This window comes from Pan troglodytes, chromosome 23, assembly GCF_028858775.2.
Source record: "Pan troglodytes isolate AG18354 chromosome 23, NHGRI_mPanTro3-v2.0_pri, whole genome shotgun sequence".
NCBI lineage: Eukaryota > Metazoa > Chordata > Mammalia > Primates > Hominidae > Pan > Pan troglodytes.
In genome coordinates this window covers 19185796-19329974 of record NC_086016.1, presented here as the reverse complement: position 1 = coordinate 19329974, position 144179 = coordinate 19185796, and the positions used below count along the sequence as shown (strand labels likewise).

The following is a 144179-nucleotide window of genomic DNA, read 5'->3' as shown; positions in this document are numbered from 1 at the left end:
TACTTATTTTTATTTATATTTTTACTTATTTATTTATAGACAAGGTCCTGTTCTGTGGCCTAGGCTGGAATGCAGTGGTGCATTCACAGTTCACTGCAGCCTCGAGCAAACCTCCCACCTTAGCCTCCCAGGTAGCTGGGACCCCAGGTGCGCACCACCACACCTGGTTAATATTTTATTATTTGTAGAGATGGAGTCTTGCTATGCTTCCCAGGCTGGTCTCAAACTCCTGGGCTCAAGCAATCCTCCTGCCTTGGCAACCCAAAATGCTGGGATTACAGATATGAGCCACAGTGCCCATCCTATTTATTTATTTAATAAAGAAAAGGTCTCACTATGTTGCCCAGGCTGGTCAACTCCTGGACTCAAATGAGTCTCCAAACTTGGCCTCTCAAAATGTTGGGATTACAGGTATGAGCCACCATGCCTGGCCTAAAAATAGTATTATATTTTTGCATTATATAATTTTCAATTAAGTAATATGAATATTCTGTACAGGAAATATGCCCTTAATTACATAGGAATAAACATTTGTTACACTGAGAAAAATCTAATAGAGCTAAAAATAAAAATTAACTCAGAGAGGTCATTAGATACTCATACATTCTTACGTTTATACATTCTTTCATATATTCATATATTCTTTTAACTGTATCAATGGTTTGGAGTTATGTGTACAAAACCATGACCTATATGTAATACAACTAATAACAAGCACTTACAATTCAAGGCATATTATATACAAAGCTTTAACTTCTCATCATCAGATTTTGTTTTTTTCTTTCTGTTTTGGCAGATACTATGAACACAACATTCAACTCACAGACACTATGGAGCCCTTACTAAGCATAAAGTACTGTGAAAGGCCAGGGCTAGGACAGAACTGAGACAGGGCCAGGGATAGGACAGAACCGGGGCAGGGTCATGGCCAGAGAAAAACCAGGGGCAGGGTCACAGCCAGGGACATGAGAGGACCAAGGCCAGGGCCAGAAGTAGGGCAGAACCAGGGCCAGGACAGGGCCATGGCAGGGCCAGGGCCATGGCAGGATCAGGGCCAGCAGAAGGCCAGGGCAGGGCTAGGGTAGCACAGGGCCAAGGCAGGGCAGGGTCAGTGTAGAGCAAGGAACTGGCCAGGGTATGGCAGGGCAGGGACAGGGAGGTCCAGGGCCAGAGTCAGGTCCAGGACATGGACAGGGCAGGGCCAGAAATATGGCAGGACCAGAAAGGGGACAGGGCAAGGGCAAGGCCAGAGAAGGACCACAGTAAAAACATGGCCAGGGAGGGTCCAGGGCAAGGGCAAGGCCAGGGCAGAACCAGAGCCAGGGCAGGCCAAAGGCAGGGCCAGGGCAGGGCAAGGCCAGGGTAGGGCAGGGCCAGTGTAGGGTGAGGGTAGGGCCAGGGCGAGTTCAGGGCCAGGGCAGGACTAAGATAGCACAGGGCCAAGGCCAAGGCCCTGTACTAAGATAGCACAGGGCCAGGGCAGGGCCAAAGGAGGGGCCAGGGCCAAGCATGGCCAGTGTGGGGCCTGGGGATTGTCAGGGCCAGGGCCAGGGTCAAGGCTGAGCCAGGGACAGGGCCAGAGCAAGGGTAGGGCCAGAGAGAAGGCAGAACCAGAGAGGATCCAGAGAAAGGGCAGGGCCAGGGCAGAACCAGGACCAGGATAAGGCAAAGCCAAGGCCAGGGCAGGGCAAGGCCAGGGCAGGGCAAGACCAGGGAAGGGCAAGGCCAGGGTAGGAAAAGGCCACGGTAGGGCCAAGGCCAAGGCGGGGCAGGGCTACGGTAGCACAGGGCATGGCCAAAAACAGGGCAGGGCCATAGCAGTGGCAGGACTAGCAACAGGGCCAGGGTAAGCGCTGGACCAGAGCATGGTGGGGACAATACAGAGCCAGGACAGATGACGGCAAGGCAGGTCCAGGGTTGTTTCATGGACTCGGTAGGCCTGGGGTCAGGCCAGGGCAGGGAAAGGGCAAGGCCAGGGAGAAGGCAGGGCTGGAGCCAAGGCACTGCCAGGGCAGGGCAGGACCAGTGCAGGGTGAAGGAAAGGCCAGGGCATGGAAGGGCAGGGCAGGACCAAGGAAGGGCCAGGAGAGTGCCACGGCAGGGTCAAGGCCAGAACAAGGGTACGGCTGGGGTCAGGAATATGGTAGGGAAAGGGCTGGGCCCAGGCTGGGACATGCAGGGCAGAGCATGGCCTGTGCAAGGCAGGGCCAGAGCCAGGCCATAGAGATGGGAGGGCAACACCACGGCAGAGTCAGAGTAGATCCAGGGCTGAGCAGAGTCAGGGCGGGTCCAGAGTCGAGGCAGAGCTAGGGCCCAAGCAGGGCCATGGCAGCACCAGGGCAGAGGAGGGCAGGGCAATGCAGGACTGGGCCATGGCAGTGCCTGGTCAACTCCAGGGCAGGGCCAGAAGCAGGACAGGGCCAGGGCCAATGCTCAGGCCAGGGACAGGGCATGACAGGAAGTGCCAGAGCAGGGCTGGGCCAACATTGAGGCAGGGCAAATCAGACCAGGACACCTCCAAGTCCAGCTCTGGCCCTGCCTTGGCCCTGGCCCCTTCCTGACCTGACCTTGTCCCTGGCCCTGCCCTATCCATGCCCTGTGTGTTTGACCAGTGTTTTATAACCAGGATCCTACAAGAAACTTAAATCAGCTCTTTTTGTGCATTTTTAGTAGAGATGGGGTTTCACAATGTTGACCAGGCTGGTTCCAAACTCCTGAGCTCAAGCCATCTGCCTGCCTTGGCCTCCCAAAATGCTGGGATTACAGGAGTAATCTGGCCAAGTATTTAACTTCTTTATGCCTGTTTCCTACATTCTGAAAATGGGGATGCTTTAAGTACCTAGCACATAGAATTATTGTGAGAATCAATGCCTCACATATTTACATATTGATAAAATTATACTCATAGAACACTACTGGAAGCAAAGATAGTATTAGTTAAAATTTAGTGATTATTTACTGCAAATATTATTACTATTACAAACAACATAGTATAGACATTATTACCACTACTATAGTTATCTTAAAAATCTAAAATAAAAATTTTACATAATAGCCTAATATAATCTCTCCTGCTCTGCCCTGGCTCAGCCCTAGTGCCGGCTCTGCCCCTAGTCCTACCACAACCCTGGCCCTGACCCTTCCCTGGTTCTGCCGCTGCCCTGGCCCTTCCCATCTTCAGGCCTTACCATGGCCCTACCCTGGTCCTGACCCTGGCCCTACCCCAGAGAAGGGGTATGGCAGAGCCAGGGAAGGGCCAGGGCAAATAAGGGACAGGACACATCCAAATCCAGGAAAGGGCCAGGGCCATGACAGAGCCAGGGCGACTCCTTGGCAGGGCCAGGTTCCAGGCCAGGGCCAGGAAAGGGTCATGGCAGGGTCACTGTATGGCCAAAGTCCAGGCCAAAGCCAAGGCAGGGGCAGGGTCAGGCCTGCATAAGGGCAGGACCAGAACCAGTGATATGGCAGGGCCAGGGCCAGGGCCAGGGCTATGCCAGGACAGAACAAGAGCAGAGCAGGGCAGGACCAGAGCCAGGCCATAGAGAGAGTAGGGAAAATGCCAAGGCAAGGCCAGGGTAGTGCCAGGGCTGAGGCAAGGTCAGGGAAGGTCCAGAGCTGAGTCAAGGCTGGATCCAAGACAGGGGCAAAGGCCAGGGCAGATCTAGGGCACAAGCAGGGCAGGCTAGGGCAGGGCAATGGCAAGACCAGGCCATGGCAGGGCCAGCCCAGGATAGAACAGGGCACAGGCAGGGCAGGGCCAGGGCCACAGCTGGGGCAGGATAAGGACCAGGACTGGGGTCCAGGCCAGGGCAAGGGTATGGCCATGGCAGAGGTAGGGCCAGAACCAGGGTCTGGGCAGGACCAAGGAGGGTCCATTGCAGGGCCAGGGTTCAGACCAGGGCCAGAGCAGGGCTGGGACAGGGCCAGGGCCAGGACCAGGAAAGGGCAATGTCAGGATAAGAGCCATGGCAGGACCAGCAATGGGGCTAGGGCCAGGACAGGGACAGGGACAGGGACAGGGTCAGGGCTAGGGCCAGAATAGCATGCCAGGGTAGAGCCAGGCCAAATTAGGGCCAGGACAGGGTCAGGACCAGGGCTTGGCCAGGGTATGGCCTTAAGTAGTGAAGGGCCAGGACCAGGGTCCATGCCAGTGCCAGCGCCGGTCCAGGGCAGAGGCAGGGCCATGACCAGGTCAACGACAAGGCTGGGGCAGGGCCGAGGTCTGGGTCAGGGTCAGCACAAGACCAGGACAGAGCCAGGAGAGGGACAGGGCCATGGTAGGGCCAGGTTAAATCAGGGACAAGACACCTGCAAATCCACTTCAGGGCCAGGGTCAGGGCAGGGTCAGTTCAGGGCCAGGGCCAAGACAGGGCCAGGGCCAGGGCTGTCAGGGTCATTGGCAGGGCCAGGGCCATGGCAGGACCAGGGTCAGGAGCAGGGGTCAATGCCAGGCCAACGCCACAGATAGGACCAGGTCTGTGCTAGGGCCAGTGTGAGGGCCAAGGAGGGGTCAGGGCAGGGCCAAAGGGAGGGCAGGGACAGGGCAGGGTGGAGCAGGCCCAGGGTAGCACAGGGTTAAGGTAGGGCACGACCAACCAGGGCAGGTCTATGGCTGGGGCCGGGGCAGGGCCAGGGCCGGGGCAGGGCCAGGGCCAGGGCAGGGCCAGAGCCAGGGCAGGGCGAAGACAGTGGCAGCTCCAGGGCAGGGCCAGGGTTAGGACCACGGACATGTCCAAGGCCAGTGCCAGGGCAAGGACAAGGGCAGGGGCAGGGCCAGGGTCATCTAAGAACCAGGGACAAAGCCAGGCCCTGAGCAGGGCCAGGACAGGTACCTGGCAGGGCTAGGGTCTGGGACAGGGCCATGGCAGGGCCAGGGCCACAACCAGGTCTGTGCTATGGCCAGGTCCAACACAGTGCCCAGGTAAGGCTAGGGTGAAGGCCAAGGTAGGGCCAGGGCAGGGTCAAAGCCAGGCTAGGGCCAAGGCAGGACCAGGGCTGGCAAGGCAGGGACAGGAAAGCATAGGGCCAAGGCAGGACCAGGGCCAGCAAGGCAGGGCCAGGAAAGCATAGGGCCAAGGCAGGACAGGGCCAGGCCAGTGCCAAGACCTGGGCAGGGCCAGGGAACAGCCAGGGCAGGACCAGGGCCAGGGCCAGGGCAGGACCAGGTTTGGGGCAGGAGCAAAACAAGGGCAAGGACAGTGCAGGATCTTGGCACAGCCAGGGTCCAGGACAGTGTCAGGGCAAGGCCAAGGCAGGGTCTGGGCCATGGTAAGACCAGCAACAGGGCTGGGGCTAGGCCAGTGACAGGACCAGAGTCAGGGCAAGGGCCAGAGCAGTGCAAGGCCAGGGTAGGGCCAGGCATTTCAGGGTCAGGGCCAGGGGAGAACCAGGGCAAGGTCTCAAGCAGGGAAGGGCCAGGGCCAGGACAGGTCCAGGGCAGGGCCATGACAGGGCCAGGGGCTGCGTAAGGGCAAGGGCAGGGCCAGAGCAAGGTAAGGGTCAGGGCCAAGGCCAGGGTAGGGACAGGGCAAGAAATATGGCAGGATCAGGGGCAATGCCAAGGCCAAGGCTGGGCCAGGGCTGAGCCAGGGCTGAGTCAGGGCAGGGCAGGGCAGGGCATGGTATGGCCAGTGCAGGACAGGACAAGAGCCGGTCCACAGAGAGAGCAAGGCTGATGCCAAGAAAGAGCCAGGCTAGTGCCAAGGCTGAGGCAGTGTCAGAGCATGTCCAGGGCAGGGCCGGGGCCAGGGCCAGAACTGAGCCAGGGCACAGCCAAGGCAGGGTAGGGCAGGGAAATAGCATGGCCGGGTCAGTACTGGGACAGGGCAGAGCAGGGCAAGGCGATGGTAGGGGCAGGGCAGGGACAGGCCAATGCAGAGCCATGTTACGCCAGGGCCAGGACACCTCCAAGTCCACTTCAGGGCCAGGGCTATGGCAGGACAAAGACCAGGGCCAGGGTCAGGGCCAGGTCTGTGCTAGGGCCAGCTCCAGAGCAGGGCCTAGCAAAGACTAGGGTGAGGGCCAAGGTAAGGCCAGGGCAGGGTCAAAGGCAGAGTAGGGCCAGAGCAGGGTGATGACATCCAGAGCACAGCAGGGCAGAGTGATGGCAAGACCAGGGGCAGACCACTGCCAGCTCAGGGCCAGGGAAAGGCCCATGCAGAGCCAGGAAAGGGTCAGGGCCAGGAACAAGGCAGAGCAGGGCCAGGGCCATGGCAGAGTCAGGGCAGGTCCTTGACAGGGCCAGGTTCCAGGCCAGGGCAGCAGTAGGGGCAGGGCCTGGATAAGGGCAGGGCCAGGGATATGGCAGGACCAGGGCTAGGGCCAGGGCCAGGCCATAGTGAGGGCAGGGTAAAAGTCAAGGCAGGGTCTGGGCAGGTCCAGGGAGTGGCCAGCACCAAGCGGGGCCAAGGCACAATCAGTGCAGGGTAAGGCAGGGCAATGGCAACACTGGGCCATGACAAGGCAAGGTCAGTGCCAGGAGAGGGCAGAACAGGCAGGCCCATGGTGGGGCCAGGGCAGGGATGGGCCAAAGCAGGACCAGGACATGTCCAAGGCCAGGTCAGGGCCAGAACAGGAGTAGGACCATGACCACTGGCAGGGCCAGTGCCATGACATGACCAGGGTCAGGACAAGGGGCAGGGCCAGAGCCAGGGCCAGAGCCAAGGTCAGGCCAGTGCAGGTTCAGGGCAGGGCCAGTGCCAGGGCAAGACCAGGGCAGGGACAGGGTAGCACAGGGCCAAGACAGGGTCAGGATGGGACCAGAGCAGGACAGGGCCGAGACAGTCCAGGTAACAGTAGGGCAGGTACAGGGCAAGGCAGGGCAAAGCCAGGCCCATTGCCAATGCACCAGCCCTCCCTACAAGGCTCCTACCACCTGGCCACTGCTGCAGCCCGTCCATCGCTGTAAGCCTGACCCCCAACCCTGGCTGCAGCCGCCTGCCCTCCTAGCACGGCCGCTCTCCTACTGCTCTGGTGCACTGCAGTCTCCGTCGCTGCCACCCACCCGCAGTGAGGCAAGTCGTGGTCTCGCAGGCTCGAGGTATCTCTTCCTCCTCCTGGCACGGAGCAGCTGGGCGGGCAAAGCCAGAAAAGCCTAGAGGAAGATGTGAGGGGTGGAAGGGTTAGAGCCTCAACTTGTCATGCTGGCCACTGGGTGGCAGGGGCCAGTTTCAGCAAAGGCACTCACACCCACCCTCCAAAGTCCAGCCTCTCCTTTTGGCCCAAGCTGGCCGGGAACTGGGGTCTGGGGTGGGTGCTGGAGACATCAGAGCACCCAGCTCCCCACTCCACAGGAACCACTGGGCCCACTGGGGCTGCACTCCTCGGGGAGCAGGAGAAGCAGAAAAATTCAGACCCAGCCAGCCCTCCACACCCAGGTGCCAATTCCTGTTCCGGATGCCTCCACACAGGGCCCTGTCCCCCGTGGTGTCCCCAGGGGTGCTTGGCAGCCTCTGAGTTACAGATCCAGAGTGCACAGGCCCAGGAACCATGGTGGGTGTGGGGGCTCTGCCGTGCTCAGGATTCCCACGCAAACACTGCATGCCTGCCGCATTCCAGTATGACCAAGAGTGGGTCGCCCTCTGGAGTGTGGAGTCAGGGAGAGGTGAACCACTCCTTCCTTGGATGCCAACTCTGCTGACCGCTGCCAGCAGTGCAGCCCCTGATAGCACCAAACTCGCCCGCCCTCCATGGCTAGTCCTGCCCTCAATAGCGCCCCCCACCTCCATCCCCCAATGCCGCCGTAGCGTATACCCGATAGTGTCCTAACCTGTCCTCCTCCATGGGCATTGCAGCCCCAGAAAGTGCCCATAACTCACCCTCCCTGCCGTGGGCAGTGCAGCCCTGTACAGTGCTACCAACCAGTACCCCTAATGCAGGCAATGACACCCTGGATAGTGCCCCCAACCCACCCCACACTGCGAAAGGTGCAGCCCTGGATAGCCCCTGTCCTACCACTCTGTTCGTGCTGCAGTCTCTGTCACCACCACCACCAACCACAGTGAGGCAAGCCAGTGGGCCACAGGCTCTAGCACCCAGCAGCCAGGCATGGAGCAGCTCTCGCCGATGGCCAGCTCCTACCACTCTGACCACGCTGCTGTCTCCGTGGCCATCTTCTTTGACTACAAAGGAATAAAACTAGATATCAATAAGAAGAGTAATTTTGGAAACAATACAATCACATGGAAGTTAAACACTACCCTCCTGAATAAATGACTAGCGGGTCAGTGAAGATACTAAGACAGAAATTCAAAAATTTCATGAAACAAATGGCAATGAAAACACAGTATCCCAAAACTTGTTATGCAGAAAGCAGTACAAAGGCAGAGATTTACAGCTATAAGTGCCTACCATCCAAACAAAAGAAAAACTTCAAATAAACAATACATCTTAAAGAACTAGTAAAGAACAAACTAAACCGAAAATAAGAAAATAAATAAGATCGTAGCAGAAATAAAATTGAAAGAAAAAACAAGATTAAATGAAAAGTTGGTTTTCTGGAAAGCTAAACAAAATTGACAAACTTTTAACCAGGATAACTAAGAAAAAAGAGACAAGATTCAAATAAATAAAATCAACAGATAAAAAAAGGAGACATTACAACTAATACTTCAGAAATTCAAAGGATCATAACTGGCTATTATATGCCAATAAATTGGAAAGCCTAGTAGAAATTGGCAAATTCCTAGATGCATACAACCTACTTAGGTTGAACAATGAAAACATCCAAGACCAGAACAGATTGGTAACAAGTAATGAGATTGAAGCCATCAGAAAAAGTCTCCCAGTAAAGAAAAGCCCAGGAACCGATGGCTTCACACCAAACAATTTAACGACCTAGTACGAATCCTACTCAAACTATTTTGAAAAACAGGAGGGAATACTTCCAAACTTATTCTATGAGACCATTATTACTGTGATACCAAAATCAGACAAAGGCATCAAAGAAGGAAACTACAGGCCAGTATCTCTAATACTGATGCAAAAATCCTCAACAAAATACCAGTGAATCAAATTCAGTAATACCTTAAAAAGATAATTCATCATGATCAAGTGGGATGTATCCCTGGGATGCAAGGGTCACTCAACATACAATGTGATACATCATATCAACCAAATAAACGACAAAAACAGTATGATCATGTCAACTGAAACTGAAAAAGCATTTGATGAAATTCAACATCCCTTCATGCTATTAATCCTCAAAGAAACGGGTACAGAAGAAACATACCACAACATAATAAAAACTACAGGAAAGACACCCACAGCTAGAATCATATGGAAAGAGGTCCAGGCTGCAGTGAGCTGTGATCCCACCACTGCACTCCAGCCTGGGCAACAGAGTGAAACCCTGTCTCAAAAAAAAGAAAATACGTAAAAAGAGGTATGAGCCTCTTTTATAGGTGCAGTGACTCACATCTGTAATCCCAACACTTTCTGGGAGGCTGAGGTGAAAGGATCTCTTGAGGCCAGGAGTTCAAGATCAGCCTGGGCAACATAGCGAGACCCTTTATCTACAAAAATTTTTTAAATATTTGCCAGGTGTGGTGGCACGTGCCTGTAGTCTTAAACAATTATCATATGACCCAGATAGTGTATTCCTTAGGGATATACCCAAGGGAAATGAAAATATACATCCACACTAAGATTTGTACACAAATGTTCACAGCAGCATTGTGCATAATAGCCAAAAATTGGGAAAAAAACTCAAGTGCCTATCAACAGAGGAACTGATAAAATATGGTATATCCATTCAAAAGATTACTCAGCATTAAAAAAGAATGAAGTGCTGATATACGCTACAGCATGGATAAACCTTGAAAACACTGTGCCAAGTGAAATAAGTCAATCACAAAAGACCATATGTAGTAAGATTTCATTCTGTGAAACCTCCAGAAGAGCTAAACTCAGAGACAGAAAGTAGGCTAGTTATTGCCAGGGACTAGGGGAAAAGGGAATAAGGATGACTGCTAATGGGTATGGGATTTCTTGTGGACTGATGAAAATGGTCTGAAAATATCTAGATACCTGTCTTGTTTGTGCGATTCTGTGAACATATTATAAACCACAAAATTCTGCACTTGAGGGGTTGATTTCATGGTAGGTGAATTTATCTCATTTATCTTTATCTCAATAAAGCTTTTTAAAGACACTTTAAAAAGACATATCTGTATAAGCTACAAAAATAACACACTGAGAGACTAAAATGCTTAATTTTTCCATTTTTCTTCTTCAGCGCAATCTCAAGTCCAAAAGTCTTTCCTTCCTATATGTGCATATTTTGTCCAGTGAAACAAGAAACTCTATTAACTTTTTTATTAGAAATAAAAAAAAAGCCAGGTGTGCTGGCTCACAGCTGTGCTTCCAGCTACTCAGAAGGCTGAGACAGAAGGATCACTTGAGGCCAAGACTGAGAGTTCAAGACCAGCTGAGGCAACATAGCTAGATCCTGTCTTTAAAAATATTTTTTAGGCCAGGCACGGTGGCTCATGCCTGTAATCCCAGCACTTTGGGAGGCCAAGGAGGGCAGATCATTTGAGATCAGGAGTTCAAAACCAGCCTGGACAACATGGTGAAACCCCATCTCTACTAAAAATATAAAAATTAGCCAGGTGTGGTGGTGGGCACCTGTAGTCCCAGCTACTTGGGAGGCTAAGGCAGGAGAATTGCTTAAGCCAGGAGGGTGGAGGCTGCAGTGAGGCCAAGATCATGCCATTGCACTCCAGCCTGGGTGACAGAGCAAGACTCCGTCTCAGGAAAAAAAAAAAAAAAAAAATATATATATATATATATGTATATATATATTTTTAAGTTAAAACCCTACTGAAATGAAACTAATAAAATAAAATTCAACTTAATTAAAAAATAGTTCCTGAAATATTAATTTTCAAACAATTCTATTTTAGCTTTGACTCTGAACAAAATATAAACCTCAATTTCAAAATATCACAAAGATTGGCTGGGGGCAGTGGCTCATGCCTGTAATTCCAGCACTTTGGGAGGACAAGGCAGTGGATCACTAGAGGTCAGGAGTTCCAGAGCAGCCTGGCCAACATAGGGAAACCCAGTCTCTACTAAAAGAATACAACAAAAATTAGCCGGGTCTCGTAACCCCAGCTACTCCGGAGGCTGAGGCATTAGAATTGCTGGAATATGGGAGGTGGAGGTTGCAGTGAGTGGGGATCATGCCACAGCACTCCAACCTGGGCGACAGACTGAGACTCTGTCTCAAAAAAATAAAAATAAGGCCAGGTGCCGTGGCTCACGCCTGTAATCCCAGCACTTTGGGAGGCCAAGGTGGGCAGATCACTTGAGGTCAAGGAGTTTGGGACCAGCCTGGGCAACACAGTGAAACCTCCTCTCTACTAAAAATACATAAATTAGCTGGGTGTGGTGGCACACACTTGTAATGCCAGCTACACCAGAGGCTGAGGCAGGGGAATCACTTGAATTCGGGAGGCGGAAGTTGTAGTGACCTGAGATTGTGCTACTGCACTCCAGCCTGGACGACAGAGTGAGACTCCGTCTCAAAAAAAAAGAAAAAAAAAAGAAAACTTATATTTAAAGTTTAAAAAAATCACAAAGACTACAAATACTCAGGTTTAAGCAAATTCTCACCTTTATTGAATTAACAGTGATTCATATTTGCTTTGTCAAAAATGTAGATATTTACCTGCCCCAACGGAATGAAATCCTAAAAGCCTAGTGTTCTCAAATGATGAAGAGAAAGAAACATGCATATTTTAATTTAGAATTTTTGATTCAGAATTAATTTTAACCTAGCTGGAGTACACATAATCATTTACGTATTTATTTAATTATTTAAGAGACTGGGTTTCTCTGTGTTATCCAGGCTGGAATGCAGTGGCACAAACTTGGCTCACTGCAACTTGTACTTCCTGAGCTCAAGTGATCCTCCCACCTCAGCCTCCAGAGTAGCTGGGACTGCAAATGCACGCTACCACACCCAGCTAATTTTTGCGGAGACGAGCCTCGCTATGTTTCCCACACTGGCCTCTAACTCCTTGGCTCACTACAGCCTCAAGCCCCTGGGCTCAAGCAATCTGCCTCCCAAAGTGCTGAGATTACAGGAGTGAGCCACCGCAACCGGCCTAGTGGATAGTGTATACTAAGCACCATATACCCTGCTTTTGCCTAGAACATACTGAAAACATGGCATTAAAAACAATCACAAAAGTTGGGAGCTGAGAAAAATCATATACTGTAAAACAAATCTGACAGATATTAATCTCAAGAAGCTCCTGAAAATGTCTCAAGAACTCCTATGCTGCACTATCCCTAATAATTTAGACTTTCTACAGATATTTTCTGATCATCTACGGTGTGCCAGGCACCATGCCAGGTACCAAGATGCCATGGTGAGGTATACACAAAACCGGCTCCTGCTTGCAGGAAGCCTACTCTCTAAAACAGTGCTTGCCAAGCTCGACTGATCACAACTTGGGAGCTTAAGTTCCAAATCGGCTTCCCTGCTTTGGTGAGCCACAATCCGTGGCATTTTTATCAGGTGCTCCCAATGATTCCCACGCTCTAACGGGTTTGGGAGGCAAGGGTGGGGGTAAGCTGGAGAGCCCAGAGCCATCCCGTCCAGCGGGAGCCCCACCTCTAAAGTCCATGTCGCTCAGCATCCTTCCCCCTGACTAGTGGCCCAAACACAGCAGGAAGCTGAGGTGGGTGGAACGCTTTCCAAAACAGCGCTCTGTGATGAGCCACCGACAGATTTGCTCACCTCCGGGGATGAAGAGCTCACTCCTCACAAACCCCATCCGGCAAAGGTAGCACCTGAGCCTCCCAGGCTGCGCCGACACCTGTCTCCCCGCGGGTGCCGCCTACTGCTCCGGTGGACTCCAGTCCCCAGGTTCCGCCCCACGGGGACTGGGGGGAGGGGGGAGGCGCCGCACGCATTAGGCGCCGACTGTATACCGACCCCCCCCTCCGGTGTGCGCAGGCCAACACCCATACACACCCTCACACACCCACACACACTCCCGTGGAAACTGAGGCAGGCAGGCGGCGGACCAGGTCCCGCCGCCTGACGGCTGGCGGCTGGGATCGAACCCGGACTGCGAGACGCCTTACCCCTCACAGGCGCTCCTCAGCCGCTGAGGCCTGGCCCGGCTCCCACCGCCGGAGTTTCACAAAGAAAGTCTCCCGGCCCGAGCCCCTCACGCACTCACCTGCTCCGACGCTGGCGGCGACTCGGGCTCCCGCCGCCTTCGGCTCCTTGCGGGGGTCGGCCCTTGGGTCGGCTCGGGCGCTGGGGGCGGCGACTGCTCCATATCCACGGGGTCCGGGCCGCGTCCGCCTGGAGCTAAGGGTCCCGCCAGCTAGGTGCGCGCGCGCCAGTTTCGCGCGCCATGTTCCCGCCGTGCTGCGCGCCGCCGCGGCGACCCTCACTGCCCCCCAACCGCGCGCGCCCCCCCTCCCCGCGCGCCCCGCCTCGCGCCCTCTGGAGCTGGCCGCTGATCCCAGTGTCTCGCCCACCCGCGCCGGCCCGTCCGACTTGGCGGGTGAGCGCGTGGTTCCCGGCTCTGCACCGCCGCCTGCCTCTCTGCAGACCACCCCGGACCCGACCCCTCGGCCACTTCCCCACACTGCCCCTTTCGCTTCCCCCACGACGCGGGGCCTAGGACGAGGGTCTGGGCCAAGAGGAACTTCCCCGCAAGAAGTGCCGAGCTAAGGACGCTACTAAGGGGGCGGGATCGCCACCATGGAGGTGTGCAAGCAGGTGCCTGGGTCCCGGAGACAGCCAGACTCAACGGAGAAGCTGAGTTCAAGCCCCACATCTCCACTAACCCTTGCGTGTTAGGGTCAGGGCTTCGGGACTTGTTTCTCCTAAATCTTTTTTTTTTTTTTGAGACAGTCTCGCTCTGTCACCCAGGCTGGAGTGCTGTGGCGCGATCTTGGCTCACTGCAAGCTCCACCTCCCCGATTCATGCCATTCTCCTGCCTCAGCCTCCCGAGCAGCTGAGACTACAGGCGCCCGCCACCGCCTGCTAATTTTTGTATTTTTAGTAGAGGTGGGGTTTCACCGTGTTAGCCAGGATGGTCTCCATCTCCTAACCTCGTGATCCTCCTACCTCGGCCTCCCAAAGTGCTGAGATTACAGGCGTGAGCCAGCGCGCTCGGCCTGTTTCTCCTAAATCTAAAGACTCAATATGATAATCAAGAGAACACCTCAGCACCGCGCCTAGCACTTAGTAGGTAGTGATCAAGAGAGAAGACCTCTTAAGTGGTTTTAATGGTTAAGGACCACAGGTTCTCAAGAAAGGCAAATCTCAATTCAAGTCCTGCCTCCATCTCTTGGAAACTGAGAAACCTTGAACAAGTCACTCAGAGGAGCCAAAGATCCTTGATTTCTACATGTGCAAAAGGGGAGTGTGGCAGTAGCACTGCACAGGGTTGACTGAGCTTTCAGGGAGATGAGGACTGTACGATCATGCCTCTCTTAATCAAGGGATGGTTCTGAGAAATGCCTCCTTAGGTGATTGCAGCATTGTGCAAACAGCAAAGTGCATTTACACAAACCTTGTATAGCCTTGTATAGCCTACTAAACACCTAGGCTGTATGGTGTAGCCTATTGCTCCTAGGCTACACACCTGTACAGCCTGATACTTTACTGAATATACCATAAGCAGTTGTAACACAATGTAAGTACTTGTGTACCTGAACATAGAGAAGGTACAGTAAGAATGGAGTATAAGAGATTTTAAAATGGTACTCCTGTATAGGGCACTTACCATGAAAGGAGCTTGCAGGACTGGAAGATGCTGTGGTGAGTCAGTGAGTGTGAAGGCATAGGACCTTACTGTACACTACTGTAGACTTTATAAACACCATATGCTTAGGCTACACCAAAATTTTTTAAAGCTTTTCTTCAATAAATTAACCTTAGCTTACTGAAATGTATCTTAAAAAATATTGCCAGTCGTGGTGTCTCACACCTGTAATCCCAGCACTTTGGGAGGCCGAGGCAGGCAGATCATTTGAGGTCAGGAGTTCGAGACCATCCTGGCCAACGTGGTGAAACCCTCATCTCTACTAAAAATACAAAATTTAGCCAGGCATGGTGGTGTGCACCTGTAATCCCAGCTACTCAGGAGCCTGACAGAGGAGAATTGCTTGAACCCAGGAGGCGGAGGTTGCAGTGAGCCGAGATCATGCCACTGCACTCCAGCCTGGGCAGTTACACGCATGGAGCTGTCATCTCCTGTGATAACAATGCCTTCTTCTTCCAGAATACTTCCTGAAGGACCTGCCTGAGGCTGTTTTACAGTTAACTACTTTTTAATGTAAGTAGAAGACATACATTCTAAAATTATGAAAAACACTAAATACACCAGGGCTGGGCACAGTGTCTCATGTGGGTAATCCCAGCACTTCGGGAGGCTGAGGAGGGCAGATCATTTGAGGTCAGGAGTTTGAGACCAGCCTGGGCAGTGTGGTGAAACCCCATCTCTGCTAAAAATACAGATTAGCTGGCCGTGGTGGTGAGTGCCTGTATTCCCTGCTACTCAGGAGGCTGAGGCAGAAGAATCGCTTCAACCTGTGAGGCAGAAGTTGCAGTGAGCCAAGATCGCGCCACTGCACTCCAGCCTGTGCGACAGAGCAAGACTCTGTCTTAAAAAAATAAATCAGTAACATTGTTGTTCATTATCAAGTATTATATATTGTATGTAATTGTACATGCTATGCTTTTATAGAACTGGCAGCACAGATTTGTTTACACCAGCATCACCAGAAACACAGAAATGCATTACCCTAACATTACAATGGCTATGTCACTAAGCAATAGGAATTTTTCAGCTCCATAATTGTCTTATGGTACCACTGACTTACATGTGGTTTGTCATTGACTAAAATGTCATTATACAACACATGACTGCATATCCCAGGGCCCAATGCCTGGCACACACAAAGCTGAGTTTCACTGGTGTAATTCCCACCCTATCCATCCAAGACTCCTAAAAGTTTAATGAAAGGGGCTCTGCTCCCAAAACCCTGTGGTATAAGTAGCTGGGAGGAGTTCGCCCAACTTGGGGCTGCAAGTACTCTTTCTTCCCACATCTTTGCTTTCCTTTCTCTCCCCCAAACTTCTCTGAAAACCCTAAAGTTGGCAGAAAAATGGAGAATGTTTTCCCTACTAACAAAAAGAATCTTCAAGAGTCTCTTGCAATTTGTAAATGGTTGCATTTACTAGCCTGTTTTTTTTATGGTTAATTTAATTTAATTTAATTTTTTAATTATTATTATACTTTAAGTTTTAGGGTACATGTGCACATTGTGCAGGTTAGTTACATATGTATACATGTGCCATGCTGGTGCGCTGCACCCACTAACTCGTCATCTAGCATTAGGTATATCTCCCAATGCTATCCCTCCCCCCTCCCCCCACCTCACAACAGTCCACAGAGTGTGATGTTCCCCTTCCTGTGTCCATGTGATCTCATTGTTCAATTCCCACCTATGAGTGAGAATATGCAGTGTTTGGTTTTTTGTTCTTGTGATAGTTTACTGAGAATGATGATTTCCAATTTCATCCATGTCCCTACAAAGGACGTGAACTCATCATTTTTTATGGATGCATAGTATTCCATGGTGTATATGTGCCACATTTTCTTAATCCAGTCTACCATTGTTGGACATTTGGGTTGGTTCCAAGTCTTTGCTATTGTGAATAATGCCACAATAAACATACGTGTGCATGTGTCTTTATAGCAGCATGATTTATAGTCCTTTGGGTATATACCCAGTAATGGGATGGCTGGGTCAAATGGTATTTCCAGTTCTAGATCCCTGAGGAATGGCCACACTGACTTCCACAATGGTTGAACTAGTTTACAGTCCCACCAACAGTGTAAAAGTGTTCCTATTTCTCCACATCCTCTCCAGCACCTGTTTTTTCCTGACTTTTTAATGATTGCCATTCTAACTGGTGTGAGATGATATCTCATAGTGGTTTTGATTTGCATTTCTCTGATGGCCAGTGATGATGAGCATTTTTTCATGTGTTTTTTGGCTGCATAAATGTCTTCTTTTGAGAAGTGTCTGTTCATGTCCTTTGCCCACTTTTTGATGGGGTTGTTTGTTTTTTTCTTGTAAATTTGTTTGAGTTCATTGTAGATTCTGGATATTAGCCCTTTGTCAGATGAGTAGGTTGCAAAAATTTTCTCCCATTTTGTAGGTTGCCTGTTCACTCTGATGGTAGTTTCTTTTGCTGTGCAGAAGCTCTTTAGTTTAATTAGATCCCATTTGTCAATTTTGGCTTTTGTTGCCATTGCTTTTGGTGTTTTAGACATGAAGTCCTTGCCCATGCCTATGTCCTGAATGGTAATGCTTAGGTTTTCTTCTAGGGTTTTTATGGTTTTAGGTCTAACGTTTAAGTCTTTAATCCATCTTGAATTGATTTTTGTATAAGGTGTAAGGAAGGGATCCAGTTTCAGCTTTCTACACATGGCTAGCCAGTTTTCCCAGCACCATTTATTAAATAGGGAATCCTTTCCCCATTGCTTGTTTTTGTCAGGTTTGTCAAAGATCAGATGGTTGTAGATATGCAGCATTATTTCTGAGGGCTCTGTTCTATTCCATTGATCTATATCTCTGTTTTGGTACCAGTACCATGCTGTTTTGGTTACTGTAGCCTTGTAGTATAGTTTGAAGTCAGGTAGTGTGATACCTCCAGCTTTGTTCTTTTGGCTTAGGATTGACTTGGCGATGCGGGCTCTTTTTTGGTTCCATATGAACTTTAAAGTAGTTTTTTCCAATTCTGTGAAGAAAGTCATTGGTAGCTTGATGGGGCTGGCATTGAATCTATAAATTACCTTGGGCAGTATGGCCATTTTCACGATATTGATTCTTCCTACCCATGAGCATGGAATGTTCTTCCATTTGTTTGTATCCTCTTTTATTTCCTTGAGCAGTGGATTGTAGTTGTCCTTGAAGAGGTCCTTCACATCCCTTGTAAGTTGGATTCCTAGGTATTGTATTCTCTTTGAAGCAATTGTGAATGGGAGTTCACTCATGATTTGGCTCTCTGTCTGTTGTTGGTGTATAAGAATGCCTGTGATTTTTGCACATTGATTTTGTATCCTGAGACTTTGCTGAAGTTGCTTATCAGCTTAAGGAGATTTTGGGCTGAGATGATGGGGTTTTCTAGATATACAATCATGTCACCTGCAAACAGGGACAATTTGACTTCCTCTTTTCCTAATTGAATACCCTTTATTTCCTTCTCCTGCCTAATTGCCCTGGCCAGAACTTTCAACACTATGTTGAATAGGAGTGGTGAGAGAGGGCATTATTATTTTGAAATATGTCCCATCAATACCTAATTTATTGAGAGTTTTTAGCATGAAGGGTTGTTGAATTTTGTCAAAGGCCTTTTCTGCATCTATTGAGATAATCATGTGGTTTTTGTCTTTGGTTCTGTTTATATGCTGGATTACATTTATTGATTTGCGTATATTGAACCAGCCTTGCATCCCAGGGATGAAGCCCACTTGATCATGGTGGATCAGCTTTTTGATGTGCTGCTGGATTCGTTTTGCCAGTATTTTATTGAGGATTTTTGCATCAATGTTCATCAAGGATATTGGTCTAAAATTCTCTTTCTTGGTTGTGTCTCTGCCTGGCTTTGGTATCAGAATGATGCTGGCCTCATAAAATGAGTTAGGGAGGATTCCCTCTTTTTCTATTGATTGGAATAGTTTCAGAAGGAATGGTACCAGTTCCTCCTTGTACCTCTGGTAGAATTCGGCTGTGAATCCATCTGGTCCTGGACTGTTTTTGGTTGGTAAGCTATTGATTATTGCCACAATTTCAGCTCCTGTTATTGGTCTATTCAGAGATTCAACTTCTTCCTGGTTTAGTTTTGGGAGGGTGTATGTGTCGGGGAATTTATCCATTTCTTCTAGATTTTCTAGTTTATTTGCATAGAGGTGTTTGTAGTATTCTCTGATGGTAGTTTGTATTTCTGTGGGATCGGTGGTGATATCCCCTTTATCATTTTTTATTGCATCTATTTGATTCTTCTCTCTTTTTTTCTTTATTAGTCTTGCTAGCGGTCTATCAATTTTGTTGATCCTTTCAAAAAACCAGCTCCTGGATTCATTAATTTTTTGAAGGGTTTTTTGTGTCTCTATTTCCTTCAGTTCTGCTCTGATTTTAGTTATTTCTTGCCTTCTGCTAGCTTTTGAACGTGTTTGCTCTTGCTTTTCTAGTTCTTTTAATCGTGATGTTAGGGTGTCAGTTTTGGATTTTTTTTTTTTTTTTTGAGATGGAGTCTTGCTCTGTCACCTAGGCTGGAGTGCAGTGGCACGATCTCAGCTCACTGCAACCTCTGCCTCCCAGGTGCAAGCAATTCTCCTGTCTCAGCCTCCTGAGTAGCTGGGATTAAAGGCATGCACCACCACGCCCGTCTAATTTTTTTGTATTTTTAGTACAGATGGGATTTCACCATGTTGGTCAGGCTGATCTCAAACTCCTGACCTTGTGATCCACCCGCCTTGGCCTCCCAAAGTGCTGGGATTACAGGCGTGAACCACCACACCCAGCCTTCTGGTTTGGTATTTTTCTTATTCAAGTAACAAGGAAAAAAAATAACTCGACCAAGAGTAAAACAGAAAAAAGGAACAAAACTGATAGCATGACTGAAAAGGCCTGGGGTGGTACCTCACTTCCGGCATAGCTGGATACAGGCACTTATACAAGATAAGTCTCTCTAATCTCTCAGTGCTTGCTTCCCTTTGATTACTTCATTCTCACACGGTTCTTTCCACATGGTGGCCTGAGCAGCTCCTAACTCACATCTGTGCAAGAAAGCAGAGGCTGTTCCCCATTAGTTCCAGCCAAAGTCCCAGGACTGACTTTCACTGGACCCGTTTGTGCCACATGCCCCTGCCTGAGCCAATCACCACATCCAGCCTGGCCAGACCTGGCTTTCATGAAGCCCCTTCAGGAAGCGGTTGGGGTCATCCCCTCCAGAAGGACATGGGGAAAACCAGAAAGTGGGAGGAGGGATGCTTCCTTCTGAAAAATAGGGATGCAATTACCACAAGAGGTATCAGGTACAGGGCTGGCACAAACAAGAGCTATCCACAGCACCATCATGTAGGCATGCAGCTGGTCCACCATGAAGCAACCTGGCTGCTCCGCAAAATGGAGTCACAGTTAGTTCAGTCAATGAGAAATATCCCTCTACTTGGGTTCCCACCATTCACCCCAGGCCTGGCACATCCCAAATTTGCTTGGTCAAAGGCAAGCAAATTACCCACCTTTTATGCTTCACAAAAAGCTGAAGAGATTATCTTACTTCTCTGGCTCAAGAACTTTCTATGACTCACTCTGGCTACTTATGTGGCTCCCCCACCCTTAATGATAGAAGCCAACATTCATGAATCCCTTACCACATGCCAGGTACCTTATGGACCTTCCTCCTCCAAACAGCATAAAAGAGGTTGGTACTCTTATCACACCCATTTTATAAATATGGAAACAAAGGCTCAGCAATTTGAGGTAATTTACCCAGAGCCAAAGTTAGGAAGTGCAGAGTTCAGATTAGCACAATATTGTTCCCGCCATTGCCATCCCAGCTCCATTTGTTCATGTTTCAAAGTCTTACACTCACCTCTAGCTAAGGGCCAGTGGGAACAGCTCCATGGCAGAAGATGCCTCTAGGAACCCCTTCAGCTTCTGCAGTGGTGGGGCTGGGGAGTAGGTACAGAAGATAGTTAGCTTTACCATCCTCTCCCATAACTTTTTTTTTTTTTTGAGATGGATTCTCACTCTGTCACCCAAGCTGGAGTGCAGTGGTGCGATCTCAGCTCACTGCAACCTCTGCCTCCTGGGTTCAAGCAATTCTCATGCCACAGCCTCTGGAGTAGCTGGGATTACAGGTGCCCACCACCACACCTGGCTAATTTTTGTATTTTTAGTAAAGATGGGGTTTCACTATGTTTGCCAGGCTAGTCTCAAACTCCAGACCTCAAGTGATCCACCCACCTCAGCCTCCCAAAGTGCTGGGATTGCTAAGCCACCATGCCTGGCCCCATCTCCCATAACTTAATGGGATAGGGAAAAGAATTCCTCTAAGATAAAATTAAAGTGATGTTAGGAAAGGAAGTAGGTGTTTGGTAGCCCTCAATGAGCAGCTGATTTCTCCCATTGGTGAGTCGATTAGTTTTCTATGGCTGCTGTAACAAATTACCACGAACTGATTGGCTTACAACAACACAGACTTAATATCTTATTGTTCTATAGGTCAGAAGCCTCAAATCAGTTTCACTTGGCTAAAGTCAAGTTGTAAAGGACTGATTCCTTCAGGAGGTTCTGAAGGGAAAACCCGTTTTCTTGCCTTTTTCTGCTTTTAGTGGTTACCTATATACCCTGGATTGTGGCCCTTTCCTCCATTTTTAAAGCACACCACTTCAATCTCTGCACAGTGCTATGGTTTGAATGTGTCCCCCAAAGTTCATGTGTTGGAAATTTAATCTCCAATGCAACAGTGTTGAGAGGTGGGACCTTTAAGAGGAGATTAGGTCATGAAAGATCTGCCCTCATTAATAGAGTAATGATGTTATCTCAGCAGAGGGTTAATTATCATGGGGATGGGTTCCTAATAAAAGGATTGAGTTCAGCCCCCTTTCTCTCTTGATGTGATACCTTCCATCATGGGATGACACAGCAAGAGACCCTCACCAGAAGCAGACCCCTTGATCTTGACATTCCCAGCCTCCAGAACTGTAAGAAATAAACCTGTTCTTTATAAATTACCCAGCCTCAGATATTGCATAGCAATACAGAAAAGACTAAGACACTCAGTCATCATCGCATTGCCATCTCCCCTGACTGCTGAGTCCCTCTTAAAAGAGCACTGTAGGCTGGATGTGGTGGCTCACGCCTGTAATCCCAGCACTTTGGGAGGCCAAGGTGGGCAGATCACGAGGTCAGGAGTTCGAGACTAGCCTGGCCAACATGGTGAAACCCCATCTCTACTGGAAAAACAAAAATTAGCTGGGCATGTTGGCGAGCACCTGTAATCCAGCTACTCGGAAGGCTGAGGCAAGAGAATCGTTTGAACCTTGGGAGATGGAGTTGCAGCGAGCTGAGATTGCGTCATTGCACTCCAGCCTGGGCACCAAGGGCAAAAAACTCCGTCTCAAAAAAAAAAAAAAAAAAAAAAAAAAGCACTGTGATGGGACACTGGGCCCACAGGCAACATAGGATAAGTTCCCATCTCAAGATGCTTAATCACATCTGCAAAGTCCCTTTTGTCATGGAAAGGAACATAGTCACAGATTCCGGGGATTAAGTTGAGGACACTTTGGAGGGGCCATTATTCAGCCTGCCATGGAAGATATCATGAGAGGGAGTTAATACAAAATGCTCTGGAAACAGAGAAGGGTGGCCAGGCATGGTAGCTCATGCCTCTAATCCCAGTACTTTGGGAGGGAGGCGGATGGATTGCCTGAGGTCAGGGGTTCAAGACCAGCCTGACCAACATGGTGAAACCCCATCTCTACTAAAAATACAAAAATTAGCTGGGCATGATGGCAGGTGCCTGTAATCCCAGCTACTCAGGAGGCTGAGTCAGGAGAATCGCTTGAACCCAGGAGGTGGAGGTTGCAGTGAGCTGAGATCACACCATTGCACTCCAGCCTGGGCAACAAGCGTGAGACTTCATCTCGATTAAAAAAAAAAAAAAGAAACAGAGAAAAGCTGGCTAACTCTCCACAGTGGGAAAAATGTCCCAGGAAACCACAGCCTCCACATTAAATATTCAAATGAGCTAAAACCCATCTAACTGGCAATCTCAGTCTTATTCCTTTAAACATGCAAACCACCTAAGTTCCCAACAAACCCCCTAAACCAGGCTAGCCAAGTCTCAGAATGCTTATATACCCTTTAATAGAAATTTCCAACCACCATCCCCATTTCCTAAGGAAATGGCTGTGTGACCTTGAGCCTGCCTTGAGTGAATCGCCAGTGGCCTTTGAACCACGGCACTCAATTCATGGCATGGCCAGTGAGCTACAAAGTGTCCTAGCATCAACCAAGCAAAGTTATAAAAGCAGATTCAGTGGACAATAAGGAACATCAGTTTTAGAGTCAAAAAGACCTGGGTTGGGTCCCAGCTCTGCCATTTACCAGCTGTGCGACATCAGAAAAGTTACCTTTGTCCTCCAACTTTGGTTTCCTCACCTGTGACATGACAGTGGCTAGAGGACCTCATTCATAGAATCACTGTGAGGACAAGAGCAGCCAAGGGTAAGTCTTTGCACAGGGCCTCCCCGGTCATTACTGGGTCAACAAGACATAACCATGCCTTATCTCCACTTCCAAAACCCAAACAGCTCTCAAAAATGAGTCACTGTAGCTCATTTGGAAGAAAAGACTGATATGAATCAATATGCAACTACCTATAATCTTTCTCTATCCCTCTTACTGTGAATATTTGCTGTGGAAATATTAACATGTTTGATCTCCACTGGGGTAGGACTCCACGTGTGTAGGACTCCACTGGGGTGCTACACATACACATAGTAGATATGCCTTACCACCTTCCTAAAATTGGGTAATTAAATTTCACAACTTATCTAGCCCAAAGGTTTCAGAGACTGTAGACCTGTATCTTTATGAGGGCAAGGATGAGAATATAACCTGGCCTGTTATTATGCACCAAGGTACCTGCTGTTCTCATGAAGATGTCAGCAGCCAGCCAGCCAGTCTCTACAAACTCCACCCCCAACCTCGCTATGCTCCTTTCCCTGGAACTTTCCAAGGGGCCCTTAGAATTTGTATTCAGCTCTCACAGGCTGAGACCAGGGTGACATCCTGGGAAACCTGCCTAGTGATAGCCAAGGTGTAGCTCCAGATGAAAGGCACACAACTTTAAATATAAAAAAGCCATTCAGGCTAGGCACAGTGGCTCACGTGTGTAATCCCAGCACTTTAAGAGACCGAGGCAGGCGGATCACCTGAGGTCAGAAGTTCAAGACCAGGCTGGCCAACATGGCAAAACCCTGTCTCTACAAAAAAATATAAAAATTAGCTTGGCATGGTGGTGCATACCTGTAATCCCAGCTACTCGGGAGGCTGAGGCACGAGAATCGCTTGAACCTGGGAAGCAGAGGTTGCAGTGAGCCAAGCTTGCACCACTACACTTCAGGCTGGGCAACAGAGTGAGACTCCGTCTCAAATAAATAAATAATAAAGCCATTCAACTAAAGAACCGATTATCAAGCAGAAGCACAAAGCCCAGGTTCCATCAGGTTTTTAATTGTACATCAGTGACTGTGAAAAAGCAATTATTCCCATAATTAAAATACAAACTATAAAAAACAGACTCAAAGAAAAGAAAGATGACAGAGTGAAAGAAGGTACATTTCTTCCATGTTCAAACCACGGAGTTCACAACACAGCAGCACACACAGCCGGGCGCTTTGTGGTCTCGGCACCCTTGGCTTCCCCTTCATGAGGCCGCTTTCGACTAGTAGAAGGCTGAAAATAAAGGAAAATGGAGAAATGTTCAAAAGAAAATCACTGGCTTCTTTAAGATTATCAAAGTTCCTCAATGTACTTCCAGTAAAGTGGGGGCATTTGATGTGAAATTCTAGTACCAAAAATTACTGGTTGTCATAATTGACAACTGAGTCCTCACCACAGCCCGCAACTCAGACATGCTTATCTAATAGATATTTCTCTCCCTATGGCTTCTGACCCCTGAATGATGTATAGTGAAAGCAAGTAGCATAACCAACTTCCTCTTGATCGTCCTCTTCTAAATATCAGTTTAAAAGGACTACAATACCTCTCAGTTGAAGCCCCAAGTCTTGGTCTTTTGTGGGAAGACAACCTTTGTGCCTTAGTTGTTTTCCCATATACAAAATTGGGAGGAAGGCTGGGTGTGGTGACTCACAGCTGTAATCCCAGCACTTTGGGAAGCCGAGGTGGGCAGGTCGCTTCAGGTCAAAAGTTCGAGACAAGACTGACCAACATGGCAAAACCCCATCTCACCTAAAAATACAAAAAATTAACTGGGCACAGTGGTGGACACCTGTAGTCCCAGATACTTGGGAGACTGAGGCAGGAGAATTGCTTGAACCCAGGAGGCAGAGGTTGCAGTGAGCTGAGATTGCACCACTGCACTCTGGCCTGAGTGACAGACTAAGACTCTGTCTCAAGAAAAAAAAAATCGGGGGGGAGGAAACAGTGGGAAAAAGGACAGTTACCATTCAACAACAACAACAACAAAAAAGCAGGACTGGAATTAACTTATACTCACAAAGAACTTTAAAGAATAAAATTGTAATCAAGGAATCAACTACTGACCCAAATTTTTAATTTTTCCAACAAATTTATATTTGAGCCTCTAATAGAGTCTTTCGAAATTGCCTTGCAGGTGACCTTTTGGATGACAATCCCTAGCTGTGCTTATCTGTCTATTATGTGTTAGATATTAAACATATCCTGCATTTTTAAATCTAAGGGTCCTGGAGTGAATCAAGTTCAAACAGAGTTTCTACTACATTATAATTGAAACAATGTTAAGCAATTGCTACTCAGGAAAATCTTGAATTTCATCATCTTTTCTTATCAGCTCCTTAAGCCCAGACTACATTTAGTGATCATCAGGAATACGAATACCTGGGCTAGAACCTGAGATAGAGCTGTGGATTCATTTTCCTCAGACAGAAGATCTTGAAACTTTCTCTTCATGTCTTCATCCTGTGAGGGAATTAAAAACATAAGTAGCTGTGTCTGAAGGATAATAAACTCCTAGAATGACAGGGCTAGCATGCCCCTGTGGAAAGAGGGAGGAAAAGATGTCCGTCCAAGAATCATCCCCTTGATGAAGCTCCCACAGTGAAGGCATTATGTGTTGCCCCCCTCTACCTTCCCAGAGGAGTCCAATTAGCAGTCAATGCTCCATCAATCCTGGCTGACTCACATCCACATGCCTAAAAGCTCTCAGTGGGTCAATCACAGCCTCCAGCAGTCAAGAGTTTCTGAATTAGCATCCCAGATCCTGAGAAAGGTGACAATCAGGGGGCCAGGGGCTTGGTCTGACTCCGTGCAGATCCTCAAATCCTTCCGGGACCACTCTCCACCTGCTGCCCCTGCCATGAATGAGGCCAGTCACCCAGGCTGTCCTAACAACCAGCCCAGCACCCTAGGAAATTTCACCCAGCAGATGCCATACAAATTTTCAGAAGTACTTAAGCCCACAATATCCCAGAGCTCAGGTCTAATGAGAAAGGGAGACAATAAACAGAACAAAGCATTACAGGTGTTTCATGCTGCAGGAGCGGGAGATGAGGAGGGCACAGACAGTGTGTATACAGGTAGCTCCCACCTCTCTGGATGCTCACTTCTGCAGGGTTCAAGGATTTGCATTAGGAAACCCTGAGAGGTGGTCTGGTGCAGCTCTCCCCATCTTCAGCAAGGTGAAAGGAACATCTATAACTAGGAATGTGGCCTTTGCGTGTTGGGCAGAAGCCCAGCTCAGCCACTCACAGGTGGCATGTGCAGAATACAGACCGAGAGTTATCTGATTCCAATGCCTCATGTAATTTCCCACCCAACTCCAGCCCCTCCTCCCACTGAGCCAAGCATACCACAGTGGGGAAAGGGAGAGGATACAGCAAAGTCCTCCACCATTTGGCAATTTGATGGATATGGAAATTTTACAACACTAGGTTGGGCATGGTGGCTCATGCCTATAATCCCAGCACTTTGGGAGACCAAAGTGGGAGAATTGCTTGAGGCCAGGAATTTGAGACCAGCCTGGGCAATATAGTGGGACTTTGTCACTACAAAAAGAAATTAAAAATTAGGCCAGGCACGGAGGCTCATGCCTGTAATCCCAGCACTTTGGGAGGCCAAGGTGGGCAAATCACCTGAGGTCAGAAGTTTGAGATCAGCCTGGCTAACATGGTGAAACCCCGTCTCTACTAAAAATACAAAATTAGCCAGGCGTGGTAGTGCATGCCTGTAATCCCAGATACTCAGGAGGCTGAGGCAGGAGAATCACTTGAACTCAAGAGTTTGCAGTAAGCCAGGATCACACCACTGCTCTCCAGCCTGGGCAAAAGAGTACGACTCTGTCTCCAAAAAAAAAAAAAAAAAAAAAAAAAAAAAAAAAAAAATTAAATTAGCCAGACATGGTGGCATGCACCTGTAGTCTCAGCTACTTGGGAGGCTGGGGCAGGAGGATCACTTGAGCCTGAAAGTCATGGTGCAGTCACCATGCCACTGCACTCCAGCCTAGGTGAGAGAGCAAGACCCTGAGGAAAAAAAGGAAGGAAAGAAGCAAGGAAGGAAAAAGGGAGGGGGGATGAAGGAGGGGAGGGGAGAGGAATGGAGGAGAGGGGAGGGGGAAGGAAGGAGGAAGAAAGAAAGAAGGAAAGGAAGACCAGGCATAGTGGTTCACGCCTGTAATCCCAGCACTTTGGGAGGCCAAGGCAGGGCAGATCACTTGAGGTCACTCTGTTTTGAGTTTCTCAGCGTAGCTCCCCATTGCCATTTGACAGCAGCAAGCTCATCTGGATTCCTCTCCGCACCCTCTCACCGCCTTACTTAGGATCTCAATTATCTTGCAGTGTCACTCTCAAAAGTCCATCTCTTGGCAGCTCTTCAGTGAAGCCAAACAGAGTGGTCACAAGCCTAATCAGGCCTATATTTAATACAAGTAATCAGGTCCGGTGCAGTGGCTCATGCCTGGAATCCCAGCACTTTGGGAGGCCAAGGTGGGCGGATCACCTGAGGTCAGGAGTTTGAGACTAGTCTGACCAACACAGTGAAACCCCATCTCTACTAAAAATACAAAAATGAGCTGGGCATGGTGGCAGGCACCTGTAATCCCAGCCACTTGGGAGGCTGATGAAGGAGAATCACTTGAACCCAGAGGTGGAGGTTGCAGTGAGTTGAGATCACACCATTGCCCTCCAGCCTGGTAGACAAAAGCGAGACTCCATCTCAAAAAAGGAAATAAATAAATAAACATTGATTTTCTTCATGATGTCTACAATTATTCCAAAATATTAAATTAGCCAGGAACAGTGGCTCGTGCCTATTATCCAAGCACTTTGTGAGGCTGAGGTGGGAGGATCCCTTAAGGCCAGGAGGTCGAGGCTGCAGTGAGCTATAATTGCACCAGTGCACTCCAGTTTAGGCAACAGAAGAAGACCTTGTCTCCAACAATAAATAAAATAAAAATTAAATTATAATATCCCTTGAAAGCAAACAGAAGAAATCCTCTATTTCAGGCAGTAAATATGAGGCAGACAGTAGATGTAAGGGATGCTCCCAAAACTGGGCACTCTGTTAATGACAAAACAGAGACCAGAATCCACATTCCCAACACTCAGTCCAGTGCCAGACCCACAAAACCATTTGGTTTTTGCAAAAACACTGAATTTTCCCAAAATAAAACCCAAATTATCACTAACAGATGTTTTAGATGGTCAGTCTTCATCCTTGTCTTCATTCAATGCTCATTCCTCCTTTTACTGCAAAAACAAAAGGTGGCTAAAAGAGTATTCCAGGGAGATCCTGCAACAGAGTTGAACTTCACCTTCTCCTTGGTTGTTAATAAGTTTTCTTTGAGACGAAGAAGTACAAGAAAAATGGGCTACACTTGCTCATAAATTTCAGGCAGATGCAAACCCTGTTCCCGGGCTTAACAGGCCAGCTCTGTTTTTTTGCTAGAGATGAACACAGCTCCTGTACCTCTACATTTAGACCCAAGAGTTTCCCTATTAGGACACATGAAAAGAGCCAAAATACATGTTTCTCTTTTTTGTCAAAATTAAAATCCCCACATGCAAAGGCACCCTTTGTTTCCAAAGCCCTTTCCTCCAGGGTCCCGCTGTTTCAAATCTGTGTGGTCTATTAAATGCTAAATCATCTGACAGATTTCTTCTGGGGAGACCGTAGTTTCTAGGGCAACATCCAAAACACATATATCTGTCTTTTTTTTTTTTAAGTTTTTGTTGTTCTCAACCTGAGCTGGCCTGAGCAAAACTGTTAGGTGTAGAGTATTAGAACAGAGAATGGGGACAGTCTTCCTAGAGTCCCAGAAGTACGGGGCTGAGGCTGGATTGCCCAAGGAGTTCCTGGACCAGTAATCCCCAGAGAAACAGCATTTAGCTCAAGTGACAGCCTCTAGCTCAAGCTACCAGTTCTGTCCCCCATCTCCACAGAAAACGGATTGATACAGTTTGGCTTTATGCCCCTACCCAAATCTCATCTCAAATTGTAATCCCCAGGTGTTGAGAAAGGGACCTGTTGAGAGGTGATTGGCTCATGGGGGCAGTTTCCCCCAGGCTATTCTCGTGATAGTGAGTTCTCACGAGATCTGACAGTTTCATGAAAGGCTCTTCGCCCTTCACTTCCTTCACAAGCTCTCTCACCTGCTGCCATTAAGACATGCCTTCTTCACCTTCCACCATGATTGTAAGTTTCCTGAGGCCTCCCCAGCCATGTGGAGCTGTGAGTCAATTAAACCTCCTTTCTTTATAAATTATCCAGTCTTGAGCAGTTCTTTATAGCAGTATGAGAACAGACTAATACACAGAACAAAAGAAAATTAATAGAAAGGGGCGTGGCTGTGTTGAATGGAACTGCTCGTTACAGAAGACCAGACATCTATCAGAAAACCTGCCCAATGCCATAGCTAATTCCAAAACTAAAGATTAATCCAGCAAAGCCAAAACATACTTCCAACTCTTGGCAGTTCCAAATGAGGTCAGCATTTAATAATGGCAGCCCCAACCCCGAGCAGGAGCACAGCAGTAACACAGATGAAAGGTGCAGGTGACGGCCTTCACTAATGACACATTTACTCACCTGAATGAACAAGCAGTGGGACCCTTTATATCCAGTCACTTGGGCTTGAGAAATAGCTGGATTCTCCCCAGGGAGGCTGTCCTCCTCCCCCTCCCCCGCTTCCCTGATTTAAGGTTGAAGATGGCTGGAATGCACCCCACCTATGAAGAGCAGTGGACATGGCTGGGGGTAGAGCCAGAACAAGCCCTCAAAAGAACACAGGCCAGACTGGAGACTTGGGGCAGCCAAGTGGAACGAGAACAGGACATAAAGTGAGCTTGTACATCCAACAGCCATGAGTAACATCAAAAAGGTTGTAGCCTGGCCAACACGGCGAAACCCCATCTCTACAAAAAATACAAAAAGTAGTTGGGCTTGGTAGCATGCACCTTTAATCCCAGCTACTTGGGAGGCTGAGGCAGGAGAATCACTTGAACCCGGGAGGCAGAGGTTGCAGTGAGCTGAGATCGTGCCACTGCACTCCAGCCAGGGTGACAGAATGAGAACCTGTCTCAAAAAAGAAAAAAAAAAGACAGGTTGTAACCCATCCTCCAAGATACCCCCCATACATCTAAAACAATTAGATTAAACAGACTAAACATGTTTCTGTCCTCTGTCTCATGTCTCTCAGGCAGCAGGGCTTCCCATGTATTTTATGCTAGCAGGCACTGTCCCACACCCACCTGAAGCCACGGTGTCTTAAGGCTTCTTCTGTCATAAAACGTGCCTTTGGATCCACTACCAACAACTTCTTGACAAGGTCCAGTGCTAAAGCAACAATTGGGCAAATCACAGTGAAAAGGATAAATATATTATCAGTAATAGTATGCCAGAATTAACAGGTCACCATCCAGAAAGAGCAGAGAGGGTCTGAGATCATCAGGGAGTCAGCAGACAGGGCCCGCTAATTTTCCTCACTCTCTGTATTCAGAGTACTGTGAGAAGACCAGGAATGATAATGACACTCCCTGTCTCCTGCTGCTGGGACATCATTCACGACCTCTTCGCTGCCTGTTCCCTCTCCTGTTGCTAGACTCAAGGTCAAACTAATTAAAGCTAAACTTTTACCCAATTCTAAGATACTTGGGATGCACAGCAAACTCTCCCTGACAGATGGATGGGTGAGAGTTACTCAGCCAGGGAGAGGCTCCCTGGAACTGCAGACTTGTCAGAAATAAAACTTGACTACTCCAGCAAGCAACAAATGCACGCTGGCCTGTATATTACAACATAATTATTCCTTAAATATTCTGACATTTAACACAATCACCTATGTTATGTTATTTGACATTCAAGACCTAGAATATTATATAGGCTAGTGAATATTATCCATCTCTGGAGTATGAAAAGGAGCGTAACTGGTGAAATTGCTGTTTTTTTGTTATCTGACTAAGTGTATTAACCAAATCCAGTGAACGTTTCTGTCTGCATCGTATTCAAGATCTTTGCAGCTTTTGATGCCAATGATCACTCTCTTATTGAAACACTTGTCTTTTTTTTCTAATTCGGAGGCACCACTTACTGGTTTTCTTCTTCCCTCGCTGCTTCTTCCTTTCTTGTCTTCCATATTCCATTCTTCTTTTCCTAACTTCTAAATATGAAATATCACTCAGGACTTAGACCTGGGCCTTTTCCTCTTTTCCTTTTATATAGTTTGTCTATGTGGTCTCATCAACGTCCAAGATATCATATTTATGCATGCAGCCTTCTAATTTAAACATTATCTGGCCAGGCACGGTAGTTCACACGTGTAATCCCAGCACTTTGGGGGCTGAGGCAGGCAGATCACCTGAGGTTGGGTGTTCAAACCAGCCTGGCCAACATGGTGAAACCCCATCTCTACTAAAAAATACAAAATTAACCAGACATCATGGCATGCACCTGTAGTCCCAGCTACTCAAGAGGCTGAGGCAGGAGAATCGCTTGAACCCAGGAGGCAGAGGTCGCAGTGAGCCAAGATTGCGCCACTGCACTCCAGCCTCAAAAAAAAAAAAAATATATATATATATATATATATAAAATCATTATAGATATAGTTGAAGCTTCCTGTGTACTATTTTCCAACCTCATTTCTCTCCTTTTCCTGGAGGTACCAGCTATGCAGATAAAAGCAGAAATTAGTGTCAGTAGCAGTGTGTTCATCATGTGTCTATGCCTTCATGACAAAGGAAGTTTAAAAACTTGTGTTCCTGGCTTCTGCATTGGGAAAGTAATATTAATAATGTTAGAAATTCTCCAAACATGGGGTGACTTATTAAAACCTGCTCAGGCCAGGTGCCATGACTGATGCCTGTAATCCCAACACTTCGTGGCACCAAGGTGGAAGAATCATTTGAAGCCAAGAGTTTGAGGCTAGCTTGGGCAACACAGTGAGACTTCATCTCTACAAAATAAAAACTTTAAAAAAATTAGCTAGGCATTGTGGTGTGTGCCTGTAGTCCCAGCTACTCAGGAGGCTAAGGCAGAGGGTCCCTAGAACCCAGGAGTTCTAGGATGCTGTGAGATATATGATCGTGCCACTATTCCAACCCAGGCAACAGGGCAAGACCCTGTCTTTTTAAAAATAATAAAATAAAATAAAAGTTGCTTGGGCAAACTGTTAAACGTTTGCTTCTATTCCTGAGATACCCAACTGGTCCAGAATTTTTTTTAGAATACATTACTAGATTTACTATTATTTTATTTTAGATGTTTGTATCTAAGCTTAGTTTGGCCTCCAATTTTCACGGATTATAATGATCTTAAATATTTATATTGCATTTATGTTAGCCTCACAAAATGAATTGAAGGTGTTCCCTCTTTTTCCATTCTCTGAAATTATTTTGATATGATAGTGCTTATTTATATGTTCTTTGAATGTTCGGTAGAACTTTCATATTAAAGTATCTCATACTAGTGGGTGTTTTCTATGAGAAAGTATTTACTGATTGAATTTTTAAAAATAGATACATGAATATTCAGGTGTCCCATTTCTTGTTGACTAAGTGTTTATAAGTTACAGTAGCCAACGAAGTTGTTCATTTCACTTATGTTTTTAGACTGTTGTCATATAGTCATTTATAGTATTCACTTTATTATTTTTTCACTCATATTTTATGTTACACTTCATTTTTATTCCTAATATTGCTTATTTATACCTTCTCTTTTTAATTAATCAATGTTACCAGAAGAGTGCCTATTTTATTATTCTTTTCAAAGAATCAGCATTTGGTTTTGTGAATCTTGCCTATTGTTTCCTTGTTTTATAGTTTATTAATGTCTATTTCTACTTTTAGCCTTATTTCCTTTAATTTATTTTATTTAGGTTTACTGCAATTTTTTTTTTTTTTTTTTTTTTTTTTTTTTTTTTTTTTTTTTTTTTTTTTTTTTTTTTAGAGTCTTGCTCTGTTGCTCAGGCTGCAATGCAGTGGCCCAATCTCGGCTCACTGCAACTTCTGCCTCCCTGGCTCAAGCATTTCTTCTGCCTCAGCCTCCCGAGTAGCTGGGGAGCTACACCCAGCTAATTTTTGTATTTTCAGTAGAGACAGGGGTTACACCATGTTGGCCAAGCTGGTCTTGAACTCCTGACCTCAGGTAATCTGCCCTCCTTGACCTCCCAAAGTGCTGGGATTACAGGCCTGAGCCACCATGCCCAATCTCTTTTTCTCTTTCTAAACTTCCTAAGGTGGACATTTAACTAATTTTCAGCCTATTTTTCAATATAAACATTTAAAGATATAAATTACCCTTTCAGTACTGCCTCAGCTCTATCTCACAAGTTTTGTTATGTAGTATTTCACTTCCAAATATCTTCTGATTTTTGTTTTCATGTCTTCTTTGACTTAAAAATTATTTAAGGTATGCCTTTAGTTTGAAGATGAAAGAAATTTACATTTTTTTCTCTTATAAATTGCATTTTGGTTACAGAGTATAAGCCGCATGTTATAATGTTTGTTTATTTGCTGTGATATGATTCATAGGCTAGCATAGGTTCAGTTCTCCTAAGACTTTATCAGGCTTCAAAGTATATATATTCTCTAATTTGAGCATACAGAAGTCTATATATTTCCTTTAAATTAAGCTTTTTTAATACAGCGGTTAAAATCTGAGATAATCTTACTACATTTTGATTATCATTGACTCAGAGGTTTAAGTTTCTTCAAGGTTGAGGATTTAGCCATTTTTCTTTGTAATTCTGCCAATTTGTGCTTCATATATTTTACGGTTGAATTGTGACATGCATACATGTCTTTACATAATGACTTATTCCTCGGAATGTTTTTTGTCTTAAATTATAGTTTTTGATATGAAAATAGCTATATCAGCCATATATTGGTTAATATTTGTTTTATTTATCATTTACTCATCTCATACCTTCAGAATTTTGTGTCTTCATGTTTTTAACTATTACAGGTTATACCTGGATTTTCACATTTTTATCCAGTCTTCAAGTGTCTGTCTTTAACTAATTTAGACCATTTAAGTTTATTGTGGTTATGGATAAATCTATATTTACTTCTGTCATCATATTTTGTGCTTTCTGTTAACCATATTATTTCTCCAATTCTTTTCCCCAATGCATTCTATTAGATTGATTAAGGTTTTTCCCCTCTATTTGTTTAAAAGTTGTATGTTCTAGTTCTATTCTATTCATGATTACCCTTGAAATGTAATATGTGTACTTGAATTAACAAGTAATTTAAAAAACTAATTGTAAAATTAAAATCACTAATTTCATCTTGAAGGATGCATTAATTTTGATCACCCTCATTCATCCCCAACTTACTGTTTTCCAGTACTTTTGTTCCAATTTATATTTTATCAGCTTTTTTGAGGTATAATATACAGAGCACAAAATTTATTTATTTTAAATGCACATTTCGATGAGTTTTGGCCAATTTATAGAGTTGTACAACAATTACAAAAATTCAGTTTTTGAATACTTACATAATCTCAAAAAGTTTCCTCATGCTTATTCGAATTACATCCTCACTCCCACCTACCCAAGTCCCAAGTAACAAATGATCTGCTTTCTTTATAGATTTGCCTTCCATGAAAAGTTACATAGATTGGCTGGGCACAGTGGCTCACATCTGTAATCCTAGCATTTTGGGAGGCCAAGGCGAGCAGATCACCTGAGCCCAGGAGTTCAAGACTAACCTAGGCAACATGGTGAAACCCCATCTCTACTAAAAACACAAAAATTAGCTGGGCATGGTGGTGCACCTGATAGCTACTCGAAGGCTGAAATGTGATGGATTATGTTTATTGATTTGCATATATTGAACCAGGCTTGCATCCCAGGGATGAAGCTGACTTGATAGTGGTTGATAAGCTTTTTGATGTGCTGCTGGATTCGGTTTGCCAGTATTTTATTGAGGATTTTTGCATTGATATTGATATTGGTCATCAGGGATATTGGTCTAAAATTCTCTTTTTTTGTTGTGTCTCTGCCAGGCTTTGGTATCAGGATGATGCTGGCCTCATAAAATGTGTTAGGGAGGATTCCCTCTTTTTCTATTCATTGGAATAGTTTCAGAAGGAATGGTACCAGCTCCTCTTTGTACCTCTGGTAGAAATCGGCTGTGAATCCATCTGGTCCTGGACTTTTTTTGGTTGGTAGGCTAATTAATTGTTGCCTCAATTTCAGAGCCTGTTATTGGTCTATTCAGGGATTCAACTTCTTCCTGGTTTAGTCTTGGGATGGTGTATTTGTCCAGGAATTTATCCATTTCTTCTAGATTTTCTAGTTTATTTGTGTAGAGGGGTTTGTAGTATTCTCTGATGGTAGTTTGTATTTCCATGGGATCAGTGGTGAAATCCCCTTTATCATTTTTTATTGCATCTATTTGATTCTTCTCTCTTTTCTTCTTTATTAGTCTTGTTAGTGGTCTATCAATTTTGTTGATCTTATCAAAAAACCAGCTCCTGGGTTCATTGATTTTTTGAAGGGTTTTTTGTGTCTCTATCTCATTCAGCTCTGCTCTGATTTTAGTTATTTCTTGCCTTCTGCTAGATTTTGAATTTGTGTGCTCTTGCTTCTCTAGTTCTTTTAATTGTGATGTTAGGGTGTCGATTTTAGATCTTTCCTGTTTTCTCTTGTGGTTATTTAGTGCTATAAATTTCCCTCTACACACTGCTTTAAATGTGTCCCAGAGACTCTGATATGTTGTGTCTTTGTTCTCACTGGTTTCAAAGAACATCTTTATTTCTGCCTTCATTTCGTTATGTACCCAGTAGTCATTCAGGAGCAGGTTGTTCAGTTTCCATGTATTTGTGTGGTTTTGAGTGAGTTTCTTAATCCTAAGTTCTAATTTGATGGCACTGAGGTCTGGGAGACAGTTTGTTGTGATTTCTGTTCTTTTACATTTGCTGAGGAGTGCTTTACTTCTAACTATGTGGTCAATTTTGGAATAAGTGAGTTGTGGCACTGAGAAGAATGTACATCCTGTTGATTTGGGGTGGAGCGTTCTGTGGATGTCTATTAGGTCTGCTTGTTGCAGAGCTGAGTTCAAGTCCTGGAAATCCTTGTTAACCTTCTGTCTCATTGATCTGTCTAATATTGACAGTGGGGTGTTAAAGTCTCTCATTATTACTGTGTGGATGTCTAAGTCTCTTTGTAGGTCTCTAAGGACTTGCTTTAAGAATCTGGGTGCTCCTGTATTGGGTGCATGTATAGTTAGGATAGTTAGATCTTCTTGTTGCATTGATCCCTTTACCATTATATAAAGGCATTCTTTGTCTCTTTGATCTTTGTTGATTTAAAGTCTGTTTTATCAGAGATTAGGATTGCAACCCCTGCTATTTTTTGCTTTCCATTTGCTTGGTAGATCTTCTTCCATCCCTTTATTTTGAGCCTATGTGTGTCTCTGCATGTTAGATGGGTCTCCTGAATACAGCACACTGATGGGTCTTGACTCTTTATCCAGTTTGCCAGTCTGTGTCTTTTAATTGGGACATTTAGCTCATTTACATTTAAGGTTAATATTGTTATGTGTGAATTTGATCCTGTCATTATGATGTTAACTGGTTATTTTGCTCATTAGTTGATGCAGTTTCTTCCTAGGATCTTTACAATTTGGCATGTTTTTGTGTGGCTGGTACTGGTTATTCCTTTCCATGTTTAGTGCTTCCTTCAGGAGCTCTTGTAAGGCAGGCCTGGTGGTGACAAAATCTCTCAGCATTTGCTTGTCTATAAAGGAGTTTATTTCTCCTTCACTTATGAAGCTTAGTTTGGCTGGATATGAAATTCTGAGTTGAAAATTCTTTTATTTAAGAATGTTGAATATTGGCCCCCACTGTCTTCTGGTTTGTAGGGTTTCCTCCAAGAGATCTGCTATTAGTCTGATGTGCTTCTCTTTGTGGCTAACCCGACCTTTCTCTCTGGCTGCCCTTAACATTTTTCCTTTCATTTCAACCTTGGTGAGTCTGACAATTATGTGTCTTGGTGTTGCTCTTCTCGAGGAGTATCTTTGTAGTGTTTTCTGACCCTAACATCACAATTAAAAGAACTAGAAAACCAAGAGCAAACACATTCAAAAGCTAGCAGAAGGCAAGAAATAACTAAGATCAGAGCAGAACTGAAGGAAATAGAGACACAAAAAACCCTTCAAAAAATTTATAAATCCAGGAGCTGGTTTTTTGAAAAGATCAACAAAATTGATAAACTGCTAGCAAGACTAATAAAGAAGAAAAGAGAGAAGAATCAAATAGACACAATAAAAAATGATAAAGGGGATACCACCACTGATGTCACAGAAATACAATCTACCATCGGAGAATACTACAAACACCTCCATGCAAATAAACTAGAAAATCTAGAAGAAATGGATACATTCCTCGACACATGAACCCTCCCAAGACTAAACCAGGAAGGAGTTGAATCTCTGAATAGACAAATATCAGGCTCTGAAATTGTGGCAATAATCAATAGCTTATCAACCTAAAACAGTCCAGGACCAGATGGAGTCACAGCCGAATTCTACCAGAGGTACAAGGAGGAGCTGGTACCATTCCTTCTGAAACTATTCCAATCAATAGAAAAAGAGGGAATCCTCCCTAACTCATCTTATGAGGCCAGCATCATCCTGATACCAAAGCCTGGCAGAGACACAACCAAAAAAGAGAATTTTAGATCAATATCCTTGATGAACATTGATGCAAAAATCCTCAATTAAATGCTGGCAAACTGAATCTAGCAGCACATCAAAAAGCTTATCCACCATGATCAAGTAGGCTTCATCCCTAGGATGCAAGGCTTGTTCAACATATGCAAATCAATAAATGTAATCTAGCATATAAACAGAACAAAAGACAAAACCACATGATTATCTCAATAGATGCAGAAAAGGCCTTTGACAAAATTCAGCAACCTTCATGCTAAAAACTCTCAATAAATTAGGTATTGATGGGACATATCTCAAAATAATAAGAACTATCTATGACAAACCCACAGCCAATATCATACTGAATGGGCAAAAAACTGGAAGAATTCCCTTTGAAAACTGGCACAAGACAGGGATGCCCTCTCTCACCACTCCTATACAACATAGTGTTGGAAGTTCTGGCCAGGGCAATTAGGCAGGAGAAGGAAATAAAAGGTATTCGATTAGGAAAAGAGGAAGTCAAATTGTCCCTGTTTGCAGATGACATGACTGTATATCTAGAAAACCCCATTGTCTCAGCCCAAAATCTCCTTAAGCTGATAAGCAACTTCAGCAAAGTCTCAGGATACAAAATCAATGTACAAAAATCACAAGCATTCTTGTACACCAATAACAGACCAACAGAGAGGCAAATCATGGGTGAACCCCCATTCACAATTGCTTCAAAGAGAATACAATACCTAGGAATCCAACTTACAAGGGACGTGAAGGACCTCTTCAAGGAGAACTACAAACCACTGCTCAATGAAATAAAAGAGGATACAAACAAATGGAAGAACATTCCATGCTCATGGGTTGGAAGAATCAATATTGGGAAAAAACTACTTTAAAGTTCATATGGAACCAAAAAAGAGCCCACATCGCCAAGTCAATCCTAAGCCAAAAGAACAAAGCTGGAGGCATCACGCTACCTGACTTCAAACTATACTACAAGGCTACAGTAACCAAAACAGCATGGTACTGGTACCAAAACAGAGATATAGATCAATGGAACAGAACAGAGCCCTCAGAAATAATGCCACATATTTACAACTATCTGATCTTTGACAAACCTGACAAAAACAAGCAATGGGGAAAGGATTCCCTATTTAATAAATGGTGCAGGGAAAACTGGCTAGCCATATGTAGAAAGCTGAAACTGGATCCCTTCCTTACACCTTATACAAAAATTAATTCAAGATCGATCAAAGACTTACGTGTTAGACCTAAAATCATAAAAACCCTAGAAGAAAACCTAGGCAATACCATTCAGGACATAGGCATGGGCAAGGATTTCATGTCTAAAACATTCTCCCCATCACTTTCAAGTACACCAATCAAACTTAGATTTGGTCTTTTCACATAGTCCCATATTTCTTGGAGGCTTTGTTCATTTCTTTTTACTCTTTTTCTCTAAACTTCGCTTCTCACTTCATTTCATTCATTTGATCTTCCATCACTGATACCCTTTCTTCCACTTGATTGAATCGGCTACGGAAGCTTGTGCATGCATCATGTAGTTCTCGTGCCATGGTTTTCAGCTCCGTCAGGTCATTTAAGGTCTTCTCTATGCTGTTTATTCTAGTTAGCCATTCATCTAATCTTTGTTCAAGGTTTTTAGCTTCCTTGTAATGGGTTCGAACATCCTCCTTTAGCTCAGAGAAGTTTGTTATTACTGATCTTCTAAAGCCTACTTCTGTCAACTCATCAAAGTCATTCTCTATCCAGCTTTGTTCCTTTGCTGGCAAGGAGCTGCAATCCTTTGGAAGAGAAGCGGCACTCTGGTTTTTTGAATTTTCAGCTTGTCTGCTCTGGTTTCCCCCCATCTTTGTGGTTTTATCTACCTTTGGTCTTTAATGATGATGACCTACAGATGTGGTTTTGGTGTGGATGTCCTTTTTGTTGATGCTGTTCCTTTCTGTTTGCTAGTTTTCCTTCTAACAATCAGGACCCTCAGCTGCAGGTCTGTTGGAGTTTGCTGGAGGTCCACTCCAGACCCTGTTTGCCTGAGTGTCACCAGTGGAGGCTGCAGAACAGCAAATATTGCTCCCTGATCCTTCTTCTGGAAGCTTCATCTCAGAGGGACACCTGGCTGTATGAGGTGTCAGTAAGTCCCTACTGGCAGCTCTGTCCATTCTCAGAGTTCAAACTCCATGCTGGAGAACCACTGCTGTCTTCAGAGCTGTCAGACAGGGATGTTTAAATCTGCAGAAGTTTCTGCTGCTTTTATTCAGCTATACCCTGCCCTCAGAGGTGGAGTCTACAGAGGCTGCCAGGCCTCATTGAGCTGCAGTGAGCTCCACCCAGTTCAGGCTTCCCAGCTGCTTTGTTTACCTACTCAAGCCTCAGCAATGGTGGACGCCCCTCCCCCAGCCCAGGCTGCCACCTTGCAGTTCGATCTCGGACGGCTGCACTAGCAGTAAGCAAGGCTGTGTGGGCATGGGACCCGCTGAGCCAGGCATGGGATATAATCTCCTGGTGTGCCATTTGCTAAGACCATTGGAAAAGCACAGTATTAGGGTGGGAGTGTCCGGATTTTCCAGGTACCATCTGTCACAGCTTCCCTTGGCTAGGAAAGGGAAATCCCCCCACCACTTGTGCTGCTTCCTAGATGAGGCGACGCCCTGCCCTGCTTCAGCTCACCCTCTGTGGGCTGCACCCACTGTCTGACCCATCTCAGTGAGATGAACCAGGTACCTCAGTTGGAAATACAGAAATCACCTGTCTTCTACGTCAATTATGCTGAGAGCTGCAGACAGGAGCTGTTCCTATTCGGCCATCTTGGAATGATCCTCTCTTTTCATTTATTTAAGAAATATTTGAAAAGCAAAGATTTCATCATTTTGGTGAAGTCCAATTTATCTGTTTTTCTTTTATGGAACATGTTTTTGATATTATATCTAAGAAACCTTTTCTTAGTCCAAGGTCATAAATATTTTCTCCTATTTTTTTTTCCTAGAAGTTTTACAGTTTTAGCTCATACAATTAGGTCTATGATCCATTTTAGGTAATTTTCATATATGACCTAAGGATCTAGGTTTAGTTTTTGTAAATGAATAACCAGTTCTTATAGAATCATTTGTTGAAAGAACATCTTTTTCCTATAGAATTGTCTTAGCATCTTTGATGAAAATTAATTGACTATTTATGTGGGTTGGATTCTGAACTCCACTTAGTTCCATTGATCTATCTATCTCTCTTAATGTGGATTCTACACTGTCTTGACTACTGTTGCTTTACACTGAATTTTAAAATAAGGCAGTATTAAGTACTCTAACTTCATTCTTACTTAGCAAGATTGTTTTGGCTATTCTAGGTATTTTTGTATTTCTATATAATTTTAGAATCAGCTTGTCAATTTTTCCAATAATCTTTCTAGACTTTTGGCAGGAATTGCAGTTAATTTGTAGATCAATTGACATCTAACAATATTGAGTCATCTAATCCATTAACATGATATATCTCTCCATTTATTTAGGCACTTATCTGAGTGATGTTTTTTAGTTTTCAATGCAAAGGTTTCACACTTATTTTGTTAAATTTATTCCTAATTATTATTGCTATAGTTTGAGTGTCTCTACCAAAACTCATGTTGGAACACTTAAGAGGTGGGGCCTAATGGGAAGTGTTTGGGTCTTGGGAGCTCTTCCTTTGTGGGCAGCTTGGTACTATTCTTACACTGGTGAGTGAGTTCTCACTCTTGTGAGATTAGTTCTCTCAGGAATGGATTAGTTACCATGAGAATGAGTTGCCATACGGTGAGGTCAGGCTTCATGCTTGGCCTCCTGGTACATGCCTACTCCCCTTTGACCTTCTTCTACCATGTTGTGACACAACACTAAAGCTTTCACCAGAACCCAAGCAGATGCCAGTGTCATTCTTTCCAGCCTGCAGAACTGCACGCCAAATATACCTCTTTATAAATTACTCAGTCTCCAGTATTCTGTTATAGCAACACAAAACGGACTAAGACAGAAAATTGGTACTGAGAGTGGGATGTTGCTATTTAGATTCTCAAAAATGCAGAAGCATCATTGGAACTGGGTAATGGGCAGAAGTTGGAAAAGTTTGAAGGAGCAGACTAGAAAAAGACTGTATTGCCATAAACAGAGCATTAAGGATAATTTCAGTGAGGGGTTAAAAGACAACAAAAAGATGAGAGAAAGTTTAGAATTTCTTAGAGATTGGTTAAGTAGTCATTACCACAATGCTGATAAAATATGGACAGCAAAGGCATTCTAATGAGATCTCAGATAGAAATGAGGAACAAGGTATTAGGAACTGGAGACCAAGTCATCCTTGTTAGACCATAGCAAAAATTTGGCTGTGTTGTTTCTAAGGCTTTTTGCCCTAAGGTTTTGTGGAAGGCCAAACTTAAGGGTGATGAACTAGGGTACCTGGCAGAAGAAATTTCTAAGCAAAATATAGAGCAGCTATGTAGTTACTCCTTACTACATTCAGTGAAATGCAAAATGACAAGGGAAGCAAACACAAAAATTTGAAAATTAATAGCCTGGCCATGTGGAAGAGAATGAAAGAGCATTTTCAGGCGAGGAATCCAAGGGTGCAGCAGAACAACCAATACTAAAGAGATTAGCACTGAGAGAAGAAAGCCAGTTGACAATTATTGAGGCAATTTTTTAAAGGCCCTGAAGACACTTCAGAAATTTTTGAGGTTGCCTCTCCAGAGGTCTAGGAGGACAGAATGGTTTTAAGAGACAGAACCCATGCATCACTGCCCTGTGCTGTTTTGAGATCCTGCTCCCCAAATTCTGGCACAGCCCTCAGCAGCCACCCCAGCCATGGCACAATCATACTCAGGTGTGGCTCAGGCTGCCATTCCACAAGATACAAACCATAAACCTTGGTGGCACGCAGTCATGGATCAAGCAGCATCAGATACAGCTCATGACAGCACTCTGGAGGGTGCAAGCAGTAAGCCTTGATGGCTTTTACAACCATGTGGTACTAGTTTTGCAGATGTGCAGAGTACAAGAGAAGTGGAGGCATGGTGGCTGCCACCTAGATTTTAAGGAATGTACTGAAAAGACTGGGAGCTCAGGTGGAGACTTGTTGCAGGGCCAGAGCCACTGCAGTGTACCTCCCCCAGGGCAATGCTGAGCAGAAATGTAGGGTTGGAGCTGCCACAAAGAGTGTGTACCAGGGCAATGCCTAGTGAATCCATGAAGTGGACCACCACTGGGACTCCAGAACTATAGAGCCATTGCCACCATGCAACCTCAGCCTGGAAAGGCCACAGGTATCCAACTCCAACCAGTGAGAGTAGCCATGTGGCTATGCCCAACAAAGCAATGGAGGTGGGGCTGCCCAAGGCTTTAGGGATAAAAACTCCCCACTGTGCCCAGGAGGTAGCACATGGAGTGGAGAATTATTCTGGAGCTTTAAGATTTAGTGTCTGCCCTGCTGAGTTTTGAACTTGCTCGAGGCCCGTCACCTCTTTCTTCTTTTGGCCTATTTCTCCCTTTTGGAATCGGACTGTCTGCCATATGACTATTCCACCATTGTATCTTGGAAGTAAATAACTTGTTTTTTTTATTTTTTTTATTTTATTTTACAGGCTCATAGCTAGAAGGAACTTGCCTTGAGTCTTATATGAGACTTTGGACTTTGACCTTTGAATTGTTACTGGAATACATTAAGACTTTGGGGACCATTGAGATTGAATAATTACATTTTGTAGTGTAAGAGGGACATGAGTTTGGGGTTCCAAGTGTGGAATGCCATGGTTTCCGTGTTTCTGTCAAAAATCATGTTGGAACCTTTAAGAGGTAGAGCTTAATGGGAGATGCTTGGGTCATGGGGGCTCTGCCATTTTGAGCAGCTTGGTGCAGTCCTCATATAGTGAGTGAGTTCTTGCTCTCATGAAACTGGATTGGTTCTTGTGGGAATAGATTAGTTGCCCTGAGAATGGACTGTTATAAAGCAACCCATTGTACAAGGTTGTACCTTGTGTTTGGCCTCTTGGCACATTCCCACTTCCTCTTTGGTCTTCTGCCATGTTGTGATGCACTGCTAAAGCCCTCACCAGAAGCTAAGCAGATACTGGTGCCATGCTTCTTGAACTTCCCAGTCTGGAGAAACATGAGCTAAATAAACCTCTTTATACAGTCTCAGGTATTCTATTATAACAACATAAAACAAACTAAGACATTTATTTTTGATGCTATTGTGATTGGAATTGTTTTCTTTATTTCATGTTTGTATTGTTTGTTGCTACTATATATATAACCGATTTTTGTATATTGATCATATACTCTACAAACTTACTAAGCCCCCCTCTTAGTTCTAGTAAGTCTGGGAGGGGGTGTGGTATGTGGGTGTGTGTGTGGGTGTGTTCCTTAGGATTTGCTGCATACAAGGCTAACAATAAAAAGAGTTGTCTTTTTTCCATACCTTTTTTCCTTGACTATTGCACAAACTAAGACCTGTGGTGCATTGTTAAATAGAAGTGCTAAACACAGATATCTTTGCATGTTTCCTAATCTAGAGGGAAGCACATTCTTACCATTAAGTATGTTGGCTATAAGCTTATGATAGATGCCTTGATCATTTGAAGAAATTCCCTTCTATTCATAAGTTGATGAGTTTTTTTAAATATATGAGTGTTGAATTCTGTCAAATGCTTTTCTGCATCTATTGAGGTGATCATATGGTTTTGTCCTTTATTCTGTTAATATAGTTTATTACATTGATTTTTGGATGTTAAGTCAACCTCACATTCCTGAGATAAACTTCATTTGATTATGGTATAAAATCCTTTTCATATGTTGCTCAATTACATTTGCTAATATTTGGTTAAGAATTTTTATGTCTAGGTTCACAAGGGATATTGGTATATAGCTGTGTTTTCTTGTAATGTCTTTGTCTTGTTTTGATATCAAGGTAATATTGATATCAAATGAAATAAAGTTAGTTGGGAAGTTTCCTTCATCCTCTATTTGCTGAATAAAGTTTTTGTAACATTGGTATTATTTCCTCAATAGTTTGATAGAATTCACCAGTGAAGTATATTTTTTCTCTATAGGAAGATTTGAAATTACTGATGCAATTTCTTTACTTGATATTGGTATTTGTTTTTTTTCTTTTTCCTTGAGTCAGTTTTGGTAATTTGTGTCTTTCTAGGAATTGCTCTATTTTATCTAAGTTGTCAAATTTTTTGCCTTAAAGTTATTATGCTATTTTCTTAACATCCTTTTAAGGGTAGGGTCTGTGGTGATATTTCTCTTTGATTCTTGATTTTGGGAATTAGTGTCTTCTTTCTTTTTTCTTGGTCAACTTAACTAAATATTATTTATCTTCTTGACTTTCTGAAGTAAGCAATTTTGGGTTTCTTTGGTTGTTTTTAATGTTATCCTGTTCTGTATTTATCGTTTTCCACTGTGACATTTTTATTTCATACATCCTACTTACTTTCAGCTTGGTTTACTCATCTTCTAGAGTCTTAAGATGGAAGTTTTAATTATCAATTTTAGATTATTTTTTCTTTCTGTTTTTAAAGCTATACATTTTCCCCTATACACTGCTTTAATTGCATCCTGTAAATATTGCTATGTTATTTTTTTTTGTATTTTAAGTTTATAACATTTTATTTATAAAAATAGGCTGGGGGAAAAGGATTTATACCACTGCATTCTTTCCTGGGGGAGAACTATTTTGGGCCATTTTTGAAATTTTTTTTCCTTTTAACAATTTTCAGAGTCACATTTGAATTCCTTCAGAATGGTATTTGTCAACAAAAAAGTTCAAGTGAAAAGGAGGAGGGAAACTGGGGAAGCATGAAGAAAGGGAGTGAGAGAAGGAGGAGTGGGCATACAACAGTCAACACATAAAGAAATGGCTTTTACTGAAATGACTCTGCCCTGTGCCTCATGCACTAGGTGGTGCAAGCATGCTGCTCAGACATCAACACCAAATGTCATTTAGAAATGGTAGTCTTCTCTGGGTTCTGAAGGACACTTGTTCCCCAACATGACACTATTAAATGATGCTTTTAAGGCAGACACTAAGACATTATTCCAAAGAGAAGGCTCTGGTGGCAGATGCTGGGGCCATATTCTTTATAATCCTTCTTGGTGTGACAGACCTGAAATAACTCCAGAGTTGAGGCTAGCATTAAGCTTCCAAACCATAAGGCATAGTGCTGCATGTGATTGATTACCACCCGAACCTCTGTAAGCTTAGGTTTGATTCTCCTGCCACTGAGCTCCTTACTGAGTTTTAATCTGGCATGTACCACTCTTCAAATCTCTCTGTAGTTGAGATTCAAATCCCTGAATATGGTCAAACCCCTTGAAAGAACAACATTCTTATACAGTGGACAATGCGCATCAATGGGACAGTTTTGTATTCATCAACAACATTCAAGATGGATTCCATAAAGTCTGGGTTGGCAAACTCTGGGTAAAAAAATATTTCAGGTTGCAGGAAACTTTTGTAACCAACGTCTATTATGAACTTCTCCTGGTTGATCACATTGATACCTGTGTACTGTTTGATCCACTTCCAGGGATCCACATCATACTTAGCAAATTCCTTGACTATATCAGGGCAAATGTAACAGTATTTCTCCTTAATGGCTTTTGTGGTCTCCAGTGACTGCTCAAGAGGGATTCCTACCTCCCTCTCCCTTAGCAGCTGTTGAATGAAATACACAGTATCACCTACAATCAGGATGTGATTGATGCAGCTCCCAATTACATAACCTTCTACAACTGGGAGAACAAGGGTGACTCCATCTCCTTTGTCAATGACTATACTCATTAACATATATTCACCCACTTGTTGAGATGTCCAAGATACTTCCAAGGCTAGTACCTCCTGAACTGCAATGTAGAATCCTGGTACATTAAATAATTCAAACATAATTTCTGCAAAAATGCTCTGTATTTTCTAGTGTATTCAGTGGAAGTTCTGTCATTAAAAAATAATGGCCCTCAGATTCTGCTCAAAGATATTTAAAAACCACTTGCTCCATGAACCTTTCCATAATATCCCAGTCTTCAGTGATTCCATGTCATATTGGCCACTTTGTAGCATACATAGATTTATCAATGGCTTCATCCTGTATGAAAAAGTCAAGGTCATCAACTCCCCTCAACATTCTCCCTTGGGCTTTGTCAACTACCTTTGCTGACTCTCTGATAGAAATGCAAGAAAGAATAGTAAACTATGGCTCAGTGTTGCCTGTATAGCCAAGCTCGGAATATCTACTGAAGTGATCACAGGGCTGAGACCCAGAGCAGTGGGTGCAGCTCAATCTCCAGGTGTGGGCTGGATGTCAGGGGCTGAGAGCAAGGCAATGGAGGAGCCAGGGTGGGCACTGAGTGGCTCTTACCTGATGCCACAGTCTGCCACGCAGGAAGGCAGGAACCCCACCATGCTTGGAATACACAACACTTAGCCCCACTGGCCACCCTGGAGCACCCTGCCACCATCCATTTGGCAACCCACTCACCCCATACACCCTGTCTCCTGTGTGTTTCCACTTTTATTCATTTTAAGATATATTGTAGATGGGTGCAGCAAACCACATGGCACGTGTATACCTATGAAACAAACCTGCACGTTCTGCACATGTATCCCAGAACTTAAAGTACAATAAATTTAAAAAAAGGAATATTTTAAAGGATCAACCTACTATTTGACAGTCATGGAAATAGTGAATGGGAATTAAAGGGAAAAAAATAAGTAAGCAAAGGAAGGGAGGAGGAAAGGGGAAAAGAAAGGAAAGAAAAGGAAAAGGGAAATACAAGAAAAGGACACAAATAAATAAATAAATAAACAAATAAGTGACTGAAAGTCTGAGAGTTGGCAAATACTATTCAGACAGCACTGACAAAATAGGCCTCTTGCTAAAAATAGCAGAATGCACAAAGTACAGGAGCAGCCTGTCTGTCCTGAGAGGCTGGGGAGGTTTAGGAAAAGAAGCTGGGGAGATTTGAGACAGGTCTGAAGTATGTAGTCAGTTTTTGCTTGGTGGAAAAAGTAATCATGGGTGATTCAGAAAAAGGAAGATACTTACATAATAATTGTTTTGTACCTCTTTTAGTCTTCTATTACTTTCATAAAATTATCTTTGCATCAAAAGTTATTAACACTTTCAGGACTCCTGGTATGCAAAATTCTTTGAATTGCATTTCTTAATTTGTGATCGCACTGGTAATTTATCTAGCACAATGAACTGAATGTGTGTCTTTATGTTTAAAGGGAAAAATAAAATTCAAAACAGCATATTTGATATAATTTATGATTAGATAATAGAGAAATATCAATTTTAATATAATTTTTAGAAAGTAAAGCTTAGGTCAGTCACGATGGCTCATGCCTGTAATCCCAGCACTTTGGGAGGCTGAGGTGGGTGGATCACCTGAGGTCAGGGGTTCAAGACCAGCCTGACCAACATGGAGAAACTCTGTCTCTACTAAAAATACCAAATTAGCCGGTGCTAATGATTCATGAGAAATCTGCCCCTATGATCCATTCACCTCCCAGCAGGACCTATCTCCAACTTTGGGGATTACAATTCAACATGAGATTTGGGTAGGGACACATATCCAAACTATATCAACAGAGTTTCACTGTGTTGCTCGGGCTAGTCTCAAACTCCTAGCCTCAAGCAATACTTCTATCTCAGCCTCCCAAGTACCTTTGGGGATTATAATAATCAATCATCTTCACTTTTTACAATCTACTTTGGTTTAATAATTTTTACTTAATTCCAGTGCTATATAGCAACTTTGATCCAATGTATCTCTTATATGCTATGAACTCAGCAGTATTGTTATAGTTATTGCCTATAATAATCAGATGCTTTTTTAAAAAAAGAGATGAAATCAGAATACACACACACACACATACACACATACAATCTTTTATACTTACAAATTTATTTACCATTTCCCGTGCCGTTTAATCCTTATAGGTTCAAGTTGCCATCTGGTGTCATATTCTTTTATCTTAAAAGCATTTTCTTTAGTGTTTCTTTAGCAAGGATAAGTTCTTTTTATTTTTATTTATCTGGAAATGTCTTTATTTCAGCTCCATTTTTGAAGGATCATTTAACTGGATACAGAATTCTTAATTGACAGTTATTTTTCCCTCCACTTTTGAAATGTCACTTCATAAGGCCTTCATTTTTTCAGATAAAAATGCCAGTATTGATAATATTATTGTTCCCCTGTATGTGATAAGTCATCTCTTGCTACTTTCATGATTTTCTTATTATCCTTGGTTTTCAACAATTTGACAAGGATGGCTCTAGGTGTGAATCTCTTTGTGTTTATCCTACTTGAGATTTGTTGGCCTTCTTATATCTGAAGATTAATGTTTTTCATAGCATTTTTGAAGTTTTCAGACGTTATGTTTTCAAATATTTTTCTGCCCTCTTATCTCTCTCTTCTCCTGGAATTCCCATTATGCATATGTTAGTGCTCAGGTATCCCATAAGTTTCTGAGGATCTGTTTATTATCCTTCATTCTTTTTTCTTTTTGTTCTTCAGATTGATTAACCTCTATTGGTCTATCTTCAAGGTCACTGATACTTTCTTTCACAAGGTCAAATATGCTATTGAACCTCGCTAGTGATTTTTTCACTTTAACTGTTGTACTTTTTAATTCTAGATTCTATTTTTAAACGTATTCTGTCTCCTTATTCATATTCTCTATTAGACAGCACATTATCATATTTTTAATTTGAACATATTTATAATATATACTTTGAAAACTTTCTAAATCCAATATCTGAATTGAGACAGTTTCTATTCACTGCTTTTTTTCCAGAGTATGAGCCATATTTTCCTGTTTCCTTACATGTCTGATAATTTTTAATTGAAAACTAAACACTTTAATTACACATTATAGCAAATCTGGATTTGGTTTTTATTTGTTATTGTCTTTGTTGTTGTTCTGTTTTGGTAATTGGCCTATACTTGTGCTGTGTAATCCTTCTGCCCAGTGGTTTTCAGCATTGATGTCTTTTATATTGTGTTGTTGTTGTTATTGTTGTTTTAGCCTGTCTTTCTAGGTATTTCCTTTGTGTCTGTTGCATAGCTTGATTTTGGAGAGACATTATATTAAAGCTAGTAAGGCTTCCACTCTCTGCCAAATAATCTGTGGGTGGGTGGGTGAATGTATTCAAAGTTGCAATTAATACTCAAGTCTTACTTCATTTTTACTTTTTGTCATACTCTCTTGAGTCTTTCCTGCACTTCCATACTTTTCCAATTGGCCATATGTGTGGAGAACTTTTCTCAAACTTTCTATGATTCTCTCCTTTCCAGGATTTCTCTCTCTCTCTTTTTTTTTTTTAGTAATACTCAGGTTTTTAATTTATTATAGTGAATGGATACAAAGCAAAATTAGCAAAGGGAAAAAGTTGTATGTGGTAAAGTCTGGAGGATACCAGGCACAAGCTTCCTGGAATCATCTCCTGTGGAGTTACAAGGATGTGTTTCTCTTTCCCAGCATGAAATTTTGACAGCACATGTGCGATGTCATCTACCAGGACCAGAGTCTCATTAGAGACTCAGTACTCAGGATTTTATGGAGGTTACTCTCCTTCACATGTACCAGAATTCCAGACTCCCAGAGGAAAAGCAGCTGTTCAGAGTAAACCACATTGTTTGTATAAACAGTTTAGGCACAGTGAGTCACTCTTCTCGTGAGAGAATTGGAACTTGGAACTGGAAAACTCTAGCCTTGCATGTGGGTCTTTCTTTTCTTTTCTTTCTCTTTCTTTCTTTCTTTCTTTCTTTTTCTTTCTTTTTCTTTCTTCTTTCTTTCTTTCTCTCTTTCTCTCTCTCTTTCTTTCTTTCTTCCTCTTTCTTTCTTTCTTTGTTTCTTTCTCTCTTTCTTTCTTTCTTTCTTTCTTTTTAAATTTTACTTTGAGTTCCAGGATACATGTGCAGAACATTCAGGTTTGTTACACAGGTATACATGTGCCATGGTGGTTTGCTGCACCTATTGACCCTCAGGATCTCTCATTTAAATTTTTGTCTTGTCTTCCACTTCCCCAATTGAAACTGCAACCTCAGACTAGCAAATCTGCAATTCTCTCTGTTCATTCCCAAACCACTCTGCTATATTTAACTGGCAAAACCATTGATTTCTTCCCTCTACTCCATACCAAAGCCACCCGTGCCCCCAGCCCTAACAGGAAAGCTGCTGGGTTTTACATCCAGCTTCAAACTTGTAAAACTACAGTTTTTCCCAACTGAGCTTGGGGGTGAGAAGAGAGATGGGAGTGTATTAGTCTGTTTTCATTCTGCTGATAAAGACATACCCAAGACTGGGAAGAAAAAGAGGTTTAATTGGACTTATAGTTCCAGGTGGCTGAGGAGACCTCAGAATCATGGTGGGAGGTGAAAGGCACTTCTTACATGGTGGCTGCAAGAGAAAATGAGGAAGATGCAAAAGCGGAAACCCCTGATAAAGCCACCAGATCTTGTGAGACTTATCCACTACCACGAGAACAGTATGGGGGGAGCCACCCCCATAATTCAATTATCTCCCACCAGGTCCCTCCCACAACACATAGGAATTATGGGAGTACAATTCAAGATGAGATTTGCATGGGGACACAAAGCCAGACCATATCAGGGAGCAACCCCAGTCAGGAAGGGCTCAGACTTTTACCAATTCTACCCAAAACCCTAACACTTTTTTGAAGAATAAATGCTTCTTAAATTTGATAACTGCCTTTGATGAGTTTTCAGGGTCCTGAAATGATTGTTTTTGGTATTTCTGCAATTTCTGGGGGGAGTTTTGGTGTGGAAATAAATTGCCAACCTTTTCATGTCACCTTCCAACCTTATCTTTATATCCTCTGATTAACAATTTTCATTAGTAATGTGTTACACAACAAATACTTGTTTAGACTAACCTACATTTTACCAATTTCTTTGCACATTGTTCCGTCTTTTTCAGTTCTATGTCATATTTCTAAAGCATATCTTTCAGTAGATTTTTACCTGGTAAAAAATGGCATATGTTCTTAAATGTGTTTGTTTGACAATATCTTTCATTTGTCTTTTGTTCGAGTGACAGTTAACTGGCTACAGAATTCAACATTGAATGTTTTATTTATCTCTGTACTTTGAAGACTTTATTTAATTATCCTCCGTCTTCTATTGTTGCTGATAAGAATTGAGAATCGGCTCTATTTTTTATTCAATTATGATTAATCTCTCTTTCTCTGTCTAGATTATTTAAGATTTTATTTTTGCCTTTGGTAGTCTATAGTTTCTCAACATTTTATCTAAGTATCTATTTTTACTTAATCCTGATTAGAACTCATTTGACTTCCTGTGTCCAAATCAATAAAAACCCTAATCAATTCTGTAAAATTTGAAGCCAGTTTTCTTCTCAAATATTATATCTTCTTCATTCTTTCAGTTATATTTCTGAAACTGCCATTAGTTGTGTTTTAGATCTTTTCCATAATCCAAATCTCTCATTTTCCACCTCGTTTTTTTGTGTGTGTGCTATGCTCTTAAATAATTTCCTCATATCTACTACTTTGCTGTGTTCTCTCTTCAGCTTTGTCTAGATTGCTATTTGGGTACTTAGTGGGTTTTTTTTCAGTTGAGTAAATTTTAAAGTTTTTTCTAGGTGTTCTATTTAATTATTTTACAATACTTTCAAGTAATTTCTTCTTCTCATGTCTCCAATTTTTAAAAATTTTCTCTAGTCCCTTTGAAAATACATATTTTATAGTGTCTATCTAGTGGTTCTATTAGCTGAGGTTTTTAGACATCTAATCCCATTCTGTGTTGTATCTGTTAACTTTTGCTCATGGAATATTTCTTCTTATTTTAAGTTCAGATTCACTTGGCTTTACCTTTGAGACTTTATGCAGTCTGGGATCAGGAGTGTCTATTAGAGATTTTTTGAATTAGCATCTACTAAGTGTTCTAGGGATACTTCTATGCAGGGATACTTTTATGGTAGGTTTGGAACTTTGGGATCCCTAACCTGTGCACGTAATGTAATTTGAGCCCTACGCATAAGTTGGATGAGGCCAGTTTTACATATGAATTCTGAAAAAAGACTTTGCCGCACAGAGACCAGCTAAGACAAACTGCCTTGTCTTCTCAATTTGTCAGTAGGATGACATTTTCTGGTCCGTGTTTTTTATTTTATTTTTTTGTTTTTTGTTTTGTTTTGTTTTGTTTTCTTGAGATGGAGTTTTGCTCTTGTTACCCAGGGTGGAGGGAAGTGGCGCCATCTCAGCTCACTGCAATGTCCGCCTCCTGGGTTCAAGCAATTCTCCTACCTCAGCCTCTCAAGTAGCTGGGATTACAGGCATGCACCACCAGGCCAGGCTAATTGTCTGTATTTTTAATAGAGACGGCGTTTCACCATGTTGGTCTGGCTCATCTTGAACTCCTGACCTCGGGCGATCCACCCGTCTCGGCCTCCCAAAGTGCTGGGATTACAGGCGTGAGCCACCATGCCCAGCCTGGTCCATTATTTTAGTAAGAGTTTAGCCCTCTAAGGCTTCCAGTTTTGCAGGATGACAATAATCAGACTGGAGGAGGAAAGAAACTTTGTTCTAACTTTCTGCCTGGAGTGAGTCAAAATCCTCCTCTTCTACCCTGGCAAATTCTATACATCCAGAAAGGGATCATAGCTAAAAAATTCATGTAAGCTGTTTTAAGAATATTAAAAGCATTAGCAATTATGATTCATGGCAAATAAAGGTAGCCATTTAATTAGCAAATGGAAATTTACCATGTTATTGTCTGTCCTTTACAGAAACCTGTGGATTCCTCAGTGAGTAGCACCTAGTTGCCAGAAACAAGATGTCTAGTAACTTATACCTACTCATCTTAATCTACCTCTACCTCCTACACATAATCTAAGATACTTTATATTTATTCCCACAAAATCTATGTTCATTTCTTCCAGCCATTACCTCCTGTAATACATTTATGCCAAATATCAGTTGAATTATCCTTTCAATAAAAAGATTTAGCAGGTTCCTGTTAAAAGATTTGGCACCTTGACACTGTGATCTTCAATAAGGTTGTGAATTCTTATCACAGCCAATCATCCTCTTATTTTCCATCCTGATGAAAAAGCTATTTTAAAATATAAAATGAAGTAAATCTCATCATATTGCCATGATGTTTTTAACTATCATATATTATAAGTTAGCATTTTCAAGAGTTCACATATAGGTTTTTTAAAATTTTTTTAAATTTTTTTATTGAGACTGAGTCTCACTCTGTCACCCAGGCTGGAGTGCAGTGGCACAATCTTGGCTCACTGCAACCTCCACCTCCTGGGTTCAAGCAATTCTCCTGACTCAGCCTCCCATGTAGCTGGGATTACAGGCATGCACCACCACGCCTGGCTAATTTTTGCGTTTTTAGTAGAGACGGGATTTCACTGTGTTGGCCAGGCTGGTCTCAAACTCCTGGCCTCATGTGATCCAGCCTGCCTCAGCCCCCCAAAGTGCTGGGATTAAGGCGTGAGCCACTGCACCTGGCCCACATATAGTTTTTAAATATTTTTAAGGTGAAAACACTTTGTTTAAAACCTACTTCATAAATTGACAGGTTATTTGGAATATATGTTAAGCAGATATCTCTTTCACCAAACTAGTAAGCAATGTTGATCTATACCATGTATCATTTTATAGAACTGGCTGTTAGTATATATGATAAAAGAGAATTGATCCTTTGTATACATCTATGTGTATGTAGATATATAGCTGTACACTTCTTTGTATTTCAGGAGTTACACTGTTTGTGATATGGTGTATGACCTGGTCAATCTTAGGCTCTGAAGCTCTCCCTGGTGAAAATTTATTTGGATTGTTAATTATTTTTTATAGTGTCATTAGTGGGGGAAAAATTTACAACTCATTAGAATACCTTTGGTGCCTCCACTTCCACCTCTTCTTAGTAAGTATATAATTAGCTCTCTTTTCTTTATTATTGACTATATGCAAATTTTGAACATTTTCTTGTTGAATTAGTTATAATTCAGAAATATTTCAATGTAGTATGTTTTATATAGTTTCTTCGTGTGTGTGTGTGTGTGTACAGCTCCTTTATAGGGGCATTTATTTCTCTCTCTGTCTACATATATACACACACAAGTTTTATCCAAAATTTATTTTTGAAGTAAATTTAATATCCTTAGTACATTATTCCTGTTGCTTTATTGTTTAATAGAATCTTTAAAAATTTTAGATTCATGGAGTACATGTGCAGGCTTGGTACATGGATATATTGCATAATGGTGAGATTTGGGCTCTAGTGAACCCATCAGCAAACAGTGAATACTATACCCAATAGGTAATTTTTCAACCTTAACCCTCCAACCCTCTCTCCTTTTGGACTCCCCAGTGTCTATTATTTCCATCTTTATGTCCATATGTACCCATTGTTTAGCTCCCACATATGAGTGAGAACATGTGGTATTTGATTTTTCTGTTTCTGAGTTATTTCACTTAGGATAATGGTGTTCAGCTCTATCCATGTTGCTGCAAAGGACATGATGCCATTCTTTTTTATGACTGCATAGTATTCCATGGTGTATATGTACCACATTTTCTTTATTTAGTCATTTCAGTTGATTCCATGTCTTTTTATTGTGAATAGTGCCACAATGAACATATGTGTGTATATGTCTTTATGGAAGAATGATTCACATGTTGAACCATCCTGGTATTTCTGGAGTAAAACCCACTTAACTATATTATCTTTTTGATGTACTATTGAATTCATTTTGCTAGTTGAGAATTTTTGCATCTATGTTCATCAGGGATATTGACCAGTTGTGTGTGTGTGTATGGCTTTGCCTGATTTGGGTATAATTGTGATAGTAGATTCATAGAATGTGTTAGGGAGGGAGTCCCTCCTTGATTTTTTTGGATTAAGTTTCAGTCACCTTTGACCCTGAACTAGTATTCTAGTGGATTGTACAATGACCCTGAACTAGTGGATTGTACAATGAATGAATGAATATAAATTATTGTAAAATAAAATTTTGTTAAGTATATGATAACCATACAAATGCAAGACAATAAACAATGTGATATGAAAAGTCTCAGCCAGCCTACCATATTTGTGTTTGTTTTTGAACTGCATAGTGGGAGGAGGTGCTCCTTACAATTTTCACTTTGTAAACATTTATTCTTTGATTTTAACCATCACTGCTATAACCACCATCACTCGTGGATTCACCAAAAATTAAGTAAAGAATTATCTTATTTGTTTTTATAAAACTTTGTAAAATGTATGTAGAGCTCACATTTATTTCATTGTTTAATACTAGAAGTGTTTTGCATCTTTATTTAGATGTTTGGTGATGTTTTGTGACCAGAAATATGCTGTAGGAAATGGACTCTTGTTTATATCATTTAGCCTATGCTAAAATTGGTTTTGTTATATACCATCTTACTCAAAGTTGCCATTTCCCATCACCTATTGATGATGTTAAGTGAGAACTTACTGTATTCAAATATATCTAAATATTCAGTACAGTGGGCCAGGCATGGTGGCTCATGCCCATAATCCCAGCACTTTGGGAGGCCAAGGCAGGAGGATCACCTGAGCCCAGGAGTTCAAAACCAGCCTGGGCAACATAGCAGACCTTGTCTTTACAAAATATTAAAAATTTTTCTGGGTCTCAGCTACTCAGGAGGCTAAGGCAAGAGGACCACTTGAGCTCAGGAGTTTAAGCCTACAGTGAGCCATGTTTGCATCACTGCACTCACCTTGGGCAACAGAATGAGACCCTGTCCCCAAAAATAAATATATATTCAGTACACTGTCAGTAGAGATAATCTCTACATCTTATCTCTGCTGTCCCTTCTGTATCCACAGTTTTCTTGCAGCACCTTCTAAGTATTTATTGAACATTTTCCTCCTCCCCAAACTTTCTCTTTTGCTCTAGTTTAGGCTGTTTCCAACTTTTGCGTGGACTGTGGCAGAGCCTTCAATTTGGTCTCTGTCTCCAGTTTTATCCCTAACCAATTCACCAAGACCCTCATATAAAAATCGCAAGACTCATTACGTTACTTCCTGCCTAAAACCTTCCCATGGTGCCTTACTTTGCCAAAGTGGGGGGAGACCTTTCTATGATATGGCCCACCAAGCTCATTCTCCTCCCTCCTTTCCTTGCCCTGTATGTTCCAGCAACGCTAAATTACTTGTTGAACCCCATTTAGGTGTATTGTTTCTTATCGCCATTCCTTTATTCATGCTGCCTTCTCTACTTGCTTGTAACCTGCACTTTACCAAAATAATGAGAGACATAGTGCATTAGAAAATGTAAACATTTCTGTTTTCTTTCTCAGAAAAATGAACTGTCATGTATGTTTATTTTCTTTCTTTTAAGGGATGTTACTGGCTGGTTTTACAATTAGGAATGTTCCATTCATCAATGAACATGTCCATGTTCCTAACGCATGGTCTTCAATTTTAAGAAGCATTGCCCTTAACATTATTCTAATACGAGCTGGGCTTGGGCTCGATCCACAGGTAGATTTTACAATTACAAATCGAGTAAGGTTATTTCAAATATTAGAGGATGGTGAGAAAGAAAAAGAAGCATATATTTTATTTACCTGTTCCAAGTGGAGTCTGTAAACAAACCTAAGATAAAGAAAAAAAGGCCGGGCATGATGGCTCATGCCTGTAATCTACAAAAATTAGCCGGGCATGGTGGCATTTACCTGGTAATCCCAGCTACTCGGGAGGCTGAGGCAAGAGAATCGCTTGAACCTGAGTGACAGAGGTTGCAGTGAGCTGAGATAGTGCCACTGCAATCCAGCCTGGGGGACAGAGTGAGACTCCGTCTCAAAAAACAAAACAAAACAAAGGTTTTATGAGAAAAACCTTATACAATTCTTTTTCTTTTCTTAGGTAGATTAAGGATTTCAGTAATTTTTTATGACGTTTTCTCTACGGGATTATGTTCCTGATTATCTTTGCATTATTGTAAAATCTAATCTTTTAAAGCATTTCTTAAAATATTACATTCTAGGGATCATAAATCCCATCTATAAGAAGATGACTATTCATGAATATGACAGCCACTCAAATAAATGTGGCAAATGTGGTTTAATAGAAATAGCTCAAGAGCATAAATAATTATAGCCAATGAGATTATATTCTCCAGTAGAAAGTATGAACCAAGGAGAAAATTAAAAAGTTCTCCCTTTTAAAATGAATTATGCAGTTTTTAAGTTATTTTCTTTGGCATGTTAGTATTGTATTTATACTTATTAAGTTAATCAAACAGTTCATATCAAAAAGTTAATGGGAAAACACTAATAGGACACTATTATTATACTACATATTAGGAAAGTTCAGGAAGGTAGCATTAGCTATTTAATCACAGTAAAATTGATCTTTTAATAATTAAAATACAATAATATTTTATAAAAGATGAAATTATTTATAATCCAACCTATGATGACATATAAAATATAATAGAGTTCAAAGTCCAGTGGGACAATCTGTTGAAATGAGATTTTGTTTAGTGAAAGCTTCTTATGAAAAAAGACTTTACAGTCCAACATTTGTTAAAACAATTTTCTTGTTGGCCATTGTAAATGTATCAAGTGTGACTGTTTTGTGTTTCAGGCTTTGAGGCATTTGAAGGTGGTTTGTTTCAGATTGGCTGTAGGTCCATGCCTTATGGAGGCAAGTGCAGCTGCTGTTTTTTCCCAATTCATTATGAAATTTCCCTGGCAATGGGCAATTCTATTAGGGTAATTTCTTTCTCATTTTTTCTTATGAAAATATTCAATTAAGGATGCTTGGTTAAAACTGTTAAAATATTCAGAATATTGTATAGAAAAGCTCTATTAAAATTCATTTCACAGTGTTAAAATCCTTGGAAAGCAGTTGATTAAAAGCAGAGCATGTCCCAAATTGCACGAAATTTTTTTAGCAAACATTCATAGCCCCTAAATGTTTATCATCAAGAAAATTCACATGATCAATTTATTCCTTTTCGTCTGTATTATAACATATCTGTATGTTTTAATCTATCTAATGGCCTCTTCCTCATAGCTATATGTAAATACAGTTGCACATTTCGTATATATGTATGTGTGTGTATATATATATATTTGAGAAACATTTTATATAGACATAGGTGTATAAATATAAACTCTCCCATTTTAAAGAAAGCAAACAAAAACTCTTGCCGTATACCCAATGCCCCATCCATCTTTATCTACCATCCATTTGTCTCATGTTTGAATTCCTCAAAATAAGTCTATAACTACTGTCTCTAGATCTTAACTCCTTTTCATTTCTTAATTCATCAACTTTTGTCTCTGCTTATCCATTCCAATGACACTCATATCAAAGTTCATCCATTACATAGTTACTACAAAATCCAGTGAATTTTTAAATTAATGTTTACGATAAAATACTCAAATGCACTTTTATTTTAAAAATTAGAACTTTATAAATAAAGGAGGAATGACCTTAAACTATGCCTTCAAATCATAATGCCCATAACTCTACCCAAAGTGACAACTCTTAGGAGTGTTTTACTTCTCCAATTTTTATTTTGGCTCAAGGGGTACATGAGCAGGCTTGTTATATGGATAAATTGCATGTCACAGGGGTTTGGTATGCAGATTATTTTGTCACCCAGGTTGTAAGTATAATACCCAATAGGTAGTTTTTCTATTCTCCCCCTCCTTCCAGCCTCCACCCTCAAATTCACCTAGTGACGATTGTTCCCTTCTTTCTGTCCATGTGTACTCAGTGTTTAGCTCCCACTTATAAGTGAGAATATGGGATATTTGGTTTCCTGTTCCTGTGTTAATTCACTTTGCATAATGGCCTCAACTCCATCCACGTTGCTCCAAAGGACATGATCTCATTCTTTCTTATGGCTGTGTATTATTCTATGGTGTATATGTGCCATATTTTCTTTAACCAGTTCACCATTGATGGGCATTTATGTTGATCTCATGTCTTTTTTATTTTTTTCATTAGTTTTTAAGGAACAGGTGGTGTTTGTTTACATGGAAAATATTTTTAGTGGTAATTTCTGAGATTTTGGTGCACCCATCAACAGAGCAGTGTACACTGCACCCAAGATGTAGTCTTTTATCCCTCACCCTCCTCCTACTCTTCCCTCTAAGTCCCCAAAGACCATTGTATCATTCTTATGCTTTTGCATCCTCATAGCATAACTCCCACTTATAATTCAGAACATACGATGTTTGGTTTTTTCATTCCTGAATTACTTCACTTTGAATAATGGTGTCTGACTCCTTCCAGGCTGCTGTGAATGCCATTATTTCATTCCTTTTTATAGCTGAGTAGTATTCCGTCCCTGGTCTGTGTGTGTATATATATACACACATACACATGTGTGTATATATACACACACATACACATATGTGTGTGTATATACACACATACACATATGTATGTGTATATACACACACATACACATATGTGTATATATACACACACATACACATATGTGTATATATACACACATACACATATGTGTATATATACACACACATATACACATATGTGTATGTGTGTATATATACACACATACACATATGTGTCTGTATATATACACATACACATATGTGTGTGTATATATACACACATACACATACGTGTGTGTATATATACACATACACATACGTGTGTGTATATATACACATACACATATGTGTGTGTATATATACACACACATATGTGTGTGTATATATACACACATACACATATGTGTGTGTATATATACACACACATATGTGTGTGTATATATACACACATACACATATGTGTGTGTATATACACACATACACATATGTGTGTGTATATACACACATACACATATGTGTGTGTATATACACATATATATATACACCACATTTTCTCTATGCATTCATTGATTGGTGGGCATTTGAGCTAGTTCCATATCTTTCACAATTGCAAATTGTGCTGCAATAAACATGTGTGCAAGTGTTTTTTTCATATAATGACTCCTTTTCCTCTGGGTAGCTACCCAGTAGTGGGATTGCTAGATCAAATGGTAGATCTACTTTGAATTCTTTAAGAAATCTTCATGCTCTTTTCCATAGTGGTTGTATTAGTTTACATTCCCCCCAGCAGTGTAAAAGCGTTCCCTTTTTACCACACCCATGGCAACATGTATTTGTTTTAATTTTTTGATTATGGCTATTCTTGGAGGAGTGAGATGGTATCACATTGTGGTTTTGTTTGCATTTCCCTGATAATTAGTGATATTGAGGATTTTTTCATGTTTCTTGGCCATTTATATCTTCTTTTGGGAAGTGTCTATTCATGTCCTTAGCACACTTTTTGATAGGATAATTTGGTTTTTTCTTGCTGATTTGTTTGAGTTCCTTATAGATTCTGGATATTAGTACTTTGTTGGATGCATAGTTTGTAAAGATTTTCTCCCACTCTATAGGCTGTCTTTTTACTTTGCTGATTATTTCTTTTGCTGTGTAGAAGCTTCTTAGTTTAATTAAGTCCCATCTATTTATCTTTGTTTTTGTTGCCTTTGCTTTTGGGTTCTTGTTCATGAAGTCTTTGCCTAAGCAAATGTCTAGAAAGGTATTTCCAATGTTACCTTCTAGAATTTTTATAGTTTTAGGTGTTAGATTTAAGTCTTTGATCCATCTTGAGTTGATTTTTGTATAAGGTGAGAGATGAGGATGCAGTTTCATTCTTCTACATATGGCTTGCCAGTTATCCCAGCACCATTTGTTGAATATGGTGTCCTTTCCCAACTTTATGTTTTTGTTTCCTTTGTTAAAGATCAGTTGGCTTAAGTATTTGGCTTTATTTCTCGGTTCTCTATTCGGTTCCATTAGTCTATGTGCCTATTTTTATACCAGTATTATGCTGCTTTGGTGACTATAGACTTACTTATAGCATAGCTTGAAGTCAAGCAATGTGATGCATCCACATTTGTTCTTTTTGCTTAGTCTTGCTTTCGTTATGCGTGCTATTTTTGGGCTCCACATGAATTTTAGGATTGCTTTTTCTAGTTCGGGGAAGAATGATGATGTAGATTGCTTTTGGCATTATGGTCATTTTCACAATATTGATTCTACCTATCCATGAGCATGTGATGTGTTTCTATTTGTTTGTGTCATCTATGATTTCTTTCTGCAGTGTTTTGTAGTTTTCACTGTAGAGGTCTTTCACCTCCTTGGTTAGGTATATTTCTAAGTTGGTTTGCTTGGGGTTTTTTCTTTGGTTTTGTTTGTTTGTTTGTTTTGGTTTTTTTGTAGCTGTTGTAAAAGGGGTTGAGATCTTGATTTAATTCTCAGCTCAGTCACTGTCGGTGTATACCAGTGCTACTGATTTGTGTACATTGATGTTATATCCTGAAACGTTACTGAATTCATTTATCAGATCTAGGAGCTTTTTGGATGAGTCTTTAGGGTTTTCTCATTATATGATCATATCATTAGGAACAGCAACAGTTTGACTTCCTCTTTACTGATTTAGATGCCCTTTATTTCTTTCTCTTGTCTGATTGCTCTGGCTAGGACTTCAAGTACTATGTTGAATAGAAGGGGTGAAAGTGGGCATCCTTGTCTTGTTCCAGTTCTCAGGGGAATGCTTTCAACTTTTCCCCATTCAGTATAATGTTGGCTGTGGGTTTTTCTTTCTTTCTCTTTCTGTATTTTTTTTTTTTTTGAGATGGAGTCTTACTCTGTTGCCCAAGCTAGAGTGCAATGGCCCAATCTCAGCTCACTGCAACCTCTGCCTCCCAGGTTCAAGCAATTCTCATGTCTCAGCCTTCCAAAAACCTGGGAGTAGCTCCCCAAGCTCGCCAGCATCTATTACTTTTTGACGTTTTAATAATAGCCATTCTGCCTCCTGTGAGGTTGTATCTCATTGCACTTTTGTTTTGCATTTCTCTAATGGTTAGTGACGTTGAATATTTTTCCGTATACTTGTTGACTATGTGTTTGTCTTCTTTTGAGAAGTGTCTTGTGCTGTCCTTTGCCCATTTAATGGGGTTGTTAGATTTTTGCTTGTTGATTTTTCTAAGTTCTTTTTGGATTCTGGATATTAGACTTTTGTCAAATGCATGGTTTGCAAATATTTTCTCCCATTCCATAGGTTGTTTGTTAATGATTTCTTTTGCTGTGCAGAAGCCCTTTAGTTTAATTAGGTCTCATTTGTGAATTTTTGTTTTTGTTGCAATTGCTTTTGGCATCTTTGTCATAAAGTGTTTTCCAGAATTGAAATTTCCTAGGATATGTCCAGAATGGCCTGTATCCAGAATGGTATTTCTTAGGCTATCTTCCAGGGTTTTTATAGTTTTGGGTTTTACATTTAAGTCTTTAATCTACCTTGAGTTGATTTTTGTAAACGGTGAAACGTATGGCGTCCAGTTTCAATTTTCTGCATACGGCTAGCCAGTTATCCCAGCACAATTTCCAAGTAGGGATTCCCTTCCCCATTGCTTGTTTTTGTCAAGTTTGTTGAAGAGTAGATGGCTATAGGTGTGCAGCTTTATTTCTGCGTTCTGTAACCTGTTCCACTGGTCTATGTCTGTTTTTGAGTTCCTTATAGATTCTGGATATTAGTACTTTGCTGGATGAATAGTTTGTAAAGATTTTCTCCCACTCTATAGGTTGTCTTTTTACTCTGCTGATTATTTCTTTCGCTGAGCATAACCATGCTGTTTTGCTTACTGTAGCATTGTAGTACAGTTTGAAGTCAGGTAGTGTGACACTTTCGACTTTGTTCTTTTTGCTTAGGATTGCTTTGGCTATTTTTTTTTGGGCTTTTTTTTTTTTTTTGCTCCAAATGAATTTTAGAATGCTTTTTTTTAATCCTGTGAAAAATGTCATTGGTGGTATGATAGGAATAGCATTGACTATGTAAATAGCCTTAGACAGTATAGCCATTTTAACAATATTGTTTCTTCCTATCTGTGATCATGGAATGTTTTCCTTTTGTTTCTGTTGTCTCTGATTCTTTGAGCACTCGTTTGTAATTTTCATTTTAGAGATTTTTCACCTCCCTGCTTAGCTGTATTCCAAGGTATCTTGTAGTTTTTTTTGTGGCTACTGTGAATGGGATTGCATTCCTGATTTGGCTGTCAGCTTGGATGTTGTTGGTGTATAGAAATGCTACAGATTTTTGTTCATTGATTTTTGTATCCTGAAACTTTGCTGAAGTCATTTGTCAGATCTGGGAGCTCTCGAGAGGCTACTATGGGGTTTTCTTGGTATAAAAGTGTTTCACCTATGAAGAGGCATAGTTTGACTTCCATTCTTCCTATTTAGATGTCTGTGTTTCTTTCTCTTGCCTAATTGCACTGGCTAGGACATCCAGCACTATGTTGAATAGGAGTAGTGAGAGTGGGCATCCTTGTCTTGTTCCAGTTCTCAAAGGGAATATTCCAGCTTTTTCCCATTCAGTATGAAGTTGGCTGTGGGTTTGTCATAAATGGCTCCAATTATTTTGAGGTATGCTCCTTCAGGAACTCATTTGTTGAGGGTTTATATCATGAAGCGATGTTTTTATTTTTAGTTCTATTTTATGATGAATCACATTTATTGGTTTGTATATCTTGAACCAAACTTGCATCCCAGGGATAAAGCTTACTTGATCATAGTGGACTAGCTTTTTGATATGCTGCTGGATTCAGTTGGCTTGTATTTTGTTGAGGATTTTTGCATCTATGATCATCAGTGATAGCTGTCCTGAAGTTTTCTTTTTCGTTGTGTCTCTGCCAGGTTTTCATATCTGAATGATGCTGACCTCATAAAATGAGTTAGGGAGGGATCCTTCCTCCTCATTTTTTCAGAATAATTTCAGTAGCATTGGTACCAGCTCTTCTTTACACTTCTGGTAGAATTTGTCTGTGAATCTGTTGGGTCCTGGGCTTGCTTTTTTTTTTTTTTGGCTCAGAGAATTTTTATTACTCATTCAGTTTCAAAACTCATTTTCGGTTGGTTCAGGATTTCAATTTCTTCCTAGTTCAATCTTGGGAGGTTGTATGTTTCCAGAAATTTACCCATTTCTTGTAGGTGTTCTACTTTGTTTGCATAAACATGTTCATCATAGTCTCTGAGAGTTTTTTGTATTTCTGTGTGGTTGGCGGTAATGTCCACTTTACCATTTCTGATTGTGTTTTTTGTATCTTCTCTTTTTTTTTTTCCTTATTGGTCTAGCTAGTGACCTATCAAATTTATTTATTCCTTCAAAAACCAGATTTTAGTTTCATTTATCTTTTGTATGGCTTTTCATGACTCAATTTCATTCCATTCTGCTCTGATTTTGGTTATTTATTTTCTTCTGCTAGCTTTGGGTTGCTTTCCTCTTGTTTTTCTATTTCCTTTAGGTATGATATTAGGTTGTTAATTTAAGATCGTTCTAACTTTTCAATATGGGCATTTAGCATGATAAACTTTTCCCTTAACACTGCTTTGCCTGTGTCTTAGAGAGCCTAGAATGTTGTATCTTTGTTTTAATTAGTTTCAAAGAATTTATTGGTTTCTGCCTTAATTTCATTGTTTACCCAAAAGTCATTCAGGCACAGGTTGTTTAATTTCCATGTAATTGTATAGTTTTGAGAGTTCTTCTTAGTGTTGACTTCTATTTTTGTTACACTGAGTGGTCCAAGAGTGTGGTTGGCATGATTTCAGGGGTTTCTTTTAATTTATTGAAAATAATTTTAGACTGATAGTGTGATCAATTTTACAATATATGCCATGTACAGATGAGAGGAAGATATATTCTGTTGTTGTTGGGTGGAGTGTTCTGTAGATGGCTGTTAGGTCCATTTAGCCAAGTGTTGACTTCAAGTCCTGAATATCTTTGTTCATTTTCTGTCTCTATGATCTGTCTAGTACTGTCAGTGAGATGTTGAAGTCTCCCACTATTATTCTGTGGTTATCTAAGTCTCTCTATAGGTCTCTATGAACTTGTTTTACTAATGTGAATGCTCCAGTTTTGAGCACATTTATCTTTCAGACAGTTAAGTCTTCTTGTTGAATTGAACCCTTTATCATTACGTAGTGCCCTTCTTTGTCTTTTTGATTGTTGTTTGTTTAAAGTCTATTTTGTCTGAATTAGAATAACAATGCTTACCCTTTTGTTTTGCATTTGCTTGGTAGATTTTTTTCCATCCTTTTACTTCAAGCCAATGGGTATTGTTGCATATGAGCTGGGTCTCTTGACAACAGATACGATTGGGCTTTGCTTCTTTATCCAACTTGCCATTCTGTGAGTTTTAAGCGGGGCATTTATACTGTTTACATTCACAGTTAATATTGGTATTTATAGCTTTGTTCCTGCCATTATGTTGTTAGCTGGTTATTATGCAGACTTGATTGTGTAGTTACTTTACAACGTCAATGGTCTATGTACTTAAATGTATTTTTGTGGTGGCCATTAACAGTCTTTCACTTCCACGCTTAGCACTCCCTTAAGGACCTCTTGTAAGGCATGTCTGGTGGTAACAGATTCCGTTAGCATTTGTTTGTCTGAAAAGGATCTTACTTCTCCTTCACATATGAAGTTTAGTTTGGCTGGATATTAAGTTCTTGGTTGAATTTTTTTTTTTTTTTTTTGGCGACAGAGTCTTGCTTTGTCCCCAGGCTGGAGTGCAGTGGTGCTATCTCGGCTCACTGCAACCTCTACCTCCTGGGTTAAGTGATTCTCTTGCCTCAGCCTCCCGAGTAGCTGGGACTACAGACACGCACCACCATGCCCAGCTAATTTTTGTATTTTTATTAGAGATGAGGTTTCACCATGTTGGCTAGGATGGTCTTGATCTCTTGACCCTGTGTTCCGCCCCCCTCAGCCTCCCAAAGTGCTGGGATTACAGGCATGAATCACCACACCCGGCCAAGTATTTTTTTTTTTTAAGAATGCTGAAGGCCAGGCATGGTGGCTCACACCTGTAATCCCAGCACTTTGAGAGGCCGAGGTGGGCAGATCACGAGGTCAGGAATTTGAGACCACCGTGGCCAATATGGTGAAATCCTGTCTCTACTAAAATTACAAAAAATTGCCGGGTGTTGTGGTGTGCACCTGTAGTCCCAGCTACTTGGGAGGCTGAGGGAGAAGAATTGCTTGAACCCGGGAAGTCGAGGTTGCAGTGAGCCCAGATAGCACCAGTGCACTCCAGCCTGGGCAACAGAGTGAAACTCTGTCTCGAAAAAAAAAAGAATGCTGAATATAGGCCCCCAATTTCTTTTGGATTGTAGAGTATCTTATAGTTCCACTGTTAGCCTGATGGGATTCCCTTTGTATTTGACCTGCCCCTTCACTTTAGCTGCCTTTCATATTTTTTTATTTCATGTTGACCTTGGAGAATCTGATGACTGTCTGTCTTGGGGATGGTCATCTTTTATAGTATCTCACAGGATTCTCTGCATTTCCTGGATTTAAATGGTGACTTATCTAGCAAGATTTGGGAAATTTTTGTGGGCAGTATCCTCAAATATGTTTTCCAACTTGCTTGTTCTTTCTCCCTTTCTTTGAGTGATGCCTTGAGTCATATGTTTGGTCTCTTTACATAATCTCAGATTTCTCAGAGGTTTTGTTCATTCTTTTTTGTTCTTTATTTTCATCTGACTGAGTTGATTCAAAGAACTGGTCTTTGAGATCTGAGATTCTTTCCTCAGCTTGGTCCGTTCTGCTGTTAGTATTTGTTATTGTATTATGAAATTCTTGAGGTGCATTTTTCAGCTCTATCATTTTAGTTTGGTTCTTTCTTAAAATGCCTATTTCATCTTTCAGCTCTTATGTCATCTTATTGGATTCCTTAGATTATTTGGATTGGATTTTGACTTTCTTCTGAATCTCAATGATCTTTGTTTCTATCCAGATTCTGAATTCTATGTCTGTCATTTAATCCTGGTTAACAACCATTGTTGGAGAGTTAGTATGATTGCTTGAAGACAGGAAGACATTCTGGCTTTTTACATTGCCAGAGTTCTTGCACTGGTTCTTTCACATCTGTGTGGGCTAAGGTTCCTTTAATGTTTTGAATCACTGTCCTTTGGATGGAGTTTTTTCCTTTTTTATATTCTTTAATGATGTTGAGGGTTTGACTGTGGCACAAGGTAGTTTCAATCAAATGGCTTCATTTCTGGAAGATTTCAGGGGGCAAAGGCTCAGCTCAGCACTCCTGAACGGCGTGCTCTAACTTTGCAAGGCTGGTACCATACCCACAGATTTGTTGTCTGGCCCTTCAATGTTAAGCACTGAGGTGTTCCCAGTCCACTGGCAACAACACTCTGATGGGGTGTGCCAGCCAAAGTGCTTCATTGTAGTGATCTCACACATATGTGCCAGCAGCAGCAGCACACAGCAGGTATGCATGTGTTGGCAGGGGTGCAGTGCCGGCAGGAGTGGGATGGGGTGTTCTGCATACTTGCACGTTCCAGCCGGGGCAATGGTGTTGTGGGGTGCACTCACGTGCCGCTGGAGACAGAGTGGCAGCATCTTCCTGAGTTTTATGTTATCATTCTAGATCTTTAAAAATAATGTTCTGGACTTCTAACACATGTATTTGTGAACCCAGAGAAAAAAAGAGTATTATTTTGCGCATTTTTACTTAATCATACCCAAGAAAATTTTACTTTACAATTTGTTCTTTTCACTCAACAATAGTCTTGAGGTTTATCCATCTCAAGATGGATACACATGTAGTTTATTCCTTTTAATTGTATAAGATTACATGTTATGTCAACAGCAGATTTTATTTACAATGTTATCACAAAAATGGCATTTTATTTGTCTCATTTTACATAAATATAAGTTTGTCTAGAATAGTTACCTGGGTTACATGCATTTTTAGTTTGATGTATACTGCCAAAATCCTTTCGGTATGGCCACTTTAATTTGCCCTAATACCAATAGCTTATGAGCGTACCTGTTGTTCTTGAAAATCCTTGCAAATCCTTGATATTATTAAATTTTATAATGTTTTCCAGTCTGATAATTGAAAAATGGCATATTTTTGTTATTTTAATTTGCATTTCTGTGATTATTCACAAGCTTGAATATCTTTTATATATGTGTTGTCCTTCAGTTTTTCCTTATCTGTAACTAGCCTGTTCATATCCTTTGTCCATTTTTTTGTTGAGTTGGTCTTCTTTATTAATTATATCTGTTATCTGCATTTGTAAATTATATGTATTGCAAATATCAGTAGATATTTAGTTTTGTTTGTGATGGTTTTTTTTTCACTCTAAGAAGTGTGTTTTGTTATTTTCAACAGACAGAATTGCCAATACACAACACCGTTCACTTGACTTTGAAAATGAAAAAGAGAAAAAGGGGGAGAAAGAGCAGAATTGCTTTTGAAGTAGTACTTTATTATAGTACTTTTGAAGTTGCTTTTGAAGTACTACTTTAATATAATTGAATGTTTCAAAATCTCTTTTTATGTCTAATGCCTTTGTATGTATCATTCAAAAGGTCCTTTTTACCTCATGATCACAAATATATTATTCTACATCTTTTTTTGTTGTTCAGAGTCTTGCTGTCACCCAGGCTGTAGTGCAGTGGCATGATCTCAGCTCACTGCAACTTCCACCTCCCAGGTTCAAGTGATTCTCCTGCCTCAACCTCCCAAGTAGCTGGGACTACAGGTATGCACCACTACACCCAGCTATTGGTTTCACCATGTTGGCCAGGCTGGTCTCAGATTCCTGATCTGTCCACCTCAGCCTCCCAAAATGCTGGGATTACAGGTGTGAGCCATCACGCCTAGCCCACTACATTTTCTTATTACTACTTTTCCTTTTGAGCTTTTAACATTTATTATGTGTAAGGATCTATCTATATTCCTTTCCACATAAATAGTTATCTCAACACCATTTGTGAAAGATTTCTTTCTTTCTCCCACTGATTTAAAATACCAATTGTATGATGTAACAAACCCCATAGATTTGTTTCCACACTTTGTATTCTCTTTTCTTCCAATTTATTTTGTCTATTTATATGTCACTATTATTTAGTTTTAACTATTTTACCTTTACAAAAACAGTATCTTGTTTTCTTAAGTTTACTTGATCTTTCATTCTAAGATCTTATTCTTCCAAATGAATTTTATAATCAGCTTGTCAAGCTCAGTAAAAATCCCTGCAAAGATTTTGATTGGTGTATCTCTGATTAATTCATTTGGGGGAGAGATTACATCTTTATATTATTGAGGCTTTGGCCGGGCGTGGTGGCTCACACCTATAATCCCAGCACTTTGGGAGGCCAAGGCAGGCATATCACTTGAGGTCAGGAGTTCAAGACCAGCCTGGCCAAAATGGTGAAACACCGTATCTACTAAAAACACAAAAACTAGCCAGGCGTGGTGTTGGGCGATGGTAAAATTGGGGCTTTTTAGTTCACACTTGTGAAATGTCTCTCTAAGTATCCAGGTATTATCTTAATTATTATATTATTATATTCACAATTTTTATAAAAGTATAGACTGTCTTCACAGGTTTGTTCTTAGATACTTTGTGTTTTCAATTGATGTTGTGGATTAAATTCTCTTTGATCACTTATTCCTGGGGAAGCCAGCTGCCATGTCCTGAGGCAGCCCTGAGGAGAAAACCCCGTTGGAAAAAACTGAAGCCTGCAATGGCTACATGAGTAAACTTGGAAGCAGATCTTCTCCACCCCACCCTACCTCATGGGAAATCTTAAGTCAAGGCATACAACTAAGCCATGCCCAGATTCCTGACCCACAGAAGTCATAAGACAATAAATATTTGTTGTTTTAAGCTGCTATGTTTGGGGATGACTTGTTAAGCAAAATGAGAAAAATAATACAACAGGTGATTACAATGTGCAGCAGAGTTCAGGAACCACTGAACTAGACCAGTATGTGGTCTTAGAGAAGTCTAGTCTCTTCTTGAGACCACAGGGAAATCTGTAGCATAAACTGTGCCATAGAGTTGTACAGTCAGAAGCAAATCTCACATCAGTCCATCATTGGCAGATGCTGTCTGGAGGGAAAGTAGAGGGGTGCACAACCTTCCTAGTATTCCCAGGTAGGTGCTTGTCAGCAGGACAAGGGTTCTAGAAACCTGCAGATATTAGCAGCCAACAAGAAGCACTGGGAGATGTGTTCATTGACCTGGTAAATGGATTCTGGCAGGAGCACCAAAAGCATTTCTACACAGGATATACTTCACGCTTTATAAAGTTAATGTAGAAGAGATGAGGTGAAATTCTGGATAAGATATGCCAACAGAAGGTATTCTGAGCAGGAGCCTCCCCATTCCTCATGGGTGTCATCAACCACTCCAGAAATGTTCTCATTTGCCTTTGTAACTTAGGTGGCCACACTTGTTTTTTTGGGCAGACAACTCTGTTCCTTCCTTCCTTCCTTACTTATTTACTCAAGAGTTAGGAAATGTGTGGAAGGTAGATTTTTCTGACCATTCTTACAGTGGTACTCCAAATAATCAACTATTTGGTTTCCCCAGAGGTCTCTCCTGCTCCCAGCGTCTGTCATTTCAGGGCTTGGACCACTTTTAGAAACACATGTATCTTTTGAGGCAATCTTATTTACACACATTTTGGTTTATGGCTTACTTTTTTCAATCCTAAATTGTCTGTCTCTTTTCTTTCTGGCATATACTTAGTTTCTTGTCCATTGATGATTCACCTTTTGCTTTCTAGTTAGGTTATGAATTTTTCTATTACCTTTACATCTTCACTTCAAAGGATTTAGGAATAGAGGGAGAGGCTGCAACCTGTGCTCAGCCCAACATTTTAAACCACGTCTGTATAAAATTTTAGCCAGCACTAAACAATGCATGAAAAGTTTTATCACCATTAAATTGCATTCACTCAAATTTGAAATTCTTCTAAACAATGTTTGTTATAAATTTATTAGAAACTAGTTGTACTTATAAAACACTACTTGATTAAAAAGATGCTTTTAAATTAATTTTCATTCTTTCTTTCAGTTTTGTTCTAGGTGCTGTCTCTCCTGCTGTTGTTGTCCTTTACACGATGGTGTTGCAAGAAAATGGATATGGTGTTGAGGAAGACATTCCAACCTTACTAATGGCTGCTAGCAGTATGGATGACATTCTGGCTATCACTGGATTCAATACATGCTTGAGCATAGTCTTCTCCTCGGGTAAACAAGAAAATATAACAACCACCAGATCATTCATGACCTTTCTTGTTAGTTCTTTAAACAGGGTTTCTGGCTTTGCTTCTTCATTTATTAACCAAGACTGTTCAATTTAACATCTTTTTAATCTCTATAGAAAGCTCATTCCAGACCAAGGAAGATATTTCAGTGGCTTAAGATACCACTACTTAACACACATGATCTCGCTTTAATAATCATGTGACAATTAATTTGATAAACCATATTATTACTATTTATCTGCCTATGTTGCTTTTGAATTTTATCAGTTCTCATTAGAAAAAATTAAGCAGCAGTATTATTTGTACTACTAATATTTTAATAGGCATTTTTGAAATGTGCCTTTTTGGCCATCCTAATAAACAACTGGTTGCTCTATTATAAGACAACATAAACATACAGAGCTGGGACAGCCATATGCCTTTTTGGTAGTGTTAGGACAAGATCCTGCACCAGTTCTGATTCCCAAGGTGATATCTGGTCTTGAATATCACTACAGAAATTGTGAAACTAAACATTTCCACATTTAGTAATGCTTTAATTATCTGCAGTGTTTGAGTCTTCTGTATTATTGAAGCACTAAACTATTTTTAAGTTGAAAAGTAATATATATAGTTTTATAGTTTCTCTTAAAATAAGAAAATATAAATAAATAAGAAAAAGAGGAAAAGTTAAAAATAAAATCTGTAATAGTCACATCCAGAAGAAAAGAATCATTTCCTTCTGAACCTTTTGATATAAATCCACCCATATTCCCTTCCCTTCCCTTCTTCCCTTCTTCCCTTCCCTTCCTTTCCCCTTTCCTCCCCCTTCCCTTCCCTTCCCCCTCTCTCTCTGTCAAATATTCTTATAAAAATCAGTGAATATTGACCAGTATGTTCTTTTATTATTTTTTTTTTTGAGGCGGAGTCTTGCTCTGTCACCCAGGTTGGAGTGCAGTGGCACAATCTCGGCTCACTGCATGCTCTGCCTCCCGGGTTCATGCCATTCTCCTGCCTCAACCTCCCAAGTAGTTGGGACTACAGGCGCCCGCCACCACGCCCGGCTAATTTTTTTTGTATTTTTAGTTGAGCCAGGGTTTCACCGTGTTAGCCAGGATGGTCTTGATCTCCTGACCTCGTGATCCGCCTGCCTCGGCTTCCCAAAGTGCTGGGATTACAGGCGTGAGCCATCGCACCCAGCCTAATATGTTCTTATAACCTGAATTGTTTTACACTTAACTGTATATCACAAACATGTTTCTTTTCAGTAAATGTATTTGTATATCATTTTTAATAGTTGTTTAGCTTAATGAAAGAGTATTCAATGTGCTGCATCATGATTACTTATCCTGTTCAAAATTAAAGTTAACTCCAATATTTACTATTAAAATAATACTTAGTTGTGCTGCTATAAAAATATTTTTTCAATTAAAAAATTGGCCGGGCATGGTGGCTCAAACCTATAATCCCAGCACTTTGGGAGGCCAAGAAGGGTGGATCACTTGAGGTCAGGAGTTCAAGACCAGCCTGGCCAAACAACATGGTGAAACCCCGTCTCCACTAAAAATATAAAACTTAGCCGGGCATGGTGGTGGGCATCTGTAATCCCAGCTACTCAGGAGGATGAAGCAGAAGAATCACTTGAACCCAGGAGGCAGAGGCTGTAGTGAGCTATCCAGCCTGGGCAACAGAGCGAGACTCTGTCTCAAAAAAAATTTTTTTAATAAAAAAAAATACTTAGTTGAACATATAGAGAAATATTTGTACCTAATCTTCATATTTTCTTAAGCTTAAAAGTGTAATTGTTGATCTAAAAGGTATATACATTTATGAGTGTTCTGAAACATATTGCCACAATATCATGTCCTACCAGGGTACATAAACTTGTCATTTCCTCTCACCTCTCTTCAAAACTTGGTATTACTAGCCTTTTTCATCTTTGCTAATTTGATAGGTGAAGGAGGGATCTCTATAAATGAAGTACTTTGAATACTAGTGATGTTAAATATCCATGTTTATTAGTCATTGGCATTTTGTAAATTGCTTTTCTTGAAAGTTTTTTGCCTATTTCTTTTAGGTGGGTTCACCTTTTGTTCTTTTTGATTTGTCAAGATTCTGCATTAAATTGAGAATGAAAACCTTTGTTTTATATACTTTAGTTTTTTCAATTTGTAATTTGGCTTTTAATTTTCTCACTCTTTTTACCATTCAGAAGTTAAAGTTTTTTATTGTCAATTGTGAAAATCTTTTCCTTCATGATTGGTATCTGTCATTCTTTCAAAAAATATTGTTATCAGTCATGTTTCAAAAAATATTTCCAGGCTGGGCCCAATGGCTCACGCCTATAATCCCAACACTTCGGGGGCCAAAGCGGGGGGATCACTTGAGGACATGAGTTCAAGACCAGCCTGGCCAACATAGCAAAGCTCCATCTGCACTAAAAATACAAAAAGTTAGCTGGGTGTGGTGGCACAGGCCTGTAATCCCAGCTACTCAGGGGGCTGAGGCACAAGAATCACTTGAAACCAAGAGGCAGAGGTTGCAGTGAGCCAAGATCACACCACTGCACTCCAGCCTGGGTGACAGAGGGAGACTGTCTGAAAAAAAGAAAAAAAAATTCCTCTTCCTTTTGCCGGCTACTATGCCAAACACTGAGAATAAACAGTAGGCAACAACATTAGCTTTTACTGAATACTTGCTTGGCTCTTGTTCTAAGTTCCATATATGTCACCACTCATTTACAGGTAAGGAAACTGAGAAAGATGTTAAGTAATTTACTCAAGGACAGAGATCCAATAAGTAGGGGAGCCAAGATGCAGATCTGGCAGTCTCACTCCACACCCACACATTTAACTCTTCTCTTCTCCACTGCCTCCCAACACAACAGAGAGACAAGATCAAATGGGGCATGTTCTCAAGGAGCTTGTATATGAAAGAAAAATTACAAATGGGATGAATATTACATTGTGAAGGTTAATATTAAGTAAGTGTCAACTTGATTGGATTGAAGGATCCAAAGTATTGTTCCCGGTTGTCTGTGAGGGTGTTGCCAAAGGAGATTAACATTTATTTAGTGGACTGGGAAAGGCAGATCCACCCTCAATGTGGGTGGGCACCATACAATCAGCTGCCAGCATGGCTAGAATAAAGCAGGCAGAAGAAGGTTAGGAGAAGCTGACTTGCTGAGCTTTCTGGCCCTCATCTTTCTCCCATGCTGGATGTTTCCTGCACTCAAATATCAGAGTCCAGGTTCTTTGGCTTTTGGACTCTTGGACTTACTCCAGTTGTTTTCCAGGGGCTCTCAGGCCTTCATCTAGAGACTCAAAGCTGGCCTGTCGGTTTCCCTACTTTTGAGGTGTTGGGACTCGGACTGAGCCAATACTAGATTCCTTGCTCCTCAACTTGCAGACGGCCTGTTGTAGGACTTCACTTTGTGATGGTGTGATTCAATTCTCCTTAATAAACTCCCTTTCATATATATATATATCCTATTAGTTCTATCCCTCTAGAGAACCATGACTAATACAGATTTTCATACTGAGGTAATGGAGTATTGCTATAAGATACCTGAGAATGTGGAAGTGACTTTGGAAGTGTGTAATGTGCAGAGTATGGAACAGTTGGGAGGACTCAGAAGAAGACCAGAAGATGTGGGAAAGTTTGGAACTGCCTAGAGACTTGTTGAATGGCTTTGACCAAACTGCTGATAGTGACTTGGACAGTGAAGTCCAGGCTGAGGACGTCCGAGATGGAGATGAACAACTTGTTGGGAACTGAAGTAAAGGTCACTCTTGCTATGCTTTATCAAAGAGACTGGTGGCATTTTGCTACTGCCCTACAGATTTATGGAACTTTGAAATTGAGAGAGACGACTGAGGACATCTGGTAGAAGAAAAGTTTGTTGTTGTTGTTGCTGTTATACCTTAAGTTCTAGGGTACATGTGCACAACGTGCAGGTTTGATACATAGGTATACATGTGCCATGTTGGTTTGCTGCACCCATCAACTCATCATTTACGTTAGGTATTTCTGCTAATGCTCTCCCTCCCCCAGCCCTCCACCCCCCAACAGGCCCCAGTGTGTGATGTTCCCAGCCCTGTGTCCAAGTGATCTCATTGTTCAATTACCATCTATGAGTGAGAACATGCGGTGTTTGGTTTTCTGTCCTTGTGATAGTTTTGCTGAGAATGATGGTTTCCAGCTTCATCCATCTCCCTGCAAAGGACATGAACTCATCCTTTTTTATGGCTGCATAGTATTCCATGGTGTATATGTGTCACATGTCTTAATCCAGTCCATCATTAATGGACATTTGGGTTGGTTCCAAGTCTTTGCTATTGTGAATAGTGCCGCAATAAACATACATGTGCATGTGTCTTTATAGTAGCATGATTTATAATCCTTTGGGTATATACCCAGTAATGGGATTGCTGGGTCAAATGGTAATTCTAGTTCTAGATCCTGGAGGAATCATCACAATGTCTTTCACAATGGTTGAACTAGTTTACACTCCCACCAACAGTGTAAAAGCTTTCCTATTTCTCCATATCCTCTCCAGCACCTGTTGTTTCCTGACCTTTTAATGATCGCCATTCTAATTGGTGTGAGATGGTATCGCATTGTGGTTTTGATTTGCATTTCTCTGATGACCAGTGATGATGAGCTTTTCTTCTTGTGTCTGTTAGCTGCATAGATGTCTTCTTTGGAGAAGTGTCTATTCATATCTTTGCCCACTTTTTGATGGGGTTGTTTTTTTCTTGTAAATTTGTTTGAATTCTTTCTTTGTCAAATGGGTAGATTGCAATTTATCTCCCATTCTGTATGTTGCCTGGTTCACTCTGATGGCAGTTTCTTTTGCCGTGCAGAAGCTCTTTAGTTTAATTAGATCCCATTTGTCAATTTTGGCTTTTGTTGCCATTGCTTTTGGTGTTTTAGTCATGAAGTCCTTGCTCATGCCTATGGCCTGAATGGTATTTCCTAGGTTTTCTTCTAGGGTTTTTATGGTTTTAGGTCTAACATTTAAGTCTTTAATCCATCTTGAATTAATTTTTGTATAAGATGTAAGGAAAGGATCCAGTTTCAGCTTTCTACATATGGCTAGCCAGTTTTCCCAGCATCATTTATTAAATAGGCAATCCTTTCCCCATTTCTTGTTTTTGTCAGGTTTGTCAAAGATCAAATGGCTGTAGATGTGTGGTCTTATTTCTGAGGCCTCTGTTCTGTTCCATTGGTCTATATATCTGTTTTGGCACAAGTACCATGCTGTTTTGGTTACCGTAGCCTTGTAGTATAGTTTGAAGTCAGGTAGTGTGATGCCTCCAGCTTTGTTCTTTTTGCTTAGGATTGTCTTGGCAATGCAGGCTCTTTTTGGGTTCCATATGAACTTTAAAGTAGTTTTTTTCCAATTCTGTGAAGAAAGTCATTAGTAGCTTGATGGGGATGGTATTGAATCTATAAATTACTTTGTGCAGTATGGCCATTTTCATGATATTGATTCTTCCTATCCATAAGCGTGGAATATTCTTCCATTTGTTTGTGTCCTCTTTTAATTCGTTGAGCAGTGGTTTGTAGTTCTCCTTGAAGAGGTCCTTCACATCCCTTGTAAGTTGGATTCCTAGGTATTTTATTCTCTTTGAAGCAATTGTGAATGGGAGTTCACTCATGATTTGGCTCTCTGTTTGTCTATTAATGGTGTATAGGAATGCTTGTGATTTTTGCACATTGATTTTGTATCCTGAGACTTTGCTGAAGTTGCTTATCAGCTTAAGGAGATTTTGGGCTGAGACGGTGGGGTTTTCTAAATATACAAACATGTCATCTGCAAACAGGGACAATTTGACTTCATCTTTTCCTTACTGAATACCATTTATTTCTTTCTCCTGCCTGATTCCACTGGTCAGAACTTCCAACACCATGTTGAATAAGAGTGGTGAGAGAGGGCATCCTTGTCTTGTGCCAGTTTTCAAAAGGAATGCTTCCAGTTTTTGCCCATTCAGTATGATATTGGCTGTGGGTTTGTCATAAATAGCTCTTATTATTTTGAGATACGTTCCATCAATACCTAGTTTATTGAGAGTTTTTAGCATGAAGGAGTGTTGAATTTTGTCGAAGGTCTTTTCTGCATCTATTGAGATAATCATGTGGTTTTTGTCTTTGGTTCTGTTTATGTAATGGATTACGTTTATTGATTTGCATATGTTGAACCAGCCTTGCATCCCAGGAATGTAGCCCACTTGATCGTGGTGGATAAGCTTTTTGATGTGCTGCTGGATTTGGTTTGCCAGTATTTTATTGAGGATTTTCGCATCGATGTTCATCAAGGATATTGGTCTAACATTCTCTTTTTTTGTTGTGTCTCTGCCAGGCTTTGGTACCAGGATGATGCTGGCCTCATAAAATGAGTTAGGGAGGATTACCTATTGTTCTTTTTTTGTTTTTTGGACGAAAAAAGAACTATTTAATTTTTTTGATGTTTTCAATGTTGATATTTTTTCCAAGAATTAGAGAAATATCTCTGGATGGTTATCTAAAATTTATAATTTTTGTACAGATATGGTATGTAGGAGAGTGTCATAGTTTTTCTATTATTATACTTTAAGTTCTAGGGTACATGTGCACAATGTGCCAGTTTGTTACATATGTATATATGTGTCATGTTGGTGTGCTGCACCCATTAACTCATCATTTTCATTAGATATATCTCCTAATGCTATCCCCCCCTCCCCCCACTCCATGACAGGCCCCAGTGTGTGATGTTCCCCACCCTGTGTCCAAGTGTTCTCATTGTTCAATTCCCACCTATGAGTGAGAACATGTGGTGTTTAGTTTTCTGTCCTTGCAATAGTTTTCTCAGAATGATGGTTTCTAGCTTCATCCATGTCCTTACAAAGGACATGAACTCATCCTTTTTATGGCTGCATAGTATTCCATGGTTTATATGTGCCACATTTTCTTCATCCAGTCTATCATTGATGGACATTTAGGTTGGCTCCAAGTCTTTGCTATTGTGAATAGTGCCGCAATAAACATACGTGTGCATGTGTCTTTATAGCAGCATGATTCACAATCCTTTGGGTGTATGCCCAGTAATGGGATGGCTGGGTGAAATGGTATTTCTAGTTCTAGATCCTTGAGGAATTGCCACACTGTCTTCTACAATGATTGAACTAGTTTACACTCCCACCAACAGTGTAAAAGCATTCCTATTTCTCCATATCCTCTCCAGCACCTGTTGTTTCCTGAGCTTTTAATGATCACCATTCTAATTGGTGTGAGATGGTATCTCATTGTGGTTTTGATTTGCATTTCTCTGATGGCCAGTGATGATGAGCATTTTTTCATGTGTCTGTTGGCTGCATAGATGTCTTCTTTTGAGAAGTGTCTGTTCATACCCTTTGCCCACTTTTTGATGGGGTAGTTTGATTTTTTCATATAAATTTGTTTAAGTTCTTTGTAGAGTCTGGATATTAGCCCTTTGTCAGATGGGTAGATTGTAAAAATTTTCTCCCATTCTGTAGGTTGTCTGTTCACTCTGATGGTAGTTTCTTTTGCTGTGCAGAAGCTCTTGAATTTAATTAGATCTCATTTGTCAATTTTGACTTTTGTTGCCATTGCTATTGGTGTTTTAGTCATGAATTCCTTGCCCATGCCTATGTCCCCAATGGTATTGCCTAGGTATTCTTCTAGGGTTTTTATGGTTTTAGGTCTGACATTTAAGTCTTTAATCCACCTTGAATTAATTTTTATATAAGGTGTAAGGAAGGGATCCAGTTTCAGCTTTCCACATATGGCTAGCCAGTTTTCCCAGCACCATCTATTAAATAGGGAATCCTTTCCCCATTTCTTGTTTATGTCAGGTTTGTCAAAGATCAGATGGTTGTAGATGTGTGGTATTATTTCCAAGGGCTCTATTCTGTTTCATTTTTCTGTATCTCTGTTTTGGCACCAGTACCATGCTGTTTTGGTTACTGTAGCCTTGTAGTATAGTTTGAAGTCAGGTAGTGTGATGCCTCCAGCTTTGTTCTTTTGGCTTAGGATTGACTTGGCAATGCAGGTTATTTTTTGGTTCCATATGAACTTTAAAGTTGTTTTTTCCAATTCTGTGAAGAAAGTCATTGGTAGCTTGATGGGGAAGGCATTGAATCTATAAATTACCTTTGGCTGTATGGCCATTTTCATGATATTGATTCTTCCTACCCATGAGCATGGAATGTTCTTCCATTTGTTTGTGTTCTCTTTTATTTTGTTGAGCAGTGGTTTGTAGTTCTCCTTGAAGAGGTCCTTCACATCCCTTGTAAGTTGGATTCCTAGGTATTTTATTCTCTTTGAAGCAATTGTGAATGGGAGTTCACTCATGATTTGGCTCTCTGTTTGTCTGTTATTGGTGTATAGGAATGCTTGTGATTTTTGCACATTGATTTTGTATCCTGAGACTTTGCTGAAGTTGCTTATCAGCTGAAGGAGATTTTGGGCTGCGATGATGGGGTTTTGTAAATATACAATCATGTCATTTGCAGACAGGGACAATTTGACTTCCTCTTTTCCTAATTGAATACCCTTTATTTCATTCTTTTGCCTGATTGCCCTGGCCAGAACTTCCAAGACTATGTTGAATAGGAGTGGTGAGAGAGGGAATCCTTGTCTTGTGCCAGGTTTCAAAGGGAATGCTTCCAGTTATTGTCCATTCAGTATGATATTGGCTGTGGTTTTGTCATAAATAGCTCTTATTATTTTGAGATACGTCCCATCAATACCTCGTTTATTGAGAGTTCTTAGCATGAAGGGCTTTTGAATTTTGTCAAAGGCTTTTTCTGCATCTATTAAGATAATCGTGTGGTTTTTGTCTTTGGTTCTGTTTATATGATGGATTACGTTTATTGATTTGTGTATGTTGAACCAGTCTTGAATCCTAGGGATGCCAACTTGATAATGGTGGATAAGCTTTTTGATGTGCTGCTGAATTCAATTTGTTAGTATTTTATTGAGGATATTTGCATCAATGTTCATCAGGGATATTGGTCTAAAATTCTCTTTTTTTGTTGTTGTGTCTCTGTCAGGCTTTGGTATCAGGATGATGTTGGCCTCATAAAATGAATTAGGGAGGATTCTGTCTTTTTCTGTTGATTGGAAAAGTTTCAGAAAGAATGGTACCAGCTCCTCTTTGTACCTCTGGTAGAACTCAGCTGTGAATCCATCTGGTCCTGGACTTTTTTTTGGTTGGTAGGCTATTAATTATTGCCTCAATTTCAGAGCCTGTTATTGGACTATTCAGAGATTCAACTTCTTCCTGGTTTAGTCTTGCAAGGGTGTATGTGTCCCAGAATTTATCCATTTCTTCTACATGTTCAAGTTTATTTGTGTAGAGGTGTTTATAGTATTCTCTGATGGTAGTTTTTATTTCCCTGGGCTCAGTGGTGATATCCCCTTTATCATTTTTATTGCATCTATTTGATTCCTCTCTCTTTTCTTCTTTATTAGTCTTGCTAACAGTCTATCAATTTTGTTGATCTTTTCAAAAAACCAGCTCCTGGATTCATTGCTTTTTTGAAGGTTTTTTTGTGTCTCTGTCTCCTTCAGCTCTGCTCTGATCTTATTTTTTTGCCTTCTCTCAGCTTTTGAATGTGTTTGTTCTTGCCTCTCTAGTTCTTTTAATTGTGATGTTAGGGGGTCAATTTTAGATCTTTCCTGCTTTCTCTTCTGGGCATTTAGTGCTATAAATTTCCCCCTACACACTGCTTTAAATGTGTCCCAGAGATTCTGGTACATTGTGTCTTTGTTCTCATTGGTTTCAAAGAACATCTTTATTTCTGCCTTCATTTTGTTATTTACCCAGTAGTCATTCAGGAGCAAATTGTTCAGTTTCCAGGTAGTTGTTCAGTTTTGAGTGAGCTTCTTAATCCTAAGTTCGAATTTGATTGCACTGTGGTCTGAGAGACAGTTTGTTGTGATTTCTGTTCTTTTACATTTGGTGAGGAGTGCTTTACTTCCAATTATGTGGTCAAATTTAGAATAAGTGAGATGTGGTGCTGAGAAGAATGTATACTCTGTTGATTTGGGGTGGAGAGTTCTGTGGATGTCTATTGGGTCTGTTTGTTGCAGAGCTGAGTTCAGGTCCTGGATATCTTTGTTAACCTTCTGTCTTGTTGATCTTTCTAATATTGACAGTTGGGTGTTAAAGTCTCCCATTATTATTGTGTGGGAGTCTAAGTCTCTTTGTAGGTCTCTAAGGACTTGCTTTATGAATCTGGGTGCTCTTGTATTGGGTGCATATATATTTAGGATAGTTAGCTCTTCTTGTTGCATTGATCCCTTTACCATTATGTAATGGCCTTCTTTGTCTCTTTTGATCTTTGTTGGTTTAAAGTCTGTTTTATCAGAGACAAGGATTGCAACCCCTGCCTTTTTTTGTTTTCCATTTTCTTGGTAGATCCTCCTCCATCCCTTTATTTTGAGCCTATGTGTGAATTTGCGCATGAGATGGGTCTCCCGAATACAGCACACTGATGGGTCTTGACTCTTTATCCAATTTGCCAGTCTGTGTCCTTTAATTGGGGCACTTAGCCCATTTACGTTTACAGTTAATATTGTTATGTGTGAATTTGATCCTGTCATTATGATATTCGCTGGTTATTTGCCCGTTAATTGATGCAGTTTCTTCCTAGCATTGATGGTCTTTACAACTTGGCATGTTTTTGCACTGGCTGGTACCGGGTGTTTCTTTCCATGTTTAGTGCTTCCTTCAGGAGCTCTTGTAAGGCAGGCCTGGTGGTGACAAAATCTCTCAGCATTTGCTTGTCAGTAAAGAATTTTATTTTCTCTTTCACTTATGAAGCTTAGTTTGGCTGGATATGAAACTCTGGATTGAAAATTATTTTCTTTAAGAACGTTGAATATTGGCCCCCACTCTCTTCTGGATTGTAGGGTTTCCACCAAGAGATCAGCTGTTAGTCTGATGTGCTTCCCTTTGTGGCTAACCTGACCTTTCTCTCTGGCTGCCCTTAACACTTTTTCCTACACTTCAACCTTGGTGAATCTGACAATTATGTGTCTTGGAATCGCTCTTCTCAAAGAGTATGTTTGTGTTGTTCTCTGTATTTCCTGAAGTTGAATGTTGGCCTGCCTTGCTAGGTTGGGGAAGTTCTCCTGGATAATATCCTGAAGAGTGTTTTCCAACTTGGTTTCATTCTCCTCATCACTTTCTGGTACACCAATCAAATATAGATTTGGTCTTTGCACATGGTCCCATATTTCTTGGAGGCTTTCTTCATTTCTTTTTACTCTTGTTCCTCTAACCTTGTCTTCTCACTTTATTTCATTTATTTGATCTTCAATCACTGATACCCTTTCTTCCACTTGATTGAATCGGCTATTGAAGCTTGTGCATGCGTCACAAAGTTCTCGTGCCATGGTTTTCAGCTCCATTGGGTCACTTAAGGTCTTCTCTACACTGTTTATTCTTGTAAGCCATTAGTCTAATCTTTTTTCAAGGTTTTTAGCTTCCTTGCAATGGGTTCCAACATCCTCCTTTAGCTCAGAGAAGTTTGTTGTTACCAACCTTCTGAAGCCTACTTCTGTCAACTCGTCAAAGTCATTCTCCATCCAGCTTTGTTCCATTGCTGACAAGGAGCTGTGATCCTTTGGAGGAGAAGAGGTGCTCTGATTTTTAGTATTTTCAGCTTTTGTGCTCTGGTTTATCCCCATGCTTTTGGTTTTATCTACCTTTGGTCTTTGATATTGTTGACCTACAGATGGGGTTTTGGTGTAGATGATCTTTTGTTAATGTTGACACTATTCCTTTCTGTTTTTTAGTTTTCCTTCTAACAGTCAGGACCTTCAGCTGCAGATCTGTTGGAGTTTGCTGGAGTTCCACTCCAGACACTGTTTGCCTGGGTATCACCAGTGGAGGCTGCAGAACAGCAAATATTGCAGAACAGCAAATATTGCTGCCTGATCCTTCCTCTGGAAGCTTCGTCCAAGAGGGGCAGCCGCCTATATGAGGTGTCTGTCAGCCCCTACTGGGAGGTGTGTCCCAGTTAGGCTACACAGGGGTCAGGGACCCACTTGAGGAGGCAGTCTGTCCACTCTCAGAACTCAAACGCCATGCTTGGAAAACCACTGCTCTCTTCAGAGCTGTCAGACAGGGATATTTAAGTCTGCAGAAGTTGCTGCCTTTTGTTCAGCTATCCCCGCCCACAGATGTGGAGTCTAGAGGCAATGGGCCTTGTTGAGCTGCAGTGGGCTCCACCCAGTTCAGGCTTCCCTGGCCACTTTGTTTACCTACTTAAGCCTCAGCAATGGTGGACGCCCCTCCCCCAGCCAGGCTGCCACCTCGCAGATGGATTTCAGACTGTTTCGCTAGCAGTGAGCAAGGCTCCATGGGTGTGGGACCCACTGAGCCAGGCACAGGAGAGAATCACCTTGTCTGCTAGTTGCTAAGACCTTGGGAAAAGTGCAGTATTTGGGTGGGAGTGCCCTGTTTTTCCAGGTAGTCTGTCACAGCTTCCCTTGGCTAGGAAAGGGAAATCCCCCAACCCCTTGTGCTTCCCGGGTGAGGCGATGCCCCACCCTGCTTCAGCTCACCCTCTGTGGGCCTGCACCCACTCTCCAACCAGTCCCAATGAGATGAACCAGGTACCTCAGTTGGAAGTGCAGAAATCACCCGTCTTCTCTGTCGATCATGCTGGGAGCTGCAGACCGGAACTGTTCCTATTTGGCCATCTTGGAACCCATCCAGGACATCTGGTAGAAGAAATTTGTAAGCAGCAAAGTGTTCAATTTATGACCTGAGTGCTCTTAAAAGTGTTCAGTTTTATGCATTCACAAAAATATGGTTTTGAATTAGAACTTATGTTTAAAAGGGAGCAGAGCATAAAAGTTTGGAAGATTTGCAGCCTGATGATGTGATAGAAAAGAAAACCCATTTTCTGGGGAGAAATTGAAGCTGACTGCAGAAATTTGCAGAAGTAACAAGGAGCCAAATGTTAATTGACAAGATAATGGGGAAATTGTCTCCAGGGCATGTCAGAGTTCTTCATGACAGCCCCTCCCATCACAGAGTTGGAGGCCTAGGAGGGAAAAAATGGTTTTGTGGGCCAGGCCCAGAACTTTGCTGCTCTGTGTGGTCTTGGGACTGGGTGTCCTGTGTCCCAGCCATGGCTAAAAGGAGCCAACGTACAGCTCAAGCTATTGCTTCAGAGTTCAATCCCCAAGCCTTGGCAGCTTCCACGTAGTGTTGGGTTGATATGCTAGTTGGCCATTTGTACTTTTTTTTGGAAAAAATATCTATTCAAGTCTATCTTAGTCCACTCCTGCTGCTATAACAAAATACCTTAGGCTGGTAATTTATAAACAACAGAAATTTATTTCTTGTGTTCTGGAGTGTGAGAAGTCCAAGATTTAGGCTACAACAGACTCAGTGACTGGTGAGGTCACTATATTCACTATACATAGCACCTTCTCTGTGTCCTCACATGTTCAAAAGGGAAAGCAAACTCCCTTAAGCCTCTTTCATAAAGGCCCTAGTCCCATTTCTGAGGGCTATGACTTCATGAACTAATCATCTCCAAAATGCCCCACCTCTTAATATTATCACATTGAATATTAGTCTCCAGCATATGTATATTGGGAGAACATTTGGACCATAGCAAAGTCAACTGACCATTTCCCATTTAGGTTGTTTTGTTATTGAGTTGTTGTTCTGTATATATTTTAGATATTAACCCCTTATCAGGTATTTGGTTTGCTGGGAGGTTTTTGATTCCTGATTCACTTACTAGTTATAGGTTTATTAAGATTTTTTATTTTGTGACTTAGTCTTGGTAACTTGCATGTTACTAGGAATCTGTTAATTTCTCCTAGGTTATCCAACTTGTCAGTATATAATCATTCGTAGTAGACTCTTAGAATCCTTTTTATTTCTGTAATATCGGTTGCAGTGTCTTCTCTTTTGTTCCTAAAAGAAGTTGAGTTTTCTTTATTTTTTTCTTAAATATTCTAGATAATGATTTGTCAATTTTGTTGAACTTTGAAACAACTACTAATTTCATTGGGTTTTTTCTATTCTCTAGCCTTTTTTTTTTTTTTTGAGATGGAGTTTCGCTCTTATTGCCCAGGCTGTAGTGCAATGGCATGATCGCTGCTCGCTGCAACCTCCGCCTCCCAGTTCAAGTGACTCTCCTGCCTCAGCCTCCAGAGTAGCTGGGATTACAGGCATGCACCACCATGCCCAGCTAATTTTGTATTTTTTAGTAGAGACAGGTTTCTCCATGTTGCTGAGGCTTGTCTCGAACTCCCGACCTCAGGTGATCCACCTGCCTCGGCCTCCCAAAGTGCTGGGATTACAGTCGTGAGCCACTGCACCCGGCCTTCTGCTCTAGACTTTATTATTTCCTTCCTTTTGCTAACATTAGGTTGAGTTCTTCTTTTTCCAGTTTCTTGAGGTGTAAAGCTAAGTTGCTGATTTTAGATCTTTCTTCTTTTTTAAGGTAGGTAGTTAGATATATAAACTGTCCTCTTCATATTCATTTTGCTGCATCCCACAAGCTTTGGAATGTTGTGTTTCCATTTGTATTTGTCTCAAGACATTTTCTAATTTTCCTTGTGACGTATTCTTTGACTATGTATTAATCAGAGTTCTCCAGAGGGTCAGATCCAATAGGATATATAGATATAGATAATAGATAATAGATATAGATATAGATACATATACATGCATCTAAAAGAGAATATATTTACATATATATGAAATATAATTTATTAAGGAGAATTGGCTCACATTATTACAAAGGCAAAGTCCCACAATAGGCCATCTATAAGCTGGAAAATGAGAGAAGCCTACAGCATGGCTCCCAAGGAAGCCAGTGACATGGCTCAGTCCAAATCTGAAAGTCTCAAAACCAGGGAAGCTGACAGTGCAGCCACTAGTCTGAGGCCCAAGGCCTGAGAGCTCCCAAAAGGCTGCTGATTCAAGTTACAGGGTCCAAAGGCCAAAGAACCTAGAGTTGTGCAAGGGCAAGAGGAGAAAAAGGCATACTGCTCTGGAAGAGAGAGAACGTGCATAAAAAAGAAATCCAAGCAAGCTGAATGTTCCCATTCTTCTGCCTTTTTGTTCTAGTCACACTTGCCATCAATTGCATGATGCCTACCCACAGTGAGGATGGGTTTTTCTCTCTCAGTCCACTAACTCATCCATCATTCTCCTGTGGCAGCACCCTCACAGATATACCCACACACAGTGCTTCATCAGGCATCTAAGCATCCTTCAATCAAATTGACAATTAATAACCACACAGGCCAATTGGTTAAGAGAGTATATTTTTGTAATTTCCACATATTTATTACTTTTCCTTTTTCCTTCTGCTATGAATTTGTAATTTCATTTAATGTGGTCAGAAAAGATATTTGGTATGAGTTCAGTTTTCTTAAATTTTAAAAAACTTGTTTGTGGACTAGCATGCCATCTATCCTGGAAAAGTCTTGGTATGTACTTGAGAAGAAAGCATATTTTGCTATTATTGGGTGAAGTGTTCTGTATATGTCAGACAGGTCCAATTGGTCTACAATGTTGTTCAAGTTCTGTGTTTTCCAGTTGATCTTCTGTCTGGTTATTGTATCCATAATTGAAAGTGGAATATTGAAGTTTTCTGTTATTATGATGTTGTTATCTATGTTACCCCTCAATTCTGTCTATGTTAGCTTCATATATTTAGATGCTGTACTGTTAGTTGCATATACATTTATAATTGCTATATCTTCTTGGTCAATTGGCCCTTTTATTATTATGTAATATCCTTGTCTCTTGTGCTATTATTTGACTTAAACTCTATTTTGTCTAAGTATGGCCATCCTTGTTCTCTTTTGGTTACCAAAGGCATTGAATATCTTTTTCCATCCTTTCACTTTCAACCTTTGTGTGTGTTTAGATTTAACATAAGTCTCTTGCATATAGTATATATTTAGATTTTTTTAATCCATTCAGCCAATTCTTTGTCTTTTGATTGGAAAATTAGCCTATTTGCATTTAAAGTAGTTACTGATAGGGAGGGGCTTACTATTGTCATTTTGTTCATTGTTTTATACGTGTCTTGCAGGTATTTTTTTCCACTTTTCCTCTCTTTCTGCCTCCCTTTATGTTTCACTGATTTATTTTTTTGGTAGGGACTTGCTTTGGTTCCTTTCTCATTTTTATTTGTGTATCTTCTGTAGGTCTTTTCTTTGTGGTTACTGTAGAATTACATGAAAACATCTTATAGTTATAATAATCTATTTTAAATTGACAACAACTTAACTTTAATCACATACAAAAACTCTACTTCTTTACACCTCCTTCTCACTTTGTTATCAATGTCACACAATATATATTTTATATTGTTTATTCACATAATTTAATACAGTAATATTATGCTTTTACCTTTTAAATTCTCTGCTTCAATTAAAAGTGAATTACAGGCTGGGTGTTGTGTCTCACACCTGTAGTCCCAGCACTTTGAGAGGCCTAAATGGGAGGATTGCTTGATCCTAGGAGTTAGAGACCAGCAAGGCCTTATCTCTGCTAAAAATTTAAAAATATTATCTGAGTGTGGTGGTGCATGTCTGTAGTCCCAGACACTCGGGAGGCTGAGGTGGGAGGATTGCTTTAGCCCAGGACTGCAAGGCTGCAGTGAGCCATGATCAAACCACTGCACTCCAGCCTGGGCAACAGAGCAAGACTTTGTCTCCAAAAAAAAAAAAAAGTAAAGGAAAAAAAGTGTTTTGCTTGCCACCATTAGAGTATTAAAGGATTCTATGTTCACTCATATATTTACCTTTACCAAAGAAGTTTATATTTTGTATGCTTTTGCATCTCTATCCAATGCCTTTTCATTTCCACTTGGAGGACTCCCTTTAACATTTTTTGTAAGGTAGGTCTAGTGGTGATCAACTCCCTCACCTTTTACTTCTCTGGGGAACTCTTTGTTTGTCCTTCATTTTTGAAATACAGTTTTACTGGCTATACAGTTCTTGGTTGACAGTTTTTTTTTTTCTTTCAGCCCTTTTAATATATCATCCCATTCTCTTCTGGCCTGTAGAGTTTTTGCTGAGAATTCCATTGATAACCATATGGCATCTCCCTTGTATGTGACAAGTTGCTTTGATCCTGTTCCTTTCAAAATTCTCTTTGTCTTTGACTTTTGACAGTTTGATTGTAATGTGTCTCATTGTAGGTCTTTTGCAAATTATCCAACTTGGAGTTCTTTGAGCCTCTTGGATTTGTATGTCCATTTCCTTCTTTAAGTTTGAGAAGTTTTTGGTCATTATTTTTTTAACTGACTCTCTGCCCCTTTATTTTTCTCTTCTCCTTCTGGCACTTTCATAATGCATACATTGGTCTGCTTGATGGCATCCTGTAAGTCTCTTAGGCTGTCTTCACTCTTCACTCCTTTTCCCTTTTGCTCCTCTGACTCCATAATTTCAAATGACTAGTCTTCCGTTTCACTGATTCTTTCTTCTGCTTGATGTTATTGAAACTGCCTTTGCAAAAATTATAACTGAAGAAATTATGACAGCAAAAGACATCAGACTTAATCAACTCCATCTTGCTTCTAGCATTTAAACTGTCCTTGTTCATTCCTGGCAGTAGGATGAACTAATTTCGGGAAGGTATTCAGTTCATGGTTTGACTCTGAAACAAAGTTGATAATAGCCATTTCCCAAAAAGATCCCCTTCTTGCCTGGAACCAGTCTGCCTTTGCAGGATAAACAAATTAGCTATAACATTAGAAATTACAGTTGAGGGGTTATGCAGCCTCTGGCTCCAAGAGTCTGAACCTCTCCAAATTGCTCCTGGGGATAACATCACTATTGTAAAACCTAAAATCAGTGCCTGAGATATTTTGCAGACCCTGCACTGGATGAATCAGCTGACACCACCCAGACTGGTAATATGGCTCAACTAGTTCTGCCACCCCACCCACAAACAGAAGACAGCAAGAAAACATCACTTCAACCCCGTATGATTTCATCTCCAACCTGATGAATAAGCAGTCCCCACTTCCCAAGCCCCTACCTGCCAAATTATCTTTAAAAGTTCTGATCCCCGAATGCTCAGGGATACTGATTTGAGTAATAATAAAACTCCGATCTCCTGCACAGCCGGCTCTACCTGAATTACTCTTTCTCCATTGCAATTCCCCTGTTTTGATAAATCAGCTCTGTCTAAGCAGGGCATGAGGTGAACCCATTGGGCAGTTACACAGTCTATTGATGATTTCCGATAGTGAATTTTTCAATTGAGCTATTGCATTCCTTAGCTCCAGAGTTTCTGTATGGTTCCTTTTTTTTTTTTTAGTTTCTATCTCTGTTAATATTTTCATTTTGTTCATGAATTATTTCCTGCTTTCACTTAGTTGTCTATTTCTGTTGTCACTGGGCTTCATTAAGAGAGTTAATTTGGATTCTTTGTCAGGTAACTCATTTATCTATTTCTTTAGGGTTGGTTTCTGGAGATTTATTTTGCTCCTTTAATTTAGTCATCAGGTTTCTCTGTTTCTTCTTATGTCTTGTTATTTTTTACTTTTTATTTATTTTTGCCAAGATTTGGGCGTTAGAAAAAACTGCCACTTCTCCCAGTTTTTATCAGCTGGCTTCATACGGAAGACCTTCATACCTGAATCAGCATGGCTATAGGTTCCAGCAGCCTCTCAAACTTTTTCTTGGAATGCATCTTCTTTGGGTTTATACATTGCAACATCCCAAGTAGAGGTTTGCCAGTTTCTTTTTCTGGAGCTGTTGCTCCCTCTGGTATCTGTCTGTAGTACTGCAGGTTCCCTGGTGCTGCATCATCTCTGACCTCTCCTTTATTCCCAGTGGCTCCCATGCATCCAAAGTATGCCAGTTGGGCGTCAAGTTAGAGAGAGAGAGAGCTTCAGGTAACCTCATAAAACTATTCCATTCCAGTCTTCTCTTCCCCTGCTAATGGAGAAGCTGCAAGTTGAGTGCTTCCCAGCCAAACCAACCTGCTCGAGCTTGGGGAAGGGGTATCATGAGTATGATGCAACAGCTTTTCTTATTTGTTCAATGCCACTATTCTTGGCTTTGCACTTCTCTGTGCTACTACAACTTCTTAATGGTTTATGGAACTCCATAAAGGCTTTTAGACCATATATAGTTTTTCAGTTGGTATCTTTATGGAGAATCAAGGTTTGGAGCTTCCCATTCCACTATCTGGCTGACATCACTCTGTTTATATTATTTTTTATTTTTATTATATTTTATTTTCTTGAGACAGGATCTTGCTCTGTCAGCCAGGCTAGAATGCAGCCTCGAACTCCTGAGCTCAAGGGACTTCCTCCGTCAGGCTACTGAGTACTTGGACTATAGGCACACACCACATACAGGGCTAATTTCTTATTTTGTTGTGAAGATGGGGTTTCACTCTGTTGCCCAAGTTGGTCTCAACTCTTGCGCTCAAGCAAACCTTCTGCCTTGGCCTTCCAAAGTGCTAGGATTAAAGGTGTGAGCCCACCATGCGCTGCCTGTTATATTTAGCAGAAAATATGTCTAAAAATATACTTACGTACTATATTGAATCCAGTACCCAGAGCTTAACTGAACTATTTTTGTGACTCATTCTGTTTTTTTATTTTTTGCTTTTTACTTATTACAATGAACTACAAGTATGGATATATTAATATTAATTAATATAAAATATACTGGAATCTTTTGTATTTTTTTTCCTTTTTTCTTCACCAAAAGCAGAAACTTAAATATACTGAAATCTTAAATGACCCTTGAATGTTTCTAGGACTGACCCTGGAACAAAATTTTTCATGTTGTTATTACATTGTTCTTTTCATGTTAAAATCATTTGTTTCTTTTTCATGTAGTACATCAAAGAAGAATTGTTAATATAGCCCTTACCAGTCATATGCTAAGTGCCACAAGTGTTTTGGTCTCTCTCCATTCTTGTACCTCACTTGGTCCTTTTTTTTTCTTTTGGAGGTGTAGCCTCCATCTTTCACCCAGGCTGGAGTGTGGTGGCACTATCTCAGCTCACTGCAACCTCTGCCTCCCAGGTTCAAGTGATTCTCCTCCCTCAGCCTCCTGAGTACCTGGGACCACAGTTGTGTGCCACCATGCCCACCTAATTTTTGTATTTTTAGTAGAGACGGGGTTTCATTATGTTGGCCAGGCTGGTCTTGAACTCCTGACCTCAAGTAATCCACCCTCCTCAGCCTCCCAAAGCGCTGGGATTACAGACATGAGCCACTGCGCCCGGACTACCTCACTCTGTCTTTTAAATTGGCTATGTAAGGGGAGCATCTTGTGCTTGTTAAGTCTTTGTTTCCTGGCCTATTTATATAATGGACATTTCTGAGTTGCGTGTATATATTAAATTATTTGAGAGTATATTTTTAATGTACTAAATAGATCTACATGTTTTCATACATGTCACTATAAAAAGACCATTTGCACATATTTGTTCTATAAAATGCTTACTTTTCTTCATGAACCACCTAGATTTGCTTTTCTGATGTGTAGTGTATGTGAAAATGTTTCTTTGTGAATTTTTTTTTATTGTGTGCCCCTACAGGTGGTATGCTTAATAACGCCATAGCCTCTATAAGGAACGTATGTATTAGTCTGCTGGCAGGAATTGTTTTGGGATTTTTTTGTTCGATATTTTCCAAGTGAAGACCAGGTAAATACAAAATCTATTTTATAGAAATATAGTATTAGACATTTTTTTTCAAAATATTAAACTTTGGTAAGATCCATGAAATTTAATACTTAACTCTATTTTTCTAAAACTAGCCTCCAATGCCTACTCTGTATTTAAAACTGAGCACAGCAGTGATTGATACAGGTCAATGGCTTTGATTAAAGTCTCTGCTTCCTGATTTGGCAAATAAGGAATGTCAAAAAATATACTTAATGCAGAGTATCCCTCTGAATTATACTTTCCCTTTCTCTACTAAATTGCCTATTGATGTTTGATAATTTCCCCCAAATTTTCCCTTAAACATTTTAGGGGGAGATAGGTTCCCATTTATTTCTGCATATTTTCTGACTGAAATTCACTCCTGCTATCCTTTGACAAAGGCAACACTCAAACTTAGCCATTTCGTGCCTTAAAGGAAAACATGCCATTACTTTTGTATTTCTGTAATTTCCATCCAAATTTAGCTGTAACATATTGACCAAAGAGATATTCAAATATTTTTTAAGAATTCATTGGATATGTTATATGAAACTGGAGATTTTATGGGTCTCTTTTCTTCACTTAAAGTAATACTTTAACCATTTTACTGATACTAGTATCAGAGATGTGGCAGAAGATGAAACGTTACTAATCGGAAATTTTGTTACTTGGTAGTAAGTCTGCTAAAATGTATGGTGAGAAAGAAAATCAAAATTTTAGACATTTAATATAACATTTAAAGACATAATATCAAAGGGTCAAACATATATAATAGATAATGTCAAATCTTGTATTATATATTTAATATAAACTAATTTCTAAATATCTATCTAATTCTAGAAAAAACTTACATTGAAGAGAGGATTCCTTGTTTTGACTACGTGTGTTTCTGCTGTCTTAGGCAGCCAACGTATTGGTGTACATGGATCTGGAGGATTATGCACACTAGTGTTTAGTTTCATTGCAGGGACAAAATGGTCCCAAGAAAAGGTGAATATTTTTAATATGCTATATTTTAAAAGCTAAGACAACTGAATTTTTTTGCATATATTTAGGAAATCCCCTCATTCTGGTTGGAAAATATTCCAAAAGTTTTGCTATCCTCAAGAAAGTGTATGAATCAATCAAGGAAATAAAATATTTAGGAAAAGCAGCTGGAAATATACTAATATGGAATCAGAAGTTGACTTAATCACATCAGGCTTCTCTTTTTCCCAAGTTTTATATAATATTATTATATTACTTATATCAATCTAATTATTTTATTCATTGAAATTTTAATTATACAATTAATCCATGAAGAATGTTTGTAAAAGGCCAGACATGGTGGCTCGTGCCTGTAATCCCAGAACTTTGGGAGGTCGAGGTGGACAGATCACCTGGGGTCAGGAGTTTGAGACCAGCGTGGCCAACATGTTGAAACCCCATCTCTACTAAAAATACAAAAATTAGCTGGGCATGGTGGCTTGGTGGTGGGCACCTGTAATTCCAGCTACTCAGGAGGCTGAGGCAGGAGCATTGCTTGAACCCAGGAGGTGGAGGCTGCAGTGAGCCGAGATCATGCCATTGCACTCCAGCCTGGGCAACAAGTGCAAAACTCCATCACACACACACACACACACACAAAATAAACAAATAAATAATAAAAATAGAAATGCTTGTAAAAGAATAAAACATATAGAATAAAACGTAAAAGATTTCTTTATTCCCACCACTGTCAAATACCTAACACCCTTACATTTTTTTAAGTAACCAGTATTCTATTTATAGACATTAAGATTGTTTCCACTTTTTGTTATTTACAAACAGTGCTGTCATAAACAGTGTTGTTCATGTCTTTTTTTTTTTTTTGAGACACAGTTTCACTCTTGTCACCCAGGCTGGAGTGCAGTAGCATAATCTTGGCTCACTGCAACCTCCACCTCCTGGATTCAAGTGATTCTTCTATTTCAGCCTCCCTACTAGCTGGGATTACAGGCGCACACCACCAGGCCCAGCAAATTTTCGTATTTTTAGTAGAGACGGGGTTCCACCATGTTGGCCAGGCAGGTCTTGAACTCCTGACCTCAGGTGATACTCATGCCTTGGCCTCCCAAAGTGTTGGGATTACAGGTACATCTGTAGGAATAGAGTCACAGACATGATTTTTTTTTTTTTGAGACAGAGTCTCTGTCTATGTTGCCCAGGCTGGTCTCAAAATCCTGAGCTCAAGGGATCCTCCCAACTTGACATTGCAAAGTGCTAGGATTACAAGCATGAGCTACCACACCTGGCTGGAAATGATCTGTGTTTTATTTTGATGGACACTGCTAAATTATCCCTTCAAAAATTTTGGTTATTTACACTCTGCCAACAGTGCACAAAAATATCTAATACCTTAACTCATCAACAGCACTTGATATTATCACTAGTTCTATTCTTTTTACTATTAAATGACCTCACCATCCAATTCTTATAGTTTCTTACAATTATGTGATGTTGTTATTCTTTATTTACATTTCTCTGATTAGTAGTATAGTAAGCTTCTCTTCATATATTCTTTTTAAAATACCTATGATCTTCTTTGACCATTTTTATTGGGTTATTTATTTTTGTTTCTAATTTATAGTTTCTCTTAATGTTAGGGCTATTGATCCTTTGTTATTTATATATTGCATATAATTTTTGCTTATCTTCAACTTTGTTTATGGTGTCTGGTGTATGAAAGTAAAATTTCCTATGACCAAACCTATTGGGTTTTCCTTTTTTGGTTTTGGATTCTGCATCTCATTTAAGACGGACTTTCTCACTGAAGATTATAACATATAAACATTACAAAGATATACTATTTTGTGTATTATCATTTAATATTTTGGTAGTTTTTGTTTGTTTAATTTGTTTTTTCATTTAGTCTTTTAATCTATCTGGAATTTATCTTTGTGAATGCTGTGAGGTAAGGTTATACATATATACATATGTGTATCTTACAAACTATATATATATATACACACACACACATACAGTTTGTAAGTTAACTGAACAGAGATAGAACTACATCATGACTGATGTGTGTGTGTATATATGTATATATATACACACACATAAATATATATACATATTCAGACACACATATATACTTGCATGTGATGAATATGTACATACAGATATATGCACATAAACTAGACAGTCATTTTTTGCCAAATTGTTTATTTATTGACCAATTCATTAATGATTCAGTTTTTTAACATGAACTAAATTCTTCCATATATATTAACTCTGAAGTCTATTTAATCCTACTTCTCTATTTCTATGCCAACACCACTGTTTTAAATCACTGCAGTTTTATGTGTCAAAATCTAATGTAGATTATACGTCTTTTTAAAGTTTTTTTTGGCTGTTCCTACACATATTCTTTCTTAGATAAATTTTAGAATCAGCTTGAGAAGTTCCCTAATCAAAAATCATAGTGGCATTTTGCTTAGTATTCTTATATAATCATAATTATAAAAGAAATGAAATGAATGAAATGCAAATAATAAATAAAATTAAAACCGCTAGAATTTTTTTAAATGGTAAAAGAAACAGAACTAAAACAAGTTTTCAAGATTAAAAGTAACAAATAGGATAATTATGCTGTAAAGAGTAGTAACTTCGTTTTTCTTTGTTTTTCTTTTTTTAAACTATAATAAGTGGGGATCAGAAAACACATAAGGGAAATAGTTATGAAGACAGTTTATGCCTCAAGGAAGAGACATCAAAGTTCTTATGTATCTTCTGTTTAAAAAAAAATTAAACCCAGACTGAGACTGAAATGTCTTCATCCAAATTCCTGGAGAAGAGCCAGAGTAATGTAGGCCAATAGGGGCCTTTCCTGTAACCTTTTAATTGGGGAAGTAGCACTGGGAGGCATTCGTTTCCAGAAAGGGAAGCTGGGTAGGCAGCTAAATGAGAATCTAATATATGTTTTGGTTTTGTTTTAAGGAAAAAGTAACTTTAAAGTATTCAACATGGGTTCTTTGGAAGCAGGCCGAACAGACTTCCAAATTGTTTTTCCTAGTAGTATATGCTATATACATCAGGATTCACTTTAATGGGATTGAGTTCCAGGATGGTTGTTAGTGGAAGGCTTCCCAACCCCCTTCTGAGAACCCAAATGTTTGCATGAACTGGGTATGTTCTCATCAGGCATGATGTAGTTCTATCTCTGTTCAGTTAACTTAGAGACAAAATCTGGAACTCATACGAAACATGGCTAGAACCCTAAGGACATCACTTATTCTGTGACTAAATGGCCAAATAGTATTATTTTATTGCTTTGTGAGTTTCTTTTAATAAAATTCTACCTAAGTGTTTGAGTAAAACTATTGAAGTGCTCAGTTTTTATTAATTAAGTTTAACATTTTTATTAAAATAAAGTGTCTTAAATTTATTAAATGTTAAGTGACTTTAGGCCAGGCATGGTGGCTCATGTCTATAATGCCAGTGCTTTGGGAGGCCACAGCCAGAGACCACTTGAAGACAGGAGTTCTAGACCATCCTGGGCAATATAGCGAGACCCCATCTCTATAAACAATTTAAAAATTAGCCCAGCATGGTGGTACACACCTGTAGTTCTACTTGGGAGACTGTGAGAGGATCACTTGAGCCCAGGAGTTCAAGGCTACAGTGAGCTATGTTTATGCCACTACACTCCAGCCTGGGCAACAGAGCAAGACCCCATCTCTAAAATACTTAAAAAGTGAAAAAAAAAAAGGTGAGGGAGACTTTAACTTTCTGAAATATATTTATGTGCCAAAATAATTGTAAATGTATTTCTCTTTTCTATAGATGAAAGTCCAAAAGATTATTACAAATGTATGGGATATTTTTCAACCACTTCTTTTTGGTTTAGTTGGAGCAGAAGTATCTGTTTCATTGCTTGAATCAAATATTGTTGGTAAGAATAATTAGAGCACAAAAAATATGAAATTCAAAAATATTTAAGAAAATTATAAATACATTTATTTCTATTTACAATATATCTTTGAATGGCTACAAGGACCTTCTTCAGAAACACATGTTGATACAGTGTCAAATTTTCATATTGCTCTTCCTTTACACTGTGTGCTCTTTTTTTTTAAACCAAGGACAGCCCTGAATATCTTCCCTGAGTTATCTAAGGAAATAAATATAAGATTTCTTTCCTGAGGGAACATATTTGATACGATCAGCACTTTTTGAGTACTTTCATTTAAAACTATTGGCTGGGTGTGGTGGCTCATGCCTGTAATCTTAGCACTTTGGGAGGCCGAAGCAGGCAGATTTCTTGAAGTTAGGAGTTCAAGACCTGCTTGGCTAACATGGGGAACCCCATCTCTCCTAGAAATACAAAAATTAGCCAGGTGTGGTAGTGCGCGCCTGTAATCACAGCTACTCAGGAGGCTGAGGCAGGAGAATCACGTGAACCCGGGAGTCAGAAGTTGCAGTGAGCTGAGATTGTACCACTGCACTCCAGCCTGGGTGACAGAGCAAGAATCCTTCTCAAAAAGTAAATTATTATTATTAATAATAAAAGTATTCAAAAAAAGTCTATTAGTTCAGAATTGTATAAATGTCATCTGTCTTATTTTTCATGGTACCTCCACCATCAGATACTGTCTTGCACTTTACAGAGAATCCTCCATCATATTCATTTTTTATTATCATTGTTTTATGTAAAAATTAAACACATGAAGAGACAATAGCCTTAAAATGCTTTCAAAAGTTTTAGAAATCTTATTCCTGGGCATAAAGAACACTTCTTCACAAATATTTTGTTATTTATGTTTGTTTTCATCTGTTGTAGGCATATCTGTTGCCACTCTGAGTTTGGCATTATGTGTTCAAATTTTAACCACATATCTATTGATGTGCTTTGCTGGTTTTAGTTTTAAGGAGAAAATATTTATTGCTTTAGCATGGATGCCCAAAGCTACAGTACAGGTAAGAACATATTAAGCCTATTGCTTAATGCTTCCATTTTGATGCTTTTAAAATTTAAAATGAAAAATGTTACTCCAATCACAAAATATGAGCTATTATCCTTACTTTTTAAATGTTTGATTGATCATAACTATTCATTAAAATTAACGTAACCAGTCCCAGCTACTCAGGAGGCTGAGATGGGAGAATCGCTTGAACCCAGGAGGCGGAGGTTGCAGTAAGCTGAGATGGCACCACTGTACTCCAGTCTGGGTGACAGAGCAAGACTCAATCTCAAAAAAATAAATAAATAAATAAACAAAAACAAACAAAGAAACTCAATGTAACCTTTTTCTATTTTTATTTTTATTTTCATTTTGAGACCAGGTCTCACTCTGTCACCCAAACTGGAGTGCAGTGGCATGATCACGGCTCACTACAGCCTCAACCTCCTGGGCTCAAACAATCTTCTCACATCAGCCTCCTGAGTAGCTAGGATCACAGTCACCTGCCACCACACCCAACTGCTTTTTTTCAGATTTTTTTTTTTTTTGAGACAGTCTTACTCTGTTGCCCAGGCTGGAGTGCAGTGGCATGATCTCAGCTCAATGCAACCTCCACCTCCCAGGTTCAAGCGATTCTCCTGCCTCAGCCTCCTCAGTAGCTGAGATTACAGGTGCACACCACCACACCCAGCTAATTTTTGTATTTTTAGTAGATATGGGGTCTCACCATGTTGGCCAGGCTAGTCTCAAACTCCTGACCTCAAGTGATCCACCTGCCTCAGCCTCCCAAAGTGCTGGGATTACAGGCATGAGCTACTGCGCCTGGCCTTTTCTTTCTGATTTTTTTGTAAAGAGGAGGTCTTGCTATGTTGCCCAGGCTGATCTTGAACTCCTAGGTTCAAGTGATCTTCCTGCCTCAGCCTCCTAAAGTTCTGGGATTACAAGCATAACCCACTGGGCCTAGCCAATGTAACCTTTTGAAATCTCAGTTTTAAAAGCAATTATTTTGAAATAAAAAAGTATTCTTTCAATAAGTACTTCCTAAGTTTATGAAAATATGTTTTTTATTTTCCTAAAATATATAATAAGAATATATCTGAAAATTGGAGTTTTTATAATTTGCTGAATATAACAAAGCTAAATGTTATGATTTTAAAAAGTAGAGACACAGGCCAGGCATGGTGGCTCATGCCTGTAATCCTAGCACTTCGGGAGGCTGAGGCAGGCAGATCACTTGAGCTCAGGAGTTCAAGACCAGCCTGGGCAACATGGTAAAACCCCTGTCTCTACAAAAAATACAAAAAAATTAGTCAGGTGTGTTGGCATGCACCTGTAGTCACAGCTACTTGGGGGCTGAGGCAGGAGGATTGCTTGAACTTGGGAGGTTGAGGCTGCAGTGAGCTGAGGTCACGCCACTTCACTCCAGCTTGGGTGACAAAGTGAGACCCTGTTGCAAAAAAAAGTAAAGTAAAATAGAGACACATTGATTTTTTAAAAAATACTTTTCCTACCTTACCACTCACTCCATCACACAAATGCACATATATTTTTTTAATTACACATTTATTTGTATACTATTTGGTTAATGGCTAAATCCCTGCCCCCGCCCCCTTGATAGGCTATGTAAGGACAGGGACAGTGTCTGGTTGTTGCAGTTGTTTTTCATTATTTCTCCCTGGCACTTAACACAGTGCCTGACATGCAGGAAGCAAATACGTATTGCATGCCTGCAAGGATGAATGAACGGAAAGGGAAACCTTGTAATTTTGCCCTGTTATTCAAGTATATTCTCCTCCTACTAAAATATATTGCTACTTCTTGTTAGACTGTTTAACTTGGCAGCATAATATACCTTAATTTCCTGTGGCTCTTTTCTTAGTTGTTATTCCAAAACAGAAGCTCCTAAATTTTCATGCAAAAAAACCTCTATTATCATGTTAGAAAAGCAGGTTCTTAGGGCCAGACTACCTGTTTTGAATACCATGTTACTTGCCTATAACCTCAGGAAAATTATTTTCTAGTCTCTCAGTCCTTCAGTGTTCTCATCTTACAATGAAGTCTATGACTGTATCTGTTTCTTAGCAGTGTTGTCAGGATTCAATGAGATAATCCACTTAAAGTGCTTAGCACTCTCTCTGGCATATGGTGGTGCTCAGTTAACAAACAACGTTGTTATTGTATCTTACCTTCAAGTAATATAAATATTAACTTTTTATTTTTAATGTCTACTGTAGGGAATAATAAATCTACAAAAGGAGTATCTGTTCTCTCTCCTTCCAACAATACTCTTGCAATTTTGTTTCATTATTTCATAATTTTCATGAAGCAGGGAAAAAAGAAAAGCAGGTATGAGGAAAGAGACCACTCACTCGAGTCCTGCAGTATTATTCTGCTTCTGCCTATTCATGTCTGCTGGCTCCAGGCTAGCTTCTACACAAAGAATATCAAGCTGGTTCCAGGAACTGGCAAGACATAAAAAATGAATTATTTATACAAGTAGAGTCACAACAGCGATAATAGATAACAATAATGTCACAAGTAAATACGATCAACAAATATTTAAATTTCAATTTTAAATTATTTTCACCTTTTTCCTCTTCCGCCTTTCTCTGCTGCTAAAATAAAATTGGCTAAGGTTCAGCTTTCTCTTGTTCCTTAGTTTCGAGTTACTGATAAAAATTAGACGGGAAAAATAGAAGCTATTAGGAGAGTAAATAAATAATTTAGTTTACAAATGTAAGATCAGCTTGGCAATTGGATTTTTTAACAGAAATAATATTAAATCTCAGTCACTAGGAGGAAATCATTTATCATCTAATAAAAGTTCTCACATAATAAGGTTGTCATAAGAATTAAATGAATTGATAAATGGAAAGCTTTAAGAATGATACCTGACATATGATGAATGCCATATAACTATAAAAATATTATTTCTAGTTTCACCATTATCATCATCATCTCTTAAAAACCAATGGGTTTGGTTTTTGTTTTTGCTTTTTTCTGTTGGCTGTTCTTTTATGTTCAAATCCTCTTCTAAACTGTAAGATTCTTTCAAGGTGGTTTTCTGCATGATTTTTTTTTCTCCCTAGCATCCTCCAGCACACTGGATCATGTTCAGTACATTAAAAGTTATGATATAAAAATAATACCATTTTAAATTATTGATTTAGGATATAGAAATTGATCTTAAATTGAGGAGTTCTTTTGCCATAATTTTCCATATCAGAGGTAATGTTTCTACCATTATGTTGTTACTTTGCAACTCCATAGAAAATATGTTACATATTGGTATTTAATTCCCCCAAATTTTAAGGCAATTTCATGCCTAGTTATTAAACACAAGGAAAGAGAGTTAGCAAGAAATTTGCTTTATGTTATGTTATGCCTGCTGCTTTTAATGAATTATTTCACATGACAGAAGAATTTTAAAGTAGAAATATGTAGGGACTGTACAGAAAATCCAGGATTTAGTAAACATGTGATTTCAGTACAGGGCTTTTCTTGGACTTTTTACTCCAAAGTTAATTTAATAAAAATAATATTAAATGGAATGCTCTCTTGGTATTTACATAGTGTAAGAACAAATTAAATCTGCAAATACCCTAGGAAAGTTTAAAGTAATCCCTCAGGCTGAATTTGATATCATAATACAAACTGAGCTTAATATAAAATTAAACAAACTTAATGGCAGAAAGAAAAACTTTGAATATTGAACTTGGTAAGATAGCCTAAGTTTCCATATAGGAGGAGTAGAACTCCCCATGATGTCCAGTAATTCAGTTAAAAAGATCACTACAAAAAGAAAAAAAAAAGGAGTAAAACACATCAACTTTAAATGGGTTAACTGAATAGATTTTTAATTCTGGTTTTGGTGACTACCTGAATAAATAATATGTTAAGTAATAGAACCAAGTTAGTCTTTCCTTATTTCTGCCATGCCCTTAAAATGAAAGTCTGGTTTAGCAGTTTTTAGATGAAACACTATCTATATTTTTATTTCTAGAAATAAAATTAAATCACAAATGGAAGTAAACTATATTTTTTTCAATTAGTATTTTAAAATCTAGGCATAAAAGGCAGCCTCCAAAAATGAAAGATTTGGAGACTACTGTCATGTGGCAGTTTCTTCTCCTTAGTAATATAGAATTTCCTTTTAATTCTGGCTGATTAAATCTGCCATGTTTATGTAGAACCCATCACAAGCAAAGTGAGTTTTAATTAACTTCAAGACTCTTTATTTTAAAGTTATAGGAGTCATATAAACACTCCTAAAATGGCCTTATTGAATGGCATTTTAGAAATTGTTTAGACTTCTTTGGCAAAAACTCAATGCAAGGACTGAATATTACTCTCATTCCTCTTTTTCCTCTTCTCCACAAGCAAGATATTAAAATACCACAGAATATGAAATTTACACATAAATCTGCCAAGTGAAGCAATTAAAATTTAAGGCAATCAAAACTATGTGTTATTCCTATTAAGACTAAGGGCTTTTACAGAATATATCACCGAAACTGCCAAAAGTTCTAAAACCGTCTGGGAAAAAACTCTTAGAAAATACACTCTGGGAGAATAACTCTGGGAAAAGATAAAATAGCTGCTGTTTTAGTGACATTTTCTCTTTATAGTTTTACAACAAAGTACAGACTCCATTTTCAAATATTGTAATTCTAGTACTCAAATTCTAAAAATTTAAACTGTGCCAGTGTTTTGACTACTATTTAAATCATGAGGACATCTCATTGTCACTTATAAAAAAATAAAAATATAGGCAGGGTGTTGTGGCTCATGCTTGTAATCCCAGCACTTTGGGAGGCCAATGCGGGCAGATCACGAGGTCAGGAGTTCGAGACCAACCTGACCAACATAGTGAAACCCCGTCTCTACTAAAAATACAAAAATTTGTCAGGTGTGGTGGCACGCACCTGTAATCCCAGCTACTCAGAAGGCTGAGGCAGGAGAATTGCTTAAACCCAGGAGGCAGAAGTTGCAGTGAGCTGAGATCACACCACTGCACTCCAGCCTGGGAGACAGAGCAAGACTCTGCCTCAAAAAAAAAAAAAATAAAATAAAATACATGTATATATATATATTTACAAGATAGTATTTTACATTCACAAGAGTATTAGATTTCAAAGTAGAAAGTTTATTTTAATAAAAGAGAGATAAGAAATAATTTTCAAAATGAGGAATTGTGTTTTTGATTAGGAGGAAAATTGTTGTACCTATTCTTTTTATTCTTTATTTATTGAAGTGTCTGTGATATATGTTTATTATACTGAAATAGTCACCATTTTAAGGTAGTGTGGCAGATGTTGTTATTTATTTGAAATTATAAGTTTTTATTTATAAAAAGTTTTTATAAAAATTTATTAATATAATTTAAAAATTACAACCAGTTAACCATGTGTATGATATTAGTGTTTATAGTATTTAAATAAATAAGGCTGAGCACAGTGGCTCACACCATCCCAGTACTTTGGGAGGCCAAGGCGGTGGATCAGGAGGTCAGGAGAAGGAGACCATCCTGGCTAACATGGTGAAACCCTGTCTCTACTAAAAATACAAAAAACTAGCCAGGCATGGTGGCAGGTGCATGTAGTCCCGGCTACTCGGGAGGCTGAGGCAGGAGAATCACTTGAACCTGGGAGGCAGAGGTTGCAGTGAGCCAAGATCACGCCACTGCACTCCAGCCTGGGTGACAGAGCGAAACTCCATCTCAAAAAAATAAAATAAAATAAAATAAAATAAAATAAAATAACAAATAAATAGAAGATTGTTGCTTCTTATAAACTTTTTTGTATCTTTGCCTATTTTTTTTCACTGTTTAAGGAATTCTTATTAAAGCAAAATTTTATAATCCAAATTACCTTTCCTTGCTCAGTTATCAATTCTGTTACTTAAAACAGAAGTGACATTCTTAGCTATTCCACACTAATGAATTACAAAATTAAAGGAGTGCTTTAAATTTTTATACTTTGCTGAAAATTATTTATCACAGAGTCTGAAAAGCATTACAGTGTTTTTATATTTTATTATTTTGGGAGGATTTTTTCTTTTCAAATCAATAAATAATCTAGGACTATCATTGCTTTTGTTAGATCTGACATTTGCTTGGTATGTAAAGTTCAAAGTTTCCTTTTTAAATTTATTTTATACTTTACAAATTTTTTCCATAGTATTTAAGGTTTTCGATATTGAGATATTTTTCTTCAGTGATGCTCAAGTTTCTTTCTGTGGTCCCTGATCAGTTTTAAACAATTGGAACACCGGTGACACCATTAACTGCTTTCTGGGCAGCCTCTTTAGCTTGGTGGTCTTGTAGTACAGCTATACCTTTGTCAACCTTAGTATAGAGAGGCTCTGGAGATTCAAGCATATGAAGGAGTTCTAAATTACCAATCTCCAACAACATGCCAATGATTTTACCAGCACGACTAGGGCATGGCTTGAAGAAGAGGAAACAGCCATTCACTCATTTCCTTTTGCTTTTGAGGAGGAGCAGATGCCATCATGGAAGTCAAAGGTTCTTGACCTTCTACATGAACAGCAGGCTGTTGCATGGTAATCTGGGGCTGTGCATGAAAATGCCATTGAGGATTGTGAGCTTCCATAGCATATTTATACTGTGAAATGGTACAAACAGCAGGAGTATCTGTAGTAGCCATAGCGGCAACTGCAGGATGTGCTCCTATTTTCTGTGTCGATGTGTTACAACAGCTGTGTTGACATGACTTGTGGAAGCTGTGAAGAAGCTGGTCTCTTACTACTAAATGTAGTGAGCTAGGAGTGGCTTAGGCATATTTTTCAATGGATGAGGTCTGGCACCCTGAGCAATTTAGGGAGGATTTGATCTTAGTTGAGCCGTTTGGCTAGGAGAATACTTTGCAGCATGGCTCTCACTCTGTGGGATAACTGCCATGAAGTCAATTGAAGAAGGTGCTGGCTGATAGGGACTGAGTCCCAGGTTGAGCATAGTTTTTACACTTGCCATTCTTTGCACATACTGTACTGGTTTATGAGCTGAGCCTGGTGCTCTTCATTGCTTTTCTTCCCATGGAGTTAACACTATATATATACAATGGCTCAGTGCCCACAATTCTACCATTCATTTCTGAAAGTGCTTTAATTGCTTCCCCTGGAGAGGAGAAACATACACAAATCAAACCCTTTGTTATGACAACCATCCTTCATAACCTTTGCATTGGTGATTGTACCAAGTGGAGAAAGTTCTTTCCAGAGACATTCATCAATACCATCAAGATTTTTTGCATAAATGTTAACACTTTGTTATCTGGTGATCCTATACTGCTTGATCTTTTCAAATTTGCACACAAGTTCCATCTGCCATTCTACTTCTTTCTGAGCTTGACCAACATCAATTTACTTTCCATTGAGCTTCTTTCGTTCATCTCATCTGCGCATCTTTATGCCTTTCAAAGCTGACAAGTCCAAAACCTTTGGGTTTTCCACTTTCATTAACCACTACTATCAGACTTAAGACAGATCCCAACTTCCCAAAGGATCTTTAAGGCACCTACCATCCATGTCTTCTCCAAAAATCTTCCTGTAAACATTGGTGAACTTTTTAACTCTGAGTTCTGCTTCTCATTGTCTACAAGATTTAATCCAACGGACTTTGCTATCATTTAGAAGAATCCATTTCATTTTTGAATAGATCTTTCAGCTGCTTCTGTGTCTCAAAATGTACAGTGCCATCACCCTTGAAACCGTTTTCACCACAGAGCACCTAATGTGAAAGTGATAGAGACAGGAGGCAGCCAAGAGTCCCCTGGTAAAACCCCACCTTCAAGACTAAAACAGCCTGAAGGCTGATAAACTGGACTGCAGGTCCTGGTTGAAGCCGCCCTTTCCTCACTGATTCTGAATAATGCCCACCTGCGCACTGGGATTACGGGGTGGAGCCTCGGGAAGTTTGTGCGTTGTGCAGTGGAGAGGAGTCTGGCCTGTTCCCATGACCTAGGATTTAATCTATGAGGCGGGAAACCCGCTAGCAGGACTCTTTCTCTCTTTGCTGAGAGTTATTTTTCCTTTTTCCTTTCCACCCAATAAAGTCCATTTCCCCTCACCCTTCAAGTGTTTGCGTGCCTTTTCCTGGTGGTATGACAAGAACCTGGCTTTTTCTGCAACAAAAAGATGTTACCAGAAGCAGATGTATCATGCAATGCTTTATAATCAATAGATTAGTCCATTTTTTTTTATGAACATGTTGCCCACTTCGTTTTTGCGGAGTGATGGATCACACCGAGACCACTTAGTGTGTATTGGCTAGTCTTTTATAACATCAAAATTCATGGAGTCTTAAGCACATTCCACATCCTGCGTTTCCCAAGGAGCGCCGGTGATCTGGTTCCTGTAGCCCGGGATAGAGAGGACCGGCCAGCAGGCCTGGTCACGTGCGGTGCGAGGACAGGGGATGGCTGGGACGCTGGGCTCACCTCTGCACCTGTCTGCCGGTAGGGCCACAGGCTGCGACCTTTCCGTGAAAGGAGAGTAAGGGCTGGGGCGGAAGCCTGGGCCAGCGCAGAGAGACAAAATCACCTGGAATCCAAAACTACTCCACGGCCGAGGAACTGCGGCCCGCAGCGGGCTGGGACGAGGGTGGCGGTGTAGGGTCCAGCGTCCAGGCCTCGGGATCCTGTTCCTTCTTGAAGCTGCTTCGGAGCTGCGAGGGGGCGGGTGGGTCACTCTCGGCTGCCTCACCTGGTAATCTTATACACGAAGAAAAGGAAAATGTCTCTGGTAGTGAAGACAAGGATTTTTTTGTAAAGTGTTTTGCAGGGGTGACGGGTGTTAAAACAGAAACCTCTTTTTTTTTTTAAGTATTTTCATGGGATTTTTTTCAGGGGAATGTATTTTTCAAGATAATAAATATGTGCTGGTCCTGGAGAGCACACTCCACACTCTCAGCGCTAACCGCTTGGGAGAAGGGACCCATTAATGTTTAATTGTACCTTCTCTTGTGGCCCCGTTTTTTCCCTTTTAATTATGAAACATTGGAGCCTACAGAAAGGTAGAAAAAATGGGCACCCACATAAATCCAATTAATTGTTAATATTTTGTCAAGTTTTCTTTATGTAATTTTTCAATTTGAATTAAAAGTAAATTATAGGCATCATGCTAATTTGCCTCTGTATACTTAAGCCTGCATATTCAAAAACTAAAGCCATTTTCTTGCATAACCACAATTCCCTTATCCTTTCACACCAAGTTATCAGTAATTCCTTACAATTATTCAACTCCCAAATATTTTCAAATATAAACAGTCATGCCCCAAGTAACACATTTCAGTCAACTAGTCGACCATCTACACTGTGGTGGTCTCATAAGATTAAACTGGAACATATACAGAAACTTGATAAACAGTATATGGCCCTTGATATTGGCATTGCAGCTCAAGTAGAGGAAATGACTGATGCTCAGCAGTGGTGCTGGAACATTTGATTTTCCTTATAAAAAATAAATAAGTGAAAATATATAGGGCTCGATCTCCTGACCTCGTGATCCACCCTCCTCAGCCTCCCAAAGTGCTGGGATTACAGGTGCGAGCCACTGTGCCCAGCCGGTATTGACACTTTAAAGGAACCATGCTAGTTGTCACGTAGAATATCTCACATTCTGGATTTGTGGGACTGTTCATGGTTTCATTTAGTTTGTTTGTCTATCCCCTCAATTTTCTGAAATTTGAAGTTAAATTTAAAGACTCAGTTACATTCAGGTTAAACTTTTTTGGCCAGAATTATTCAAAGGTGATGTCATATACTTCCAATAGCGGCACATTATGAAGTTTATGTCTGGTTGTCCCACTGCCAGTGATGCTAATTTTCATTCCTAAATTAAGGTGGTGATTGCCAGATGTCTATATCGTAATGGTATAATTTCCTCTGTAATTAGCCAGTGATCTCTGAGGTTATACCTTGGTACTACATGAATATTCATTCTTCATCAAATTTCTCAAAATTAGTAGACTTTGTTTTTTGAGCAATTTTAGGTTTACAGAAACCAATGAGCAGAAAGTACACAGAGTTCCCATGTAACACTACCTTCCTATCCCACTCTCCACCCAATCCCTACCTCTGTACACAATTTACCCTATTATTAACACCATGTATTAATGTGGTATATTGGTTACAATTGATACATATTGATACATTACTATAACTGAAGTCCATAGTTTACATTAGCGTTCACTCTTTGTGTTGTAAAGTTCTGTGAATTTTGACAACTGTATAATGACAGATATCCACCAGTATCATACATAATAGTTTCACCACCATAAAAATCCTCTGTGTTCCACCTATGTATCCCTCTCTTACTTTCCTCAAATTGCTGAAAACCACTGATGTTTCTACATTATAGTATTGCCTTTTCCAGATTGTCATACACTTAGAACCATACAATATATTACCTTCTCATGCTGGCTTCTTTTACTTAGCAATATACATTTAAGTCTTCTCCATGTCTTTTCTTAGCTTAATATCTGATTTCTTTTTAGTGCTGTATAATATTCCCTTGTATGGATGTATCACAGTTTGCGTAGCCATTAACCTACTGAAGGATATCTTGGTTGCTTTCAAGTTTTGGCAGTTATGAATACAACTGTTATAAACAGCCATGCGCAGGTTTTTAAGGTTTTAACAAACTCTTTCTGGCAGTTTCTGTTTTTCCTCACTTTTCAAGCCCATGGGCTATCTCCCAGTGCTGTTCGTTTTAATGTTCTGCAGAGTACTTAAGCATTACAGAATATAGAAGCTGGAAGATACTTGGCAGTCATTTAGTCCCTCATGTTCTAGATGAGAAAACTGAAGCCCAGATACCTTATTATTTGTGCAGTCCCCCAATCTGAGTGTCAAATCCAACTCTCCCAGCTGTTTTCTGTTCAAATAACCCTGTGAACTTCAGTGACCCTCACTGACCACATCATCATTATTCACCAATAGTTCCCCAATAGATCCACTCTACATTAGCTCATTTCAAGTGTTCTTTTCCTTTCACGCACATACCATACAGTACTTAAAATTCTGTTGACAACAATCAATATGAATTCAAATTAAGTTCTTGCCCCAAGGATGTGACTTCTACTACACAGTTTCTTTTGGCCTGAGGGCAATTCCTAGGGCATGAACTTAGTCATGTGCCCTCAACAGACAGCACTCTAAGGAAGCTGGGGAATGAGGGTCTCCATTCTGCAGGGAGGCCTGGACTACACACCACAGAAGACACTACTCTGTCCATCCCTCGTGTCATTTGGATCCATGACTTCATATAACTTCTCTCCAACTAGGAATAGCTCCTCAAGGATTTTGGTTGGTTTCTTTTGCTGGGGAAACGTGAAAGTAACATTCATGGAGGGAACAATAGCTCCTTGGCTCTTCAACTGGTCTTTCACCCTAAACTGATCATCTGCCTTTCCTACTATACAGGTACTATCAGGTTTACATTCTTACCCTCAGCTAGCACCTCCACTGGTCTAGGTCACTTACCTGGTAATAGGAGAGGGGGGTGTAGTAGCCATGGCTACTAGACTTGTCCTTTTAAATTGAGCAATCAAAATTTAGTAAGGGACTACTTAAACATCCCTTGGCTGCCAAACACATTCCTGGCTACTTCCGTTGTGTAACAGCATTGAATTGCAGAGATAAGAAGCAGAAATTTCCCAAGTGAATCCCTGGGGGTGACGGTAAATAGTGCTACTCTTTCTTCAATCCATGGTCCTCTTTCTATTAGCGACATGGGACCATATAATGGTTACTGATCTAGGATATATGCTTGTATCCCATCCCTGCAGCTTCAAAGGGCTACCGGAGGCTGTTCCATCACTCCATCAGTTTGACAGCTTCTAGTTGTTGTGATTTCGTGATTTGTAATAGGATCACTGAATTGCATTTTCATGTGTCCACCACTGCAACTACAGTGCTACAAAGTACATTCCCTTTATACAGTGCTATAAAGTACAATGCAAGGATGTGTAGGATTCCATATTGGAGGATTAAACATTCTGTCAACCCTTGGGTAGTGGTGCTGGTTGAGGCCATGTAAGTAGGAAAGATAAATCCATACTCAGAATAAGTATCAGTTCCAGCCAAGATGAATCATTACCCTTCCTGTGATGGAAAGAATCCAGTGCATTCAGCTTGCCACCAGGTGCTACTTGGTGTCCTTGAGGGATGATGTTATCTTGAGGCCTCAGTGTTGCTCTGTCTTGATGACAACTTTGACATTCAGAAGCAGCAGTAGCTAGATAAGACTTAGTCAGTGGAGACTTCTGCTGTTTGGGCCTCTGCATAGCCTCCATCCTTGTCACTATATTTATTCACCAATTGTGCCAGTACTGAGCTGGCCAATGGAAGAGGTTGGCTAACATCATCTGGCTGAGTCGCTTTTCTCCTTAGTTGTTGATAGATACCTCTTGTAGGTGTTAACATGTGAAACAAAGATCTTCATACTTTTTGTACATCCCCATAAGTCCACCCATATGCCCTTTTCTCAGATGTCTTTTTCTCCAGTCTTCCAAATTTTCTCCTTCCATCCCCCTGACCTGTAGCCAAGCCATTTGACCATGAGTCAGTACATTATTACTTTGAGTCTCTTCTCTTTCCATGCAAAGTGAATGACAAGGTGCGTAGTGCAAAGTTCTGCCAACTGAAATTTTTTAAAAATTTTTTTATTTTTTGAGACAGAGTCTTGCTCTGTCACCAGGCTGGAGTACAGTGGCGTGATCTCGGCTCACTGCAAGCTCTGCCTCCCGGGTTCACACCATTCTCCTGCCTCAGCCTCCCGAGTAGCTGGGACTACAGGCACCCGCCACCACGCCCGGCTAATTTTTTTTGTAATTTTTTAGTAGAGACGGGGTTTCTCCATGTTAGCCAGAATGGTCTCGATCTCCTGACCTCATGATCCACTGCCTTGGCCTCCCAAAGTGCTGAGATTACAGGTGTGAGCCACTGTGCCTGGCCAAGAATTTATTTTTGAGTTGAATTTTTAAATATTAAAAAATTTTTAAATATACAAACAAAAATTGTATATATTTGTAGTGTACAACCTGATGTTTTGAAATATGGATACATTGTGAAATGGCTAACTCAAGCTAATTAATACATGTGTTACCTCACATACTTATCATTTCTTTTGTGGTGAGAACACTTAAAATCTACTGTCCTAGCAATTTTCAAGTATGCAATACATTGTTATTAACTGTAGTCACCATGTTGTACAATAGGTCTCTTGAACTTGTTCTTCCTGCTTATCTTAATTTTTGTATCCTTTGACCAACATCTCCCCAGTTCTACCCTCCTCCTCCCACCCCTAATAACCATTATTCTATTTTCTGCTTCTATGTGTTTGACTTTTTTAGATTCCACATATAAGTGAGATTACATGGCATTTATCTCTCTGTGCCTGGCTTATTTCACTTAATATAATGTCCTCCAGTTTCATCCATGTTATTACAATGGACAGGATTTCCTTCTTTAAGGCTGAACAATATTTCATTAGGTATATATACACACCACATTTTCTTTAATCATTCATCTGTTAAAGGATACTTAGGTTGATTTCATATCTTGTCTATTGTGAATAATGTTGCAATGAACAAGAGGTACAGATTTTTCTTTGACATATTGAATCATTTTATTTGGGTATATAAATAGTACTAGGATTGCTGGATCATATGGTAGTTTTATTTTTAACTTTCTGAGAAACCTCTATATTATTTTTCATAATGGCTGTACTAATTTACATTCCTGCCAACAGTATACAAAGGCTCCCTTTTCTCCACATCCTCGCCAACACATGTTATCTTTTGTCTTTTTCTTTTTTTTTTTTTTCTTTTTTATTGATCATTCTTGGGTGTTTCTCGCAGAGGGGGATTTGGCAGGGTCACAGGACAATAGTGGAGGGAAGGTCAGCAGATAAACAAGTGAACAAAGTTCTCTGGTTTTCCTAGGCAGAGGACCCTGCGGCCTTCCGCAGTGTTTGTGTCCCTGGGTACTTGAGATTAGGGAGTGGTGATGACTCTTAACGAACATGCTGCCTTCAAGCATCTGTTTAACAAAGCACATCTTGCACCGCCCTTAATCCATTCAACCCTGAGTGGATACAGCACATGTTTCAGAGAGCACAGGGTTGGGGGTAAGGTCACAGATCAACAGGATCCCAAGGCAGAAGAATTTTTCTTAGTACAGAACAAAATGATAAGTCTCCCATGTCTACCTCTTTCTACACAGACACGGCAACCATCCGATTTCTCAATCTTTTCCCCACCTTTCCCCCCTTTCTATTCCACAAAACCGCCATTGTCTTCATGGCCCGTTCTCAATGAGCTGTTGAGTACACCTCCCAGATGGGGTGGTGGCCGGGCAGAGGAGCTCCTCACTTCCCAGTAGGGGCGGCCGGGCAGAAGCGCCCCTCACCTCCCGGACAGGGCGGCTGGCCGGGCGGGGGGCTGACCCCCCACCTCCCTCCCGGACAGGGCGGCTGGCCGGGCAGAGGGGCTCCTCACTTCCCAGTAGGGGCGGCCGGGCAGAGGCGCCCCTCACTTCCCCGACGGGGCGGCTGGCCTGGCGGGGGGCTGACCCCCCCACCTCCCTCCCGGACGGGGCGGCTGGCCGGGCAGAGGGGCTCCTCACGTCCCGGTAGGGGCGGCCGGGCAGAGGCGCCCCTCACCTCCCGGACAGGGCGGCTGGCCGGGCGGGGGGCTGATCCCCCCACCTCCCTCCCAGACGGGGCGGCTGGCCGGGCGGGAGGCTGACCCCCCCACCTCCCTCCCGGACGGGGCGGCTGGCCGGGCGGGGGGCTGACCCCCCCACCTCCCTCCCGGACGGGGCGGCTGGCTGGGTGGGGGGCTGACCCCCCCACCTCCCTCCCAGACAGAGCGGCTGGCTGGGCAGAGGGGCTCCTCACTTCCCAGTAGGGGCGGCCGGGCAGAGGCGCCCCCCACCTCCTGGACAGGGCGGCTGGCTGGGCGGGGGGCTGATCCCCCCACCTCCCTCCCGGACGGGGCGGCTGGCCGGGCGGGGGGCTGACCCCCCCACCTCCCTCCCGGATGGGGCGGCTGGCCGGGTGGGGGGCTGACCCCCCCACCTCCCTCCCGGACGGGGCGGCTGGCCGGGCAGAGGGGCTCCTCACTTCCCAGTAGGGGCGGCCGGGCAGAGGCACCCCTCGCCTCCCGGACGGGGCGGCTGGCCAGGCGGGGGGCTGACCCCCCCACCTCCCTCCCGGATGAGGCGGCTGGCCGGGCAGAGGGGCTCCTCACGTCCCGGTAGGGGCGGCCGGGCAGAGGCGCCCCTCACCTCCCGGACGGGGTGGCTGGCCGGGCGGGGGTCTGACCCCCCCCACCTCCCTCCCGGACGAGGAGGGAGGACGCTCCTCACTTCTCAGATGGGGTGGCTGCCGGGCGGAGGGGCTCCTCACTTCTCAGACGGGGCGGTTGCCAGGCAGAGGGTCTCCTCACTTCTCAGACAGGGTGGCCGGGCAGAGACGCTCCTCACATCCCGGACGGGGCGGCAGGGCAGAGGTGCTCCCCACATCTCAGACGATGGGCGGCCGGGCAGAGACGCTCCTCACTTCCCAGATATGATGGCGGCCGGGAAGAGGCGCTCCTCACTTCCTAGATGGGATGGCGGCCGGGCAGAGACGCTCCTCACTTTCCAGACTGGGCAGCCAGGCAGAGGGGCTCCTCACATCCCAGACGATGGGCGGTCAGGCGGAGACGCTCCTCACTTCCCAGACGGGGTGGCTGCCAGGCAGAGGCTGCAATCTCGGCACTTAGGGAGGCCAAGGCAGGCGGCTGGGAGGTGGTTGTAGCGAGCCGAGATCACGCCACTGCACTCCAGCCTGGGCGCCATTGAGCACTGAGTTAACGAGACTCCGTCTGCAATCCCGGCACCTCGGGAGGCCGAGGCTGGCGGATCACTCGCGGTTAGGAGCTGGAGACCAGCCCAGCCGACACATCGAAACCCCGTCTCCACCAAAAAAATACGAAAACCAGTCAGGCGTGGTGGCGCGCGCCTGCAATTGCAGGCACTCGGCAGGCTGAGGCAGGAGAATCGGGCAGGGAGGTTGCAGTGAGCTGAGATGGCAGCAGTACCGTCCAGCTTCGGCTCGGCATCGGCTCGGCATCAGAGGGAGACCGTGGAAAGAGGGGAGAGGGGAGAGGGGGGAGGGTAGAGGGGAGAGGGGAGAGGGGAGAGGGGAGAGGGGAGAGGGAGCTCTATCTACCACACAGTCTTGGGTGCAAAGTCCTCATCTTTTGTCTTTTTCATAGTAGCCATTCTAAAAGGGATGTCTCATTGTGGTTTTGATTTGCGTTTCCCTGACGACTGGTGATGTTGGTTATTTTTTCATATTCCTGTTGGCCATTTGTATGTCTTCTTCGGAAAAATGTTTCTTCAGGTAATTTGCCTCCCTTTCATTAATCAGGTTATATGTTTTCATGCTATTGAGTTGTATGAATACTTTATATATTCTGGATATTAATCCTTTATCAGATGTATGGTTTGCAAATATTTTCTTCCTTTTTGTAGGCTATCTCTTTACTCTATTGATTGCTCCCTTTGCTTGCACAGCTTTTTAGTTTGCTATAATCCCGTTTGTCTATTTTTGCTTTTGTTGCCTGTGCTTTGGGGGTCATATCCAGAAAATCATTGCCCAGACCAGTCTCATGGAGCCTTTCCTGTATGTTTTCTTCTAGTAGTTTTATGGTTTCAGGTTTTATATTTAAGTCTTTAGTCCATTTGTGTTATTTTTTTGTATATGGTGTGAGATAAGGGTCTAATTTCATTTCTCTGCATGTGGAGTTCTCCCAACACCATTTATTGAAAAGATTGTCCTTTCCCCATTGTGTATTCTTGGCATATTTACTGAAAATCAATTGGCCATAAACGTGGATGTATTTTGAGGCTCTCTATTCTATTCCATTGGTCTACCAGTCTGTTTGTATGCCAGTATCATGTTATATTTTTGATTACTATAGCATCATAGTATATTTTGAAACTGGATAATGTGATGCCTCCTACTTTGTTCTTTTTGCTCACAATTTGCTATTTGGAGTTTTTTGTGGTTTCACGTGAATTTGGGGACTTTTTTCTGTTTACATAAAAAAATATCATTGGAATTTTTATAGAGATTACATTGAATCTGTAGATCACTTTGGGTACTAAGAACATTTTAACAGTATGAATTCTTCTAATCCATGAAGATGGGATATATTTCCATTTATCTGTGTCTTCTTCAATTTCTTTCACCAATGTTTTATAGTTTTCAGTGTACAGGTCTTTCACCTCCTTGGTTAAATTAATTCCTAAGTATTTGTGTAGCCATTATAAATGAAATTGTTTTCTCGATTTCTTTTTCAGATAGTTCATTGTTAGTGTATACAGATGCTACTCATTTTTTTATGTTGATTTTGTATCCTGCAACTTTACTGAATTAATTTACTGGTTCCAACAGTTTTTTTTTGGTAGACTCTTTAGGGTTTTCTACATTTAAGATCATGTTGTCTGCAGAGACAATTTCACTTCTTCCTTTCTGACTTTAATGCCTTTATTTCTTCTTCTTGACTAATTGCTAGAACTTGAATAGAAGTGGTGAAAATGGGCATCCATCTTGTTTCTGATCTTAGAGAAAAAGCTTTTTAGCTTTTTACCATTGAGTATGATGTTAGCTGTGGGCCTATCATATATGCCTTTATTGTGTTACGTGGACATTGATACCTAATTTGTTGAAAGTTTTTATTACAGAAAGATGTTGAATTTTGTCAAATGCTTTCTCTGCATCCATGGAGATATTCATATAGTTTTTGTCCTTCATTCTGTTAATGTGTATATCATACTTATTGATTCATATATATGTTGAACCGTCCTTGGGAGGATTTAATCTACTGCTATCTTTCCATAGCTGAAGTAGGCTGCTATAATTTTTTAGTTACATCCGCATCCTGAGTTGATCTTCCAATGAACAAGCTTAGCTTTTTTCCTCCTTTAGCAATATTGGAACTCCCACATAGGCAGTTGCCAGCTGAGGGAGAGAATCTAGTGTCACAATTTGGATAATGTGGGGACCTGGATCACCTGATCATACTGCTTACTTGTGTCCTCTAGTCTTTCTCATGCCCAATCCTTGATGTGATATGGTTTGGCTCTGTGTCCCCAGAAAATCTCATCTCAAATTATAATCCCCACATGTAGAGAGAGGGACCTGGTGGGAGGTGATTGGATCATGGGGGCAGTTTCCCTCATGCTGTTCTCATGATATTGAGTGAGTTCTCATGAGAGCGGATGGTTTAAAAGTGTTTGGCACATTCCCCCTTGCTCTCTGTCTCTCCTGCTGCCTTGTGAAGAAGGTGCCTGCTTCACCTTTACCTTTAGTCATAAATGTAAGTTTCCTGAGACCTCTCCAGCCATACGGAACTGTGAGTCAATAAACCTCTTTTGTTTATTAATTACCCAGTCTTGAGTAGTTCTTTACAGCAACGTGAAAATGGACTAATTCAATGTGCTACTTCTATTTTATTACGATTTGTTGCTGGGCCAGCCTGTCCTTATGATCTGGTAGATCTAACAAAACCAAACTTATGGTGGGAACTTTTAGCCACATGGTCACTTAATATTTGTTGTCAGATAGTCCATCTCTACCTAGGTGCAGTAGCATGCTAGGAGCTATTAAAGTACACAATTATGCTATATATTTATACAATATACAATTACTTGCAGATAGCATGACCATGCTAGTGAACCCCACAAGACTATGTGTGAATCGTCTATTAGGGTTTGCTATAAACTCTACATGGTGCTTTTTCCAACTGCATATACTTCTAATACCATAGAGCCTACTAGATTGTATGGCTCAAACAGTAGGGCTGCTTGCCCTGGATCCTGGATCTGCTGCAGAGGCCTTTTCTGCCCTAAGCTTTTGTCAAAGGTGGAAGCCTTCTGTGTCACTCAGCAAATGTGTCAGAACAGTATTCCTTAGTATAGGGGGACCAATGGGCCCCCTAAAATCTTCTGCGACTGATGTCACAGGTCCTTAAATTTTCAGATGATTTTCTCTCTCAGGGATGCTTGTGTCTCTCTAGGCCATCCAACATGTTATTTCTTACCCAGTCTATTTTAACTGGTAAATAAAATGGAAAAATGTAACATGCTACAGAATGTCCAGACAGCTCAGGTCTCTGGACTAGATCAGGACAGAGAGTCAAAGAACTAATATACATCTTGGACAAGTCTCTAAATGCATGCTGTTGTCCTTCCCATGAATGTGAATTGCTTCTGGTAAATTTCACTCTAAGTACTGCTTCGGTTATTTTACATATATATTGATCGGTAATCTTTTCATTTTAATTCAATTTTAAGCATGTTCTAATTTTTATTATAATTTCTTCTTGCTTCCATGAATCATTTGGAAGCTGTTTGTAGTTTCTAAAATTCATGGATTACTTTTGGATAAGTTTTTGTTATTGATTTCTAATAGTGCTATTACACATTTGTTATACCAATGTAAACATTTGATACTACCTTTAGGCCTAATATCTGGTCAATTTTTGTAAATACTCCAAGTGTGCTTGAAAAGAATAGAAATTCTTTAACTGTTGATTAGCCTTACTAATTTTATGTTTATTTATTCAATTACTAAAAATGAAATGTTAAAATCTCTCACTGTGTAGATTTTTTAATTGCTCTTTCCAATTCTAATTTTGGCTTTATTTATTTTGAGACTACATTATAAGGTATCCACAATTTTATAAAAATTAAGAAAAAATTAGAAAAGTTTAGACAAAAATTAGAAGAATATAGAAAAAGATGTGACAGAAGCACACATCGGCTTTATCTGGATGATCTCTTGTCAGGTTTGTATCCTGGGGAAGGCCTTCATAGCAAGAGATGGACCAGAGGATTGAGACAAGGGGGCCACCACTCAGAAGGGGAGGAGGGCAAAGGAACTCCTGAGGGAGGAAAGGATCAGAGAGGAGGCTATCATGTCTCAGTGATATCACTCAGCAGCACGGCATGGAGTCTGTAGTTCACAGAGTTCCAAAGAGCAGAAGCAGTTTGGGGTCTTTACAGCCTAGAGTTTATCTGTGGCAAGCAGATTTTGGACGTAGTTTCCCAGGGCATGTAAATCAGGCAGGCTCTAAATGCCTACAAATCTGCATGTCTGGGCTATGTTTAACACAATTGGATATTTAAAAATTTGATTTTGGTGCCAGTTGGTTTTGAGCTAATGGGTTTCAGCTTGCTGTGAAGAAATAACCTAGGCGCCAATACACAGAGGCCATCCTTGTCTCATTTACATTATATGCAGTGACTCTATCCTTTTTTGCTCACAATTGTTTTATTCATTTCTTTTAGATTTGTTTACTTTACTGAGATTATTTGGTAGGTAAGATTTCAGTTTATTGTAGTTTGCTAATTCATTATTCAAAGTGTTCTAATAAAAATTTTGCTCCATCCTTAATCCCCATTTAAACAAAGCTGCTGTGGGTAAGGTCATCAATGGCCTTCATGTTATCAAATCCATTTTGTTAACAAAATTTTAATGTTTTAAATTTTCTTATGTGTACACATGTTTAATTTATGTAATTTCAAAATGGGGTATCATACATGGAATTTGGTAGTTTTCTTTCCTTTTTTTGTTCACTTACTCTGTTTCTTAATGCTTTACTGTAACCCACAACGCAATGTCCCCAATATTTATTATGTATAACTGATATTCACATAAAACATATTTTGTCATTAAGTGTTATCTTTTTCCACATAGGTGTTCCTGTCTTTAGTCTTCTATTTTCTCTCTCTCCCGCTTCTCTCCCACCCTTCCTCTCTCCATTTATGTACGTATTTAAATCATTTTAAAAATCATTTTATGTATCACTTCAAAGCCTTCAGTGTAAATTGAGGGTCCAATTTTGTTTTCTTTGAATTGTTTATTTTCATATATTAATTTTTCATCTACATGTAGATTCTCAATTTTTTACCACTCTTGCTTATTCTTAATTAATACAATTGTTTTTCTTAATTGATCAATTCCAATAGTTCTTTAGTAGGTGCTGATATCTGGTGAGAAAATTTCCTCTCAATAGTCTTTTTTTTGGTACAATTTTCTAACTATTCTTCTACATGAACTTTAAGATAATTTAATCCAATTTTAAAATGCTTTTGTGATTCTAATGTGAATTTAATTGAATTTATATATAATTTTAGAAGATTTATGTTTTTACAAGAGTTTTGTTTGTTTTTTTGAGACAGGGTCTCACTTTGTCACCCAGGCAGGAGTGCAGTTGTGGGATCTCAGCTCACTGAAGCCCCAACCTCCCACCTCAGCCTCCCAAGTACCTGGTTCCATAAGCATGCGCCAAGCCCAACTAGTTTTTTGTTTTGTTTTGTTTTGTTTAGAGATAGTGTTTCACAATTTGCTGAAGCTGATCTTGAACTCCTGGGCTCAAGCAGTCCTCCTGCCTCAGCCTCCCAAAGTGCTGGGATTACAGGTATGAGCCACTACACCTAGCCTCATGTGTTTCTTATTCAATAGCTTTTGGTAACATTTTTATAGTTTTTTTCTTATAGATCTTCTTTCTTGGTAAATTTATTTTACCTTTATTATTTTTGTTATTGTGAATATTTTTACCATTAGCATTTCAAGGTGCTTATTGCTAATATATTTTGTATTATGATCTTATTTCCAAATACCTCACCAATATTCCTCTTTAAAATATTTGAAAGTTCTGTTTTTCCTAATCTCTATGATTTCCTAGGCATATAGTCATATCCAAAAAAAGTTTTCTATATATTTATACTGATTATTTCATTTAAAAATCTTGTTACATTCATGGATCCTCCAAGATAATTTTTAATAACAAATAATGACAGCAGCTATTCCTACTGGTTCCTTGTTTTAATTGAAATGTTCCTTTATGATTTAAAATACTTGTTTTGTAGGCATTTCATAAATAAAGGTTATGTTTAGACACTTTCCTTCAATTTCTATTTTACTCAAGAATCTTCATTACGAGTGGATGTTTAATCTTAACAATAGCCCTCTCAGCATCTACTGATATAATCACATTTTCCTCTACTTTGATGTCAATTATGTAATTGTGTTAATATACTTAACTGATATTGAAATACCCATGAATTCCTGAAATACAATGCTCTTTGCATACTGTATCACTCTTTTTTGTTGTTGCAATTATTGATAAAAGTGCTGGGTTTTTATTTAGAATATTCATTCATATATATAAGTCAGATTGGTCTATAGTTTTGGTTTTTTTGTTTGTTTTTTTGTTTTGAGACGGAGACTTGCTCTGTCACCCAGGCTGGAGTGCAGTGGCGTGATCTTGGCTCACTGCAACCTCTGCCTCCTGGGTTCAAGCTGGGATTACAGACATGCACCACCATGCTGGGCTAATTTTTGTATTTTTAGTAGAGACGGGGTTTCGCCATATTGTCCAGGCTGGTCTTGAACTACTGACCTTAAGTGATCCACCTGCCTTGGCTTCCAAAAGTGCTGGGATTACAGGTGTAATCCATGGCAACTGGCCTATAGTTTTGTCTTATGTTTATAAGGTTTTCATATTAATGCTGCACTGCCTATGTGAAATGAATTGGTTTTTCTTTTTTAAAAAAATTTGGGATACTTTAAATAACATTGGAATTATCCTTCTTGCAACCCTAGTACTTTTTAAATTATGGATTTAAAAAATCACTTTACATTCTCTTCTTTGTAACTGGTCTAATAACATTTTAAATTTCTTCTTGGATTAGTTTTGGTCATTTATATTTTTCCAGAAAATTACCCATTTTCTCTAGATTTTCCAATGTGTGGCCATATAGTTGCATGCAGCATTTCAAAGTGAATCTTTCTTTTTTCTTTTCTTTCTTTTTTTTTTTTTTGAGATGGAGTCTTGCTCTGTGGCCCAGGCTGAAATGCAATGGCATGACCTTGGCACTCTGCAACCTCTGCCTCCTGGATTCAAGCCATTCTTCCACCTCAGCCTCCCGAGTAGCTGGGATTACAGACATCCGCCATCATGCCCAGTAAATTTTTGTATTTTTGTAGAGACGAGTTTTCACAATGTTGGCCAGGCTGGTCTTGAACTCCTCACCTTAGGCAATCTGCCCACCTTGACCTCTCAAAGTGCTGGAATTAATTACAGGTGTGAGCCACCGCACCTGGCCCTCAAAGAGAATCTTTCTACCTTCATCTTCTTTTACTTCTTGGTAGCATTCTACAGAGTTGAAGATTGTACTTGTGAGTTTTGAGTTTCTTGATTTGTTGAATGGATGTGATTAATTTATATCTTTAGTGTGATCATGCAGAGAAATGTATGAGGGATAGTGATGGAAAATTACAGGAAATCTGAAAATTTAATAAATTGTTGGCATTTTTATTTTCTCACTAGTACAGGGTTCATCTCAGTAATTATGAAATGTACTACCCTTTTCTCCTTTTCTATATTATTTTGGAAAATTACAGCCTTATAATAGAGATCAGAAATGTGTTAACATTATGGCTGATCTATCTGACAACAGTGTTCTAAGAAAACAGTATCACAAATATACTTTCTCACCATAATTGTTCAAAACAGAAATTTTGTAAGCAAAGAATCAAGCATTTAAACCAAAGGAAAGTTAGAGTGATGTCATCTCTGGTTGAAAAATGCAGTCTTTCTGAACAGATTTTCAATGTCCTTGAAGACCATAACTAATATAAAATTACACAATACATTTGCTAATAATATGAACTGTAAACTTTTTATACAAAAATGATGCTACAACATGACTTTACTAAATTGGATTTCTGCAAAAGATAAAACACCAGGCATGGTTGCTCACACCTGCAATCCCAGCACTTTGGGAGTGCTGAGGCAGGGAGGATCACTTGAGTCCAGGACTTCGAGACCAGCCTGGGTAACATAGTGAGACTCTGTCTCTTAGAAAAGTAAAAAATTAACCGGGCATGATGAAGCATGACTGTAGTCTCAGCTACTTGGGAGGCTGAGGTGGGAGGATCGCTTGAGCACAAGAGGCTGAGGCTGCGGTGAGGTATGATCACTCCCCCGCACTCCAGCCTGGGTGACAGGGCCAGACTTTGTCTCAAAATATATGAAAGTAGATAAAATTAGTTTACTTGCTGAACATAATCAAATATAGCAACTTTCCAGTAAAAGACTATTAGGACAAACTATGTTAACACAACCTCAGATGATGCAGCATAGTTAAAACAAAACAAAACAGCTTTAGGCATATTCTATGATCCAACCTCTGTGGTGCAAAGGGACTATATGGCCAACTAGGTGTTGAGGCAGTCACAGAACTGCTGCACATGTGGTTTTTAAAAAAGATTTTTAATTCCCCCTAAAGTGGAAGAAGTCATCTAACAAAATTTATTATGACTTAAATTGCTACTTCTTTATTTAGTTTTCCTCAAACTTTAACAAAATAAATTATGTAGTAAATTATAGTCATTAAGCTTGAAAAATGTTTCAATTGAATGGGAAAACTTCCTGTGATAAAGCCTCCAATCATCAAGGAATAAGTCAATATATTTCATGCATAAATTTTCCAACATGTTAAGCACTAAGCTTTTAACTAAACAGCTAAGGGGAAATTGTTGCCACCTTATGCAACACATATCCTGCCTTTTTAAATAACACATACAGCTTATCTTGATTCCAATTCATCACTAAACATCACTTGTATAATTTGATCACAGTGATGTCCTCAGAGACGGTTGTATGCGGAATCCTATGAATTGTCTCAAGCTGCTATGCTTTTAATGTTCACCTTAAATTTATTTTTGTTCCCCTGCCTTGCTGTCAGCTGTCACATTTTATAGTTCACCCCTTCTGCAAGACCCTTTCGATGCTTGTGATTTGTTAGGAAGCAGAAATCAGATAACCTAACTTGTTAGAATTCAATGTGAAGTAAGAATAAGTAGACTCTGGGTAGCTGCTGCCTCTATCATTAAAAATTTTTTAAAAAGAAGACTTTTCAATTACCATTTAATTTGAACTTGACTTACCTAGACTACTATTAGTCAATATTAGTTTAACAGAGGGAAAATTGTTAATAAAGTAGATCTAATATGTAAACACATACATCATTCCCTTGTTCTGGATCTATCAATGATTTCATACTTTGACTATATCTAAATTATCTGCTTTTCCTGGCCTTCAAAGTGGTCTTTAATTCAGCCCTGCTTTCCATGGGTTAAATTTCCTACAATGCTGAGATGTTTATATTGGTTTCCTCCTGTCCTATGAACTTCATACTGATTTCTGCCCCAATAAATTTGATTAGATGAAGAAAAAAAGACTTTTTTTTTAAAGATAGGGTTTCACTTCTGTTGCCCAGGCTGGAGTGCAGTGGCACAATCTTGGCTCACTGCAACCTTGGCCTCCTCAACTCAAGAGATTCTTGTGCCTCAGCCTCCCGAGTAACTGGGACTATGGGTGCACCACTGGTGCCCGGTTAATTTTTGTATTTTTTTGTAGAGATGAGATCTCACCATGTTGCCCAGGCTGGTACAGAACTCCTGAGATCAAGTACTCCACCCACCTCAGCCTCCCAAAGTGCTGAGATTACAGGTGTGTAGTCACTGCACCAAGCCAATGAGGCACTCACTTCTGAATAAAGTACAAGCATTAGTAACATCTCCCCTGGTCTCTCCAGATTGGTTATGCTGCCACAACTGAATTCTAAATGGGTTAAGTGTTATACAATTAGTTAAGTTTCTTTGGTAGGTATCAAATAAAACATCCACCTAAATTCTTAAGAACCTTGTTAAATAGTGGAATTTACAAACTCTTTATACAGATTCTGATAGCACATTTCTATTGGAAGACTATGGAATCACAATGAGGAAGGTAGTACTATATAGATGAGCAGCTGGCTTAATTGGCTTCCTGTAACTTATTAACAAATTAGGTTACAAAATACAAAGGCAACTTAATGAATCATCATATTTGGCCTTGAACTCAAAGCTGAATTGTGTGAATTGTGAGGTGCTTTCCATAATTCAACTTGCTTAATTACCCATATGAATGAATCATTCATACCTCAAGCCTGCTAACACTTTTGGATACCTGATGTTTATGTAATGGTGGTGTTCATTTGCTGAGTAAGGCATGAGTAGTTTCCTAGGTAAGCAGAAGTAGCCCTCAAAACAATCATAATGTGACACAGTAACAACAGGGCTGTATTTTGAAAGCTCTAGAAACCCAAGACGTATTTCAAGAGCCAAGTTACTTTTTTTTCCCTTTACCACTTATCCTCAAGTTCTACAAGTTAGTTATACTGTATCAATTCAAATACATTTGGTTATTAGATGGTTATTTTTTAAAGATGGACAAGATAAAGTTGTGTAAATTTACAAGAAGTAATGGAAACTGCTAATAATGCTTATTTAACAGAGTTATTAAAGCAACAGCTTACTACCAACCCTAGGCTTCTGAAAAATTTGCACATGTGGGAAAAGATATGGGCATAGCTCTTAGCATATTTTAACAACTGAAAATGTGGCAGGGAAAAAGTCTTTATTCTGAGAGTATAACCATCTTACTTTTGGGGTATTAAAATTACCTTTTATGAGATAATTCATTTTCAATGTTATTTGACAAAATTCAAAGTTGGTCATTCATTTTAGTCTCCTCATTTTTAGTAAATTTGCCTCCTGTAAAATCTAAGTTATGGGAACCACTAGAACATGTGTGAAAACAAGTTGCTGTGAGACGCAGTGACAGATTTTACAAAAAGACAAGCATTTCATGACCACAGACCAGGATATCCAAAATTTTGGTGAGGTGGATTTTTTCCAAAGTCTGGTGACCAACTGTGGAAAAATAATTGGTTAATCTGACAGTGAGGCCCCTTAACAGTGTTGAAGAAAATGTATCCAAAAAAGTATGCAGAGTCAAAGAAGTGAGAGCAATGCTGTATTTATCCCCCACTGACATGTGAGGAAAGAACAATAATTTTGGACATATACCTTGTAAAACTTCTCAAAAACCAGACTACATTTCTAACTCTAAAATACATGCTGCTGGTCATGAAGATGTTCTGATCATATAATTTAACCTACTGACATTACATGTAATAAATTAAAAACCCAAGTACCATGCTTATTGTAGTGTCTGCTACATACAAGTTCTCAATAACAATTAGTTTTATTTCTAGAAGGATTACCTCTGCCTCTTGTACCTTCTTATAAAAAGAAAGCAAAGTGAACTGAATAAATTGTATCTTAAATAGACTAAAGAAAAGCTTTTGTATTTGTCTTTTCTCAACTAAGCAGTTTCCATAGTGCCTAGCAAGGTCTCAGAAATGCACTCAGTGAAGAGGGTTAAATGGTAACTCTTTCAGAACAGAAAGGATTCCCTACAGAGCCCAGCAGAGGCAGAGCACTATTTTGCCCAGCCTGGCTTTGAACTCCTGGGCTCCGGCACTGCAGCCATCCTCCCACCTCAATCTTCCCAGCAGTTGGGACTACAGGCCTGTGCCATGACACCTGGCTAAGGACAGCTATTATGAGAGTAGTAGTGTAAGATGAAACTAAAAAGACTCATAATAGTAGGATTAAAAAGCACAAAAATTTTAAAGATTCTCCGATACGTTTATTTCATAAGCTTTTTTGTACAGTTGACCCTTACACATGGGTTTGAACTGGGTGGGTACACTTATGCACATACTTTTTTCAGTCAAATGCAGGTGAGGTCACACAGATCAGCATTTGTGCATGGGATGTGAAACTCATGTGTACGGAGGTTCAATTGGAGGGCCAACTTTTCTACATATGGGTTCTGCAAGACTTTCTGTGAGACTTGAGTATGGGCAGATTTTACTATATGTGTGGCCCTGGAACTAGTCCCCAGTGTATACAAGGGATGACTGTATTTTAATGATTTATAGTGTTGAAAAGAGAAAAATGTCCACGTAACCACAATTTTGAACACTGAACTATTTTAATATGAATTAATATGTCTTATATTTATTACCAATTGATCTTCAAATTGCAGCAGCCCATGAGTTTGGTTGTAAGTGTTCTTGCCATTCCACCCCAGCTGTCACTGAGTCAAACAGTTTAAAATATACACACACACAAACAGACACAAGCCTTTTGTAAAGTAAACAAATCTTTTATACTGTAAATAACTGTTCCTCAATGGAACTTTTTGTATCCAGTTTACTTCTTTTCTAAAGCTGGGATATTCATATTAAATACCCAACAATCTCTATAAAGCAAAGAGTCTATCTCTGTGAAAGAGTCTATCTCTTGATGGCAATATTTTTCTTAATTCACCTAAACAAATGCAGTTTGGAAGGCCAAAAGGAGAAAAAAACACTTCAGATTATCAAAACCAAAAGAGATATGAAAAATAACATATTTAACAATGTAAGCGGGAATTTTAAATACAAGATCCTGTTGAAAATATTGATATTCAAAGAAACAAACAGCTTTGGATCCATAGCCACAATTTAGGTTTTCCTAGATTAAAATCAGAAGTGATTTTATTGTTGGAAGATACATTAATTCTTTGAAGTCAGAATAAGAGGCTTGACAATTTAATTTCTAATTAAGTGACTGAATAGACAAAGGATCAAATACAAACAGTAGTGCAGGAAGAAAATAAATTGGAAGAAATAATTGTTCAACCAGTAGTAATAATTAAGACCAACATTTTAAAATTTTCTATACACAAAGAATGAGAAAATATTGTTATAATATTATTATTATACTTCTTTCTTTTTCAGTATTAGTGGACCCACATTATCTCCTGTCAATTCATTGTGTGTATTATGTGAACCATCGCAGGCAGGAAACTAAAAAGAAAAAAGAATTACAAGTGTTATTTTTAAAATACGATTCATTAGGTAGAAACATTTGTGAAATGCTCTCAGAGAGAAAGAATATCGCTTGCTAAAAAAAATCAGATCGTTTTCCTGAGTAATAGTTACATTTTACATCCAACTGAACCATATTCAAAATCTAACAATTTAAACAGTTATTTCATTATTTGGTTTAGATTTTAAGTAAAAACCTATGAATGATTCCATATGAGTGGTTAAAACAGACAACAGGTTTAAAAGGGAATCAAATAAGTTCTTGGTCATTTGTGGAGCTTAAAATTCGAGCTCACCTATTGCTTAATTTTAAAACAATGGAATTTAATTCAAAATAAGTTATAATTTTTTCTTGCTATAAAACTCATGCATACCACACAATTTTTGAAAACAAAAATATACTTTATGCTGGGTGCGGTAGCTTACGCCTGTAATCCCAACACTTTTGGAGGCAGAGATGGACAAATCACGTGACATCGGGAGTTCAAGACTAGTCTGGCCAACATGGCAAAACCCCATCTCTAACTAAAAATACAAAAGTTAGCTGGGCGTGGTGGCATACGCCTGTGTCTCGGGTACTTGGGAGGCTGAGGTGGGAGAATTCCTTGAACCCAGGAGGTGGAGGTTGCAGTAAGATCATGCCATCGCACTCCAGCCTGAGTGACAGAGCAAGACTCTGTCCCCGCAAAAATAAATAAAGAATAAATAAAAATAAATTTAAAAAAATTCACTCATAACCCATCCAGATATAGGTAATAATAATTAACAGTTTGTTTATCAAACTCCCGCTTGGCGGAGTGGGCGTGGCCCAGCAGCCAACGTGCCTTAATAGTGAAAAAGCTGGGGTTGGAGCTGCCACGGCAGGAGGTGTGGGGGGCCTAGGGGGCTCTGCTTGGACTTTCTGGGTGTCCTCCTGTGATCTCAGGTTCCTCACCTGTCTCAGAGGACTGATGGGCTGCTATGGTAGGGTTGTTTGGAGGATTAAGACAGATAGTCCCAGTAAAGCCCCATTAGCCCCTCCCCCACCCCCCGCCCTCTGGATTTTTTTTTTTTTTATTATTATTTTTCTGGCTTTCTGAGGAAACTTTCCGGAATGTGTCCAGGTGTTGAAGCGGGAAGGCTGGACACCCTCCCTTGGCGTTGCGGTTCCTTCCAGACGCCCCCTCTTCTTAGGCTCTTTTCAAGCGCACGCCAGGCAACATGTGCTCTACCCAAGTGCACTTCACAGATCTTCCTGTGGGTCTAAAACCAGAACGCTTTCTTCCCTGACCCCTGCCCTCATATCACCCGAACCCCAAGTCTTTTGGCAGAGCCGGCTACAGACTCGAGTGTCAGTTTAATGCTTGTTCCCTAAGGTCTCCCCAGGGCTCTTAGGACAGCGTTAGGGTTAGGATTCGGGTTCGGGTGCGCTTCTCGGCGCCCTGCGCTGGCGCTGTGTGCCTTTGGGAGGGCGGAGCTGCGTTCTCCTCAGCACAGGATGAGGTGTGTTCTGCTCAGCACAGACCCGGGGGGCCACCGCGAAGGCAGAGCAGCGTTCTCCTCAGCACAGACCTTGGGGGCACTGCCTCGCTTTGGCACAACTCGGGGCCGCATCGACGGTGAATAAAATCCTTCCTGTTTGCAGCCCTGAATAATCAGGGTCAGAGACCAGTTAGACGGGTTCAGTGTGGAAAACGGGAAACCAAAAGCCCCTCTGAATCCTGCCCACCGAGGTTCTCCCCTGCCAAGGCGAGGTGGCCACAGTGCGAGATCCACAGCGCAGTCTCGGAAGACAAATGCAGCATTCCTAATGCAGACATGACACCCAAAATATGACACCCCCATTGCTCATGTAACAAGCACCTGTAGTGCTAATGCACTGCCTCAACACAAAAACATTAATATAAGATCTGCAATCCCCTCGCTGCCGTGCAGTCCTAAGACAGCAATCATAATAATCAACATTGACATAGTCAATACAAACGTAGTAATGAACCTAGGGTTAAGGTTGGTGTTAGGGTTGGGGTTAGGGGTTAAGTTTACGGTTAGGGGTTGGAGATAGAAGTTGGGGTCAGAGTTAGGGGTTAGGAGTCAACGTTTAGAGTGAGGGGTTAAGAGAGGTTAGGGGTTAGGGATTGGGGTTAGGGTTGGGTTAGGGTGAGGGTGAGGGTTGGGGTTAGGTGTTAGGGTTAAGGTTAAGGGTTAGGGTTAGGGGTTAGGGTTATGGTCAGGGGTTAGGGGTCAGGGTCAGTGGTTAGGGGTCAGGGTCAGGGGTCAGGGTCAGGGTTCCCACTCTGTTATTTGTCTATTTACTCTGCTGACTGTTCCCTTTGCCATGCAAAAGCTATTTAGTTTAATTAAGTCCCAGCTATTTAGCTTTGTTTTTATTGCATTTGCATTTGGGTTCTTGGTCATGAAATCCTTGCCTATGCCAATGTCTAGAAGGGTTTATCCAGTGTTACCTTCTAGAATTTTTATAGTTCAGGAATTAGGTTTAAGTTCTTAATCCATCTTGAGTAGATTTTGTATAAGGTGAGAGATGAGAATCCAGTTTTATTCCCCTACATGTGGCTCGCCAATTATCCCAACATCATGTGTTGAAAAGGGTGTCCTTTCCCCACTTTATGTTTTTGTTTACTTTGTCGAAGATCAGTTGGCTGTAAGTATTTGGGTTAATTTCTGGATTCTCTCTTCTGTTCCATTGGTCTATGTGCCTATTTTTAAACCAGTACCATGCTGTTTTGCTAACTATGGCCTTGTTGTACAGTTTGAAATCAAGTAGTGTGATGCCTCCAGGTTCGTTCTTTTTGCTTAGCCTTGGTTTGGCTACATGGCTCTCTTTTGGTTCCATATTAATTTTAGAATTGTTTTTGTAATTCTCTGAAGAATGATGATGGTATTCAGATGGGGATTGCATTGAATTTGTAGATTGCCTTTAACAGAATGGTAATTTTCACAATATTGGTTCTACCCATCCATGAGCATGGGGATGCGTTTCCATTTGTTTGTGTCATCTATGATTTCTTTTCTTTCTTGGTCTTTTTTTTTCAGAGGGAGTTTCGCTCTTGTCGCTGAGGTGGGAGTGCATTGGTGTGATCTCAGCTCACTACAACTTCTGCCTCCCGGGTTCAAGCAATTCTCCTGCCTCAGCTTCCCGAGTAGCTGGGATTATAGGCATGCGCCACCGTGCTTGGCTCCATCTGTGATTTCTTTCAGCAGTGTTTTGTAATTTTCATTGTAGAGGTCTTTTGATTCCTTTGTTAGGTATATTCCTAAGTTTTTTTTGCTTGCTTTTTTGTTTTTTGCAGCTTTTGTAAAAGGGGTTGAGTTCTTGATGTGATTCTCTGCTTGGTAGCTGTTGATGTATAGAAGAGCTACTGATTTGTGTACATTAATTGTGTATCTGGAAACTTTGCTGAATTCTTTTATCAGTTCTAGGAGCTTTCTAGAGGAGTCCATAGGGTTTTCAAGGTGAAAGATCATATCGTCAGCAACCAGTGACAGTTTGACTTCCTCTTTACCAATTTGGATTTCCTCTATTTCCTTCTTTTGTCTGATTGCTCTGGCTAGGACTTCCAGTACTATGTTGAAGAGGAGTGGTGAGAGTAGGCTCCTCATCTTGTTCCAGTTCTCAAAGTGAATGCTTTCACCTTTTCCCCATTCAGTATTATGTTGGCTGTGGGTTTGTCACAGATGGCTTTTATTACATTAAGATATGTCCCTTGTATGCCTATTTTGCTGAGAGCTTTAATCATAAAGCAATGCTAGATTTTGTCAAATGCTTTTTCTGCATCTGTTGATATAATCATGTGAGTTTTTTTTAAATTCTGTTTATTTGGTGTATCACATTTATTGGCTTGCGTATGTTAAACCATTCCTGTGTCACTGGTGTGAAACCCACTTGATCATGGTGGATTATCTTTTTGATATGTTGTTGGATTCAGTTAGATAGTATTTTGTTAAGGATTTTGGCATCTGCATTCAAGGATGTTGGTCTGTAGTTTTCTTTTTTGGTTATGGCCTTTCATGGTTTTGGTATTAGGGTGATGCTGGCTTCATAGAATGAATCAGGGAGGGTTTCTTCTTTCTCTGTCTTGTGGAATAGTGTGAAAGGATTGGTATCATTTCTTCTTTGAATGAAAGAAGACATCCTTTGAATGTCTGGGAGAATTCTGCTGTGAATCTGTCTAGTCCTTGGCTTTTTTTGTTGGTAATTTTAATATTACAATTTCGATCTTGCTGCTTGCTTTATTGGTCTGCTTGGAGTATCTAATTCTTCCTGATTTAAGCTAGGAGGGTTGTATTTTTCCAGGAATTTGTCCAACTCTCCTAGGTTTTCTAGTTTATGTGCCAAAAGGTGTTCATAGTACCCTTGAATAATCTTTAATATTTCAGTTGTGTCAGTTGTAATATCCCCTGTTTCATTTCTTAGTGAGGTTATTTGGATTTTCTCTCTTCTTTTCTTGGTTAATCTTGCTAACGGTCTATCAATTTTATTTATCTTTTCAAATAACCAACTTTTTGTTTTATTTATGTTTTGTATTTTGTTGTTGTTGTTGTTGTTGTGTCAATTTCATTTAGTTCTGCTCTGATCTTGGTTGTTTCCTTTGTTTGCTGGGATTGGGTTTGGCTTGTTCCTGCTTCTCTAGTTCCCTGAGATGTGAACTTAGATTGTCTGTGCTCTTTCATACTTTTTGACATAGGTGTTTAGGGCTACAAACTTTCCTCTTAGCACTGCCTTTGCTGTAACCCAGAGGTCTTGATAGGTTGTGTCATCCAGTTCAAAGAAATTTTTTACATTTCAATCTTGATTTCATTTTTCACCCAATGCTCATTCGGGAGCAGGTTATTTAATTTCCATGTATTTGCATGGTTTTGAAGATTCCTTTTGGAATTGATTTTCAGTTTTATTCCACTGTGATCTGAGAGAGTGCGTGATACAATTTCAATTTTCTTAAATTTATTGAGACTCATTTTATGGCCTATCATATGGTCTATCTTGGAGAAAATTCCATGTGCTGTGGAATAGAATGTGTATTCTGTGGTTGTTGGATGAAATGTTCTGTATATATCTGTTAAGTCCATTTGTTCCAAAGTATAGTTTAAATCCAGTGTTTCTTTGTTGACTTTCTGTCTTGATGACCTGTCTAGTGCTGTCAGTGGAGTATTGAAGGCCCCCACTATTATTGTGTTGCTGTCTATCTCATTTCTTATGTCTACTAGTAATTGTTTTATAAATTTGGGAGCTCCAGTATTAGGTTCATGTATGTTCAGGATTGTCATATTTTTCTGTTTGATGAGGCCTTTACCGTTATATACTGTCTGTCTTTGTCTCTTTTAGCTACTGTTGCTTTAAAGTTTGTTTTTTCTCATATGAGAATAGCTATCACTGCTCGCTTTTGGTGTCCATTTGCATGAAATGCCTTTTTCTACCACTTTCCTTAAGTTTATGTAAGTTGTTATGTGTTAGGTGAGTCTCCTGAAGGCAGCAGATAGTTAGTTGGTGAGTTCTTATCCATTCTGTGGTTCAGTATCTTGTAAGTGGAGCATTTAAGCCATTTACAACCAACATTACTATTAAAAAGTGAGGTACCATTGCTTTCGTCATGCTCTTTGTTGCCTCTGTACGCTGTTTTTGTTTTCTGTTTTTGCTTTTTAACTTGTATTTTTGTTTTGTAGGTCTTGTGTGATTTATGCTTTAACGAAGTTCTGTTTTGATGTGTTTCCAGGATTTGTTTCATGATTTAGAGCTCCTTTTAGCAGTTTTTACAGTGCTGGTTTGGTAATGGCAAATTCTGTCAGCATTTGTTTGTCTGAAAATGACTGTATCTTTCCTTCATATATGATGTTTAATTTTGCTGGATACAAAATTCTTGGCAGATAATTGTTTCATTTGAGGAGGCTGAAGAAAGGACCCCAATCCCATCTAGCTTGTAAGGTTTCTGCTGTGAAATCTGTGGTTAGTTTGATAGGTCTTCCTTTATAGGTTACCTAGTGCTTCTGTCTCACAGCTCTTAAGATTATTTCCTTTGTCTTAACTTTGGATAACCTAATGACAATGTGCCTAGGCTAAGATCTTTTTGTGATGAATTTCCCAGGTGTTATTTGTGCTTCTTGTATTTGGATGTCTAGGTCTCTCACAAGGCCATGGAAATTTTCATTGTTTATTCCCCCAAATATGTTTTCCTGGCTTTTAGAATTCACTTCTTCCTCAGGTACACAAATTAGTCTTAGGTTTCATCGTTTAACAGAATGCCAGACTCCTTGGAGGCTTTGCTCATATTTTCTTATTCTTTTTTCTTTGTCTTTATTGGATTGGGTTAAATCAAAGACCGTGTCTTCAAATTCTGAATTTCTTTCTTCTACTTGTTCAGTTCTATTGCTGAGACTTTCCAGAGCATTTCACATTTCTAAAAGTGCGTCCAAAGTTTCCTGATTTTTTTTAAATTTAAGCTATCTATTTCCTTGAATGTTTCTCCCTTCACTTATTGTATCATTTTTTGGATTTTCTTGCATTGGGCTTCACCTTTCTCTGGCCCCTCCCTGATTAGTTTAATAACTAACCTGAATTCTTTTTCAGATAAATCAGTGATTTCTTCTTTGTTTGGATCCATTGGTGATGAACTGGTGTGATTCTTTGGGGGGTATTGAAGAGTCTTGTTTTGTCAGATTACCGGTGTTGGTTTTCTGGTTCCTTCTCATTTTGGTAGACTCTGTCAGAGGAAAGCTCTAGGGCTGAAGACTGTTGTTCAGACTCTTTTGTCGCACGGAGTGTTCCCTTGACATAGTACTCTCCCCCTTTTCCTATGGGCATGGCTTCCTGTGAGCCGAAGTGCATTGATTGTTGTCTCTCTTCTGGGTCTAGCCACCCAGCTGGTCTACCTGGGTTTGGGCTGGTACTAGGGGTTGTCTGCATGGAGCCCTGTGATGTGAACCATCTATGGGTCTCTCAGACATGGATACCAGCGCCTGTTCCAGTGGATGTGGTGAAGGGTGCAATAGACTCTGTGAGGGTCCTTAGCTTTAGTGGTTTAATGCTCTATATTTGTGCTGGTTGGCCTACTGCCAGGAGGTGGTGCTTTCCAGAAAGCATCAGCTGTAGTAGTGTGGAGGCACGGGCAGTGGGCAGGGCCCTAGGACTCCCAAGATTATATGTCCTTTGTCTTCCACTACCAACTTAAACATTTGTGACAATTTCAATGTCAGAAATTTATGTGTAATCGAATTTATTCTGGTAGCCTAAATTCTGGTAGCTTATTTTCTTATATGCTTCAATCTTTATAATTTAGTTCTCACATGAGGGAGATCTAATATTGGAAATATTTTTAATCTGTGTGTTTATGTATTTATTCTAGTTGTCCTGGCACAAGGTTATCAATGTTGCTGTGTGACCAGCCATTGGATTTTCACATTTACAACTCCTCTGAATTTTTTCTTGCCTCATTTCTGGTGCTGGGAAATTCTGATATTTTCTCCTCATCTCCATTGTACAGTTTAGGGATTCTTGAAACTTTTGATGCACAAACATCCACACTTTCTGCATAAGTAAAATATTTTACTTAGATATTTTCTAGCAGACACTGAGTTCTCATGAGAAATCCTCAGCCTCTTTATTTGGAACACCCCCTCCCCAATATTCCATATGGAGTAGTTTTGTGTAGAATATGATTACTTCATTAATATGTCAAAGTATGGATACATTTTGAACACATTTCTGAAGTTGTAATACCTTTCTTGATGAATAGTACCTGCGCATGACCAGAATTGTATTTTTAGTAGATACGGGGTTTCACCCTGTTAGCCAGGATGGTCTCGATCTCCTGACCTCGTGATCTGCCTGCCTCGGCCTCCTAAAGTGCTGGGATTACAGGCATGAGCCACCGCGCCTGGCCAATCACATCATTCTTGTATTCACCTAGTGGTCGCTGTGTACCTCCCACATCAGGCACCGTACTACCAGACACTGAGGATCCGGTGGGGAGCCAGAGGGACTTTAAGGACTGAGTCAGTAGGACACGGGCTGGTGGGATAGGGAAGGATGAGGGAGACAGAGGGTCAGATGATCCCCATGGTTCTGCCTGGGGCACCTGAAGGGAAGTCAGAAAGGAAGCCAGGTTGAAGAGGGATGGCAATGAGTTTTGTGTTTGGTCTGCAGGACAGAGATGCCGGGCTGCGGGGAGGACAGGTGGGAGGACAGGTAGGAGGTGTGCATCACAGGTAAAGGCAATTGCTCTTTGGGCCTGGGGTTTGATGGGAAGAGACGTTAAATCATGGTTCATGATTCTTTCTCAAAATTGTAATGCAAAGAGCCCTCATTGAATCTGCATTTTATAGCATGTGCTGTGCAAGTTTTGGGGGTGTCAGAAGAAGAAACATGCTCCTTTGTCTCCTGAAGCTCACAGGCTAGTGGACATGGCAGACATGTAAGAGAAGGGAGAAGAGGTCAGTCCACAGAGAACAGCTTTGGGTTTACCTCTGATGCTGGCCCTGACCCAGATCAACCAAACCTAATGGAAACAGAGAGCTGAGAAAGCGGGAGAGTTGAGCTCACTGATGCTTGGATTTTACAGATGAATCTGGAGGCGGTTTCTCCCAGTGCTGACATCCAGGCACTGCGGGTGCCACAGAGAAACATGGAAGGGCCTTCTGGAGACCACCACACCTGGCATCCTTCCCCCTTTTAGAACTGGAGTGAAACAACCATGTGTGCTATCACTACTTCTTTCATTACAGTGTCGGTCCAACACCGTAATGGTCTGACAGTCCTGCAGCCTGGAAGCCCAGGATCACGGTGCCAGCAGGGTTGGTTTCTTCCAAGGCCTCTATTCTGGGTGGTGGCCTCATGTGGCCTTTCCTCTGTGGGCACGTGCCCTTGGTGCTTCCCACCACTTTTTTCCAAGTTCACGCTGATCCCTTGAATCAGTTATGACTCTCCCACTTGTTTTCCAGCTTCTGTGATGTTCCTGGCAGGCACTCCTCTCACTCTCTGCTGTGAACTCTTCCCTTTTACATCTGCAATCCCTTTGCATTCCTTTTAGCGGTGTTTGGAGGAGAAGCAAGGGCTGAAGTTGTTCCTACTCATGTCTTTCACCTCCCAGGTGCCCCTGATGTTTCAGCTCCCAGTGGTGCCTGCAGGGAGATCCCTCTGTACTTCATAATATTATTTCTATTTTTTACACTTTTTTTTTTTGAGATGGAGTTTCACTCTTCTCACCCAGGCTGGAGTGCAGCGGTACGATCTCGGCTCAATGCGACCTCCACCTTCCAGTTTCAAGCAATTCTCCTGCCTCAGCCTCCCAGGTAGCTGGGATTACAGGTGCTCACCACCACGCCCAGCTAATTTTTGTATTTTTAGTAGAGATGGGGTTTCGTCATGTTGGCCAGGATGGTCTCTAACTCCTGACCTCAGGTGATCCGCTCGCCTTGGCCTCCCGAGGTGCTGGGAATACAGGCGTGAGCCACTGCGCCTGGCCACACTTTTATTTTTTTTAATTTCCTTGTAGTACTGCTTGGGCCACATGGCTTAAGCTTTTGTACATAGTTTTCATTGTTCGGTTCTAAATGCTTTTAGATTTTCATTCTAATTCTTCTCGGACCAGTGCATTATTTTTTATTTTTTTAATTTAAAAAATAATTTAATTTAGTTTTATAGAGATGGAGGGTCTCACTATGTTGCCCAGGCTGGTCTTGAACTCCTGGACTCAAGGGATCCTCCTACCTTGGCCTCCCGAAACTCTGGGATTATAGGTGTGAGCCACCGTGCCTGGCCAGTAGTGTATCTTTAAATTTCCAAATATAGGGGAGCCCTTAATTTTAGTTTGGTTGCCAATTTATGCCTTTATTCTGTTGCATCAAGAACATGGCTGGTGTGATGCAAGTTCTTTTGCTATTTGTTGAGTCTTGTTTTGCAGCCTAGGACATGGTGAGTGTTAGTAAATGTCCAAGGTGAACTTGAAAACAGTGTGTGGTCTGTAGTTTTTGGGTGTCCACTAAATCAAGTTTGTTCAACTTTTCCATATTCTTTTTTTTTTTTTTTTATTTTTTGACAGAGTCTCACTCTGTTGCCCAGGCTGGAGTGCAGGGGCATGATCTCAGCTCACTGAAACCTCAAGTTCAAGTGATTCTCCTGCCTTAGCCACCCGAGTAGCTGGGATTACAGGCATGAGCCACCACATCTGGCTCATTTTTGTATTTTTTATTTTATTTTCAGCATGTTGGCCAAGCTGGTCTCAAACTCCCGACCTCAAGTAATCTGCCTGCCTTTGCCTCCCAAAGTGTTGGGATTACAAGCATGAAACACTATGCCTGGCCCAATTTTTCTATAGTCTTCCTAATTGAGTCTGCTTAAACCAGCAGTTCCACTGAGAAGTAGTATAATTTCCTGTGTGGAGAATGTGCTCATTTATTAATTTTTCCTTTTCTTGACACTTTTTTGTTTTGTAGTCATTTGAGGCTCTATCATTATGCAGGTGCACACAAGATCAGAATGGCTAATGCTTCTTTTTTTTTTTTTTTTTTTTTTTTCCCTGTCGCCCAGGCTGGAGTGCAATGGCGTGATCTTGGCTCACTGCAAACTTCGCCTCCCAGGTTCAAGCAGTTCTGCCTCAGCCTCTCTAGTAGCTGGGACTACAGGCATGAGCCACCACACCTGGCTAATTTTGTACTGCAGTATAGATGGGGTTTCACCATGTTGTTCAGGCTGGTCTCGAACTCCTGACCTCAGGTGATCTGCCTGCCTTGGCCTCCCAAAATGCTAGGATTACAGGCGTGAGCCACCATGCCTGGCCGCTAATATTTCTTTAAAAATAATTAAATTATTTATGTATTTATTCTTTTTCCCCCACCCCTCCCCCACCAGTGAATGCTTTGGAATGAATACTCATCAGTATGCTGCAACCACTTTTAATCCTAATAATGATTTTGCCCTGGAGCCTACTTTGTGCGATATGAACTTCTCTCCACTAGCTTCCTTTTGGATGGTCTTTGCCAGATGTATCTCCTTCTATCTGTAGTAATTAGAGCCATTCCAGCTATGTGTCAAAAATAAACAAAAGGGGTTTATGATCAAGCTTGGGTGACTTACACAATCATCAAAAGAAATGGAGGAACAACTCCCAGCCCTCCGAATCGGCCACCTCCTGGGATCAGGAATAAATCCTAATCTCAAAATACAGGTAAACAGTCTACCTCCTGTCCCCTAAATGAGATGCCAAGCATGCCCCTCCCCTCAGCCAGGCTGTCTCCATCCAAACTTCAATGACCACTGGCCTCCCTGCTGACCCATGTCCCACTGAGGAGCCCCAAGCTCTGAACCAACTGCCTACGCACCATCCCCTCGGGCTGCACCTGCTCCCCAGGCCTTCCCCTCCTTTGGAGCTGCCTCTGTCCATCAAGCGTGCTGTCGCTCACCTAACCTTCCAACCAGAACTCAATGGTACCTTGCTGCCCCCTCCACTCCCTGAAGAAGCTGCCCCCATGCCTGTCAAGTTCTTCCAACTGCTCGAACCTTCTGGAACTCCAGGCCTCAGCATGTCTTGTCTGGGTTGCTGCAATGGCTATGCTTGCTTCTCTGTCTCTCTCCATCAATCAGTCAACCAATCAATCGATCAATCATCTATCAATCAGCTATCCACCTATTAATCTATAATCTATTAATCTATATCATTTACTTCTATAATCAATCATTGATCTATCCCATGTATCTTCATATCTACCCTTTATCATGTCTATCCATCTATCTATCATTTATGCCTCTATCATGTTTATCTTTCAATAATTTATCTATCACCAGGCACAGTAGCATGTGCCTGTAGTCCCAGTAACTCAGGAGGCTGAGGCAGGAGGACTGCTTGATGCTAGCAGATCAAGTCCAGACTGGGCAAGATAGTGAGATCTCATCTCTAAAAAAAATTTTTAAATCATCTATCATCTCTCTCTATTCATCTATCTATCCATGTATCTATCAAGTATTTTATCTATCAGCACCTATGAATCATCCATCATCTATCGATCAATTATCTATATCATGTCTATATATCTATATATCTATGTATCAATTTATCCATCAGTCATCTATCTGTCTGTTTTTGAGGTGATATTCACAAAATATACAATCAATCCCTTTAAAGTGCACAGTTCAGTGGCATTTAGTATGCTCTATAGTTCCAGAACAGTTTCTTCGAAATAAAAAGAAACCCGAGGCTGGGTGTGGTGGCTCATGCCTGTAATCCAGCACTGTGGGAGGCTGAGGCAGGACGATCGCTTGAGCTCAGCAGTTTGAGACCAGCCTGGGCAACATAGTGAGATCCTGTCTACAAAAAAAAAAAAAAAAAAAAAAAAAAATCACAAAATTAGCAGGGTATGGTGGCACACGCCTGTGGTTCCAGCTACTCAGGAGGCTGGGGCAGGATTGCTTGAGCCCGGGAGATCAAGGCTGCAGTGAATTATGACTGCACCACTGCACTCCAGCCTGGGTGACAGGGTGAGACCCAGTCTGTCTCATTAAAAAATAAAAAATAAATACAAAATTTTTTGAAAAGGACTGCTCCTGCCCCATTTTCCTTCCCCTGCCCCAGCCCCTGACACCCACTCATCTGCTTTCTGTCCCGATGAGCCTATTCTGGACATTTGTGTCTGGCTTCTTTCACCCAGCACTAACTCTATGAGGTCTATCTGTCGTGTTACGGTGGAATGGCACCGCGCCTTATGGACAGGCTGTTTGTCCATTTGTCTGTTGATGAACACTCAGGCTGTCCCACCTTTGGGAGGCTATGGCCATCCATGCATAAATGTATGGCCGCACAGCTGTTCTCAGTTCTCATGCCTCTGAGGCCAGATGGGCTGCCGCACCCTATTCCCACCAGCCACCCTCACATGCAGCTACGTGGCCTGCAGTACTCGACACTGCTTCCCTGTTGCTGAAAGCTCCTCGGTGGCCTCTGGGCTAAGTCCTGTCTCTGTAGTGTGGCCTCCAAGGCCCGCCAGCCGCAGCCCTCCCTTCCCCTGCCCTCCCTTCCCCTGCATACAGCACGAACACCCTGCACTGTGCTCCCAGTTCCCCACCAGGCCCCTGCACAAGTGGCCTCCTCTCCCTAGAAGGGCCAGCAGCACCCTGTGTGGCAGCTTAGACATCCCTTCTCTTGCCTTCGTGCTCCTCCCATGGGGACCAGCATGATCCCCTCCCCTAGTCCTATTTGGGCTCAGCCAGTATTTCTGTGCAATGTTGTTGCAGGTTCTGCCCCGCCACCATCACAGGAATCCTAAGAGCATTGGCGTGAGGCTCGGTGGAGGGCATGTTGGACCATGTCTTCTGGTGACTTTCCCCCACGGAGGGGCTTGGGGGTCAGGCCCACTCCTTTCCCAAACTCACTCTTTCCCCGACAGGCAACCCACTCCCTCTCCTCCATCTCTCCCCAAGACCCACAGCAGACACCACCAGACTCTGAGGCAGGGAGGAAGGACTGCATTTGCCAATTGAGGCTTTTACTGGGGGGACTCGGGATGGCACCCGGCCTGAGGGCTGAGGGCCCGGGAAAGGCACACGGTGGCGGTGGGTAGGCACTCTCTCTCGGGCAGGCGCTGGCTCTGCAGACAGCTCCCCCTGGTGACCCCTGTTTGGCACTGAGCTGGGAACATGGTGTCCGCACTCCCGGCTAGCAAGCAGAGGCCCGTGTGGCCAGGTGGCGGCTGACAGTGTAGGCTGGCGGGGTGACGGCCACAGGGGCTGGGTTTGGCACAAGTGGGAGCCGAGGCCCCAGGGGACTCAGAGGCTGGGCCGCCCCCGCTGCTGGCAGGGTAGTCACATTGGCCACGGAGATGGCTACGAATAGGGAATCCAATAAATTAGGCTGTAGAAAGAGGAGGTGAGGGGCCGAGGGGGCGGGGCCTACATTCTCGCTCCGCAGGCAGTGCTGTGCGTCCCTCTCCCGTGGGATCTTCGGGGCTCTTGTGGGGGAGAGGATGCAGGTGAGGCGCTCTGTGTGACCGTGGGTACCACTGGGCGGCTTTTATGGCATCGCATGGGATGGGAGCCTTGGCTGGCCACCCTCAGGGGATGGACCGTGGGGTCTTTGAGAGACTGACGAGGAGGGAGGCCACCTGCTGTTCCAGGGGCTGTGGCCTGAGGGGCTCCTGGGGCTCGGCTGTGCTGCTGTGTGGCCAGCACTGGGCCCCTTGTACCCCAGCTTCCTCCACGGAGCAAAGTAGAGGACTCACTGCCCTGGACTGGGCCCAGTCACTGTGGAACAGCCCCCCCAGGGAGTGGGAGGGACAGGGCGAGGTTTACCCAGGGCGCCACCCTCCACATCTACTTTCCCGAGGTGGGGAAGTGTCTTCTAGGAGGAGGGGCCAGGCATGCAGGGGCGGGGTGCGTGCGCAGGTGGGTGCTGCTGTCTCCTTCATGTGATTCGAGCTTGGGGGCAGGGCAGGGGCTGGGGATGGTGGCGTCAGGTGGAGGCACCCTGGAGGCCACCAGGGCCTTGCGGGCTAGGTGCCGGCACGTGCGCTGGGGCCACGGCCTCGCCCAGGATTTGGCAGAGCTCCTGGAGGTGCCGCTGCATCTTGGGAATGCCTGCCAGCTGCTGCTGCAGCCGCTGCTTCTCCTCTGTCAGACTCAGGCGGGCAGCTGAGTCCAGCTTCTCGAACTTCCAGCCGCCCTCCCCATCGAACTGTAGCAAGTGTGTGTGGTACTCCCTGGCCAGGAGAGGGACAGGGTCAGGGGCACGGCACGAGGGCTGCTGATGACAGCCGCCTGCTGCTGCCGCCTGGCCCAACAGGCCACCTCCTCCCCTCAGGCAGCCACTCCCACTCACCCCAGGCAGGGAGACAGGGCACCTACCACAGGGAGGGCCGGTGGGTGATGGAGAGCAGGGCAATGCCTGCGTCCTTGGCCACCTGGAAGATCTTGCCTTCCACGTCGATGCTTACGGCACTGGTGCATTCATCCAGGAGGGTGTACTTGGGCCTGGGGGTCCGGGCCGAGAGGAGAGTCTGTGCACCCTCCAGGGCCCAACACCCCAACCCGGCTCAGGCTCCACTGAGCCCAGGCCTCCCCACAGCTGCTACTTCTCCTTCCAGGGGACCCCAGGGAGCCTGCCAGCCTGGAGTGCTCACCTGTGGTAGAACATGCGGGCCATGCCAATTCTCTGCTTCTTGCCACCCGGCAGGACGTCCTTCCAGTCACACATAGCCTCCCAACCTAGGCAGGGGCAATGGTCTTGGCTCAGTTCCACCAGTACCCAGACCTGGGGGCCAGCCGGGGAGCTGGGGGAGCTGCGGGAATGAGCTAGCTGTGACGACAGGGCCCCTGTGCCTCTGCGTCCTTGTCTGTCTGACAGGCATTAATAATGGAGGAGTGGGGACTGGACTCGTGCCTTCCCCCAGAAGAGACATGGTGGAGTCCAAGCCCCAACACTTCAGTGTGACCTTATTTGGAGACAGGGCCTTCGCAGAGGTGATCACACTAAGATGAGGTCATCAGAGCGGACCCTAATTCAATATGACTGTGTCCTCATAAAAAGGGGGTGTGCGGGCAGAGGATGTGCACAGGGGAACACGAGGTGAAGATATACAGGGAGAAGTGGACCATCTGCGAGCCAAGGACAGAGGCCTGGAACACATCCTTCTGTCATGGCACCCGGAAGGAACCCAACCTGCTGGTACCAGGATCTCGGACTGCTGGACCCAGGAGATGATCCACCCCTGCGGTTTATGGCAACCCCAGGACACCCATACAGTTCCTTGGCACAGGGCTCCAGAGCGGCCTGAGTGCTCTCCCCAGACCGGGGGCTTGTCACCCACAGGGGTTGGGCCTCCTGTCACTGCCCCGTGCCAGCACTTTGGCAAGGCTCAAGTGGGCTGCTTGAACAAGCAGGTGAGCCGGCTGCTCCATTAGGCCGGGGCGCTGCGGCAGAAGTGGCCCCTCCTGTCTTCTCACCCATGCTGCCTTCCCCAGCAGCCCAGGGCTAGAAGTGGCGACAGGGTATATGGCCACCCAGAGTAGAGATTACGCTTCCCAGGTGGCCTTGTGGTGAGGTGTGAGCATGACACTAAGTTGTGGCCAATGAGATATAACTGTAAGTATTCAATATGGCGGCTTCTGGATCCTTCCTTAAAAGATAGAAGGCACATACCTTTTGCCCCTTCCCTTCTACTTCCTCCATTCTACAGCCTGGGACATGATGTGAAGGCTGTAGCAGCCCTCCTGGATCATGAGGTGACTTTGGGAATGGAGGCCACACACAGCAGAGTGACATGGTAGAAAATCCTAGAGACTTGGGGCCTTCACAGAGCAGGGCCAGCCCTGGCAACTGTGGCCTGGCTCTCTTGGGACCTAACAGCTCAGTAGGATAAACTCACAGATGATCTTAGCCACTACTGCGGGGAGGCCAGTTCTGTTCCTTGCAGCTCAACTCCATCCTAACGGCTCATGCTGGCCGGCCACAGGCCCTGGGCATTCAGGCTGCCACAGAGGTGGGAGGGGCCATGTGCTCCCAGGCCGAGGGCAGCAGGAGCAAGAGGCAGGGCCGGGCCAGCGGCTGCTCCACCACCATCGCCACCTGCGTTCCCGCTTCCTCCACAGGCAGGTGACAACACCCTGGTCATTTCCTGCAGGAGCCACTTCTTCTCATGTTGCCACCGAGGGAGGGCTTGG

General features: G+C 41.4%; 2 protein-coding genes and 1 pseudogene across 2 annotated transcripts in view; 1 reads left to right on the top strand and 2 right to left on the bottom strand.

Moving 5' to 3' along the window:
* Positions 1–45991: 45991 nt before the first annotated feature.
* Positions 45992–46975, bottom strand: LOC107970347 (actin-related protein 3B-like; annotated as a pseudogene).
* A 3502-nt stretch (positions 46976–50477) lies between these two features.
* On the top strand, positions 50478–101379 carry LOC744258 (sodium/hydrogen exchanger 9B1). The gene is given in 12 exon segments (XM_063808437.1): positions 50478–50595; positions 54727–54843; positions 54846–54896; positions 57340–57482; positions 58590–58717; positions 71924–72099; positions 92665–92738; positions 92740–92772; positions 93613–93762; positions 97579–97687; positions 98576–98712; positions 101356–101379. Coding segments are annotated over 12 exon segments (1260 nt in total).
* Positions 101380–141894: 40515 nt separating this feature from the next.
* Positions 141895–144179, bottom strand: part of LOC129138492 (ATP-binding cassette sub-family D member 1-like) — a 3387-nt gene continuing 1102 nt past the window's right edge. The window contains exons 2-4 of the mRNA XM_054675789.2: positions 142640–142724; positions 142365–142490; positions 141895–142219 (exon numbers count right to left, since the gene is read on the bottom strand). Coding sequence (XP_054531764.1) covers positions 141973–142219; positions 142365–142490; positions 142640–142724 — 458 coding nt within the window. The 3' untranslated portion in view covers positions 141895–141972. The remainder of the gene's footprint in view (positions 142220–142364; positions 142491–142639; positions 142725–144179) is intronic.